Source organism: Epinephelus lanceolatus, chromosome 1 (assembly GCF_041903045.1).
Source record: "Epinephelus lanceolatus isolate andai-2023 chromosome 1, ASM4190304v1, whole genome shotgun sequence".
Taxonomy (NCBI): domain Eukaryota; kingdom Metazoa; phylum Chordata; class Actinopteri; order Perciformes; family Serranidae; genus Epinephelus; species Epinephelus lanceolatus.
Window position 1 is genome coordinate 27,520,182 of NC_135734.1, and position 141,828 is coordinate 27,662,009.

Sequence of the window (141,828 nt, forward strand, 5' to 3'; positions counted from 1 at the left end):
CCAAATTAAACTAGTTAAAAAAAAAAACCCAATGAAGACGGCCGTTTCACGTTTTTTAAAAAAGTGTTTTTCCAACGCCACTCGCCACACAAAAACACAATTAGCCCCATCTAGAGCCAGTGTTTGGTTTGTCTGCTCTGGGCTACTGTAGAAACATGACGGTGCAACATGGCAGACTCCATATATGAGGATCCGCTCCATGTGTAGATGTAAACAGCTCATTCTAAAGGCCTTTGCACACAGAGTCCGTTCTTTCATCCAAAATTATTGCAAGTCTGAAAACAAATATAACTTCACGTTGTGTCAGTCACGTTTGCACACAGAGTCCGAAACTTTCATCCATCATTAAAATTCAGAACAGGTTAGATTTTCTGTGTTGTTGGCATTCATCAGAAGCCTTTAGAGAAGTTTGACCAAGAATCAGTGAAGAAAATGTGGCAGCGGGACATAGCCGCAACAAGACAGAGAAATGGGGTGCACAGAATCATTTCATGACTCACAGCTCACTTATTAGATAGTAATATTCTGGTTGATGATGAAGAGGAGGAGGATGTGGACCGCAGAGACAATGTGGAGGACAGAGTGGTGACAGCCGGATAGGTAACTCCAGTGGAGAGAGGCAAAAAAGGAAATGTGTCTTTGCATCTTGTCACGTATTGTGAGTGTGTTCAAAACAGTCCTGTAATTCATAAAGTGCATCTTCAGGCCAAGTAGTAACAGACCTTTTGACAGGTCTGGTTCTTTGCCTGATGAGGGTGTATGCTGGGATGAGCAGCAGGGAGAGGTGGTCTGATTGGCCGAGGTGGGGGAGAGGCATGGCTCTGTAAGCGTGCTTGATGTTTGAATACACATGATCAAGACTCAAGAGTGTTCTCCCCTCTAGCTGGACACTTAACATACCGGTAAAATTTTGGGAGTACAGTCTTCAAGTGAGCCTTATTAAAATCTCCAGCAACAATGTGTACACTATCAGGGTGGACCCGCTATTGTTCCTTTATGGTGTGCAGCAGGAGCGAGAGCGCCGTGTTAACATTGGCGTCAGGTGGAATATAAACAGCTGTGACAATAACTACTGTTAGCTCTCTGGGTAGATAGAAAGGCTGGCATCTGACAGACATGTACTCACAATTGAACTGAACAGAATTTTCACAACTAATAGAACAATAAAACATCAGAATCAGTGTGCCATTCCACTTCTGCCAAAATACCACCCCTTAAATCCTACACACTGGTGCTTAAAGACCTCAAACATATGACATTTTGTACTGGCATATCTTGTAAATTTTTGGCTCGCTTGCCGTTTTATCTGCATTAAGCCATTTTTGGCCTGCGAATTAATAGGTCTCTCTACATTGTACTGTATTCTTAAATACATGCAATAAGTGGTTTATTTTTACAAGTACTTTGTAGATTAGAAGAAACCTGCAAGACAGCCATCAGTATTTCCCTTGGCAAGTGCAGCAGAACAGATATCGCCCTCACTCAGTTTGCACAGAGTTCAGAGTAACACACAGCTGCTGTTTATTAGGTACACCTGTACAGCACAAGCTAACGCAAGCCAAGACCGCAGCTCTGCCATAAATTCTTTTTTTTTTTTTTTATTGAGGTCATAGTTTGTGTTGAACTCGATCATTATTGGAGAGTGTTTCTAATATTCTGCCCCTTCATGTATGCAAACATTAGGATCATCTGTCAGTATAATACAGTCCAGTCTAACAATTAAATCAACACGTCCAGCAGTGTAAATAACCAAACATTAGCTTTGCAAAGGGAGCGTTTATGGCAGAGCTGTTGGATTGCACATGTATACCTTATAAAGTGGCCACTGAGGGTATATATTCAGTACATTAAAAAGGAAATACAAAACCATTTAAACAAATAAGCAAACTGTGTTTTACTGAATTTTATTTATTAATTCTATTTGTGCTTTTTATAACTTAATAGCACATAAACTGAATCCCAACCACCCCCAAAATTGACAATGTGAGCAGTGCTGCCGCCCCCCCTCAGTGACAGGTTGGATGGGAGAGGATACAGTTTAAAGGAAGGGAAAAAAAACCAAAACAAAATAAAGGCACAACCAGCGCTTGCTGCATCCCCCTGGAGTCGTCTTCAACTGCTCCAGCCAGTCTACAGAAAAGGGCCACTAGCCATGCCACACAGGGGAGAGTATACACATGTCTGACTGGCAGCAGCCCTTTCCTCAGTGCAGTTCAGCAGGGAAATTAAAGTTGGACAAGACAAGGAATGCTACCATCTCTTGGTGACGTTGTCTCTCGCAGTTTTGAGTTTGAACTGCAGGATAGTTTCACCTTCACTATTCCAAAAAAAAAAAACCCCAAACAAAAAAAACCACAAAAAAACAATAGCTATATACAGGGAGAATAAGATTCTTTCCCGTGGTCTGTACAATTGGGCCTATACATTATTTACTGCGCAGAGCCTAATACAAAAAAAAAATATCACTCAGTCGGCAAAACAAATGGCCATCACTTGTCCTCCCTTTTCTGCTGATAAGCCCCTTCAAAAAGCAGTGACTTCAAGGTTCAAGACAAAGCATGGCTAGACTGTCCAGGTCTTTCAAATCAAAGTTCACATTTTAATGGTAACGAGGAGGTGGAGATGGGCATAAAGGGAAAAAAAATCTTGCTATCCAGCAGGGTTTCTTATGGCCGAAACTCCAACTCATCTACACTTATGACCTTGGCCGGCATGGAGGGGAGTGGCTGTTCTAGCACGTCTGATCCAAACCACTTGGCGAGGCCTAGAGGGGGGCTGCCGCCATGTTGCTGGGAGCCGTTTGTCCGGTGAGGGCCTTGGCTCTGCGACTGAGGGCCTGGGATACCTGGGTGCACTACAAGATGCAACAAAAATAATTTAATTCAAGAGAAAATAGAACAAAAAAAACTTGTCCCATTTAACTAATTTCTGCAGTTTTTCATCCTGCTTAAATTTAAACTTGAATATTCCTAATTTTTTCAGCGTCAGTCACATAAAACCACGTGTGCAGACTTTGTGCAACTAATTTTTTTTCTATGGTATGCTCACATGAATATTTAAGGGTAACCTTAGCCTAAGAATTTCTTTAGGATGTTGTAAGGGGAAACCTTTGTGTTTGCCCATAACTACTTTGGTATTCCCTCATGTGCTGCTAGAAAGTCCTTAGTAACCATTTCCCTTGACCCAAAAAAAAAAAAAAACCCCTAACAAGACGATAGTTGAATATACACCGTCAGTCAATCTTCACAAACTTTACAAAACTTCAACCAGACCCTGATCACCAAAATAGCACTTATTGCAGAGGTCTTCTGCTTTATTCAGCATTATGTTGCACCCAGCAGGACTCTGATTTAATAAATTGGTAGTTATAAAAATGTTAACTGCATCACTGAGGTAGACAGGCATTAATGTTATCTGGAAAACATCACGTTTATTGACTTTAACATATTTGGTATTAATTTAGCTCCATGTAAACGGTCGCAAAATGAGTTAGTGTCTGTTTATGAGTCGTAAGAAATCATAACTTATCTTTCACAAGGAGTAGAAGTAAGCCAGCTCGGCTCTGTTAAATGTAACAGTCAGTGCGTTTATATGCATAGTTAAGTCGAGCTACGGTTATGGCTAGGTCATCTAACTGGACTACTGTACTTGTCCCAGTGTACAAGCACGGGAGGGGAACCGCTTTATTGACTGAGATATGTCTGACTCTGCTATGGTAGGTGGCGATATGTGCCCTTACAGCTTGTTAGTATTGGACCTTTTTCCAGCTGACCAATTTCAACACAGACCAAACAATCAGCACACAAGTGTGCTACAGTCATCTAGCAGCAAACTGGTACCATGGTGGAAAACTTTACAGCTCTGTACATTTCAAAAATGCATGGCTCTGGATGTAGATTTCACCATGTTGTTACCAGCTTCTTCTTCTGTTACGCATTTAATGCGATCTGACTTACGGGTCAAAGCCCAGGCCAAAACTGGAGAATGCACAGAGCGCCTCGGCCAGGTTGGGTCCAATTGACTATATGCATGCAGCAGTAATTTGACTTCAAGTCGCATGATCTGGGTGTGTTAGTCCGACTTTGAGAAGTCTGATTGAGTACAATTTCAATCTGTTTACATGTGTATGTTTACGTGTATTTTATGTACTGAGTGTGTTAACAGGGTATGGCAAACCATATAGCCCACATATTAAGGCTACCTGTTCTATCAGTGGTGCCTCTCCTACAACGCTAGCGTTAACACTAACAGCTGTTATATAAATGGTAAAGTTTGTACTGGCAACCTTGTAGCTAGCTCGCCAAATGTTAATATGTAATATCTTATATATCAGCGGTAGCTATATTGTTTTAATGAAATTTTTGTCAAATTCTGTCTGTTTGGTAATCTCCTTTCTTGCCGTCACCTTTCCTGTTGTTAAAACACCTAGGCATGGAGACAACCTAAAAGGCTTGATGCAACACTACTAAATGGACCCTCATCTTAGGAGAATATTTTGCTTAAGGGACAAACTTAGGTTTGAGGTAGTTTATGCAACCGTGCAGATACCTTTATTTTAGGTTATTCTCAGCAATCAAAATCTTTGAGGTGACGTGATGCAGCCATTTGCAATATTTGACTTCCACTCACTTGGTCTTTGTTGCTGAAGTTGCTGCTGCATAACTGCTAACTGCATCTGAGTATTGGCTCTGGGAGGTAGAAGTGGATGCCCTGTCGCACTTAGAGGGTACAGCGGTTGTCCAAGCAGGGCAGGAGGCAAGCCTTGAAGTTGGGCAAGGTCCATGTGTTGTGGAAATATGCCTGGTGTGTACAATTAAAGACTTTTATCAGAGATAATTAAAGATACAGTTGGCAACTTTACAAATAATTGTCAAATTTGCTGAAACTGTCTTCTCAGAAGCACGTGAGACAGTCTGTGACAATAAAAAAAAAAATCATGTACCTCCTTGCACTTCTTGTGCTTCTAATGGCATTTGCTAGAATTGACCGCAGCACACGAACAAAATACAGACAATACAGTAACAAAATCTTGATTCATATTTGAACAGTGCTGCCTAGTTTGACTGCAGTTCAAACAGTGGCTGTTCACATGTGGTTATGCCTTTAGAAGACGAACAAATGCCTTAACAAATAATGAACTAGAGTTTTAAGGTCAGAGGATTCACATCAGCTCAATTTACTGTTAGGAAAAACAACAAGGGGATTAAAATAAAAAAAATAAATAAATAAATCATGCCAACACTAACCTGCTTGCACAAGAGCGGGTCCAAGTTGCTGTGGCTGGATACCCTGCGCTAGCATTCTCTGAACCACATTGGGGTGGAGCTGGGGAGGAGGGCGCACCATAGGTACATGGGATAGCAGCGGTACTGGATAGATGGGACGAGGGAAGGATGAGGAGGGTCCTGGAGGCACCATTGTAGGCGTATGGTGTCCAGCTGAGCCAGGCCTGAGACGCTCCTGCTCCTTACTTGACAAGGTCTGCGCACTGGCCTTTACTCCCCCAGACTGGGCAGCGTTCCCATCCATCGCCTCCAGGTACAGATTTGGGGAGCTGCTGTCTGTAATGACATCACCAAAATTGCAATGTTACAGTGTTGTAGTACTTCAACTAAACTTGGTATCAGGGAGTTGTGGGTGAACGCTCGGTACCATCTTGAGAGTGTCCTGATGCCTCTTCCTTGCTCTCTGAACGACTCGATAGTTCATCTCTGCTTTTCTCTTTTGTTGCGTACATTTTGCGGATCACAGATGTAGGTGTGAATGATGGAGACAGCTGTAGAGTGTAAACAAAAATAAAAAGCATTAATACCAAGAGGTGTAGACAAAAGTTTTAAGAGTCCAACTTCACAGGACAACTCTGAAAAATGACAGCTGGGGGGATTAAAGTTCATACTCACCATACTGGTGACAGCATTGCCTGGAGAGTGTCTTCCAGCAGGCTGAGGGCCTGGACCAGGAGAGCGATTAACACGCTGCAGTCTGAAACACAAGCACATCAGCCATACATAATCATATTTATTATGTCACCATAAGCACATACTGTGCAGTATCTAAATACCTTTTTAAAAAACTAACCTATTTCTGAAAGACTTGTCCTGTGGTTGCTTGTAGCCAGACTGGAATGAGTGGTGGGCGTGTAGAGCGAGATCCTGTTGGAATGCCAGAGCCTCCAGGTCTGCCTGATTCACTGGCATAGACAGCGCCCTCATCTGGTCAAACAAAATACACACAACTGAAGAGATGCCCAACTGATGTCTTCTATCTATTACTTGACAATATATACTGGTCAGCCAAAACATGAAAATCACTGACAAGTGAATACTTTGATCATCTCGTTATAATGCAATGTTCTGCTGGAAAGCCTTGGGTCCCTGCATTCATGTGGATTCCACTTGACATGCACTACCCATCCAAATACTGTTACAGACCAAGTACACCCCCCCCTTCATGGCAACAGCCCCCAGTGGCAGTGGCACCCTCAGCAGGCCATGCCGCATCGCAAAAACTGCTAAGGAATGACCCGAGGAACGTGATGAGAGCTCAAGACATTGAACTGGCCTCCAAACTTCAAAGATCCCAATCTGATCGAGCATCTGTGGGACATGCCAAAACCCCACCTTGCAACCCACAGGGCTCAAGGGATACGCCGCCAATGCCCTGGTGGCAGACACCACAGGATACCTCAAAAGGTCCCGTGTCCATGCCTCAACAGGTCAGAGCCAAGACCGATCCACAGTGGGGCCTCTGATCTGTCAGGTATGAACACAGGGCCTCTGGGATACCACCATGTTCTACAGATGCTCGATTGGATTCACATTTCACAAGCCATTATTTTGCGTGTCTTGTATTGCATTGTAACAAGATCCGTCACTGGTTTTAATGTTTTTGCTGATTGGTGTATAGACTGAATAAAAAAGGCAAAAAAAATAAATAAATAAAAATTTGTTTTTTGCTTTCCTTTAAGATTCTTGAACAAATAAAGATTTTTTTGTATCGCAGCTTGATATTTGGGCAGTCAATGTGACTTTTCTGTTCCGCTGAAATCTGATAACAGAGTAATGTAGCATACTGAGGTAGAATATTGAAGCTCTTTTCAGTAATCAAACAATAAACCCAAGTTCACCGTGTCTAAACATCTAGGTTACCTGTTGCTGTGCAGCAGATCCAGGGCTGATAGACCTGTGTACATCACCAAACTGTTCTGGCAGCATGGGCTGATGACCAACAGGAAAACCTTGAGGTAGGAGAGGGAGAAAACCTATTACATGATTCAGCTTGTCTGACCAATATCATCCAAACATACAAATAAAAAGCACACTGAAGATACTGGACATTGAGGCTACAGCCCCAGTACAGCACACTCTGTCCACAAGACCTTAGGGCAGAGATAATCATATACTGGTTCAACGTTTTCAGTCATACAGAAAACTAGGGAAAAGAAAGCAAAACTTCCAAAACATTTCACTAGCATTTCACTTTGTTGAGCTGTCACTACTTTTATAGTTCCTGTGCAACACAGCCTCTGAGATTTGTTTCACTCCTACATTCTTGTTTTTATGTCATCTCAAAGACTGTGTCAATGCCATGCCATCAGCTGTAGTAAGGTTTGGATTGCATTGACAGTAAAAAAGTTAAGTCGTCTACTGCTAAACACTTCATGTTTTTGGATGGATTTTCATTAATAAAATTGTGTGGTCCTGTACTTCTGGGTTCATTTCTGATTATGTGATCATGAATTCTGTGTGTGCAGCCTGATGTCAATGCTTACAACATACATTCTTTTCAGCTCTAAGGTTTAGTTTACGCATCTTTTAAAAAGGCTGCAACATGTCGCTTTTGCAATTAACTTACCTGCAGAAGGCTGCAATCGACTGTTGAAGTAGTCAGGTGAGGGTGCCCTCTGTGGAAAGAGGGGGGGCGACGGGCCCTTGTGTAGTAGGCCATGTAGAGGGGCAGAGGTTGTTGGGCCTTCAGCGTTGCCCAACAGATTGCTGAGTAGTGTAGGAGAGGCACTACGAGGAGGACCTCCCAAGAGCTCCTATGATACAAACATACAAATACATTTCTCAGGATGTCATAATTCACTTTCATGTTATTGGTCTGGCAGTTAGAGAAGTTCAAAACTATCATCCATAAAATGTGGAACGGAGAATCACAGCTTCCTATTAAATTCTATCAGGAATTTGCCATCTTGAGACCTGGCAACCTCCAACAGCTTTATTATAGAAACATTCTTAGATACAGCGCACACAAGTTACAGTGTTCCTGCATAGTTAATGTTTGTGTTTGATGGGCAGCAAGATTTTAAAGACACCAGTGACCAACAGTCTGAACAAGTGCATATATTGTTTCTATAAAATTAATGTACATTTTTTGCTGCAGGTACAGCTTCCAGTTACCTGCACTGTACAGGTTATGTTTTTGGTTTGGTTTATCTGTCTGACTCAGCAATATTAAACAACGCTCTTGCTGTTGAAATTTATTGGTGGATCCGGCGTATCTGCCAGCTCCAATAACTGTCAAATGGTGTGCAGACTCCGCCTCCTCTGTGCATCAGGCGTGGTAATGCTGCGGACCCACTATTCTCTACTCCCCTGGTCAACCGTTCTCAGAGGTCTGGTGAAACGTTACAAAACTGGGTCGTGGCTAAAAACACAGACGTTGTCACAGCCCTGTAATTGTATCCAATTGGGGGCATGTTTAATACAATGCTCTAACTTTTGTTTTAACTTAGTTGACTCTGCTCGTCCAGACTGAAGACAGGTTTATGAGCCACATCTGCCATCTATACGACTTCTCCCCTTCATGTCCTACCCTTTGTTTGGAATTTAAAGTGACCATTGTTTTTCCCTCCAATATGATTGATTGGAACAGCCGGAAATCACAAGCACTGGTGCAGTGTTGCTCGTCTTTTCCTCCAGCTGCCTGCCCGCCATCTGGACAGTGCGCCGATGTCTTGACATCATATGCAAAGAAGCCAAGAAAGCAGCCTGTGTCAGAATTGTTTCTCCAGTGTCCTTATTTTCCACCACCCCACTGTTTTACAGAGAAGAAAACAACTCTTGTATTTATGTAATGTTTTTCAGTTCTGATAGGGTTGGAAATTAGAAATAGATCTGAGGACCCAATTCAAAATGCAGTCACCCCGAAAAGACTACCACTGGCAGCAGAATGATTGGGCTGCAAATCACTGAGTAGCTGTTGCTGAAAGGAGCAACAATTCACATCTTGTTCCCCTGGCACGTCAGTTGCCAGTCTCATTCTGTTGCAAAAAACACCACCTGTAGGACAAGGTGACCCTACTCAGACCACTATGACTGATATAATTTGCACCCAGCCGCGACGCTGTTGAAAGGGAAATAGTGGCAGCATTAGCCTGAGAGGATAGTCAACATACACACCTGAAATATGTTTTTCTGCTGCTGTGGAGGCACCTGAGCTTCAGACATCGTCACCACAGCTGGGTCTGAAGATTGCTGCATTGTACAGGGACAAACAATTTGTGGCGGGTGCAGTGTAAACAAAAACAACCATTCCCTTGTAAAAACCCATCCCAGTGAGCAATGAGTGCATGGTAGACAATCTGGGTTGTGTCATAACAAAAACTGGCTATCAAGTATTTGTTGTAAACCGACTGCAAGCCGCCAGGGATGGATTTGTACATGAGTGTCGCAAACCAAGTGTCCCTCATGCAAGTCAGGTATGCCTTGGATACTCGCAGTATATTGTCATGTTCCTTAATGAGCATTCATCCCATGAAAGAGCTAACATGGTTCTCATCTCAGCTTCTGAATCTGGGATCAGTTTTATTTTTCTACTGACTTGCATAAAAAGGACAACTGCAGCTTTCATGTGTCACAATCATTCAAAAAAAAAAAACAAACAAAAAACCCTGAAACACATTTAAACAAATTTATGCCCATCACTTTCTCGTCTGTACGTGAAATTTTCAAAAGTAGGTCATCTAGTTTAAGCTGGAAAAGCTTGCATGCTATGTCACACCAGGCCAGTTTTATATGAGTGCCCATTCCACAGCAACATGCACAATGTTACTTCTCCAGTCAAAGCCTGTTTCGATATGATTAGAAAAACATTCAGAAATACTTACAATAGTTGTGTTGGTTTTGGGGTGAGTTGGCAGAGTTCCACTTGCCTTCATGCTGCTAACCAGTTTATTAAAGGCCGACATGTCTGTGTCACGTGAGCGTGGATGGGTGCTGGAGCCGCCAGTTAAAGCCTCCTCTAAATGCTGAGCCATGAAAGGCGTGCCGTTTCCTCTCTGGGGAGGCGGCACCTTTCGCACCTGAGGTTCTGAGCTCAGCTTCATCTCCTTCATTCCACCCTCCACCTCCTCGAGCGAGAGCACTGCTCCACAGTTAGCTAGAGACAGCCAGAATGAACTTTATGTGGCACTGTTCAGAACAAAGTTACAGTGCTTTCCAGGTAATATTTAATATATCATGCTACAATTGTATCCACATTGCCTGACTGTACATGAAGATGTCTAGTCCACTATATATTCCCAGTAAAAGTTGTGTCATGGTGCAACTTGTCTTTGCAAATGTTTTAGTGAACTGACACTCACTGCTTTCCCGTAGCCGAGCCTTGTTGACCGACAGGGTGGAAAGAAGAGGCTTCAGGTCTATTTTGGCCTTGTGCAACAGCTCCAGGATGTCCACCTTCTCCTTGCACTCCGATGACTGAATAGGTGTGAAGTATGAGGTGGGGCCTTGGCCGGAGGATGTGCTGCGTGGCTCAAGCCCTTCAGAGGAGCAAAACCAAGATATGGTACATTCATCACAGAAACTGAGCACTGTGTGGGTACGGACAAAGCAAGAATATAACAGGCTTGCAATCACATAGCACTGGAGTGATATAGTAAAGAAGCAGTTTGGTGGTGACCAAGTTTAAAGCCTCTTATGACTACATGCTCCCCAAGATTAGGATTGAATGCCACTCCGCCACACTGAGGCACAGTCAAGATTTGCTTCTTTCAGTGGGTTTCTTTTTAATAAAACAAGAGAACAATCTGTCTAATAGTTGTTTTTGCCCATAATGCATGTTCAATGAGAGGAAAAAAATAAATCCAGGGGCCATCTGTGAAGCACATTTACTGAATTATTTGTATAACTTTCAAAACCCCAAACCTCCTATAATCAAAAATGAGAGAACAGGCCTCTGATCTTTATGTTTTCATACTACAGGCCTTTACACACCAAGTCCATATTTTACATCTGAATTGAACCTGAATATTTAAAAATAAATACAACCTCAGGTTTTGCCAATCATGTATACACATCAACTCCTAATTTTTGTCTCCATTTTTTGCATCCATCAGAAGCCTTTACAGAGTTGTTTGATGTAAATGTGGGGTAATTTGTGGGACACATCCACAACAGAGAGGAACAAGGTACATACAGTATCATTTCATAACTCAGATTACTTTAAACAGGTCAGACAGTAATATTCAGGTGGATGATAATGATGAGGAAGAGTTAACAGAAGATTGAAGGCCACACACAGACAGAAAAACAGTGTGCAACAGTGTGGAGATGAAGAGGGAGGACAGCTAAGCCCCTCTGGGCAGCCGCAGTGCCAAATGCAAGACAAACAGAAAGCAGTGACAGCCAGGGACGAAATGTGTCCTTCCATTTTGTCTCATTACGTATTTTCTCAACAAATAGAACAAACATGCATCAGACTAAGTGTGCAAAGTTTCTGTGCACAATGATTTTTATTAAAAAACGACATATGAAAAATATAGTCTTGGTGTGCAAACCCCTTAACACATGCAAAAACACAGCTTTACCAAAGATTGCTAGTAATAAATATGTTCAAAACCGGTTTCATATCGGGCTCAACACCAGACTGGACAACCAAATTCAACCACTAGGTGTTCCACTTGTTTCAGCATTATTTCCTGGCATGCACGTTAGATGTATTACCACCTTTTACCAGGTTTTCCTGCAGTGGTCACTGACCTTGCTCGTGGAGAGCTAACGCAGCTGAAGCCTGATAATGAGCACATCATTTGAATCAGGTGTGCTGGAGTAAGGAGAGACCTCAAACATGCAGGGCATGCCTCGTCAGTTTTTCAGCTCACCTGCTCCATCAGCATCAAATCCAAAATGTTGCCATATTGGTGTAGTTTTAGTTTAGTCGTCTTTGTGTTTAACCCTTATGTCTTAACACCACAATTAAACACATGAACTTTCAAGTAAACAAACATGTGCCACTCTTCCCCTCTCTCACCTCAACTGAAATGTGATCATCATGCTGCCTGCCTCAGCTCAGCAGTAAATTTCATGTGGCCTGTCATACTACTGGCACCATTACTGGTTTGCATAAAATCAAATCGGTTTAAAACTTGACACCAGACCAGGCAAATCGGGTACTTGTCGCTAAGTGCTATGCTTGCTTTTAAACGGCATTGTCATGTGAAGCTTCTTTAGGGAAATCACATCATTTACCTGCAAGTTTTTCCAGCTCCTCATGGGGAGTGGACCTCAGACTGCTGGACCGGCTGCCTGAAGGGCTCACGTTACTGGAGAACCACTGACTGAAGCGGCTAGCCGATACAGGGCCCTCCCCCAAAACATCCTCTATCATCTGGAAGACAGAGAAAGGCGCCTGTGAAATACAGTGATAAACAAATAACAGTAGGCCAAAAGGTACAAGGACAATGGTGGCACTTACGTTTAGAGCGTTATCCATCGATTTAGCACAAAATGTGCTAGAAGATAGAGGGCAGTGTCATTGAATGCACTGCTGTGTGGCCTTGATATAATGCCACAAACCAGTCTGTTCACAACTGTCTTAATTATATTTATTAGTTTACACACCGGTTCACATAGTTCTCCAATTAGCGGGCCTAAAGTAGCTATAATGATGGGCATAAATTTGGATTGTTGATACCTTTTTAAACCCATTCAGTAGTCCGCTAGCAAAAATATTTATAAAGTGCACCATTCAGTGACAATACCCACCACCACAGAGCAAGTTCAGTGAGATTAAGCCAGTGCAGCAGAGGTTATCTTATGCTGATTCAACGTATCTGCAAACTTGATACATGGCTTCAAAAAAAGGCTCATCTATTTTATACGAGGCCTTCACTTGAACATGAGCAGATTATGTAATTTGTCAGGTCAAAATTGTGTCACGTCTGTCTAGTTGTCTAGCCTCCAAAATGTTCTTAATAATGAAGAAATAAAGTCTGGTGTGAGAGGAAGCGACAGACACACTTGAAAACCTCTGCTGTTATAGCGTAACATTTGTGATGTTCACACCTTTACCACCAACAAAACCACACAGTGCACCCCAGTACTTACAGAGGCCAGTCCAGGCATGGTCTTCTCCAGATTGAAGAACTCATTGAAGTCAAAGTCTCCAGTCGATTGCTCAGGCAGGACGTCAGGGTGGGGAACCTCCTGATCAGCAGTAGACTGCAAACCACCATCTCGCTCCTCTTCCTGACCACCATTACATTCCACTGCCACACAAGAAGAATTGCAATTTTAAGTATCCCTGATGTGATAGCTGTTGTACCATGCTAGTTATTCAAATTATACTATGCAGTTAAAGCTCAGGTAGGCAGTTCTATTCTGGCGTCACTAGGCACAAATCCCACATTAAAGTTTGAGCATACTGTAATTCAAGCAGTCTAAAACATAACTTGACTTCTGCACCTCCTCCTGGCACTCTTTTCAGGCTTTAGAAAAATCAAGGCAGTGATGGGAGACTTTAGCCAGTCACAGGTCATTTCAGAGAGAGATAATTCCTTCTGACTAATCTAGAAAGGCAGATGCACATACATGAATCTTTGGTGAAAGCCTGATTCAATGGCGAAAGTCAACAACTGCCTACACTGCAAAGCAACCCAAAAAAGGAAGACGGACTTGTCAAAAAGGGAGTCTGACAAAGGAAATAAAACGTGTCAGTATTGGTAAAGCGTTTTAGACAGAGAGAAAATCTTGGTAATAGTTTAGCCTTCTGCTAACTGGAGCCAAAGTCTTGTTTATGTGGGGAACATTAGCCAGAGCTTTGAATTACAGTGTCCTCTGCCTCACTCCCCACCGTTACAGAGCACCTCATAAGGAGGAGAGTGGGCTGCAGCTCTGGAGACAGACCCCCAGTCAGTGGCTGTAGCAACCTGAATCCAGCCAGCACCAACAACTTAACTAACCTGTTTAACAGCCACTACACAGGTTAGAAAGTGCAACCTCCCCCCAGTACCATTACACAGCTTAGGCTAGTGGCCAGTGCTGGGGGGTTTGCGCTGGCTGAATTCAAGGTGTTACAACTGCCGACCAAAGCTCTGGAGTTGCTGCTGCTACTACTACTACTACTCTCCTTCCCACAAAGCCGTCAAAAACCAGGGGAAGTGAGGCAGGGGGAATGTAGAGTGGCTAGCCAGCTAATACTTGTCTCATTTGTGGTCTAATAAAGAGAGAAACAGAGAGCAGGGCAAGGAGGGGCTGAGCGAATAAGCTGCAGGCAACTGTACAATGAAATAAGATTAAATCAATGTATGAAAAAACACTGTTAGTGCATGAAGTGAGTGCTTATGTCCATGGTTGTCTGGTGGGAGGGGCTTAGGACACAGAGGGGAGAGCTGCAGGAGAAGGTTGTTCTTTCAAATTCTGGCTGTTAGTTTTGTCTTTTCCACATTTCTGCCTACCTCAGCTTTGAGTAACAATTTAAAAATAAACAGATGAATAAAATGGGTAACCATTATGGTGCTGTAATTCTAAAGAACAAGGCTTTGACATGCCTTCTCTTATGGACTCTGCCCTCCTCCTTGACCGCTTGGACCTGCGCTTATCATCCTCCAGGATTTTGTCGTCGAAGCCAATGAGCTCTATTGTCTCAGACTGGCTGGTGGGACCCCCAGAGAACCACTCTGGCTCCTCCTCCGCAAAAGAGTCATTCCTTCTCCTTTCACTAAACACACGTTTGTCACCGAAATCCCTCTGCAAAGGATGAGACAAGACCAACATGATATCAGTGTGTGTAAGATAGAAGATAAGATCTTCACATACCGATAATTAGATTAAATTAAGAGACTATTCTGAAGAGCAATTCTTTGTATGGAGAAAGCACACTGATGAAGTAGGACTTCTCAGTCCAGGCAGCACATTCCTCAGAGAATAAAGTAAACTTTTGCCTTTATCAGTAAGCCAAATTCAAATTTTGTGAAAGTCATTTTTAAAGTTTATGGCTTTTATTTCACCTGAAAATTTCACTAATCAGCTAGTTATATCCCGTTTTGTGAAAAACTGAATGGCATATGCGTTTGTGATTTCGCAGAACTCTTTCTTAGGAATCTATATTTAAAAGAAATACCAGCATCAACGCACTGAATGCCTCACCACTCAAACACTAAGGGAAACACATTATGAATGGACTGTAAGCAGTGAACACCAACCCTGAATCTTTTATCCTTGAAGTCTCTCTCACGTTCCCGCTCTTTCTCCGCACGTGCTTCTCTCTCAAAGGCTCGGGCAGCAATTATGCGGCCACTGCCGATTCTTCGTGTCCCTCCCAGACGGAGACTCTCATTCTCCTTATTTTCCAGGGGGCTGATTGGGCGACGGGCATGGGGTGCAAGCGCAGCGTTGCCTTGACATCCACCTCCAAAGCTGCGTCGCTGTGGGCTCAGTATGACGTCCAGATCATCTTCCTTTAATCGCTCACGAGGATCTGAATATGATGCAACATATAGGCTCATCGTTAGAGGTTTAAAGAACAAAGACACAGCACCAAGATCCATGGTCACATTGTAGTCTGACCAACAATCCAAGGGAAGCCTAAATAAAGACCTTTTATTTTTCCCTCAAACATTATTTTATCTACATTGTTACCTCACCCCTCAAGACAATACCAGGTAGCTCAAATATTTGTTTAAGCATAATCCAGAGCTGCTCAGTATTTAGAAGTTGTGCGCAACAACCTTCTCTAGATAACTGAACCACTTTGTGACTTATCAGTAGATGACCTCTGACACAAAGTAAGAAAGAAAGTAAGATCACTTTATGGCCTGTGTTTTGGTTTCAATCTTAATCTTGAGATTTCTGGCTCTGGGTCATTTACCTGGGATTCTTCGTTTCAAAGGAACTCTGTCATCCACATAGTCCTTCTTAAAACCTTCCACCGGAGAGCTTCGCTCTGAAGTGGGATACAGTGAGGCGTGCCACTTCTCAGGGTCCCAGACACCATCACTGAATCAAAACACCATTTAAAGCCACAATTAATAGACCTGAGACATACTAAACCAGTTGATTAAAACAAGACAATAACATCCATGTCTAAAAATCAATCCCTGATCAGATATCTGGAATGAAAGACAGCAGGGCTCTGCAGGATAAACGATCAGTTCGACTCAAGATGGATAAGGTGTTAAGAGAGAGACCAAAAGAAAATGTCAGACACCCACAAGTTTGCTTGTTATTCCCCAACAGCTTGTCTTGGATGACTGTTAGAGAAGGTCAAACAAACATCTAAATATTTAATTTATCAGCAGATGTCCTGAAATCTGCCATCATTCAAATCTGAATGCAGCCCAAACAGAAAAGAGGCTGTAGAAACATGTCAAAGATGGCTTCTGAAGCAGAGGTTTCCCCGATTTAATGACAATGGCTCTAGAATTTAGAGACTATAATACATTTTAAAAATACAAGCGATGCAGACATTTGTTTTATATGTGCCTTTATTATAAATATAAGACATCACAAGATCTAGCATCAGAACCCATGACTATCCGCTTGTGGCACTGCATTGTCAATATTACCTCAGGGAATAAAAGACTTAAGTAAATGTGATTAAATAAGAGCAGGTCCTGAGGATATTCCGGCCACCCACATTAATATAAGTTTGAGAATAGTTTGAGGTGATGTGCAAGAAGCAAAAAAGCAGTGCCCACACTTTCCATTAGCCTACCTGCTCTAATTCATAATCACTTTTATATAAAAACATTTGATCCTGCACAATTCACACAATCCCAGCAACACATACAGTTAAACTAAGCCTTACTTGATGCATACTTTGATCTCTATGCTGAGATGTGGTCTGAACTTCAGAGGCGTGTGAGGACATGTGCTATGTTCTGCATACTTCAGCTCTAGCAACTGTCTAACACATTCCCTGTTTTTTCATGGTTTCCCCCAGAAATTAAAAAAAAAAAAAAATTCACTCATCCTATGGAATTTGAGATTTTTAATAATTTCTTGGCCCAAAATTACAAAGGTTATAAATTATTGCCCATCAAAGCCATCTACCAGCACACTCTTTCAGAACGGCCAGTGAAAGCCACTGATACTTAAGGCTCGGAATTTATGTTTAAGCTTAAAGTTGATTAAGGTTTATTCCACTTTCATCAGCTGATAAATTTAAGGGAACACATACCTATGACCAGACCACACACCCCAGTCAACTATTGTCCAAGATAAGCAAAAAAAAAGTTGGCGTTTTCAATGAAGCACATTCTGTCTCATTTCACAAAATTAGTCTCCTTTTCCTAATGACCCATATAACATGTGAATATTATCATCATGTGGACTGTGAGTGATGAGGACTACACCTGAGGAAATTAACTCTTACCTGTCATATTTCTCACAGAGACACTCTGGCCTTTCATTGGAGACTGGCAGTTCTTTTATTTCCAGAAGCTCCTCCTGTATAATAATAATTGACAATAGTTAAGTTGTGTTGGGAAGAACACTATAAGGACTCTACATTATCATATTGGTATTTGTTTAATCACCTTGGTGTATCTGAAAGGAGCTGCGGCTGCTGGCTGTTTAACTTCATCCACAGCAGCATCACCATCCTTCTGCTCAACACAAGCATCGTTCTCCATGACTGATTTCAGACACAGGTCAAACAGCTTCCAGCCCAACAATCACTCTGCTCCTGTTGGAAACAAGTTTAACGTTTCTAAATTAATCAAGCAGCTCCACTGACTTCATTTTAAAGTGCATGGACAACAGGGCCTTGTAGGTTAACTGTATGTCGCAACTGAGTATCGGTGTCAATCACTGAAATCATTAAATAAAGTGAGGAAACAGAATGTCATTCTGGTGCTGTGAAGAGCCTGTGGAAACATTTAAAACTCGTTTGTATGGAAAAGCAGTACAAAAGAAGGGTGACTTTGTCTGAAACATTAACAAATATCTAAAAATTACAACCACATCATCGATAAACCTCACCTCAAGTCGAGCTAACGTACATGGGGCAGTTTGAACAAACGCTAGCCAATTAGCAAGTTAATTGACAACAGCCTGAGACCGCTGACGTGAGACGTCAATTACTATGATTCACCTAGCCTTGGCGTAATTGACAAATTGCCTGCTAACTTAGTATCTGGCCTGTGAATGGGACCGTTTTGAAAAACAACTCAAGCTAGCACGTTGATGCTACCGTATACTGTTATTATCGGTTGCTACACGAACCACCTCATCACTGTTTGTGGAAAATACACGCTAACAATTAACCACAGACATTGGTGGAGAGTTAGCTAAGCTAGCGTCCCACACGCATAACTCAAAGCCTAGTTCGTGATATAAAATTCGTACAAACGACTGGCTAGTTGGTAGATATAGAAAAACACAAACAGTCAACTTACTCAGTTTAAATGCTGCGTGGACTCCTGACTGTTAACGGCCGAGCAGCGGCAGCTCACGTTAGGTAGCTAGCTAGCTAACTAACCTAGCACCTTCAGCTAGCTAGCTAACTAGCTGGGGAATGGGGATAATGCCCACCCAGCGAGCACCAAATATTAAGCCGGCTGAGTTGTTGTAGTGATTTCAGCAAACGCACACTTAACTGGAGTAAATAAACAAAATAATACAGGTCTAGGTAACAAATCAAATCACGCGGAGATTGTATAATCTTAAATTATTGCCTGCTCTTTCTCTGTTTTCTAAGTCGTAGTAGCAATTTTCATCTGATCACCGCTTTAAGAAGGTCCTCGGAAAGATTACATCGTGTCCATAGCGCCTGAGTAGAATGTTATATAGTCTGGTGTGTGTCGTGTGTTATGTTAATATTACTTAAATAACATGCTACTAGTAAGGTGTGTCCGTGCAACTATATAAACCGTGGCAAAAAAAAAAAAATCTAACTTGTTTTGTAGAGGTGTCATTTACACTAAAGTGAGAACATCCAATAGGCATTATTTGGGGCAGCTACTCATTCATTTAAACTTTATTTACAACAATTCCACATTACATATTCTCGTAGGAATCTTGAAACGTGCATTTTTCCACACAATATAGACGACTCAAAACAAATTCAAAACAAAATTAAAACCGCACGGCTATATTTAGAATAGATAAAAATAAGATGAATATTTAAATAAAAACTATAAATGATTTTCATGGTGGAAATAAATATATTTAAAGGTCTTATTTTCTGAAAAGACAGATTTCCGTGTCTTATTTAAAATAAAGCAGGTATAGGTGCTGTATAAATTTCATAAAAATATCAAAATGTTCAACCAACAGAGAAATGCACACAGTCCATATTCAGAACCTCTGCCATAATTCAGAAGACTTCCACTATGATGTCATAAGTATAGGCTACTATGTAGTAGGGATGAACACTCATATTCAAATACTCGTTTGGACATCAGTATTTGCTAAACATATAGAGCAGTGTTTTCTAACTGGTGGGTCATGGTCCAAAAGTGGGTCAGGGGCTCATTCTAAATGGACCGCAAGTGAGTTGCAAATTTGTCAAGTTTGTAAAAAATAAAAACACTATATTTTTAAGTACAGTAAATTTCCAGCTCAAAGCTTTTATTCTGAAGTGCTTCAAAATAAGAAGAGTGATTGACTAACCAACAGCTACCTGACAGAGACAGCACAAATGCGAGTATGATGCTGAATGTATTAAACTGTGGGACCTCAAACTAATGACTGAGGACTAAGGGGAAATCTGGACCGCATAGCTGGCCAGTTGAGAAACACTGGTGTAGTACACGCGGCCGCCCCTTCCACATGTGAACATGACATTTATATAGGCCCTATATAATTTTTATATATGTTATGAGATCCCTTCGGCCCTTCTATCTAGGTCAAGATGCCAGAAATTGTGACATAGTTTCACAGACTTCTTGCATTTGTGTATCAGTTTTGCTGTTACATTTCCTATCACTCGCCATTGGCCAGTTTGTAACTCTGGCATGACTATCTGTACATTTGAGTGCACCCAGGGATGTAAACTTCCCTTAAACTGTCTAAATGCCCCAGACAAATACTTTAAGCATGATCTTTGATTAACAAACATAATTTCTTGCCTCAGAAATGTGTCATCTGGAATAATCAGCACATCATGTTCAAAAATATATCCTTATTTCATAAAAACTGGTTTAATTATAATATAATTCTAGTAAACCAATTAATCAATGTTAATATGCTGTTGTTAGCTACTCTAAATTCCTCTTCCTTTGGCATTGCTGTTACTCCAAACGAGTTTGCTACTGTTATTGATGCTGTTTCTTTTGGAATTCGAACTCTCCTAAAAGGGAGAAAGACCAGTTTGTTTACTGAAACTTGACCTAGAGGCAACGTCAGTGGGTAAAATCTGTCTGACCACGACCGAAACAAAATCTGTAACATGTATTCATTATTTCGAAAGGATCTTATTAGTACTCATGCTGCTGTACCCTATTGTTGTAGATTTGATGACAACTTAAATTGTAAAAATATTTGGAATCTTCCATACAAATATCTCCTTAGAAATAAGGTAAAGTGAATTTCCTTTAAAATCATAAATAGATATTATCCTACTAGCCATTATCCACCTAGACTGAAGTTAACTGTTCATTTTGTGAAATGTATTAAGAAACAATGCTGCATCTGTTTTGGCAGTGTCCTTACACTAAGCAATTTTGAAAAGATGTATCTTTATATATGGTTGACATTGATTGGCATTGACTCTGAGGTTTACAAAACCTAAAGAATTACATATAATGATGATCATTCTAACATAGTATCATATTCATAAATCCAAATTTAGCCATGCCTAGCCTTTATTAAAAATGGAACATAAACACTACACTAAGGCCATTTTGACTGACAAAAAGATTTACTTGTGTCCCTTTTTTATTATTTTAATTTAAAGATTCCCACTAGCTCTGATGTTGTTTTGTCTCTAGGCGATATATAACGTCTATAACGTCTTTGTTTGTATGCTTTGTATTTTGTCAATAAAGATTTGAAATATAAAAACGAGATAGTTTGGGGTTTGTTCGATTTGTTCCTCAATCGCTACCGTCTCCTTGTACTTCTTTGTGAAAACTTGAGACCCCGCCTCCACGGGCTGTACAGAGCTGGCATTGCGTGTAGCCACTACGTTCCTCTCTGTTAGTACACTGCCACGCGCAGCGAAATTAAACACGTCACAATTAAAACGCAATTAAAACTCTCATTCGGTGGATAAGGTATTTTAACTGTAGACTCAGCTACAGCTTGAAAATAGTATTAAACAGTGTTAAAACTCCAGAGAGACACATTTAACGTCCACATCCTGAACTTAGTACTACGCATAGCGTCTGCGCAGCCTGTTGCCGTTGACGACCACTAGAACAGACAGTATCTCTGAACGGACCCTCGTGTCACGGTCACGCCCGCGTGGGTCACGTGACAAGGAAAAACAAATGCGCGCACTTTGGTAATCCCAACTGTCTCTCCACACTGGTTACAACAGTTGTAAAGTGTTTGGTCTGTGCTGCTTTTACTGCTCGGTACAGGGGTGAACTGATTTAACACGATGCAAAATGGCGCCAGAAAACCAGATCCAGTCAGACCGAGACCGAGCAGCGTCAGTTCGGGTGCTGACAGAAGACCAGTCCGCCAAGTTCACACCAGAAAGGTTCTTTACAGGGTTGGATACAGCTGGAACAAAGGTGGAAGACTCAAGGAGCTGAGGATAAGGTGCGGATACAGTTAATTTACTGCATTAACGCTTTTATCTCATCATTTATAACTTAATGTAACTTTGTCAATCACGGCAGGCACTTGGCAAGAAAGTTCCTGAAGATATGGATACACAACACCTTCGGCCGAATTCTTCCTTATAAAGCCAGGTAACAAACCATTTTGCAAACTGGAGTTATTGAAACATGAAATCTGCCACTTTCAAATGTCCAGTCTGAGCCTGACCTCTAACATGACATGCTGCAGGTCCCACTATAACAGCGTGGTGCTGAGACAGGCCTTTGAAGGATGGAGAGACGAGTGGTGGACGTCCAGGAGAGAGTGGAGTCTTACCATGCGAGCAGACTGTCACTACAGGTACAGGATATAGTCCTCTGTCTCAGTCAACTGGTCACAGAAGGTGTCTGTGTGTGCTCATGGTGTACTTTGTGTTTCAGGTATTATCTGTACAACCTGGCATTTCACAGCTGGCGAAGGTTTATGTCATTGCAGAGGGAGAAGAAGAGAAAGATCCAAATTGCTCAGTCATTTGGTATGTTTTTTAACTTATACAACTCCTATTCCAAAAAGATTGGTACGCTGTGTAAAAGATAATTATAAACAGAATGCAATAATTTGCAAGTCTGTTTGAACTATATTTAATTCAATACAGTACAAAGACAAGATATTTAATGTTCAAACTGATAAACGATTGCTTTTGTTTTTCTTTTTAAATATACACTCAGGTTGAATTTGATGTCTGCAACATGTTCCAAAAAAGTTTGGACAGGGGCATGTTTACCATTGTGTTACATCGCCTTTTCTTTTACCAACGCTTAGTAAGTGTTTTAGAACTGAGGACACTATCTGTTGAGGATCCATTGCTCTATTTTGCGCTTCATAATCTGCCACACATTTGCAATAGGAGACAGGCCTGGACTGCAGGGAGACCGGTCTAGTACCCCCACTCTTTTACTGTGACGCCCTGCTGTTGTAAAACATGCAGAATGTGACTTGGCATTGTCTGTCTGGAACAAGCAGGGACATTCCTGAAAAAGATATTGTCTGGATGACAGCATATCTTGCTCCAAAACCTGTATGTACCTTTCAGCGTTCATGGTGCCTTCACAGATGTGAAAGTTACCCATAATGCCATGGGCTCTAAGTCTAACACACCCTCATACCATCACAGATGCTTTGAACTTTGTGGTGGTAACAATCTGGATGGTTCTTTTCCTCTTTAGCCTGGAGGACACGACATCCATGATTTCCAAAAACAATTTAAAATGTGGACTTGTCAGACCACAGCACATTTTTCCACTTCGTGTCAGTCCATCTCAGATGAGCTCAGGCTCAGAGAAGTCCATGGTGTTTCTGGTTGTTGTTGATGTAAGGCTTTCATTTTGCATGGTAGAATCATAACTTAGATTTGTAGATGCAGCAGCAAACTGTGTTTACCAACAGTGGTTTTCCAAAGTGTTTCTGATCCCATGTGGCAATGTCCTTTATATAACCATGTCAGTTTTTAATACAGAGCTTTCTGAGGGGTCGAAGGTCACAGCCATTAAATGTTGGTTTTTAGCCTTGCCCCTTACATGCAGAGATTTCTCTGGATTCTCTGATTTTTTTGATGATATCATGGCTTGTAGATGATGAAATCCTTGAACTCCTTGCAGCTGTGCTTTGAGAAACATTGTTCTTAAACTGTTGGATTATTTGCCTCTGCAGCTTTTCACAAAGTGGTGAACTTGGCGTCTTTGCTTGTTAACAGCTGAACCTTTTGAGGTTGCCCCTTTCCTTTTATACCCAATTATGATACTTTAATCTGTTACCAATTACCCTGTTTACCTGTGGACTGATCCAAACTGGTGTTTTTTGAGCATTTCACAAGTTTCCCAGTTGTTTGTTGCCACTGTCCCAACTTTTTTTTGGATGTGTTGCAGGCATCAAATTCAGAATAAGTGTATATCTACAAAAAACAGTAAAGTTTATTTAGTTTGAACATTAAATGTCTTGCCTTTGTGCTATATTCAATTGAATATAGGTTAAAACAGAATCGCAAATCATTGCATTCTGTTTTTATTCATGTTTTTTGCAGCATCCCAACTTTTTTGAATTGGGGTTGTACAATGAGAGCTTATCAAACCATAAAGCCACATGTTTTATTAGATATCACAAGCAGCTGTTTTTTCATTATTATTTCCTTATCTAGCTGACAGACAACAGATGCATCTGGTTTTGGAACGATGGGAAGTTTTCATAGAAATGAGGCGAATGAAGAACAGAATGCTTGAATCTGCCATCGAACAGAACAGACTCGCAACCCTGCGGTAAGATCAGTGTATTTACAAATCAGACCTACATTTATAATGCTTAGTGGATTGTTGGTTTTAAAGCTGTTTTTTTTTTTTTTTTTTCACCTGTGCAGTTCAGCGTGGAGCTTGTGGCAGACTCGGCTGCAGCAGCATCGAGACCTTCAAGCTTTAGAGGATCAAGCCGTGAAACAGAGCGCGCTAGCTTTACGGAGAAGGGTAAAGACATACTCCGACACACCCATTAATCATATTACGTCAGCATTATGTGTGATGAATGCTAATCTCCTACTTTGGTGTTTTGTGTGGTGATGTGTGACTTTTTGTCAAAGGCTTGGCTTCAGTGGAGAGAAATGCACACGGCTGCTTGTTGCCAGAAAGAGAAGGAATCCAGAGCTACACTTCACTTCATCCTCAGACTGAAAAGAAAAACATTGCATCACTGGAAAAGTTATGTGGCTCATCTCCAAACCAAGAAAGAGTTTCAAGGTCATTATCAATTACCTGACTGTCTTTACTCACAGTTGGTAACTTTTTTAAAAATAACTTTTTGTTATATTTGATTAAACTGTAACTACATCCACACAGTGCAACATGAGACAGATAATATGTGAAAAAAAACATGTTCCTGCTCCTCCATGTGGTGCTTCTAATAGCATGTGCTAGAATTAACCATGGCTGAGGGAAAACAACCAATCAGTGCCAGAACATGTCATTCATTGTTTGTGAACTGTGGTCAAACTGTCAAACTAGGCAGCACTGATCAAATAGATAGATTCTGTCACTGCATTGTCTATTTATATCCTAAAGGGTTTTCAGAAACATATTTTAGTGTACTTTTTAGCTGTAAAGTCAGAAAGTTGGCAGGTGGCTGGTGCTTCGTTTCGGCTCGACTGTCTCCAACATGGCCGCCAGGTCACGAGCTTTCTCATTTCACAGCTAAACAGTACACTAAAATATGTCTCTGAAAACATCTGAGACAAGAAATAAGCCTTACTGTAACGGAATCTTGATTCATATTTTATCAGTGCTGCCTAGTTTGACAGTTTGACCAAAGTTCAGGAGCAATGATTGACAAGAGGACTGCCCCCTGAAAGTCGAAGATTAAAACCATTGATCACAGACCCATCAGTCAGTTGAGATTCTGCAACACGAGCAGTCTTTTTTTTGTCAGTCAGCGTACAATGTACTTCTGAGGAGACCCAGACCCAAGGTGTGTCTGAGTAAGACGGCAGCAGCTACCTGGAGGAGGAGAGGCTTAGCTCGGTCAGGCTCTGAGATAACGTTATCTTCTGTTGTCTGCTTAGAGGTGATGAATTTAGAGCTCACAGCAACTAAATACGGTCTCTCTGGCTTTTGTTTAACATCTAGCAATGGCAAAAAGTTGTTGCACATTCCCAATCTGTCATTAGCATAGGTAGCATGCATTAGCCTTGAGGGCTAACGTAACTAAGGGCTTGTTTACTCTATTACATGAACGTTGCTGTCACCCTGAACGTCTCGCCGAAACCTGTTCAAACTTTTAAACTCTGTATGGGAAAAAAAAGCAACCAATAGTCGAATATTCATATTGAACAGCCAAATGTGATTAGACTGACACAATTCTGAGTCAGGTCCAGCCCTAAAATGCCATTAGAAGCACTTCCAGGAGGCAGAGGGACCAGAGTTTTTCACAGGATATGTGTCTCATACTGATATAATGGCAGTTTCAGCAAATATAACAAAGTTATATTTTTTTTAAGTTACCAACTACAGCTTTAATATAAACCACAATATCACTCAGACTATACCGCTCACATTTTAATCCTGATTACTCAATTTTCTCTTAAAATTCCTTTTTCTGTTTTTTCTTTTTTTAGCTGTGGCTCAACGTGCTCACAATCTCCATCTGGTGGCAAGGTGTTGGAGTAAATGGATTGGTGCACTGCATCGTAAGAGGGTCGAGGAAGACCGTTTGCAAACTGCAGAGCACTTGGCCATACGGAGCATCCAGCGCAGAGCACTGGAGCGCTGGAGAGCTTGTATCCTAAATCCAAACATAAAATAACACCTTCCATTTTAAACCAACTACAGCATCAAGCATAGTCAACTGAGGGATAGTTAAGGGGTTAAATGATCAGTACACTTGTTTGATTCTTGAGCTTGCCAATAGATGTGACATATTGCAGAGAAGAGGCTGAAAAATACAGGATTGCAAGTCAACATCATCATCATCATCTACTGGTGAGATGAAGAGTAAATGAAGCATATCAGTAGAGAATGTGATCATATAATATATTGATCACTGTGTGTTGTTGTTGCAGCGAGCTGGACTGCAGGGACTTTCTCTTAATGTCCTCAGGAGCAAGACACACAGACTGAACAACAACATGGCCGTCCAACATCATCATCAAACTGTAACAAAGGAGTGCTCCATCATTCTAATACCACAGCATCAGTGACACATTAAGTAATGTTTCTAATGATTTAATTTTTGTGTTTTTCATAGATGACCTGCAGGTACTGGAGGCTCTGGCAGGACTGTCTGGAGGAGGCTGAAGACAAGAGTTTTCAACACCTAACAGAAATGGCACTGACCAATCACAGGTGCTTTTATTTTTATTCTTTTTTTTATGTTTGCCTTAGAGTGAAAATATATTAATTGCTTTCTGTTGTGGCAACCACACTACAAACATGTTGTATGTTTCATATAAGGTTGTTTCTGTTTGTATGATTTTTATATAAACTCAGACTTCTTGCTCTTTTTACAGAGCAGTCCTGTTGAGCAGCTGTTTTCACCACTGGAGAGAGAAACTTGCTGAACAAAGACGCATGAAGGTATTATCTCGATCCACTAGATCCACATAAGCAATTATGGCTGTAACAAATGTCTTTTTTCCACTTCATTTGAAAACTTACTAGAAGCTTTGAAGGTCTGTCGTCATATTTTATGATGTTGTCAAACAAAATCCCCAATTTTTGAAAAATGACTCATTAGTGATAAATTAATCTTTTTTTTTCAATTGAAGGTCCAGTGTGATGGATTAGGGGGATAATGAACAATAATAAGAAATAAATAAGGGCCACTGTATTTATATTACCTTAGAATGAGCTGTTTATATCTACATCAATGGTGTATGAAGAGAAATGGATACAGTGTCAGAGGCAGGACCTGTTCATACTTAAGAAAGTTGCTCAGTGGTGCATGAAGCCAAAAAAGTGTGACTTCACAGGTGTAAAATTACCCAGATCTTCTGCATCATTGGGCCCATAGAGTAGGCGCATTGAAGACATCTGTTGGATGAGTCAGCATCTTTCATTCTGGTTGGGCTCTCTGCTAACTTCAATAGGGATAAAATGACTTGATACTGTGGCTCTTCTCGACTTTAGAAATGTTATTAGACCGAATGAATCAAATCCTGATACTGAAGTAAGTCATTTTGTGGGAGATGTAACACTCAAAATAATTGTCCACTGACTTATACTAGTCTCTTTCACAATGTAACTCTATGAGAAAAAGTATTTTGTGCCCAATAGCATCACGTGTCAGACCTGGATGTTGTAGTAACATGATTTGGCTAATATGTCAAATTGGCTTAAATGTCCAGCACACTTCCTGGGGGCCTGAACCACATATGGAGCGGGTACTCCACTATGGGGTTCACTGTGTTGTTTCTACAGTTACCCAGAACAGACAAACCAAACACTGGCTCTAAGTAGAGTCATTTGCATTTTCACATTTTCACACTGGCCACCATATTGCTCCTACATGCTTGGCACACGGGAGAAGTTTCAGTCAGTTGTAATCTGCCTCCTCACCACTGGCTGCCACTAAATCCTACACAGCAGACCTTTAATTCAACATTTAGTTTAATGAATAAATGTGATTTAAGGTGCTGTCAGATGATAGGCTGCCCCGTTAATACAGCTGCGTTCCGCCCTTTGTTTGCAGCAAGCAGGAGGGAAAACAGTTGGAGGGGTTTCTGCAGTGATAATTTTGTTTTTGAAAGGCTAAATACCAACAAATATGAATTGAAGCAGAATATTTCATTAGACAAATACACAATGTAAATTTGAAAACGATTACATGTACTTTTTTTCCGTAAATTTTGAATTTTGGACGTAACGACCCCGTAGAGTTATTGGAAATGTTTGGATCACACAAGTCAGAAACAAGCTTACAGCCAACACTGAAATAAAATTATACAAATAGTATAATACTTATAATACTAGTGTAGAAATGCAAAAGAAAACAGAGGCTGCACAGCATTCAGATGTCGCACGTTATTAACGAAGGTTCCAACTGTTTGGTACAGCTTCCTGAGCAAAAGTTACAGAGCAGAGAAAAGGACACATAATATGGTCTGTGTAATATGAACATGGTCTGTGTAATATGGTCTGTGTAATATGAACATTTATAAATTCATAGAAAATGTAGGCAAACAGTAGGTGAGAGTATGAGTGGTATCTGTGTGACCCTAAATCCTGCTTATAGATTAATAACAAACTTATGTTTTCTGCAGGAATCGGAGTGTCGTGCAGACATTTGGTTTGCTGAACGTATGTTGCCTCGGTGTTTCGACTCGTGGGTTGAGTTTACTCTGCAGAGAAGACTCCATAAGCAAATGAAACACAAAGCAGAAGTCTTTAATCGGTGAGTTACCAACCCTCCTGAGCTGTTTGTGTGTTGTAATTCATTTCCAAAGTGAGCAGAGTTGACCTGTCTGATTTGTTTGATCACTGTGTTATCAGGCAACGTCAGTACACTTCAGTGTTTTACACCTGGTGGAGACGTTCAGAGACGCATAAGGAGCAGATGCTTTCTGAGCGGATGGTATGTTAGCTGTTAATAAAAACACAAACTACTCTATGTTGTTGATTAGGAGCGCAGGTGTGAATCAGTTACTGACAGATAACTTGCTGTTATCAGGCAATTCTACACGAGGAGCGTTGCCACTTGCAGAGAGCCTGGACTTGCTGGAGGGAACGGACGGAGCAGCAGATGGAGGAAGAGGAAAAACAGAAGGCTTCAGACCGTCTGTACCTGCACAGACTTCTCCACAAGACGATGACGCAGTGGAAGGACAACAGCACCGAGATACGAGACAGGTGAAGCAAACTAAATGCTGTAGAGCAGAGGGGTGAAACTTGCCGGTCTGTTGGCTAACACATATTTTGTTTGCATGTCAGGAGAGATCGAGAGCAGCAGGCTTGTCATCAGGGTGACCTGCGCTGCATGAGATGGGCTGTGGAAAAATGGAAAAAGGTAACTCTGTAGTATTTGTTCTGTCCAGTTCACACACCATCTGTTCTCATACTAGGGGCATAACAAAAGATCGATACGCTTGAATATCGCAATATTATATTTTCTGATATGGTATTGATTCTCAAAAACATTCCATTAATCGAGTGGTAACACAGTGTTTGTACTTTTTCAATTTTCTTAATTTGTTTACCTAAAGAATCCTACAGGCACTTTTATTTATTTATTTCTATATTTTACGGATATACGCACACAGCTCCAATCACACTGTGACCTCCAGCATGCATCGGGGCGGTTTGCAGCTGAGTGTGAAGCAGTTGCGATGAGAGTCAGCACCTCCAAGTCTGAGGCCATGGTGGATGGCCTCCTCCGGGTTGGGAGGGAGTTACTTTCCCAAGTGAGGGAGTTTAAGTACTTTGGGGTCTCGGGGTAGAACAGAGCGTGAGATAAGTGGATTGATGCGGCTTCTGCAATGATGCAGGCACTGTGCTGGACTGTCATGATGAAGAGGGAGCTGAAAGAAAGTGAAGCTTTCAATTTATTGGTCCATCTACATCCCAACCCTCACCTATGGTCATGAGCTCTGGGTAGTGACTGAAAGAATGAGGAATTCAAGCGGCTGAAAGGAGTTTCCTCCATGGGGTCGGTGGCTGGGCTCAGCCTTAGAGATAGGGTGAGGAGCTCAGACATCCAGAGGGAGCTCGGAGTAGAGCCGCTGCTTCTTCGTGTTGAAAGGGGTCAGTTGAGGTGGTTTGGGCATCTGATCAGGATGCTTCGTTGGTGCCTCTCTTTAGAGGTTTTCCTGGGCCGCCCAACTGGTAGGAGGCCCCGGGGCAGACCCAGAACACGCTGGAGGGATTATATATTGCGTCTGGCCTGAGAATGCCTCGGGATCCCCCAGGAGGAGCTGGAAAGTGTTGCTGGAGAGAGGCGCGTCTAGAGTACTTTACTCTGCCTGCTGCCTCTGCGACCCGGCCCCAGATAAGCAGTTGAAAACGAATGGATATGCAAATGTTAATTACTTGATCAGACGTCACAAAAAGTATTGCTTTGATGTTGAATGGTACAGGGACTGTGATAAATACAAATGCAGATCCTACTGTTCTGATTGCAAAAAAAGTAAGCTACTCAGATTTTATGCATGTGATGGTGTGTTGTTCATACCGTGACAGTTTTCCTAAAGTTAGATATTATTAGAAAATTAGAAATTGCAATACATTGAATGGTAACCCTTGTATCATGATAGGTATCACATCGCCAGATTCTTGCCAATACACAGCCACATATACACATAATACAATGGAAACCTCTTACAGTGATCACTTATGTCCAAGTCAAATTGATCACTATAGGTGGATGATTAAAATAACAGATTTTCTATTTTTTTCTTTATGTGTCATGCAGATTACCATCCAGTTGACATTTGTGTATTTATTATGTGAATATAAAGTAATGCCATGGACAGCTTTGCTATTTATTGAATTTTATTGACTGCTCCAAACAGTCATGTGACCAGGCGTTATCAATCCATTTGACAAGAGCAGCTTAAACCACAGGTGCTTTCCCCACGTGCACACGTTTTCTGTCTCCATCACTGGCAGCCACGACTGTTTCTCATTGTTTGAATAGACTACATAAGGTAGCCCGAGGAACACCAAGTTTGGCAGCTGCATCTCGTTGGCTTGTTTTTGGCAGTTTGTCAGAAGCTTCAAGGAGGTTATGTTTTTCATTCAGAGAAAATTACTTTTTTTCTCCCCATCATGATTTCAGTGTGCACGCAGCACCAGCTTCAAGTATCCAGCTGGAAGCAGACGAATCACCGCGAGGCAATGGATCATGGAAAAAAAATTAGAATTAAGATAGTTTGAACATTTTTTTCCACATGTTGTCATGTTTAAAAATACCCAAAATGAAAACTGTAAGCAGACTACTTTATTACTCTAAGCAAATTATTTAAACAGCATTTGTATTGGAATGATTCTGTCCCGAGCTTTTTGATCACATCAGTGTTTTCCACTGTATCTGACAGGCATCTGCTCTTCTCTTCATCTGGCTCAGGGTTTAAAGAAAGACAGAAACGGACCTGTTTAGGTCTGGAAACTCTGGAAGGAAACTTGGAAATTGTGTTTTTAGTTTGTTTAATATTAGAAGACATAGATATGCGTCTTATTTTAAAGCTCATTATTGGATCGTAACACATAACACAGCTCCTTTGTGTTTATTATTTTTAAAAATCGGGTTCCTGCAGATCCTTGAAAAAGTCTTAAAAGGCATTGAATTCATACATCCAAAAATAAGCCATTAAAATGTTTGAAATCAGTCTTTCAGAAGTCTTAAACATGTTAATGGGGATTCTATGAATCTTTTCTGACATTGCATTATAAAATCAGAAAATAACTGTTAACATCTATCTTTTTTTTAAAACTAATTTACCAAATACCTATGGCATCAACGTCATGCAGATCATGATAACAGAACCAGCAACACTCACATATATTTACCACATCCAATCACATGACCAAAGAACAAGCCTTTTTCAAGGTTAACCAAATGGATACATGTATAATAGTGTTATATATGTATTGTTTTCCATGTGTTCCACTCAAGAAAGTGTTAATTATTTTCAGCATTTGAAGTGCATCATTTAATTTTTTAACTTGACCAAAAAAGTCATGATTTATGTTACAATATACATTTAAGCAAAATGATCCCTAACCCAAAGTAATTGATGTCAATTAATGTTTTTTTTTATCTTCAATTATGGTTATTGTAAAATTGGCATTACATTTTTATTCCTAGTGGCATTTAAAAGTCTTAAGAAGTCTTAAATCTAAACAGCCTTAAGCTGAAGGGACCCTGAAGATAGTCAGGGTACAGATATCAACAGAAACCAGTCATCAGTTTCAGGTGTGTGTGTGTGTGTGTGTGTGTGTGTTTGGTCAGTTTGTTCATAGCCAGAGAGTGAAGAAAAGCAGGCTGAAGCAGATGCAGCGTTACCATGAAGTGAAGCTCCTCAGACGCACGTTTTTGGCCTGGAAGGTACGTCTGCATTTATAATCACATGATTTCTGAAGGTTGGAGTAAAAAGAAAAAGCTGATAAACTGTCGCCTGCTGCGTTCACAGGAACGCCACCTGCAGATGTGTCAGATCCACGGTGATGCAGAGGAACTTTACAGGCAACAAAAACAGAACTTTCTCAGGTATTGAACACAAATTCTTACATATATTCTCTTATCGGACGTCTGCTCTGTTTGCTCCTTGAATGATTCATGTTGGCTTTATCTGCTCTGTCTCCAGGTCAGCTCTGTGCGTGTGGAGGGAGAACTCAGTGCTGCTGACGGAGGTCAAGCTCAAAGAGCAACAAGCACAGAATCACTTTCAGCATTTCCTTCAACTCAAGGTTAGAAAGCTGTTCAGTAAACTCATATGCCAAACTATCAGAGTTATTCCTCTGTGGGAGTGCTTGCTTATCGCTGTCTTTGCATTAAACATGTTAAGGTGTTTCTTGCTTGGCGAGAAGCAACAACGTGTGCAGTGTCAAAGCGCCACCAGCAGGAGGAAGCAGTCAGCAAGGTTCAGAGGTCCATAAATCAAGGTAGCAACACACAGACCACATGCTGTCTGATTTTAACACGTTTAAAATTTTATTCTCTGTTTGCACATCAATTTTTTATATGAATGTCACTTCCTTCCTCTCACACCCACAGCATGTTGGTTAGTGATTTCCTCTTTTTCAACATTCATGACAAATGAATCATGATTTTCTTTGCAAAAATAAATATTATTTTCTGGAAAAGGCACAAAATGCCAGTGGATTTTGAAAATGCACTCCTCCTGCAGCTCCCCTTCCTGTCCTAAGCCCCTCCCACCAGACGACCACAGCCATATGCACACACTTCATACAGTGACCCAGTGTTTCCCATATATTGATTCATTTAATTGTATTTCAGTGTAGAGTTGCATGCAGCACATTTGCTAAGCCCCTCCTCACCATGCTCTCTGTTTATCAAACCACAAATGAGACAAGAATGAGCTATCTAGCCACCTTGCGGCCCCCCTACCTTGCTCTCCGCCACTGTGGATTGCATCCCTGGGAGCAGAGCAGGTAGCAGCTTAGGAAATCGACCTTCAGTTGGCAGCTGTAGCAGCTTGAATTCAGCCAGCGTAAACCCCCCCAGTGCCAGGTGTCACAGCGGGCTGGTGGTTAGTGACAGCAATGGGTTTTACCTGTGTAACGGCAGCAACAGAAAGTTTGCTGATCTTAGATTGCTGCTGTACTGGCTGCTGTGGCCGCAGACTGTGGGTCTACATCTGGAGCTGCTGCCTGCTCTCCTCTAGTAGTAGCCTGGCGATGTTAAGTGTGTTCAAAACGGTCAGACTAAAATAACTTTATAAGCGTGTTGAACATTGTTGTAACGTTAGAACGTTATTATTTTGTTCACCCGTACTTTTGCGCTTTACAGGGACAGCTTTTGTGACAGAGCATGTACCAAACAGCAATAAATAATCATCCTCTATCATTAGTGGTGCAAACAATAGAGTGGCTTGTCAACTTTCTTCTTCATTCTTTGACCTATGACCTGGTGTGTCCTGTGTTTCCTCAGAGGTTAACGCAGTGAGGGGGGGTAAAGGTTATAAGATGCCATTGATAGGGGACCAAATGAAACTGTTACCCTAAATAAAATTACAGATTTGTCTGGGTTTGAACATTGTTGGGAACACTGGGCATATTGTAACATCACAGCTAGGTTGAGTTGTTCTTAGATATTTTACAGTGGAAACGTTTCATATTATACCTTTAACTTACTTTTGTGTCAGAATACTGTTTAATTGAACATGAATTGTTAATGTTTTAGCTTGATGTTTCCTGTGGTTAGCTCAGCAGCTGCGGTCTTTCAGACGATGGAGGGAGCGAACCAGGGAGGCTCGGAGAGAGAGGATATGTATGGAAAAAGCCAGGCAGCACCATGACTCCAACCTCCTTTCTAAAGCACTGTGCGCCTGGAATAAGCATCACAGCCAGTGTCAGAAAAACAAGGTTGTGACTTCATTATCCCTGAACTGTTACATATAAAACAGCTGCACTGCTGACTTCCTGATATTTAATTTTAAAAATGTGATTATGTCACAGGTAATGAAACGACAGGGAATCCTTCTGCTGAGATTAAAGATGTACCAGAAGTACTTTGAACAGTGGAAAATAAAGGTTTGTCTTTTTCACACGCTGAACACTTAAGCCTTTCAAACACAGCTGAGTTAATACTTAAAGATCTCTAGTTGTCATGTAGAGTGCTTCTCAGCCAGTAAAAAGAGCTCAATAATGTCCTCTGTGGCTCTGTAGGAGTTTTGTAAAGTGTGTTTTTAGCTTGACCCAGGCAGATATATGTGATTTGATTCAGTGCATTTAAACTGGCTGTGACTTTGGTTTTCCTTCCTGCTGAACAGCTGCAGCACAGACGGAGAGAAGCTAAGCAGACGGAGCAAGCGCTCTGGCACTGGTCCCTCACTCTTCAGGCCAAGGTAGCACACCTGCCCGCACGTGTTCGCCTCTCACTGCAGAATTGAGCGCTGTACTGTTAAATTGATGCTCACACGGTTTTAATGTTTTTTGATGAACCTGCCGCAGGTGTTGTGTGAATGGAGGCTGTGGGTCACAGAGCAGCGCAGAAAACAGGAGCAGGCAGCCAGAGCTGCACAGGTCTACAGAGACCAGTTGCTGAGGGAGGGCGTGACGTGCATCCTGTCATACGCTGCTCACATGAACGACCTCACAACCAGCTTAACACAATACAGCCAAGAGCAGGTGGGAATCTCCAGGCACCTCACGTTCTGATTTGATTCAGAGGGCTACGATGCAATTAGAAAAATTATTGATGTATCATCATCAAAATTCTTGACTTTGACACATAATTTATTTTTTCTCACTGTGACAAATTGCTACTCGTAAAATATAGCACATTTGCACTGAGCCATAATAAGTGGGTATTAATCACTTCTGTGTCACTTCAGACATAAAATTTAAGTATCATTTCATCAAATCTGTCCTGCAGAAGTCAAGACATCTCCAGAGAGTCGTGAAGCGCTGTGCTATGCGGTGGAAGCATCGGGCGCTGAGTAAACCACAAAGAGAGCCAGAGGTCAAAAGGCAACCACTGAAAAAGAGCGTGACCTTCTGTTTGACGACACCTGGACTGAAGAATGTGTCCCCGTCTGACTCTGTGGAGCAGGAAGCTGAAGATGGGCTGCTAAGCCAGCTGTGAGTCTGAGCCCCTCTCAGGCTGTGAATATCAACACTTGGACTCAGACTTAAAGAGTTTTTCTTTTCTTTTCTTTTCTTTTTTTTTTTTTTTTTGCAGGGTATTCAGCCGTATGCCTCGACGTCAGCCACGACGCTGCGTGGAACTGTTTGATTCTCCACCGAAAATAAAGTAAAGTTTTTTTCTACATCATCAAAATACATTACATTAAAAAATACCACACAGCTTAGGTTAAAGGGAAACTGTGAGCTTTTTCAGTGTGGTCCCTATTTTCCAATGTTTTTGTGTCTAAGTGAATAATGGGAACAACAATTTTTGAAATTGGTCCAGTATTGGTCCAGCCGGCAGTGGCTGCAGTGTAATCCTGCCGGCAACTGTCCACCTTCTGTCCATCACAGAAAGTTTTGTTTTTGCCGCTGACTGGCTCCGATTATTACTCTAAGGGTCTGACATTACGGAAAGGATCCCTACAGAGATAGACCTTTATTTTAAAGAGTAAGATCCTTTTTTGTTTAACCAGAAATAACCCCAAAATCACCATCGCCAAACCCACCAGACTCCATCTAAATAAACAGTAATTTTAGCCCATATAGAGTCTGCATCTTATCACATCTAACTGGATGAATTAAAGGTTTTGTAGACTAAACCAGAGTTCGTGATTGTTGAAACAGTGGAAAGACAAACCAAGTCAGCTTTTGTGAGATTTAGTTTGTGTCTGTTGACTTTGAATGAAGTGTGTTTTACAATGATAAAATTACTGTTTATTTAAATGGAGTCTGGTGGGTTAGGCGATAGCGATTTCAGGGCTGTTTCTGGTTAAACAAATAGGATCTGACTCTTTAACAACAAGGTCTACCTTTGTAGGAATCCTTTCCATGATGTTATCAGACACTTAAATAACAATCTGAATACATCTGTGGCAACAACAAGTTTTTCTTAGTTGACATAAATTGACGGTGCCCTATTGCCTGCAGGGAGTACATTGCATCTTGTTTCGCCGCTGCTGGCTGCATTTCAAAAATTGACACAACAACATGGCATATGGGGCCAGGTTGAAAAATACCAAAGTTACCCTCAAAATTTAAACATCATGAATAAAACTTTTCCTTCCTTTCAGCACTCAGAAACAGACTGTCATCACTGGAGCTGGACCTGCTCCATATCCGTTGCAGCTCAGTCGTCCCTCTCAGGAAGTCCATCACACAGCATCGTCCTGCCTTCATCCTGCTAAAGTTCCTGTTGCCTCCACATGTCAGAGCATCATCACATCTAATGTGTCACCCTCTGAACCTTACACGTCCACTAAGGACTGCCCTCAAGAAACCCAAAACCAGGATGTTCTTTTACCTCCCTCTGCTTTCATGACCACTGGGACTGAAGATATGGTAACAGTCACCTGTTTGACTCCAACAGATGTCAGTAATATGTTCAAAGCCTTATTAGGTAACTTGAATTTCTGCTTTTTTTCAAGTTGGGAAAGACTAACAGCTCAGGTTTTGGTGGAGATGTTCCACTCGTGCCTCTTCATCAGTTTGTGCCTCCTGTTAAATACTCGTCAGCTTATTCAGGTATGATACCTGCACTTTTCTCACCCAGTGTGTTTTTTTTTTTGTATTCACTATAACATGATGGTCTTGTGTAGATTATGCAGAACATCACAAATGCCAAGATTTTAAAAACTCTCTTGTCGTGCTTCTTGAAGACGTACATCCGAGAGCATCCGGTGGAGAAACTGCAGAAGATGCAGCGACGGATTCAACATTAGCTCTGACTGGAGAACTGCTCAGCATTCAGCAGGACATGACGACATACCAACAGGACAGGAAGCAGCTCCGGTACAAAACCTGTGACAAAAGTTTTTCCATTCATCTCATGTTGTTTAACACACTATCTATGTAGTAGTAGTAATGTGTGATTGTGTGTGTTGACTCAGGGCATGGCAAAAACTAAAACAGGTGTTACAAAGTTGGTTGCAGACCAGTGGAAAAGACGAACACATGGAGAAAAGTGCTGTTTGTCAAGAGCTGAAGGAGGTAAGAAGATAAAATAATTCTGTCTCTGTTTTCTATTAAACAGGAAACTACACTTGTTAATGTTGCACACAGTGCGACTGCACAAGGAAAGAATCTTCAGCACTTAAACAGTACCTAAATCAATATTTACGCTCTAGAGATGATACTGTGATGATGATTGATATACTGTTTCTTAAAGGTTCTGTATGCAACATTCAGAGCATTAATACAGCAGCAAACCACTACTTGCTTTGTAAAGATATAGTGGAGTAATGGCACCCTGACCAGAGAATGAAGTCAAGCTCCCTGTTGTAATCTGAGCTTCTCTGTAGTTTGTTGTGGCAAGCTGGTTTCAGCCGTGCATGCATGTTATTGCATGTGTGTATCCCACTGCCTAGCTGGGGCCAGGTCGCGGGGGCGGGGACCCCAGACGTTCTTCTCCCCAGCAACGCTTTCCAGCTCCTCCTGGGGGACCCCAAGGCATTCCCAGGCCAGACAAGATATGTAATCCCTCCAGCCTGTTCTGGGTCTGCCCCGGGGCCTCCTACCAGTGGGACGTGTCTGAAACACCTCTAACAGGCGGCCCCCAGGAGGCATCCTAATCAGATGCCCGAACCACCTCAACTGACCTCTTTCGACACGAAGGAGCTGCGGCTCTACTCCGAGCTCCCTGCAGATGTCCGAGCTCCTCATCCTATCTCTAAGGCTGAGCCCAGCCACCCTTTTGAGGAAACTCATTTCAGCCGCTTGCATTAGCGATCTCATTCTTTCTGTCACTACCCAGAGCTCATGACCATAGGTGAGGGTTGGGATGTTGATGGACCAGTAAATCGAAAGCTTTGCCTTCCGGCTCAGCTCCCTCTTCACTATAACAGTCTGGCACAGCGCCTGCATCACTGCAGAAGCCGCACCAAACCGCTGATTCATCTCACGCTCCATTCTACCCTCACTTGTGAACAAGACTCCGAGATAATTTAACTCCCTCGCTTGAGGCAGTAACTCTCCCTCAACCTGGAGGGGGCACGCTTTCAAACTAGGGCAAGGTGTGAGGTTGTGAGGTGATGATCAGAGGTGACTTCCCATATTACTTAAACTGATGTCTTACATTTTGCATGCATTCTTTAAGGTCTCGTTTGAACAGTAAATCATCAGCTGTTAAAAAGTCAGCAATCAGAGGTCACATGAGGGAAAACAAAATCACACTCAGAGTTATTTTACTCTCATCACAGTCAGTGTTTTTGCTGTTGACAGTTGGAGGATCGCATCGACAGACTGTCCGCTGACCTGGCGAAACGTAAACCAACCATGCTGCTACACGCAGAGAGGATCCAGCACTTACAGACTGCCCTTCAGGATGCAGGAGTTTCTTTTCTCCGTCGGAAAATAGAAGAGACAGAAACAGATCGCTCTGTGTTTACAGCATGACAGGAAATAGTGCCTCACACACTTAAGTGATTTCACCTGCTGATTGTTTGGACTGTTTATCTGCAGAGATCATATGTCTAAAAATAACACAAAGACTGACACAAGGATTGGAGGAGAAAGCTGTTCACCAGCTGAAACTGAACATTTTTACTGCACAGCTGGTGGGAAAACAGATATTTTAATGCCCACAAATACTATTTATTCCTGTTGATGATGATGTAAATTGTCTGAAAATTGACCGAGCATTAAGCCAAGCTCCTCACAGCAGCTTTCCCTGCTACATCTACACTTAAAGTCTGCGAGAGCTTTGGATAGGGGTCGTCCTTGTGACAGATGGTTCTAAATATTTTCCATATGTGTGCAGAAAGTCACTTTACTGGTTTCAGAGGAGCTGCCCTTGCGCAACAGGCTTTCTATTTATCCGTTAGTACCAGCGTCTCTAATGCTTTGGGAAATCTATGCAGGAGTTTCAGGGATTTGAGACAGAAAGGACAGCTGTCTGTTGTGCTCTGCAGACATCTTGAGACAGATTTGTCTGAGTCTTTTATCTACAGCAGGGCAGCATGCGAGGACTTTTGCTCTTTTTCATCTTTGCCTGCTGCAGCAGGGGTGAGTTATGTTACTGAACTAGTTATTTAATGTTTATTATCTTGTTGAATGTTCAAGGTGTTTTATTCTTTTGTACATTTGGCTTTTGGCTCTTGTTGCCCTCTTTCTGGAACTTTTTATGGACATTATTAAAACAGGTTAAAACATTACAAATGTTGTAAAATCATTTCACTTTTTGCCAAAATGCAAATCTGGTTTTAGATTATGCACCAAGAAATTAATTAATTGCCTCCATCTTACTAAAGTATGCATGACAAATAACTAATTCTGTGCTAAATGCATATTCATCCTCTGAACTGTTTCTTGCATGCTAGCTAAGAAGATGCGCTGGTGCACAGTGTCAGATCCTGAGCAGAGGAAGTGTGCAGAGCTAGCTAAAGCTCTGGTGGCGGTGCTGCCGCCAGCTGCTGTGGCAGCCTTCGCCAGACTCTCATGCATACGAGCGTCCAGCACGACTGACTGCATCGATAGGATCAGGGTGAGCCGTCCTCCACCTTGACGTCATGATTTTAGCCCTGGTTGCAATAAAACTGAAGTGTGCCAGACAAAAGAGTCACTGTAGCAGATAACGGCCATACGAAGTCATGTATGTGTGTGTTACAACTTACATTTATGCAATAAACTTTTTAATAGACCACCAAAATTGCCATTAAATGAAAAAACAAGGTGGATTTCTTCTTCACAAATTCTAAAAAGAGAATAGGCGGACAGAAAACAGATTGATGTTGAAATGTTTTCAATCAAATACTGATCTACAACTTACTTTCTTCTCTTCTCAGTGTTGTTTGGATGATTGGACACAGACAAATTTGTCACATAAGTCCAACAGATGACTTTTTCAGCAGGGCAGACGAGATCAGCGGGGTTGTAAAGCTTTCTACAACAGTGTGTAAAACTCAGCAATTAAATTCTTGTTAAGAGCTTTTCTGAGGCTTTAAAACAAGCTGATATTATTTGTTAACACTAACCTTTTGTCAGGAGCTCTCATTTCATTATTGAAGAGCTGTGATCATGGTATGTACTGTACAGGACATTTTAAAGGGACAGTCCACCCCCAAATTAAAAATACATATTGTTCCTCTTACCTGTAGTGCTATGTATCAGTCTGGATTGTTTCAGTGTGAGTTGCAGAGTGTTGGAGATATCGGCCGTGGAGATGTCAGTCTTCTCTCTAATATAATGGAACTAGATGGCACTCAGTTTTTGGTGCTCAAAGTGGCAAGAAAATACATTTTAAAAACTCAACAGCAATGTCTCTTTCTGGAAATCATGACCTGGTTACTGAAGATAATCCACAGACCTTGTTGTGAGCAGTTTCATGAACTATTTTCTTTCTACCAAACTCGACTCGCCAACTGTATCACTGCACAGAAGAAGGCTCATGTTCTCAAAAGCCCTGTACTATATGACTGGTTTTGTACTGTATGGACCCTGATGGCATCATTATAGTAAGGTCTTTGTTTGTTTCAGGCAAACCGTGCTGATATCGTGACATTAGATGCAGGAGAAGTTTATTCTGCTGTGAAACAGTTTGGCCTTGTTGTCATCGCCAAGGAGATTTACAGTGACGGTAGGTTTGGTTTAGATTTCTGACACACCAGCATGTTTGTCAGTACGTAATGCTTTCACTTAATAAAAAATCCTTGCCCTGTTCTGAATTAATAAGTTTCTTATCTCAGAGTCGAATTTTTCTCAATTGAATGCTTTCTGTGTGTGTGTGTGTGTGTGTGTGTGTGTGCGCGCACGCTTCAGGAGGCTGTATTCTGTCTGTAGCTGTGGTGAGAAACAGCACTCTGGACATACGGTCCCTGCAGGGCCTCAGGAGCTGTCACAGCGGGGTCCGATGGACAGCTGGATGGAGTCTCCCACTCGGCTTCCTGCTGTCCCGTAACTACCTGAGCTGGTCAAAGGAGCAGCCGCTCAGTCAGGGTAACAAGATTATAATCAGCTGATAGTCGAGCAGTACTGTGTGGAAGTTTCTTCTCTCTGTTTTCTATGTTGGCATCTCTGGTCGTCTGGTTTTATGATCCCCTGACTTGTTTTTCTTCTCTGGAGCAGACGTCAGTTCCTTCTTCAGTGCCAGCTGTGTTCCTGGAGCCGCTGCCATGGCACCACCTCTGTGCGCTCTGTGCCAAGGCCAGAAATCCTACATTCGCCAGAAGAATTACCACTGTGAAACGTCCCACAGTGAGCCCTACTACAACAGCCAAGGAGCCCTCAGGTCAGGTTCGACAAACAATCAACAAAGCTCTGAGCTTTCAATGCACATTTTCCATATTTCAAACATATCCTCTTTTCCCTTTGTTGCTCTGTTGCAGATGTCTCAGGAGTGGAGCAGGAGATGTTGCATTTGTGGACCATTTAGCTCTTGAAAGTATTAAAGGTAAACTATTTTCTGATAGACTTCTGTAGTATCTCACTATTACCTTATTCTGTTACAATTAAAACATTTTTCTGAGGTGATCTTGGGGCCAAAGGATTTAAGATAACCATGTCTCTGTAATGTCCCTAGTCTGAGTCCACCTGAGAATTTTTGTTGCAAATCATCCCTTATATCTGTCTTTATTTATTCATTGTTGAATCTCTACAATCTGTTCATTTAAGAAGGGAAAATGGCAAAAAACACCTTAAAAATTCTGATTATGATTTGGCGAAAAAATCAAACTGGAAAAACTCCTTTTTTAAGGAGCATCACTCTGCTTTTTCTTCATGTTCTGTCTGTTTTCTCAGACAGTGATGAGTTCAGGTTACTGTGCACGGACGGCACTCAAGCTCCTCTCAGCCACTACGCAAACTGTAATCTGGGACGTGGCCCGGGAGGCAGCATGGTCACCAGATTTAACTTTCGAAAGGTTGCACGCAAATTTCTAACAACAGTGCAGGTACTTTTTTGTCTTCTCCCACTTTTGCCACACCATGTGTCTATAAGGAATACTGTACTGACTAAAAGATTCTTAAAGGATTCTTTATTATTGTTAAGACGCTGTTTGGTCAACAAGGGAGAGAGAGGCAGCGCTTCCAACTCTTCAACTCATCATCTTTTGGAGAGAGTGACCTTCTGTTCAAAGATGTGACGGATAAACTGGCTGTTCTGCCAGATGACATGGACGTCAGTCAGGTGCTGGGGCTGGATTATGTTGCACTCCTCAAAGGTCTTGGACATGAAGGTGCTTATACCCACTTTGTTCATTTTTATATTCAACATGGGATTTTATGACCTCATTGAGCCTGTATGTGTGTGTGTGTGTGTGTGTGTGTGTGTGTGTGTGTGTGTGTGAGTGCGCAGGAAGTTCACTGGAGGACAGTGTTGTGCGGTGGTGCTGTATCAGCCTTGCAGAGCAGAAGAAATGTGAGCAGTGGGCTCTCAGTATAAAGTCAGACCCTCTGGTGTGCGTCAGAGCCGTGTCAATGAAAGACTGTATAGAGAAGATTAAGGTAAGTCATTCAAGGGGTACAAATGTTGGAATATAAAAGTTTTATTACACTTGAGAAACAACTATAAATCAGGCTGATACCACCTGTGTACTCTGCACACAGAGGGACGAGCTAGACGCTGTCTCACTGGACCCAACTCATTCTTTCATCGCAGGAAAATGTGGTCTTGTCCCCGTCGTTACAGAATATTATGGTAAGACTGTTCACATTCTCTAATTCATTTACTTAAAGCAAAGAGGCTACTACACAATCAAGCTGGAGCCATTTCTTCTGCATATTATTGATTGAGAGTGTTCATTGGTCCTGATACAAATAGTCACTGAATCTATAATGAGATCGACAGAGGTTTGATATTTATTGGTCTTTTATGGTTGATTGACAGCTTGATCTTTCAAGGAAAACCAAAACCAACTGGGAAATAATAAAAGTGTAAAATAAAGAAATTAAAAAAAAAAAAAAAAAATATTAAGTGACATGTATATGTGTATATGTATTAAAAAAAATATTAATATTTGTACAGATATGAAAAAATTAAAAATATTTTTAGAAATTAAGAAATGTAAAAAAGACTAAATAATATGCAAAAATATATAATATATATTTAAAAAATAGACATACAAAAATAGATACTGAAATAAATGAACAAATAAATGTAAAAATAAATAAAAATGCTTGTTTTTTTATATTTTGCTATTTGTCTTTATATTTCTACACTTTTGAATTTACTTATTTATTCCTTCTTATATTTCCATGTGTAATTTCTTTCTTTTATAGGTTTATTCTCTTTTATCACACTCCTATGATTCCATACTTTTAAAGTAATTTATGAAGCAATAATTACAACATTTACTGGTTTCAGCTGCTGAAATATTTGCTACACATATGCTGATTTTTTGTGTTTTAATATCAGTGTGTGAATTGAATATCTTTGAATAAGGAAAAATAAATAAGTAAAAAAATATTTTTAAAAATATGTACAGAAAAAATAGAGTAATTTGTGTGCAATAAATGAATCAATTTAGTTTTGTAAATAAAAATGTAAATAATTACACACAAAAATAAATAAACAAAAAATGTGAAAATAAATTAAAATGCTAATTATGCTTTCTTTGGTATTTCTGTTTATATTTCCACATTTTTTAATTTACTCATTGAATCTCTTTCTTCTTATTTTTGAGATTTGCTGCTTTTTTCCATTGTAATATCTGTGTGAATTGACTCTATTTGAATGTTTTAATTGTTGGTTGGACAAAACATGCATTTTGAAGACTATATGGGCTCTGACATAATGTCATTGCCATTTTTTTATTTTATTTCTTTTTGCTCCAGCTATTTTCTTTCTTTTATTCATTCTCTTTCATTTTATTTGTACAAATAATAAGGCAATGTAGTAATAACACTGACAGTGAAACAAAATGGAGAAGCCTTGACTGCCTATGACAATAATACAGATGAATGATAATAAGAATGAAAATTATTATTTTCATCATTAAGATGTTTTAATTGAGGGTATTTCTGCCTGCCGCACTTCAAATCCAAAATAGGTATTTGATACTGTTTGAAACTTTTTTTTTTAATTAGATAATTAATTACCATTACATTAGCAGCAGTTGTCTTCATTGATTAAGAAGCATTAATCTGTTGTCTGTGACTCTCAGGAGAAAAATGTGTTCCTGCTGAGGGATCAACACACTTAGAGACAGACGGTACGACAGCACTACACAAATAACTATCAGAAATCTCTGTAGCTGATGTGATTGTTGTCTTTATATTGAAAACCACTGCTGTCTCTCTCCTCAGTGTTGCCCTCAGTAGTGGGTCTGGCCGTGGCAAAGCGCTCCAGCAAAAACCTATACATAGGGAACCTCGGGGGCCGGCGCTCCTGTCATGGCCACATGTACAGCCCTGCAGGTTGGCTGCTGCCGTACAGACACAGGTTGAGCCACGAGCATAACAGCAGCTCCCCCTGTGATCCACACCAAGGTACTGTCTCGAATTATTCATGTGGAGTCCTGAATTCAGCTTTATATTCACACTGGCAGTCCTATCATATCTTTTTTCCATGTACTGTTAAGTTCAAATTAATGTTACCTGCACTTTGAGTCTTTTCTTTTCATGTCACTTTGTACTTACTACTCCACTACATATCAGAGGAAATTATTACAGTTCATTTTACTCTACCGCAATTATTTGACAGCTTTAGTTACTTAACGGATTAAGATTTTGATAAGATCATTAATTGGCATTTAAAACTTTATACATTATTATTGCCCTCAGGCCCTTCACACAGTGCAGCTGCAGTTTGACACTTTATGTTTTCTCAGTGTACAATGACGTGTTTTGGAAAGGCTGCCTGCCCGGCTCTCAGGGGAATCTGTGTAAAGTGTGTCTGGGAGGCACAGGCGAGGCTGCCACCAAGCGCTGCGCTGACAACCACAATGAGCGTTACTATGGCAACATGGGGGCATTAAGGTATGCAGGGTGTCTAACCTGAACCACAGCTTTCTGTTCATCTGTGATAGCTGGTGAGTAGCATTGAAAAATCATATTGTCTCACTTATCTGTTGTGATCTCCAGCCATTAAGATAGTTTTGGGTTTATTTGCCCTGGTTTTAAGACATTTTGGCTGAAATGACCCTTTAATCCTTTCCTCATTATTCATAGGTGTCTAGTTGGAGATCCCAGCGGTAAAAGCTACGGAGACGTGGCCTTCCTCGAGCAGCATAACCTTCTTGCCAACATCCTCAGTGAGATAATCAAGATGAAGTTTTGACATGAACACACACACACATTAATGCTGACAGATACTGTATGTTACATTATGTTACATCATACTTTTGTCATGTTGTACTCCAGGTTTGAGTTCCACCGGTTGGGCGGACGGTTGGAAGTCATCAGACTTTGAGCTGCTGTGTAGTGATGGTCGTCGGGCCCCGTTGTCAGAATGGGAGAGCTGTAATCTCGGAGTCATCCCACCGAACACCGTCATGACACGGCCGGTGCTTACAGCCCGAGTGTACGACTTCCTCATGAAGTCACAGGTCAGCTTATGTGAAGAGTGTACGCACTGTGTAGACATAGAACTCTGCAGTCTCTTGAAGTTGTCAAGAATAGTGTTTGTTTTAACGTTATGCACTCTGTGGCCCAACAGCACCCTCAAGACTTAAAGGGACAGTTCACCCTTAAATCAAAAAAACATATTATTCCCCTTACCTGTAGTGCTACTTATCAATATATCTTGCAAAATAGGCAATGGGAGGCTTTTAGGTATATATCATGAATTCTTTTTCTCTTTTTAAATCTTACAGGAAACTTTGACATCCAATCCAAATGCAGAGTTCAAGCTCTTTGAGTCTCAGCAGTATGAAGAAAGTGACCTGCTGTTCAAAGATGCAACTCAGTGTTTTGTCCACACGAGTCACATGGACTACCGCTCCATCCTTGGAGAGGAGTTTTACAGTCATGTAGAAACCGTCTTCAACTGCACACACTCCGGTACAATTACCTAGCATACTTTATTGTCAATCATATACTTAAACTAGCCCTCAGACATGTAATAATGCTGTAATGCTAATGTTTACGTGTGTTTTCTTTACAACAGATATCTTGGAGTTTTGTAATCAGGACGTGTGCAGCATATTCTAATGGACACACAAGGAAACGTGACCTTTCTCTGGTTCAACCCGTCATCCACTAACTTGTTACATCCGTATCTGATGACTGCAGACCCTCAGTGATATCATCCTGTTCACGGCAGAGATTAAAGTCAAAACTCTTTGTGTAGAGTATGAAATTGTGACTACGTGTTACAGTTTTACATGCACCAATTATATCACTGTATTTGTAAATACATATCAAAATGAGTGAGAGACTGGGAACCATTACATATATGGGGATGCCATTTAAAACTAATGCTTCTTACTATTGTCCATTAGTCTTAAAGCAGCTCTGGAATAACCGGCCTCATGTTTTTTCACATATTTTATTAAGGAACCTCTACACATGTTTGAGATCAAAGCTTTGGCTTGAATAAAGTTATCCGAGCTCTCCACAGGAGGAGCACATACTATAGCTGAACACAGCTAGGAGGACTACTGCATTATCCAACTGTATAATGTTTTGTACAAATTATGCAACTCAGTGTATGTTTTGGACCAATATGTAATGCAGTTAAGTTGGTGCGAAGTTATTTGATCATCTTTTTTTAATATTACCTGTGTCTATGTTTACTGTTAAAGATAATGACTTTTACTGTATAAATGATTTAAATATATTGTTTCCTTTGGGCTTCAATTTGTCAACAAGAATAAATGTTTTGTAAAAAAAAAAAAATATATATATATATATGTAGCTGTACACTAAAAAAAACAATAAATAATTTATATATACATTAAAAAGAAAGAGATAAATAGATTGATAGAATAAATGTTAATTTCATTTTTAAAAAAGTTTTTTTGGCAAATAAATCTGAATACCATTGCATTCTTGGTCTTTAAATCCTTGACTACAACTCCCAGACTGCAGCGCGACCGTGTTTGGTGTTACATTAAACCTGGTATTTCCTGTTTCTGTCACTGACAAAAGTTCCCATGTTATGCTTATATCAGCTTGTCGTGGTTCATGTTATTCAACCAAACACTTTGCAGCTGCTGACACACTGTGGTGCTAGTGATTATAGTAACGTTACACTGTAACCGCCGCTGTAACGCATGAATAAGGTACAGTAGCTAACTGACCTAAGTAATCAAAGTTAGCTAACTAGCTGACTCTTACGGTCGCCAACTGTTAACGACGCTAGTTACCGGTTGGAACGTCCTCTGTAGGAAAGCAGCGTCATTTTTCTATATGTTAATCCTTTCCCGTTGTATATTAAAAATTTGTTGGCACTGACCTGTATAACGACATTGTAATGTAACTTAAATAAGTGTCCGCTGTGTGACGTGTAGCTTTAGCTATCTGTCTGTTAGCATCCAATGTTACTGTGACTTGATACTGCTGTTTCGGATTAACGAGTGACCCTGTTATCTGGAGACTTTCACCTGAGTGTGTCATTTAATATCGGTTGTCATAGTGATGACAGTCGTTGAGAGGAAGTTCTTGTGAATGTCAACCTCTGATAAGTTTTCTTAGTACACCCTTTTGTCTTTGGAGTCTGTTTGTAAGGAGTCTCATAGGTCAGGAAGATTTTTTTTTATTTTGTGTACACAAGTTATCATCTTGTGGGAACAAGTTGTGCGTATGAATTGTTATCCTGTTCCCACTGGGTAATTAACCTGTTGTCACAAGGTAATAACTTGCGCACATAAGGTAACTTGTTCCCACAAGATGAAAACTGCGTGCAAGATTACTCTCTTGTGGTAATTGGGAACGAGTTATTATCTATTATCTGCACATGTTTTATCTTGTGCGAGCAAATTAACTTGTGCACATGCGTTGTTATGTTGTTCCACAAGATAATTAGGCCGTTCCCAAAAGCTAATTAACTTGATCCCACAAGATACATGTACATAAACTTTTGTATCTAAGTTAAATGTTTTTTTCTCTTGTGCACACAAGATGATAAACTGTATGCACAAAATATGAAATGTAAGCTTTCTGGACTTTAGGGCAAAGTAAGGTAGTTACGTTGGGCCCTAGTGCATGCTGTTATGATGGGTCCCATAGTGCGTGCTAGTCACTGGTTATAAATCAGATTTTGCACATAAACTAGCTATCATATATCACATTTTCTTGTTACATGATTAAATAGAAACTTGATATTAGACATCATCAACATAGTGTATTACCTAGTAATTATCATTGCATATCTGTATATGACAAAAATACCAAAGAAGATGAGAATGTAATTATATATACAGTACAGGCCAAAAGTTTGGACACACCTTCTCATTCAATGCGTTTTCTTTATTTTTATGACTATTTACATTGTAGATTCTCGCTGAAGGCATCAAAACTATGAATGAACACATGTGGAGTTATGTACTTAACAAAAAAAGGTGAAATAACTGAAAACATGTTTTATATTCTAGTTTCTTCAAAATAGCCACCCTTTGCTCTGATTACTGCTTTGCACACTCTTGGCATTCTCTCCATGAGCTTCAAGAGGTAGTCACCTGAAATGGTTTCCACTTCACAGGTGTGCCTTATCAGGGTTAATTAGTGGAATTTCTTGCTTTATCAATGGGGTTGGGACCATCAGTTGTGTTGTGCAGAAGTCAGGTTAATACACAGCCGACAGCCCTATTGGACAACTGTTAAAATTCATATTATGGCAAGAATCAATCAGCTAACTAAAGAAAAACGAGTGGCCATCATTACTTTAAGAAATGAAGGTCAGTCAGTCCGGAAAATTGCAAAAATTTTAAATGTGTCCCCAAGTGGAGTCGCAAAAACCATCAAGCGCTACAATGAAACTGGCACACATGAGGACCGACCCAGGAAAGGAAGACCAAGTGTCACCTCTGCTTCTGAGGATAAGTTCATCCGAGTCACCAGCCTCAGAAATCGCAAGTTAACAGCAGCTCAGATCAGAGACCAGATGAATGCCACACAGAGTTCTAGCAGCAGACCCATCTCTAGAACAACTGTTAAGAGGAGACTGCGCCAATCAGGCCTTCATGGTCAAATAGCTGCTAGGAAACCACTGCTAAGGAGAGGCAACAAGCTGAAGAGATTTGTTTGGGCCAAGAAACACAAGGAATGGACATTAGACCAGTGGAAATCTGTGCTTTGGTCTGATGAGTCCAAATTTGAGATCTTTGGTTCCAACCGCCGTGTCTTTGTGAGACGCAGAAAAGGTGAACGGATGGATTCCACATGCCTGGTTCCCACTGTGAAGCATGGAGGAGGAGGTGTGATGGTGTGGGGGTGTTTTGCTGGTGACACTGTTGGGGATTTATTCAAAATTGAAGGCACACTGAACCAGCATGGCTACCACAGCATCCTGCAGCGACATGCCATCCCATCCGGTTTGCGTTTAGTTGGACGATCATTTATTTTTCAACAGGACAATGACCCCAAACACACCTCCAGGCTGTGTAAGGGCTATTTGACCAAGAAGGAGAGTGATGGAGTGCTGCGGCAGATGACCTGGCCTCCACAGTCACCGGACCTGAACCCAATCGAGATGGTTTGGGGTGAGCTGGACCGCAGAGTGAAGGCAAAGGGGCCAACAAGTGCTAAACACCTCTGGGAACTCCTTCAAGACTGTTGGAAAACCATTTCAGGTGACTACCTCTTGAAGCTCATGGAGAGAATCAGAGCAAAGGGTGGCTATTTTGAAGAAACTAGAATATAAAACATGTTTTCAGTTATTTCACCTTTTTTTGTTAAGTACATAACTCCACATGTGTTCATTCATAGTTCTGATGCCTTCAGTGAGAATCTACAATGTAAATAGTCATGAAAATAAAGAAAACGCATTGAATGAGAAGGTGTGTCCAAACTTTTGGCCTGTACTGTATGTAAATCATGTCAATCACAGCTTGTTACTGTGGTCAAACTAGGCAGTGCCGATCAAATATGTATTAACATTCTGTTACTGCACTGCTTATTTCTCTGAGCAGTGCTGTGGAATGAGAAGGTTTGCTCCAGCTGGTGGTGATTTGTTTTGGCTCGACTGTTGCCAACATGGCAGCCAGGTCACAATCTTTCTCATTTTACAGCTAAACAGTACACTAAAATATGTTTCTTAAAACATTAGAGGTAAGAAATAGACAATGCAATAACAGAATCCTGATTCATATTTGATGAGCGCTGCCAAGATTGACAGGTTGATCACAGTTCAAGAGCCTTGACTGACATGATTGACAACCTCAAAGACTCCTCAGCTCTGATTGGCTGTTTTCATTTAGTTGTGGTGGATTCGAATAAATGCCATTAGAAGCATGACGAGGAGGCAGAGGAGGGTGTTTTGTTAAATCAGAACACCTCTGTAGAGGAATGTGGAGCAGGTGATGTAAAGAACATGTCTGGTTTTGTTTCTAATCATCAGTTTGTCTCTCTGTAGATGAGATTACCACGACGGATCCTCACACTCCACACAGCACCTTTAAGGAGAGCATCCTCAGCCCCTGCAGGCATGGTGAACTTTGTCCCCGCCTGCAGCACCACTGATGCCCACTCCCTGGAGCTGCTGCAGGACTTTGTGTCCCGAGCCCGGCGCCTGTTTGTCATCAGTGGAGCAGGACTCTCCACTGAGTCAGGGATCCCTGATTACCGCTCAGAAGGTGTCGGGCTGTACGCTCGCACCGACAGACGACCCATGCAGCATGCAGAGTTCATCCGCAGCGCAAAGTCTCGTCAACGCTACTGGGCCAGAAACTTTGTCGGGTGGCCGCAGTTCTCCTCCCGTCAGCCAAACTCTGCACACAAGGCCCTGCAGCGGTGGGAGGAGAGAGGCAAACTGCACTGGCTGGTGACACAAAATGTGGACGCTCTTCATTCAAAGGCAGGGCAGAAGAGACTGACTGAGCTACACGGCTGTTCCCACAGGTGAAGAAACACCTGACACATTAATCATGACCCTGAAGATTGTGGTCTTCAGATATGTTTTAGTTTGTCCAGGATTCATTGGAAAGGAAAAGCTATACTTGTATAACGTACTGGTGCATGATAAGACATTAGATTTGGTTTCAAAAAATGACAAACAGTACCAGCAGGTAATTAACTGTCAGTAGAAATACAGTAGAATATTTAAAGGTCCAGGGTGGAGGATTTAAGGCGGGGGTGTCAAACTCATTTAAGTTCGATTTAAGTTTGAAGATGTTTCAAAACCTGGGCGCATAAAATGAAAGCGATCCACAACTATTGTCACCACGAGGGAAAAGAGAGAATATATGTTTTGTCATTTAAGTCATCATCCACATTAGTGTTGATGTGATGTGTCCTCAGGGTGATGTGTCTCGGCTGTGGTGCCATCTCAGCGAGGAAGAAGCTCCAGGAGCGATTCATAGCACTAAACCCAGACTGGAGTGTGCAGACAGGCGCTGTGGCTCCAGACGGTGATGTCTTCATCGAGGACGAGCAGGTCCTCCATTTCAGAGTCCCCTCCTGCGAGGGCTGTGGAGGAATACTGAAGCCTGAGGTCACGTTTTTTGGAGACACCGTGAACAGAGCGACTGTACAGTTTGTGCACGACAGGCTGGTGGAGTCGGATGCGGTGCTAGTGGCGGGGTCATCATTACAGGTGGGTTTATAGAAAATGTATGAAGCACTTTACAACACAATCCCTCAATTTTTAATTTAGTGGTGCCCCTCTCTTTTTTATACCAGGTATATTCAGGATACAGGTTTTTACTGGCTGCAGGGGAACGGAAAATGTCAGTGGCCATCCTGAACATTGGACCTACAAGGGCAGACCACCTGGCCGAGCTGAAAGTGAGCGGCCGCTGTGGGGAAGTGCTGTCAGTTATTCAACCTCTCTGACCGACATGCGGTTTGATTATTCTACATTTAAGAAATATTTCACCACCCACATGATCCTTAGTATATCAGTTACACACCTCATGTTGCTTTGAATTCCTGAATAAAACTTTGTTTCTCTTACATGCCTCCACGGTGAACGAAGAATCTAAACAAAGGCGAGTCATAACATCTGTTTGCAAACTCTCACACAACTCATGTGGTTTATTTCAAGTCTCATTATCCAGTCGTATGTTCAGTAGGTCCCAAACACATGTATTTTCACTACAACTTTATTATTTAGAACTAAACTAAAAGTGAAACTTATCTATACTCTCTTCAAAGCCAGACTTCATTGGCAAAAACAGTCATTTTACCTCACTGAGCACAGGAGCTGCTCGTCTACCGCTGCCTCTCTCAGTTAGTTTACATTTACAGATCTAAACTTATGGCCGTACCTTGGCTGTGTTAACTGTATTCTGGTCAGGGTGAAAAGCCTCCGAAGCAGCATTTTACATGAAGTATAATACTAATTTCACTTGCTCCGAAAAGCTGCACCTCTTAGCCTTCACAACTGCTTCAGTATTAGGTGTGCAAAGTCATCTAGTGGACCGGATTAGACCCTTTGGAGGGCTGGTTCTGGCCCTCGGGCTGAATGTGTGACACCCCTGCTTTAAAGGGTTAGATCGTATCCAAAGTCACACAATAACACAAACTAACTGATAGAGGCAGCAGTAGATCAGAAGCTCCTGTGTTCAGTGAGGTAAAATAACTGTTTTTCTCAATGGAGTCTGGCTTTGAAGAGAACAGTTCTCTTCAAGTTCACACCCCATCTGAACACAGCATATGACTCATCAAAAATGTTGTAATTTTTTTCTGGATTCTTTGTTCAACATGGAGGCAGGCGAATTTAAAAAAAACAAAAAAACATTTTCTTCAAGAATTCAAGATAACACAGTGTGAGCAATTGATAAACAAATCATCATTTGGGAGGCGAAGTATTCCTTCAAGCTATGAAAACTACCTCAGACTCAAACAGGTGAACAACATAATGAACTGAACTGTCAGCTATTTTTACAGTAGCCTAAAAGAATCCAAGAGAATTCGCTGCTATTATCAAAGTAGGCCAAACACTGACATATCTTCTCTCATGTACTTTATGCAGAATAATGTTTTTAAAAAGTGTGCCAGTCAGTTTCAACTTCTCTGCACGCAACAGATTGGTATCACGGGATCAGTATCTTGGTCCAACAAACAGAGACACATGGACTCTGCCTGGAGAAACAGAAAGACTCAAGCTGTACTGTATTTGGCGTCGCCGCTGTTGGTTTTGGCATCACCGAAGTCGATGATACAGCATGTGTGGTTCAGTGTCTGAGGGCCCAGAGTTGGAAGCTGCAGGCTGTGAAATGAGAGGTGGAGGAGGGAGACACATGGTTCATCTCCTCGGGCTCTGTTGTACTGTTGAGTACTTAAACTGCTTTTATTTAAATAAACTGAGCTACGAGTGACACTGTACTGTAGATGTTGGTGCAAGCTGTTAGTGCACGAAGGTACAAATCATGAAGCAAGCTATCAGGCAATAAGCTGGTTTTTATAGGGTGTGATTTGTGTTATCCTGATATGGATTAGTCTCATGTTCTTATATAATGCTGCTGACACAGATAGGTGCTCACTTAAAATGCTAACAGTCAATACATGGACCTTTACTCAATGTGTCTAACAATAAAAGTACGAGGCTTGAGACTACAAACTGTTTTCAGCAACCTGTCAGGCAATCGATCATATTTCACCTTAAACTGATGCAAATGTTTGTATTTTAAATGTCATGACAAAAATGTGTTCTTTCCTGTTTTACTTTATTTAAATAAAGAATTTTAAAGCCTTGCACCATTTAACCAAACTTTAACAAGTCTTTTTCTTCTTAAGCATGAAATCTGAAGGCAGAGCAGGATGCCCTCTGTGAAAAAATGGCGGAGGAGAATAACATCCTAAAGCAACAGGCCTTGACAAATCAGCAGTCTTTCCAGACAGAGAGGGAGGAGCGAATAACACAGCTGAACATTCAGATCGCACTAAACAATCAGCTGTCAACAGAGCTCAAGGGCTGAGCGTAAAACCAATCCTCGGCCCCCTAGGAAAAGGGCCCGAGGTGAGAAGAGGCCTCAGGATGAAGTTTACCAACAGGGGTCTCTACTTCATGCACTCAACACCTTGAGAGGACCAGACAACTCAGACAACTGAGGATGACTCATGTAAAATGGAGTCTCTCCCTAGTGGACACTGGAACCCCTGGAGACGGCCTAAGTCTCTGAAGATTTACCTCTCCGAGACAGAGACAAAGACAAAGAAGAACCCATAGGTCTGGAAAAGGACCCACCACTTTCCTGGGTTGAGAAAACCTGAGAGGTGGAAAAAGAAGCCCTAAAACCAACATAACGTCTTGTCTGTCTATATTACCGTTTTCATCCACCCCATTGAGTATACTGTATGTCACGACCTTAGTTTTGTGTGTACTGCTCTTTGCACCAATAAAAATAAAAACAGCTGTTTTGAGACAGTTTATTGGAGTTATAAAGTAAAACCCACGTATACTTTAACAGCTTATTTTAAATACAAACATCATGCTAGCATCACAAACAGACTGAGGGCAGAGTGACAGTGGTCTGACGAACTGTCAGATCCTTGAGGACATTTTGCTGCTGAAATCTTTCCTGTAAATGAAGCCTCCAGTTTTCCAGGTTGGACTGCACTGCTTTGAGCAGAACAGCCGGGACGCTGAAGGAGTACAGACAATATGTGTGACCTGCAGTGTCTGCCTGCCACGTTGCTGAAGCTGTAGTCACCATCAGTGGAGTCATAGACAGACAGTTCTCAAAGCTCTTGGTCTGATCGAACCAGTAAGTGACAGGGTAACCCAGTAACAGACCAAACACTGTGCACAGGTTCCACTGCTCTGACTCCTCTCCGACATGATGAGGTCTCTCAGCCTCCTTCAGTTGTTCAAATCCTCTCAGGAGGAGCAGTAAATCCTGTGTCATGCTCTTCAGCTCTCCTCTGAGTGGATCAGCGATGGTGGGCTTCTCTAGTGAGTGGCGCACATCGATCACAGCCACGCTGTCGTCACGAAACAGCTGTTCTACGTTTGATCTGACTGTGAGGGGATTAACAATGAGCGTGTTTCCATTTAAATCCAGTGTGAGAAGTGACCTAGACACGAGCTGGGAGGACTGCAGAGAGCTCAAATACTGCTGCACCTGATCTGCATTGGCGCCGTTGCTGTCGTACAATAGAGCCGGTTTTAACCCCAAATCAACAGCCGAGACCTGAGCAGCCAGGTCCAGACTCTGAGGGACCGACGGAGACTTTCTACCTACAGACAGACATTTACGAGCTGCAGCAACAAAGAGCTCCTGAGCAGACATGTCTGCAGATATCACATCACACATGACTCAAATTATCGAATTAAAGCTATTTTAAAATCTATGGGTCAAAAACAACAAGAGCAAACACACACTTTCTGGTTTCTCTTTAGATAATCTGACATGACAAAAAATATTCTACAGAAAACTGAAGGTCATTCAGGTCAATACAATGATTTGCTTTTAAAGTAGTCATATAAAAGTTTCATGGTCTTTATTCATGTCCGGTGTTTCTTCTTTGTTGGTCCAAAACACCTAAAGGAACAAAAAGATACTGTCAATGACAAGCGAATAAATACACATAGAAAACAAACAGGCTGCATATGAACTACTCTTCAGTTTTAACTTGTAGCAGCGAGAAGAGAAATATAGTTGCTGCTTAAACACATTAGCTTTGCCAATAGTAATGTAACCTAGACTTGGGCTGTATTAAAGTATCACGGTGTTCCAGAGTATTTAGAAATCTAAAAGGTTTGATTCTCAAAGCTGTTAAAAATATACAGATGGTCCTCTTTCTATTAAACTGATATAGAGATGCTGTATTGAGGCGATGTGTTGTAGTGCACAGCAAACACCACCAGAGGTCACTAGAGACTAACTTCCGGTTTAGCGCTGCGCTAACTTGAATAATAATTTAATCTTACTGCTCTTTTAGACTTTGTAAAATGTTATCGGACCGAATGGATTAAATCTTAGTAGCAGAGCGAGTCATTCTGCGGGGGATGTGGTGCTCAAAAAAGAGTGTATTTTGGTGCCCAATAGCGTCACATGATGAATCCTGCTGCAGTACCACTGTTTGGCCACTATGAAAATTGGCTTCAAAGCCCAGCACACTTCCCTGGGGCCTGATTTACATCCTGCAAGACTTTTCTTAAGTGCTAATTTCATATTAGAAACACAGTACTGTAGACGATGACAGACATGCTACAAACACATATCATCAGTGGCTTTTTTTTTTTTTTTAAACATAAATACTGTCATATACCGTATACCTCAGTGAAATGTCAGAAAGGTATGAAGGTGTGGAAAAAAATAGACATTGCCCAGTGTAAACTGAACACCACCTCCTCCCTCTGGCTCTAATTAAGAAGATAATCTCACCATCATCCTGGTTTTGGCGATGGATGTATTTTGACCAGGTTATGTCACGGGCTGAGGGGACATCAGGTCAAAATCGGAGAGGTTTCTGGCGACCCAAACACCAGCTGCAAACAAGCCCAGGTTCACCAGAAGATTCCTGAAAAATCAATAAGACAAGCACTGGGTCACAAATGATGATTTACTCTCACAAAATCAAAGCAGCTAAAAAAACTACGTCTAAGTCTGTTGAAAATAAAAATATTACATAGTAACTGGAGCCAAATTAACCACCTGTAGGGTAAAAATGACCTGTCATGCTTCCACTGTCTGTGCACTGCTTCCAGGTTTGTTATGTGGTCATTTGATTAAACACATTAAGTTATAAGAATCATAGCCTGGCAAGTGCTGAATTTTTGTGGCAAATTCTTATAATGGTTATTTTGTACATGAACAAAACATTATATTTCACTAGACAGTAATGATGAAGATAAAGAGAGAAACAGAGGGGGGAGAGGGGTATGACTTTTCTGTTGCTCTTTGTAAAATACATCTTGTATTCCTGGCAATACTGTTTTTATCCTTCAAAATGACTCAGAAACTGGGTATTTTTAAAGGCGAATAAGTCTATATTCATGAATTAGGACAGCGGCCTGTTGTGTTACCATCAAACAGTCTTTATATTTCCTGTTAAATTCAATCAGATCAAGTATGTTCCCATGTCCATCCATCAATTGCACAACTGATCATATTCGCTTCCGTCCAATTCCATCCAATGTTCAATGAAAATAGATTTTACTCAGTATAACTTTATTACTCCACAGTGGGACACTGTAAATACTAAAATTATGTTTAGAAATAATTTTTCAGTGTAACAGGACTTGTTGGAGGATGGAAGAGAGTTAAACAGGCAGTTTGGCTGTGTCAAAGTCACATTTTAATAGCAACCCAAAGCCTCCCACTGTGTTAAACACGAGTGAAGGTATTGAGGGCCACAACTCTTCGCCATTCTTTCAAACGGATTGAAGCTATTTAAGTTAAAACATTTAAAACATTTTGATGGTGACAAAGTGTTTTGACTACAGTTCACGTTAGTCGTTAGAGAAACTGGTCGAGGCAAGGACAAATCTCCCTGGCGCAGTCTGCTAACGTTAGCTACATGGCTAACAACCACAGTTTAAACAGGTAACACGTTATTTTATTAACACTAACTCACCTTCTGAAGTCGTTTCTGTCTGTAGCGAACCGACAAGCTGAACTGACCCACTCCATCACACCGGTGGAGGGTTTCGCTTTACTGTTTGCTCCACTCATCTTGCTAACGTGCGGTATAACGACTGAAGCAGCAACGAGGGGAGCAGACCGGAAGAAGGAGGACGACTTTCTGTGTAACACAACTACGGCGTGCGATAAAGCTCAAACTTCACACGTCCTTAACACAACTCGATTTTTATTACATGTCCAAAGATGTCTGCCACCAGGTACCGTCGGTTCCTGAAGCTGTGTGAGGAATGGCCACGGGACGAGGCCAAGAAAGCCCGGGATTTAGGGACGTTTCTGCGGCAGAGAGTAGCCTCAGCCTTCCGTGAGGGTGAAAACACACAGGTAACTGTGCGGCCGTTAAACTGAGCCAACACACGGCTAATGAACACACCGAGCTAAGCTAAGAGGATAACCGTGACAACAGAGCCAGCAGCCGTCGACCTTGTCTGCCCTGCCGCTTTAATTGATTCATATAAAGATTGTTTGTGATTAATATTATAAATAAATGCAATTTCAGAGCTCGATGCTAATGTGCTAAAGTTTTCATCAGTTTGTAGCTTATTACATACGGTAGGAAGGCTGTTATCATGTCAACAGTGTTGCATAAGGGGTGTGTCAGTACAGTACTTGCACTTAAATAGTTTTTGCACTACTGTGTACTTCATTATGTGTCACTGGAAATATTTTAGTTTTTACCCTCACTAACTTTATTTTAAGGATTGTTATTGTAGTACAACTGATTCCTGATTTTTTTTTTTTTAAATTAATATTGCTATTTTACATAAACACATCAACAACTCAAATACATCAAACATACATAACCACATGCATATATTTTATATACAACTAAACTACAGCACTACATAAATACAGTTTGCATACAACTAAAATACAATTCTACAAACTACTACGGATTTTTATATAAAACAAAAATACAACACTACAAATATTTTTTATCTTTTTGTATACAACAAAAATACGGTACTTTCGTGTACTGCAAGTTTATGTTACCTACTGGCCAACATATTTATTCAAATATAGCTGTAATAACATTAAATTTGCAGCTTTTATCCAAAAACCATCATGTATTTTCATTTAATTTAATATATTGTAATAGATAAAACGATCTAAACTAAAGGGCTAGTTCAGACTTTTTTGAGTGGGGTTGAATTCGGCACTTGTCCATTGGAGTGTATTACCTTCAGTAGATGGCAGTCGGCACATCCCCAGTTCGGAGCAGGTAGGAGTACTGACATGGAAGCTCAGCAATGTTCTGCTGTGGAGGGGGGCAGCAGCAAAACATATTTTAGCCACCTAAAAAAACTCAATATCAGGTTAAGTGTACACTATATTGAGAATATGTGCAGATCAGCTGTTAGGGTCAGAGTTTCAACGGTTTATCTAAGGGACAACAAATACAGGAAAATAAAAGAGTGAATATGACAGCGACAATGAAATGCTGTTTACCATGGAGACAAGAGAATACCTTTATGAACCAGAGTAGAAAGAGGAACATTTGCAGAGGGAGACTGAACAGACTGAAAAACAGAGATGCATATGGAAACAGAAGTTCTGTGGTTGTGAAAATGTTGGTTGGTTGGTTAATTTGACACAAAAAAAACCTATCACTATATACAACACATTTGATTTAATTATAATTTCCTCTGTTTCATTCTCTTATAAAATCTCAGTAAAATATCTGAAGCTTTTCCTTTTTGTCATGATATCTGGTAATGCTGCTGTTCACATTGTTCATTTGACATTTGCTCAAACACTACATGTTTCCCACCAGATCTCAGATCCAGAGAAGTGCGACCAGATATATGAAAGTTTGGCCCGCATTAACGGCAACTACTACAGACAACGAGTAAGTACAGGATATACATTCACACATCCTATATAACTATTTGCTACAGCTCTGCATTAAGTGCTGTTTTAATGAATCATTTTCTTGCCTGAACAATAAAAATAAATTCAACAGATGAGAGAGAAATCCTTCCCCTTCCCCTCCACAGTCTGTAACATGAAGTGTATCAGCTAACGAATAATTCTCCATCATGTTTGAGACTGTAGAGAAAACCTTGTGGCACTTACTTTTTCATTTGATGAGGAGGATAATAAAACACTTTACAGTTAGTACAAAGGTCTCTCTAAACTTGTGTGCTTTGGTTACCATTAACACAGATGAGGACTGTCACATAAATCGAAATGTGTCAGGTTCACATTTTTCCATTGCGTTTTTAAACATGGAAGATATATACAAAATGTAAACAAAACCTCCCCCAGAAATAATTTCACTTCCTCTGTGATACATTTATGTATCTAACGTTAACATTAAATGTATTTAATGCAAACATGTCTTTGTTTCCACCCACAGTTTCCTCGTGTAAGAGACACAAGCTTTACTGGAGTTACGGTGGAAGAGTGTAAATTACTTTTATCAGGTTTGTACCCACAACATCACATCTATGCTCGTGACTATTTATGCAACACACTTTTATTACAGTTAACTTTATTTGTCTTGTACAGGGAATGTGCAACAGATGGACGAGGAGAAAAAGGGTTTGTGGAAGACGTTAATGGAGAGATTCGGCAAGTCACCGGAAGACGTTCCCGAGAAAGCTCCTGAGAAATAGTTTTTTTCCCTCTCACTCTTTTCTTTTCTCACTGCATGTATAGAAATAAAGCTTATTGTTGTTATCTTTATGGAGGTTTTTGTTATTATTTGTGATCTATTTTAATGGACTTTACAAACGAGCTGAACTCTGCAGATTTTCATCGTGCTAGTGGAAAGGAATTCCTACAGCAAACAAATTGGATTAAAAATACTCTAAGGGGCTGTATACACCAAAGCATTTTTTTCCTGAGGCCAGGGTATTTTTTAAAATTCTTTGCAAGGTGAGCGCTGTGTATTTACGGTACCTTACCAATGCCAGCAGCCTGACGAGGCCCTGAGCGTGAATTCTGCACTGTGTGCTGCCTCCTGGGCATTTTTTTTCTGACTGCCGAGAGTTGAAAAATGTTCACCTTTGGGTAAAATGCTGCACTTGTAACTGTCACTTTTTACCCAGCAGTCCAATCTCAGTGGAGGAAGGACAAATACCAAGACGACAAATTGTCATATTGTACAAGTGTTGAACAACGATGGTTATATACTGCATAAATATTAACATATGTTTGCTCCGTTTGCTGAACTCACACACACAGGTGAGTCAGTCCTATCTCTCTGCAGCCTTTCCGTCATCCAGGGCAACTTCCCTACCTTGTATCAACCATAGCCACCAATCACAACCAAAGTGTCTCAGCTGAAAAAATGCTGTGCCTCCAAAGTAGTCTCAAACACCCCCAAGCAAAATATAACATTTTTCTAGTTGTTTATTTTCCTTGGGGGCTTCTAGCTGGGCATTCCTCTAGAGCACTTGGTGTTTTCAACTGGACAAAAAAACATGCTGTGGTGAACACTGGCCTGAAGGTACAACATGTGACATCCAGAGTCAGGGCCAGGATTGCCTACGCATGGCTCTCACCTCTGATGTCACAAACAAACGTTTAGGTGGCTGAGCCAAAATGGCTGCAGCTAGCAGTTCTAGTAGCACTAATGGAGCTAACAGTGCTAACTTTGGGGGTGGACAGATGGACTAGAGGGTGGGCCATCAGCCGATTACCCTGTATGAGTGCAGTGCAGAATGGTGCTGATTAGTTAGCCAAAGAAAGAACACCAATATCATCAATATTAGTGTTCTTTCTTTCTTAAATTTCTGTACAATTTTATTACCCCAAATTTTTCAGTGGCCTGCTGTGACTGAGGGAATGCATTCAAGAGTTATGAATTAGATATAAATCGTTACTTTAATTGAGTTATGGTCACAAGAATCAGTATAAATGCACACATCAGAATTGAGAGTTTATTAAAAAAAAAGCAAACAATTGCAATTTTACATAATAAAAAAAAACACACCAACAACTTATTATATAAAGTCATGACAAAGTGATTCTTATTCAGTTCAGCTTAAACAGAATTGTATTGTTTCCGTCTAAAATCAAAAGCTAAGCAGTGAAGCTGTGCTGCAATTTTATTGAAAGATAACTGATTTTGAAACAAAGCACACAGAGAAGAGCTGCCTCCTACTCTTTCTTCTCTTCCTTGTTGTCTCTCCATATGCAGTAGTTGAGGGAGGTGGCGAGACACAGCCAGGCTAGGTAGGGCGCCATCAACAGTGTTGCAGTGCGGTTGATGGGATACCAAGACACCATGGTGGCTCCGACAGTTCCAGTGAGAAATATGATCTCGATGAGCGCCTACATTGGGGGAAAGATAGAGGGTGTTAAACAGACATACAGGTGTAGGATACTGACCTGTATCATCCCCTGTAATTTGGTCTCCCAGTTAAAAGAAATGATTTGTGAAACGTACCAATTTCAGCTTGTGTGCACCAAAGAAAATAGGAGTCCAGGCCCAGTTCAGAGCGAGCTGCAGCCCATACAGTCCCAGTGGAACCAGTGCATCCTCAGTGAAACCTCCCAGCTCTTTCCACACCAGATAGGACCCATATCTGCGTAACAAAATTAAAAAAGTCTAACTTACAAGAGGACGTTGAATCACTGCTAATAAAAGACTGTAGGATCCCGTCACTGTAATGCTCACCCCATGCCTGTGTACAGACATGTCCACACTACAGGGAATGCTGCATTTGGTGGACGCCACGATGGTTTCTGAAGAGTTGGGTACCAGGTCTTCACTTCTTTGCGTGTCACGTAGCCGCCATAGAACCCGCCCAGGTGCGGCAGGGCGGTCATTCCAATCATGGGCAACCACATGTTCTGCAATAAGAGTAGGACGCATTATCGTTAGCTGTTTTGACACAGAGATCCTGCAATACTGACCTGACAGAGACCCTTCATTACGCCGGCTTTGCGTAATGATTATTTCACAGAACCAAACAACACCAGTATGATGCCGAACTAATGTGTGATTTCAGATAGCATGCTGGTGTTCGGTAAGCAAAAGAGGCCTGACGTTTGCAGCACTGGTGCGTCTGGCAGCACTTTCTATCACTTTACATATGAAGGTATCACAAACAGGTGCACTTTGGATCCATGGACATTTGTGACCAAAAAAACAGAGGGAGAGATTAGACTTGTAATTTGCTTCGTCAATTAGTTATAACCAAAAAAAAGCCAAGGCACACTGCTTTGCATAAGTTAAAAAGCCTGTAATAAATGGGCTTAATGCCTAATGCCTACATGCTGTCAACAGCTGCCTGCTGCGTCCCAAAACAATGATGATAAGAATGGTGAGAGTGAACTGAAGATGTGGGCCAGAAAACCAAAGCAATGAGCTGTAAGATGCTTTAAAGTCATAGAGCCATGTACTAATTCTCAAGCCAATACTGAAAAATGTTGGCATTTTTCGTTTCTGCAAACCACGGATATGTTCCTTGTTTTCACTTAATTATGTAGCGGATATGTTGAAACTTCACATTTCAGCAACACTGTGGTTAACATGTTGTTAGGTTTAGGCACAAAAACCACTTGGTTATACTTCGGAAAAGATCATGTTTTGGCTTAAAATATCCCATTCTGGTCACACAATCCCAGTAGAAGAAGCAGTACAAACCAATTGCTTTTCATGGCACTATTCCGGCCAAGAGGTTGCTACAAAACACCCACGTTTGGAGACTAAAAACCTGCTGGAAACACAGTAATCACTCACTAAAACACAACTAGTTTTGTTGTTTGCTGGTCTTCAACTGTGGTGTGCAGCTTGACAGGTGTTTTGCTGAGGCGACACACCATCCACCGTCCCCTACACCTCCAAATGAGTCAATTCATATATTACGTCACTTTAGAAACGTTGATATGATAGGTATAAAACTTGCAAATTTAACGCATTTGTGGTTTGCAGAAACACACAATGCCAACATTTTCTTCTGGCCACTGGGCTGTAATTCTAAATCACTACCAGCAAGACCCATTCACAAACAAGAAGGGGAGACCAGGGAATCATTTTTGCATTAAAGCTCTCAAATTTTGACACATAGCTCCCTTATTTGTCTTCTACAAATAGCAATGTTTCCAACTTCTCTAACTATATTACAGAACTCATTAACCAATGTCCAATACAAGGAGTTCCATTGTTACAACAAGGGCTGCAACGGTATGAGATTTTCAAGGTACGATAACCGTCTCAGAAAATACTCTAGTTCCACGGAATCACGGTATTAGAGACTTTATATTATTGTCAGTCCCTAAAGGAATGAAAATGGAAGGGTTATTTTTTGTTAAACAAACATTGTATTACTATAACTGAAACTTGAAAGTTAATCAAAGTATGTGTAAAATGCCTCCCCATTGAAAATAAATAAAGGGGAGATTCTTCATCCAGTTGCATTTTTTTCCCAGTATCCTAGATCAGCAAATGTACACAGTATGACAACCGTCAACTTTTACATTACACTATACCTTAAAACCAGTATATCACCAATCTGGAAATCCATCGGTTAAAAAAAAAAAAAAAAAAAAAAAAAAAAAAAATTATAATTTTTTTTTTCTTCCTTTGCTTCTGGAGGCACTGCCCGTAGTTTTTCGACTAACGGAAGTGCAGGGGCCTCGGGGATTGCTCAACCCCTTCACTTCCGTTGTTTACAAATACTTCCAGGTAGAAAACCAGCAACAGCAGAGTTTAGCTATATATATACACATCTATATATCTATATAGACATATATACAGTACAGGCCAAAAGTTTGGACACACCTTCTCATTCAATGTGTTTTCTTTATTTTCATGACTATTTACATTGTAGATTCTCACTGAAGGCATCAAAACTATGAATGAACACATGTGGAGTTATGTACTTAACAAAAAAAGGTGAAATAACTGAAAACATGTTTTATATTCTAGTTTCTTCAAAATAGCCACCCTTTGCTCTGATTACTGCTTTACACACTCTTGGCATTCTCTCCATGAGCTTCAAGAGGTAGTCACCTGAAATGGTTTCCACTTCACAGGTGTGCCTTATCAGGGTTAATTAGTGGAATTTCTTGCTTTATCAATGGGGTTGGGACCATCAGTTGTGTTGTGCAGAAGTCAGGTTAATACACGGCCGACAGCCCTATTGGACAACTGTTAAAATTCATATTATGGCAAGAACCAATCAGCTAACTAAAGAAAAACAAGTGGCCATCATTACTTTAAGAAATGAAGGTCAGTCAGTCCGGAAAATTGCAAAAACTTTAAATGTGTCCCCAAGTGGAGTCGCAAAAACCATCAAGCGCTACAACGAAACTGGCACACATGAGGACCGACCCAGGAAAGGAAGACCAAGAGTCACCTCTGCTTCTGAGGATAAGTTCATCCGAGTCACCAGCCTCAGAAATCGCAAGTTAACAGCAGCTCAGATCAGAGACCAGATGAATGCCACACAGAGTTCTAGCAGCAGACCCATCTCTAGAACAACTGTTAAGAGGAGACTGCGCCAATCAGGCCTTCATGGTCAAATAGCTGCTAGGAAACCACTGCTAAGGAGAGGCAACAAGCAGAAGAGATTTCTTTGGGCCAAGAAACACAAGGAATGGACATTAGACCAGTGGAAATTTGTGCTTTGGTCTGATGAGTCCAAATTTGAGATCTTTGGTTCCAACCGCCGTGTCTTTGTGAGACGCAGAAAAGGTGAACGGATGGATTCCACATGCCTGGTTCCCACTGTGAAGCATGGAGGAGGAGGTGTGATGGTGTGGGGGTGTTTGCTGGTGACACTGTTGGGGATTTATTCAAAATTGAAGGCACACTGAACCAGCATGGCTACCACAGCATCCTGCAGCGACATGCCATCCCATCCGGTTTGCGTTTAGTTGGACGATCATTTATTTTTCAACAGGACAATGACCCCAAACACACCTCCAGGCTGTGTAAGGGCTATTTGACCAAGAAGGAGAGTGATGGAGTGCTGCGGCAGATGACCTGGCCTCCACAGTCACCGGACCTGAACCCAATCGAGATGGTTTGGGGTGAGCTGGACCGCAGAGTGAAGGCAAAGGGGCCAACAAGTGCTAAACACCTCTGGGAACTCCTTCAAGACTGTTGGAAAACCATTTCAGGTGACTACCTCTTGAAGCTCATCGAGAGAATGCCAAGAGTGTGCAAAGCAGTAATCAGAGCAAAGGGTGGCTATTTTGAAGAAACTAGAATATAAAACATGTTTTCAGTTATTTCACCTTTTTTTGTTAAGTACATAACTCCACATGTGTTTATTCATAGTTTTGATGCCTTCAGTGAGAATCTACAATGTAAATAGTCATGAAAATAAAGAAAACGCATTGAATGAGAAGGTGTGTCCAAACTTTTGGCCTGTACTGTGTATATATATATATATATATACACACACACACACACACATATATATATATATATATGTATACATCACATTTTTCACGTCACTGTATCACCGTTTAGACTAATCTGATGTTTGTAAAGTCTATAAACACAGTGACTGAACAAACGTTACTATTTCTGTGTGGACGTTTTATAATTAATAACATGGTTATCGTAGATTAGCTGGGCTAACCGTTAGCTGTTAGCCCCGTTAGCGGTGTCTGTAGTAACTCAGTAACTCAATAAACGATCCGTGAAAAAAATATTTTTTCCAGCGGATATCTTAGTTACAACATGATTGAGCTAGCACAGCAGTTTTGTGTTGCTATGTGGTATTTAAAAAAATTTTTAAAAAAAATTCACGTTGATCAGATGGCGTTTTGGGTGGAGCGGTCAGACGCGGAGCTTGCTATTTCTGTAGGTACACATTTCCTGGGGACACCTGCACGTCTCGGCCCCGCCCCCTCCGTGATTGGCTAAAGTGCAGCATCGTTCAAACTCAACTCTGTGGAGGGAATTCATCTGGAAAAGGTTTTTTTTTATAACTCCCAGAACAAAAAATCACAAAGCAACAAACCAAAACATGGTCAGTGTTGGAGAATGTGTGGTACTGTGTCTGCTGGTCATTTTCATATCTTTTGGGAGTGTCCTAAAAACGTCTTCTTACTAAGTAGTAGTAGATGTGGTTACAGAGATTAGATCAACAATCAGCTCAGAGCTGGATTTCAACTTCAGTGTTATGTATTTGGGAAATGTGCCAACTGGGCTACTAAAGCAAAACAGATATTTATCACAAATACTACTGGCAGGTTGTAGGGCTGCACGGTATATGTGGTAGACGGTAGAAATGATATAAATTTGGCCCACAGCAGAGATTTGCGCTCTACCGTCCTATCGTCGATGACGTCATCGCACCTGCCTCAGTGTGAAAATGGCTGCGAGCACAGAGACAACGGAGCAAGAGGAGCTGGTTCACGTCCGTGATTTAGCGTAGCACGTGCAACATGTGCTGCTGGAGAACTTGTGAGTGAGTGAGTTAATGTTTTATGAACAGCCCCGGACTTCTCAGACTCTTTTAGCGACTTACCGCTCAGAGGGAACTCATTCAGTGTCTCCTCTGGCAGCAGCACAGCGTCTCTCCCTCTTCTCTCTCGCTGTGCGCACACGGGAGTTGGTTTTCGGCAAGAGAGTTTGTCATAAACCTTTGGTAATGTAAACCTATGTGACGCTAGGGGCTCCACAAAAAACTCCATATGTGAATGTGTGATAGCTGTGGTATCATAGCAGCCTGTCACAGGTTACAGCCTGATGATTAGAGGAGAAATGGCAGAGCATAAAGGTCCAGGTGGAAAAAACATAACTCAGTCATTTACGATTTTGCTAAAAGAAGGAAATTACCTTTTGATATAGATCTCAGGGGACATTTTGCACCATAGAGTACTGGGTTTTAATTTTGAGATCTGCATTCTGCACAATAAATGCTCTAAAAATACATTATATCTTTGCTTTTGTTGTTGTTTTTTTAATCAATTTAGCTTTGCTAAGGGACTACAGAACCCATTCAGAAACACTTCTATTATAACTTTTACACCTAAATTTATACCGCTATATATACCGTTACCGTGAAGGGATTCGATTTATACCGTGATATAAATTTTAGGTCATACCGCCCAGCCCTAGCAGGTTGTAAAAAAAGCAATAACCAGGAAATGCCTGTGTAAAAAGTCTCCAGCAATCTCTTGATGAATAGAAATAGTTAAAGAAATTTTGTTATGGAATAACTGACTTTTTCTCTGCGACCTGTCACTGAAAAATGTGACAAATATTGGGGAAAAAAATGTCCTCTTTGACTTTGAACAGATCTTTTATTTATATGTTTATTTTGTTTGGTGAATTTCGGTTTATCCCCGTTATTAAGACATACAGAATGACTATGGCTTACAAACAAGTGGAAGATTTCTCCTTCCTTAAAATACCCTAGCTTTCCAGGAATCAAAGGTAAGGATCATAGGGACCTTGGTGATCTTACAGGACGATCATGGACATAAAGGACCCATTATTCGTGATACTTGCTTCTTTTCATTTTCTGTTTTACAAGATGTTATGCATTTCACCTTCTCCTATGATGTCACTGTATTTTTTGGCTTTAACATCTGCACATCTCTTCACACAACTATGAAATTCCACATGCAAGGTCATCCAATAAAAACGTATTATGACTCACAGGTCATTACTTCTTAATTAAAGTGGTGCTGTTACAACCATCCCTGGTCTCCCCTACTTATTTGATCCTTATGAGAGATACTGATTATAGGAGCTTTAAACACTAAAACATTCACACTATCCCTGCCATTGCTAAGATTTTCCGTCATTTATGACAGAATGCGTTCCGGCCAGTGACGAGATATTCTGGCAACCCGTGTTTTCACTGTTATAAAATAAGGGCACTGTTACACATCTTGTAAAGTAGAACAGCACTGCCGTGTCCAGAACAAACAAAGACGAAGATCTGCTGGATACCGGAGGAAGATGATGTTTACAGAGGAGATGTAGCCGCTTGGAACCCACACAAAAATGCAAGCACTGAAGGAAAAGTTTACAGTTGCGCAAGCCGTGGACATGTTGATGGACTCTGACACCGACTATTCCTGTTTTGATCAACATTCTGAATGTGATATGGACGAAGAGCAAACGAGTTTGGTGGGACGAACACGGGATCACCATGACCGTCATGGTCATGGTGATCCCGTGTTCGTCCCATAGCGATAGTGACACACTAACAAGACGACCACAGAGGAGAGGGAGACAACAATATTGACACTGAACTTTACAACGTGTTCAGTTATACCTCATACAGAATATTATTTTCTTTTTGTTTTAATTTATTCAATTAAAATTGACGTTAGAAAATGAGGGAAAAAAATGTAAATGCGAAATTGATTTTTTGGTTGAAAATTTTCTCAGCTATTTCCTTCTTTTTTTTTTATGAAAATGCACAAATTCAAGTGTTGATTAAAAAGGAACCGAATGAGACATTAACATGTTGTTTTCTGTGCGTGTGTGTGTGTATAAAAACAGACTGTCTGTTCTTTATTTTGATGTATATACTGTTAACATATTCATAGAGCAAATTATTCAGTGGGTCTTGAAAGATTAGTGAATATGATCAAAAATACTGCCAGTGGCTGGCAACTTGAAAGTAATGCTGCGTTCCAGGCAAGTTTCTGAGCCCGTAAGTCACCACTTCAAGTCACAACTCACGACTTCATAGTGTTCCTGGCAAGTCACACCAAACTCTCAAAGCAACATGGCGGACCGTGCGAGGTTTATGTTTGTTTATGATCACCTCTGTCACCAAAGGGGCCGGTTCCTTCCTCATTTGAGCGAAACAGAGGAGGAGAAATGGCGCATAAGGTCACAGATGCTATTATACTTTTTATTTTACGTTATCTGTGTGTTTGGAAACATAGGCTATTTTGTATTGATTTATTCTTGCACTGAAAACCAGCTGTTAAAGCGGCTGCCAATAGAAAGGAGTAAGGTAATTGGTTTAGAGGGTTGTGTTATGTCAGGTGGTAAATTACGGGTTTGACTGCTGTTCCAATGCACTTTCACTGGCAGAAGGTTGTAAAAACACGAGTTACAGGTTGCCTGGAACGCAGCATAATACTCTGGCGGGGAAAGTGTTAATATTGGTATCGGCCCTGGTTGACAGAGTATATCGGTCGGGCTATATGTGAGAAAATCACTGAGGGCAGTTAGGGACTCCTGTATTGTATTTCACAACAATGAGCAATGGCTGTGTGGGCTCAGGAAGTTATGAGAATGCGCCCATAAAACTACATTTATTAGCTTTAAATAATGTATAGTATATTTAGGTGAAACATGCAGTGACGTTAGTGCAAAGTTGCAGTCATTAACATGATATTGTAGAACACGTTAGCAGATGGTAGACTGTAACATAACTCACCTCACTCGGCTGTCAGCTCCTCCACACCGTATGTCCAGTATGTATGTTGCAGTGTTCGACTTACTGACGCTAAACACGTCCAGTGGAGACCTCAGGCAGTGCTGTGATATTGTGATATAAGTTACATGATCGGGCAGGGCTGTCTTATCAGCGTGTTCAGTTACAGACACTCCCCATGCTAACACAGGCAAACTCTATGACGTTGCAGCGTCGTTACCAACCGATTGGTCGCGAGGACAAACTCAACAGAGGGCTGACGGTTAGTGGAGTAATTTGGTAGCTAGCTAGGCTAAATTATTGTGTTGTATAACGTTACTGTAGTCCATTAAAAGTCCAAAGGTCACCAAAATCATCTTACTTCCTGCTAGGCGGGTTATTACACATTTCCTCGTTGCTTACACAACACACACAACTGGAGAGGTGACTGGACGGGCGACACCAAAGATTAAATTATCGTCAAGATAGTTTCCGGAAGTACCTCACAGGCAGCTTCTGTTCCTCTCTGCGGCCAGCAGCTAGCTTACATCAGTCAAAAGTCAGTGCTCAAAAGAAAAGAGTGGGACACAACCTATTACCTTATTTTGTTTTATTCTAATTACATGCACATCTCTGCTACAAATAAACAGTTTTTTTTTTTCTTGAACTTACCTGTCTTCTGCAATTCTACATGCAGAGGGTTAGCTGTAACACGACGCTTGCTGTAACACTTGCTGGAAAAGTCTGTTTAACACAATTAATTCAATACAATTCAATCTATAGGTCTCTATCTACAACAGGGGAAAGATAGATATCCATACAGGTATCCATCTCTTAGTCTATCATAGATATTCAATGGTTGGACCGATAGATGTACATAGATTGGGTTACCTAGAGCCACATGTCAAAATGTGAATTTTGAATGTATAAATATTGAAAAGACTGTGAAACTGTGTGTCAATAACATACCTCACAAATTAAAAACACTAAGTATATCTCATTTAATCAAGGACATTAGTTCAAACTGAATATAAGTTTGTCGTGCAAAAATAGAGAAACTGCGATGTAGAAAGCTTAGTTAGGTGGAAATTTTATCAAGCCTAGCTACCACCTGCTGGGAGTTAGTTACTTAGTTCAAATGGTGCTATGTTTTTGGCAACAAGACAGTTGTTAAGATGATACCCTAAATGGTTGGATTTGTGACTTAAATAGACAGCTCAGTAATCGAAAAACAAGTATGACAAAGAAATTTACTTATGTCAGTAGAAAACACTTTTTGTTAGTGATCTCAGCTGAAACACGTCCAATCTCTGTGGAATTTTGCGGGTCACTGTTTGGTGGTATCATGATCAACTGGCCGGAAGCACGGAAGGATCGTCTCTGTGTTACCACATAAAATGTCCATATTACAATTCAGCCCACGTTATTTTGTGCACCGTGCTCCTCTAGTCATGGACACAGACCTGAACTTCAACTACCACATTAAAACAATGTCAAGGTCAGCCTACTATCACCTTAGGAAAATATCAAGGATTAAAGGATTAAGTAAAACTTATATTAAAAGCGTAGTCCCAATTAAACGCCCAGTCCCTTTACTAGCCCGGTATGGCTGCACATTTTAACAAAAGGCCTGTCTCAATTAGACGCCTGGTGTAGTTGCCAAGCAGTTTATTTTTATAGAAGTTCTTCAGGCGGTGATAAAACCGCGTTGTTGGCTACCTCAGTTTATGTGTCCATTCCTTGATTACACTGTAAGTTATTCATATTCCTTCAGTCCATAAGCGTCCTCAGATCAAAAGAATCAAAAGGTTTTTTTTAAATAAAAATTAATCCAAGTCGTGAGTATTGTTTTAACAGGATAAAGTGTTGTGTTGTAATCTTTGAGTGCCATAACTCTCTCTGATGTGCTGTCTGTCAGAGCTAGATCAAATGAATGATTCATAATTTTTAATACAAGTAATATTCATACAGGTTTAAATAAACAATTTGATTGTATATCCTAATCTTTGCTGAGCAACAGTTTTGTGTGAAAGGAGTTAAAGGCCTGTCCCAAATATAGTCCCATTGATTTCAGTGATATAAGCAAATTATAGCCTGGGATATTAATTGAAACTTTTACGGTATGTCTCAGCAGGATTTGGAAAAACTTGTCCATGCATTTATCTTCAGTAGACTTAAGTACTGTAACAACTTCTTTAAAAGTCTCCCTAAAAAATCAATCAGACAGCTGCAGCTGATTCTGAATGCTGCTGCTTGAGTCCTTTCTAAGACCAAGGACGTGGATCACATCACTCCAGTTCTGAGGTCTTCAAACTGGCTTCCTGTCTGTCAGAGAATCAACAGTACTGCTGTTGGTTTACAAAGCACTAAATGATTTAGAGCCCAAACACATTTCTGACCTTCTGCTACATTATAAAACATCCAGACCTCTCAGATCATCTGGGACAGGTCTGCTTTGTGCCCCCAGAGACAAGTCTAAACATTGAGAAGCATTGTTTAGTTTTATGCACCGCATATCTGGAACAAACTCACAGAAACCTGCAGGTCTGTCCCCAACTCTCAGTTCTTTTACATCAAGGATGAAGACTTTTCTGTTTGCTGCTGCCTTTAATTTAATTGAATAGTTATTCATTTCTTAAACTGCGATGTAATATTTATCATTCAGATATTTTTTTTTATTCATTTTAACTGTACTTTATTCTTGTATTTTATATCTCTCTTTTCTCTAGTTCTTCTTTAATGAATTGCTTTAAAATTTTCTTTTTATAATGTGTTACTTTTGCACCTTGTCTCGATGCTTTTGATGCTTTATGAAGAGCACTTTGAAATGCTTTGGTGTCATCATCTGCCATATAAATAAACTGGCATTGCATTTCCTTGCCTTACCTGACCTGACCTGACCTGACCTGACCTCACCTCACCTCACCTTACCTTTTCTTGTCTTGTCTTAAATGTGCTTCTGGCTAGTAAAACTTGAAAGACAAAAAAAACTTAGGTACATTTATAATTACTACTGCACAATTTAATGTTTCAAAGAGTGGGGGAAGAAGAACTCCGATCCTTTACGTAAGTGGTTCTTAACCAGGGGTCCAAGGACCCCTAAGGGTCCTTGAGGGACATTTTGTAATATAAATATGTACATTTGTTTTCCTTGCTATAGGTCTCCAAACAGATCATGGTTTATAGCAGCTACATCTCAGCCTTGAACAGAGCAAAGCACCCCAAACGTCCCTCTCCTCAGCAACGCTTTCCAGCTCCTCCTGGGGGACCCCAAGGCTTTCCCAGGCCAGGTGACATATGTAATCCCTCCAGCATGTTCTGGGTCTGCCCCGGGGCCTCCTACCAGTGGTTGGAGACCAATCATGCATATTTAGATAGAAAAAACATTAGTAAGCATCACGTAATGTGTTTTTTAATCTGACAGAAGGATTTTTCTGTCAAAGTTGAAACAACAAAGATATGACGGGTTATAGTGTAATATGCCATGCCTGCCCCATTGACCCCAATAACACTGACACCAAAGCCTGGCTCCTTGAATGCTGTCACTGTCGTCATGACCCTTCCTTCTTTTATATTTCTCCTTGAATGGTTATCTCTTCAACTGTAGGTTAGCTGACAGCGACAGAACTCCAGTGCAATGCTGCGTTCACATGGAATCAGGGAGAGAGTAGACAACAAACCGGATATCATTTTAGTGGACGACAGCAGGACAGTAAATTTAGATGAGACCAGCAAAGAACACCAGCATCGGTAGACTGCATTGCTGTTTAAGGTCAAAATATTTTAATGTTTGCTGTCCTCTGGGACAGAATTTACAGCCTGATGTCGTGTAGCTCCCTCACACAAGGAGAAAACACTGCTGATTCAGACAATTACTGGAGATAGAGCGCTCCAGGGATGAAGTTTTTCTGTGGGCCAACCAAGGAACCTTTGAAGGAACCTTTTTATAGATTCCTTGAGGCTGATGCTGAAGTTAGTGTTACCCTGGTTCTCTCGTCAGTATTCCTATGGGATTTTTCCACTGGATTTTGGATTATTGCAAAAAATAAGTTCTGCGGCGACCAAACGTTTATGATACTTACATGTTTTCTTCAGCAAGATAAAGGCTAATATTAGGCTATAAAGGAACTACACTATGGTCACATGTAAAGCTGTGTTCAGCGTGATGATGTTCTGTAGTCTCATTTAGCCACTGAACAGCAACTGCCTTTTTAAGACACATAAAAGTTTAAAAATTCACCAGTGGGGTGTTTATCAACATATTTTATGTCATAGAACAAAACGTGAAAGTCTCTTCAGCTTGTTGCAACCACAGAGCTTATTTCAGGCATCTAAACAAAAACTCACACAAAAAAAACAGCTGACTCCAAGATGAAGGAACTAGGAGTGCTAAAATGCTAACCGTTTTCCAGGTTTTAAGACTCATTCCTAGGGCACTCTACTACTAAAAAACAATAAACAAAATGATAAACTCAAAATGATTTTATTTAATATATTTTATTTCATTCCTTGTAAACAAAACAATATCGTCATTACAACATATTGCCATGCATGCTTTATTTTACTTGCTTCAATTCTGTCGTTTGTGCTCCATTACACAGTATTACTTTCTGGTAGTTAGTGTTAAGTAAAAGTACAGAAGAATGCCAAAATGTAGGCCTATTTAAAGTATGAAAAGTAAAAGCTGTCATGATGCAGAATGACTCCTTTAAAATGTCATACTATTATAGAATATTATAATTTTCTGTTTTATCACCAACAAATACATGTCAGCATTTTAATGTTGTAGTTCATCAGTGTGGGAGCACTACTGGGTACTTTACTACTGAGTAGATTATTAGTACAGTAATTAATGATATGTTGTAAGCATTTTATGTGTTATATGTATGTACTAAGAAACTAGTGGGCCAGCTGCAGAGAATGTGAAGTTGACATCACGCCATATCTTTTGGATGAGGGCGCCATCTTGTGAGGATCACACTGTGTTACCTGTGTCTGCTACACTGCTCAAGCAACAGTATTTGGACAAACTAATCCCAATGAACAATATAGATCAATATGACTTGGCTGGACTACAGACCCCAATGCACTACCTCCACTCACATACCTGGACAATGTTAAATATCTCATTTTTGCAATAAGTGCATACACTATGTAATAGAGACAGAGTGCATGCCTAACAAGATGGCACCCTGTCCCACACACCTTGACACACCTTCATACTCAGTCAAATAATGTAGTGCAATATAAAATAGAATACAATATTTTCCCTCTGAAAAGTTGTGGAGTAGAAGTTTAAAGTAACATAAATTGGAAATACAATACTACTAATATAATACTACTAAAAAAGGAAACCTATATTGGGTATTTAAGTTATTGCGAAACCTCTTCACACATACAGCTTTCACCACAGTCAAGCTTCTCAAGAGGATATTTAATTGTACAATAAAATGTTTGGATAGGAAGCAGGTCACCATGTCACCAGTTATGTTTTGATGATTTCATTAAATTCCTCTCAGGGTTTTATGGCTCACTAACACACGTTGCAGCTATATGAGAAACTGTAGGTGCCCTTTCACAAATTCTCTTTTTCTGCATGTGGAACTTGTTACTGGTTGCACGGCCAAAACTGAATTATGATAAGTATAGTAAGTATAGTATAGTAGGCTATGGTAACACTTTACAATAAGGTACACAAGATTAGAGTAGTTACTGAGGAACTAATGAGTAGTTACTGAGGAACTAATGAGGAACTAATGAGTAGTTACTAAGGAACTAAGGTACACAAAATTAGAGTAGTTACTGAGGAACTAATGAAGAACAAACGAGGAATGAATGAGGAACTAATGATGAACTAACTATTAGTTAATGGCCAGTTCTTCAGTAACTCATGATCAAACTTCAGAGTAGTTACTGAGGAACTAATGAGGAACTAACTATTAGTTAATGGTCAGTTCTTTATTAACTCATGATCAAATTTCATAGAGGAGTTAATCACGACTTAATAATTAGTGAACTAGTTACTTCATCAGTGCAGAATCATTACTCATTACAGAATCATTACCTGTCCATTAGTTAACCTTTTAATGTCCTAAAGTAAAGTGACATATAATGAGTAGTCTTTCATTACTTCATCATCATCTTTACAATTAGTTCCTTAACAAAAAAAAATCAGACAGCAGGATTCTTGAGAAGAGTTTTATTCATTATTTTCAGACCACATACACATTAATATGACCATCCATGTTATTCTGTACAATGATGCCTTAGAAATAAATATGATAGTGTGTCACATTTTAGGTAGGCTAAGCTTAAAGAATTGATCATGGGGGCTGCGTGTAAAGTACTGTATGCTGATCACACCGCTGTTCACAGTACAGTTGTTTGAGGTGCACAAAATTTAAAGTAGTTACTATGAAACAAATTTGGAATGAATGGGGAACTAACTATTAGTTAGTGGTCAGTTCTTCAGTAACTCCTGATCAAATTTCAGAGGAGTAGTTACTGAGGAACTAATGAGAAACTAGCTATTACTTAATCATTACCTACCCTTTTTGTGTACCCTAAAGTAAAGTGAGACATCAAAATGAGTAGGTAATGAGTACTGAATCATTACCTACTCATTAGTTACCCTTTTTGTGTACGATACACAAAAATTACAGTAGTTACTGAGGAACTAATGAGGAACTAACTATTAGTTAATGGTCAGTTCTAATGGTGTGGGGTATCACTATTGAGGGAAGTCTTGCATTAGAATGTTGAAAAACTCTAAATTCAGCGTAATGTGGATTTATGTTGAAAAAATACTCATCCATGATGATCGTATCCCATAGAATTCCATTATCCAGCTCAAATTTCATATTTTGAAAGCAGTTAGACAGAAAACCTTTAAAAAAATGTGTAGTACTTAATCATTGTTTTCTATGACACAACATTTAACACAAGCATGGCAATTAATGAATTTAGCACATTCAGGGGGTATCTTATGGAAACAACAACATTGTTTATCAAAAAAGTATAGTAATTTCTTCACCTTTTGGTTGATGTGAAATGTACCCCTAATTACAGAATGAGTCATAAGTTGTCATAAGAACTTATGAAAAACCTCTTGACGTGAAATTGATACCTCATCTAGCAACATTAGATACTTATGATACCAATCTTGGTTATAATGTCAAAGAAGTCACCATTATGATCCATTTTCTGGCATAGACATCTTTGCCTTATAGTGTTGATGTTGCAAATAGTCTACAAAAGCATGACATTACCTGACGTTATGTCCACCAAAGATTTTAGAAATCCAAGAGTAACTTAAGAAAATAAAATATCAGTGGTTGACATGCTGTTTTAACTCAGATTTTATTGAAGTAGAATAGAAAGGTTACATTTGCTACGTTCTCATTACAAGTTTGTCTGCTTCCATCCTCTACCGTCTGAAGGTTAGCGTTAGCAACGTAGCAAGTGGCTTGCGTCACTTTCTGTAAGCCCCTGTTCCACAGCTGATTGAACTTTGACCCCTTTCTTTCTGTCACTCAACCACATCCAACATGAAGATGCAAACAAAGTATTAACAATGCATTGGTTAGCAATATTTTTGCACTGTGTTGATTAAATAGGCTTCTTTCAACATTATTATTTTCCATAATTAAACCTAGTCCATTGTGCACAATCACAGGTTGAATGAGGGCAGAATGTTTTCCACCTATCCATTGAAGCTGATATTTGGTATTAGATATTATATTATATTATATTATATTATATTATAATCCTGTGGGGGGTGCTCCGGGAGTATGGGGTTGTAAGCCCCTTGCTAGGGGCCATCCAGTCCCTGTACCGAAGGAGCGCGAGTCTGGTACGCGTGGCCAGCAGTAAGTCAGACCTGTTTCCGGTGAGAGTTGGACTCCGCCAGGGCTGCCCTTTGTCACCGTTTCCTGTTCATAACTTGGACAGAATTTCTAGGCGCAGCCGTGTGGTGGAGGGTAAAAGGTTCGGTGACGGGAGGATCTTGTCCCTGCTCTTTGCAGATGATGTGGCCAGCTCTTGCTGGGACGGTTCACAGCCGAGTGTGAAGTGGCTGGGATGAGAATCAGCACCTCCAAGTCTGAGGCCATGGTCTTCAGCTGGAAAAGGGTGGATTACCCACTGCAGGTCGGGGGGGGGGGGGGGGGGGGGGGGGTCCTGCCTCAGGTGGAGGAGTTTAGGTATCTCGGGATCACGAGTGAGGGTAGGATGGAGCAGGAGATTGACAGGCGGATTGGGGCGGCGTCAGCAGTGATGCAGGCGCTTAACTGGTCCGTTGTGGTGAAGAGGGAGCTTAGCCAGAAAGCAAACCTCTCGATTTACCGGTCAATCTACGTTCCAATCCTCACCTATGGTCACGAGCTCTGGGTAGTGACCGAAAGAACGAGATCGCGAGTACAAGCGGCCGAAATGAGTTTCCTCCGTAGGGTGGCTGGGCTCAGCCTTAGAGATAGGGTGAGGAGCTCAGACATCCGGGAGAGACTCAGAGTAGAGCCGCTGCTCCTCCACATCGAGAGGAGCCAGTTGAGGTGGTTTGGGCATCTGGTAAGGATGCCTTTCGCACGCCTCCCTTGGGAGGTGTTTCAGGCATGTCCAACTGGGAGGAGGCCTCGGGCCGCCCAAGGACACGCTGGAAGGATTACATCGCCCGGCTGGCCTGGGAATGCCTTTGGGTTCCCTCGGAAGAGCTGACAGAAGTGGCTGGGGAGAGGACTGTCTGGGCTTCTTTGCTGAGGCTGCTGCCCCCAAGACCCGGACCCGGATAAGCGGAGGAAGACGAGTATGAGTATGAGTACAAGTACGAGTATATTATATTATAGTATATTATATTAGAGTAGGCCAGTGTTTTTCAACCTTTTTTGAGCCAAGGCACATTTTTTTCATTGAAAAAATCACGAGGCACACCACCAGCAGAAAATGTTAAAAAATGAAACTCTGTAGCCTATATTGACAATATAAAGTCGTTCTCATCAAAGTGTCTTGAATAGGAATCAAATAAACACAAAGAAAAAGTATTTTATAATCGTTCATATTTCTACTCACTCAGTGTGAAACCTGGGCCTGTTTGGATGAACAGGAATCGAAGAAAGACACACACGAAGCTCTTCCTCAACAGCTCTCAGTCTCTCTCTGTTTTTAGATTTTATAGCAGTCAGGCTTGAAAGGGCCAGTGTGTAATATTTGGCATGGTTTATTGTCAATCTGAATCTGAATCTGAATATTCTACCCATTAATATGTTTATACAAGTGTATGATCGCTATAAAATAAAATTCGTTTGGTTTTCGTAGCCTTATAATTATGCTTTTATATATATATATAGCAAGGGCCTTGCTTTAGAGAGGTCGCCATCTTGTGCCGCCATGTATGTACAGCAGACCGAGTGGACAATCCAGCCAGCCAGAGAACACGTTTCGCGTGTATAAATAAACCAACGAAGACAGCGGAAGGAAGGAAGAAGGAGGAAGAAACAGCAGAGAGCGTTAGTAGTTCGTCGATAGAGAGTAGTGAAAAGTTTTTTTAGTTATAAAGTTTGCGAATGGACCACACTTACCACGCAACAGGAGAGAATGAACCCGAACCGTCATCTGCGAGGAAAAGAAGACGCAACTTCACTCCTTGTGATGCACTCTCTGCGGCGCTTTTCCTCCTGATGATATATCTCCCCAACGATGGTAGCAGTAGCACCGAATCCCATTCTGTGCATTCAGCCTCTCTTCTCACCCGCTCAGCATCAAACACATGGAGTTCCTCATCTGTATGCTCCGGCTCAAACAGGTATGGCTCTGGGTCTGTGTCCGCTACAAGAAACTCTTCAAAATCGCGTTCAAAGTCGTCCATTGCAGCTACTATAGTCTGGAGATATTGCTAGGCTAAATAAACAGCTGAGCTCTGTTACCGGCTACGCTGTCAGTCAGTGTGTGGGCTGGAGATTGGCAGAGCAGAGAGGGGAGGGGGGTCCCCACTCGGTATGGTAAACGAGTATGTGTGTAAAGTTATGAAGTGTGTCTGTTACGCTAGAAGAGTCAGAGTTTGGGACGGAGTGGAGTGTTACCGGAGTTTCTGGAGTGCTCAAATAAACGGGCCTTTTTCCCGAACGCTCCTCTGGTCTCCTGCTCGTGAGGGATTCATTACAGTATCGTAACATGGCTTAGATTTCCAAATAAACATTCACCTCGTCGCTAGATAGACCTACTCCTGAAAAACTCGTGCGCAAGGCTTTTTGTCCCTACGAGGCCACCATCATTTACCCGACGGGAGGGGTGAGCGAATGAGCCCTGCAATCTAGAATTTGACCACTGATGTCACTGTTTTCAACCCATTTTACACACTGGGCCTTGAAAAGCTCACCTCACACAGATATGTTGTGGAAAATGGGAGCAATGTCAAAATAGCTTTGTTTGCCAGAATGGGGAACTTTGGCAGTAGCCAACCAAAAACTGTCCAAAGGTAGATCAGCAAAGCTTAGCTTTAAACCACGGTTTTGTCTCAGTTCAGTTAGTTCCTCCTGCTCCTGTAAAGTCATGTCCTTTCCACCAACTGATGCTGAGCTATATGGGTCCCTAACCCAGTCAAGGCATTCAGTGGAGGCCGAAGAGAAATAAAATGACATCTTCTCCTCAAGAGTTTTTAAATGTTTAACTATTATCTCACACAATGCAGCAGTGTTAACATTTTGCCATTGCTTGGTGAGTGTGAACATTTCAAGATTGCCACTTTCCACATGTCGTTGCCAGAGTTGCACCTTTGAACGGAATTCATTTATTTTATCTGTACTTGTAAGCAGGTTTTCATTTCGGCATGGCATTCGTGTGTTCAGTTCATTCAGATGATAAAAAATATCTGCCAGGTATGCCAGCCTTGCACACCACTCATTACTTGCAAGCAGATTTGCGTAACCGGACCTCTCATTTGTGAGAAACACTTTAAGTTCCTCCCGCAGCTCATACACACAGGCCAAGACCTTGCCGCGCGACAACCATCGGACCTCCGTATGAAACAGCAAGGCTTTATGCTCCGCTCCCATTTCCTCACACAAAGATGCAAATATGCGACTTTTCACGGGTCGTGACTTCACAAAGTTTACCATGCGCACAACATCATCCAACACAGGAACTAGGTCTGCTGGTAAAGTCTTGGCTACGAGGGCCTCACGGTGTAAAAAACAGTGCGTAACAATCACATCTGGGTTTCTTTCCTTCACTCTGCTTACAAAGCCTTTGGTGCGCCCGACCATGGCTGCAGCTCCATCAGTGCAGACACTCGTGCAGTTTTCCCACTTAAGTCCTCCTTGTTCAAGATATTCTGATGTGACCCGAAAAATTTCCCCTCCTGTTGTTTTTTCTGGCAATGCCTTGCAAAAAAGGAAGTTTTCTCTGATTGCGTCTCCATCCACAAAACGCGCATTGGCCAAGAGTTGAGCATGTCCACTAATATCAGTAGACTCATCAAGCTGCAATGCAAATTTCTTACTGATACGGATCTTTTCCAAAGCCACACTTTCGATGTCTGCAGACATGTCATTAATACGTCTGGAAATTGTGTTATCTGAGAGAGGGACTTTGGCTATTTCTTTAGCTGCTTCAGGTCCGAGCACCTCATTTACAATGGCTTTGCGGGCGGGAAGTATTAATGTCTCTGCCACAGTGTGCGACTTTTTTGACTTAGCTACAAGTTCAGCAACGTGGTAGCTAGCTTTAAGGGCTCTCTCATTTACCTTTGTGGTTTTTCTCATGAAAGTTGCCTGTTTCTCCGTGTGTTCACGCAGGCCAACAAAATAGTCCGCATTCTTGTTTTGAAGCGAAGGGTGTTTCGTTTGGAGATGGTGTTTAAGCTTACTTGGGACCATAGCACTGTTGGATAGCTTTTCACCACACACCAAGCACAACGGAGTTGGTTTCATTGCATCCCCGGTGAAAGTAGATCCAAATGAAAGATAGCTTTCGCTGTATTGCCTCGCGCCAGAGACTTTGCTTGAGCTAACTGTCTTTGCTTTCTTTTGACCTCCACTCATACTTGGGCCTTTATCGGGGTCCGAATTTTGTCCAGGGTCCAGTTCGGAGTTAGCATCTTTCCTTTTCAAAAACTTCTCCATCACTGTCACCGTATAGCCTAGTCTTGCTAGCCACAATGCCACTGTCACCGCCACCTAGCATCCATGCATCACTAATTCTCTTGTCTCAAAATACAAAGCAATTAGCTACCTGCTGCCACCTACTGATATGGAAGAGCATTACATGGTTACTCTGCCGATCACTAGACAGCACAGACACTCGACAACGGCACATTATTTGCAGATAATAATTAATTCGTTTTCAAAAAATATTTTTTAGACCAATTAGGTGAAATTGGTCTAAAAAAATTTTCCCACGGCACACCAGACAATATGTCACGGCACAGTGGTTGAAAAACACTGACCTAGAGCATCATAGTTTGATGTTTAGGGCCGCTGATGAAGCATTGGTATTAGATGAGATGGGAATGAAAATAAGTTGGTGTGAAATTTCTCCGTTAATTCCTGACAACTGACAGCAAAAGATACAACCATCAACTACAACCATATAAACTCAAACCCCCCTTCACAAATTAAGTGACACAGGAATATGTTAGCATATTGTACAATACGTTTAGGCTGAAAAATTCACTCATAAACAACTTAACAGCGCTAAAACATGGAAAGTACTACAAGAGCCCCTCTCCCAGCTTACCTCTTCCATGGAGCACAACAGCAAAAGGGGAGAGGCAAGGCGGGAGACACCCCGTGGGATACCCCCAAAGGTGAATGTAGGGGTACAGAAACTGAGCATCAAACGTTCCACATACTGACTATGGAGGCCTCAGCATGTCAGGTAATAACTGACACAAATTTTGTGTAATTATAATACTTAATATTACAAATGTACATTTGACTTTGTTACACACATTACTGCTGTATAATTGACTCTGTTACGTTTAACAATGCTGTTTTTAAAAGCCTCTAGTTTTAGAATAAACACATATTTTGTAGGGGTGCATGACAATATTGGCACGTCATCGGTATTGGCCGATATTGGCTTTAAAGTGAAATATCAGAAGCTGCTAATATGCTTTTTTGTTAATATGCACATTGAAAAATATTGAATTTCATGTCTCTGTCTGCTGGTGGGCCATTACGATAAAAATATGCATGCATAATATGATGTTAATTCCACTACAGAAGAGATAAGTAAAATTAGGTAAGGAAAAAATGGATATATCAGTACTGGTTATCGGTCAAATGAGTTGTTGCATATTGGCATATTGGATATCGGCAAAAAATCCAATATCGTGCATCCCTAATATTTTGATATTAATATTCTATCTTGGGTAGGGGTGTCTGAAAAACTAAAGCCCCTCTGAGGATTTAAAAATCTAAATTCCGCCCCTGGACAGAGTGAAACTCAAATACCCAAGAAAAGTCATAACAAAACACATTTTGAGTGGAGGTTTTTTCTTAATGATACAGTGGCAAATTAAAGTCACGCACACACTGGTGAGGGGCTTATGAGCAGTAAAACCAGGGGTAGAGATGCTCTTTCCTCCCAGTTGAGTGGCCCCTCCTCCTCCCAGTCTGTCAGCCAGGCGCACCTTTCCTCTCTGGTCCTCCAGCGTTTCTTACCTTCTTGTCGCGTCTCTCAGCCTCGTTGTCTGGCGGTGAACTCTCACCCCAGCTGCTTGGGAAATGTCATACAGCAGGCAGAGGCCCGTGCTGCAGTAGGGGGGCGTAATAGGAGGAAAAAATAACAACATTTTTTTTTTTTTTTTTACTGCTCTCACTGCATCTTTTATCCGCGTCTCTGCCGTGCAAGTGCCACATCCCGCTACCAACAGCAGCCGCCGCCGCCGATAACCCATCGCAGTCTCAATGCTTATTTCGCATTAGGGCTAATATAAAAAAATCCGTGCCAGACATGTGAGTAGCAAACCATCGCTGTCGTCCTGACTGCTATATGCTCACGCTATTGTATCCTCACACCAATGAGAACAAATGGTTATTGAACCGTGTCGTTGTGCATTTAGTGTCAGAGCGCTGGTTCCTTGGCGGCTGAGCCGGAGTGTGTGCACCCTGACGGGGCAGATGGAGCCTCGCTGGCGGCTTGTTTTGGGGGCTCTGCGTCGGTTTGGCTAATTGAGCAAAAGGCTGTGATTTTTCTGCTGTAAATAGCCCCCAGATGGAGGGAAAGCCAGTTCAATCACTGGGCTGTGTGACAAGTGTTTGTGTAATGTAGCCCTTGCTCTATTTTCTTTTACATGTGTAACATTGATTGAAGGTAGCTGTGGATTGGTGCTGTGGAGTCCAGCAGCCTGGCATCTCCAGTCAGATGTGGAGGCCCAGGTTAGAGCTCACATAATGCGGCGGTGTTGATCTGAAATGTGTTTGTGGGGCTGTGTGAGGGTGACAGGGAGCAGGAATCATAGGAGGATCACCGGTGCAGATGTGAGCACATGAAACAGGAGGTAGTGTTGTGTGTTAAAGTGTCCAGAGCTCAAAGCACAGATGTGCCAGATTGATTATCCAGTGTTGTTTTTTTTTCACTAAAGATGCACATGGATAGTTTCTGATTTCTGGTAACAACTTTACAGAAAACTCACTCTATTTTTTATTTTTATTTTGTGTATTTTTTTTTTATAATCATTTGTAGTATTTTGCCTGGGTTATTTGTGATTGTACATGAGATGTGTGACAAAATCATTTCAACTTAAAGGTCCACTTAATAGCTCAGCTAGGGATGCACCTGCTTACTTTTTCTCTCCCAGTCTGGTGATACCTCAACTCAGGTTATCAGCCAATATCAGTGCTCAGCTAAATTGTGGATATCATATTTTTATTTATAGCAACATGTATGTAGGGCTGCACAATATGGAGAAAAAAAAATTACAGATATTGTCATATGAGTTGCGATTTTAGTGGTAATGGTAATTTTTGCATTTAATTTTCACTGAAAAAAATATAAAAATGACGACGATGTGATTTTTGCTGGGGTCTGTACCAAACAAGCTTGTTCCCTTACATCTGGAATATCATTTGTAGGCTTGGGCATCTCTGTAGCACCACTTCATTTATAATGGTATGGTATGTTGTGACACATTTTAGCTTTGTCAAAAAATTACAGCTGCTGCGATTTAAGTTGCACCTGGCCATAGTGGGATTTTGATAATATTTTGATTGGTTGTACAGCACGAGTTGTGGGACTAAATTAAAGTCAGCATCCCACCATGAGTGAAAGAATGAAGTGATTAATGTCATAATAAAATTGACAGAGAAATTGGATTTAATGTGGATTGGTTATACGCACAATCTTCTCAGTAATTTCAGCTTTGGTGCTAATATTTATTTGGCGTATGGAATCGGTGCATCCCTACTCTTAACCACATCTCATGGTCTTCGTCAGGGAATGAAGACATTTACTCCATTGTTTAGTTATGGTGGACATTTCATAATGTTGACAAACTCAGAAACACTGAACTTTAACTTTGTCCTGTAAAAGACATACCTTTAAGTGTTTGGCAATTATGTATTTAGATATTTTGAATCTTAATTTGAAGGATTTTCAGACATTTTGTTTGATGTCGGAGAGTAAAGAGGTAAGAGGAAATGCGAGGAGGCAGATAAAGGATGACATGCAACAGGTTCAGGCCATCAGGACGCTCTGAATCCACTTATATTTCTGCTAAAATTAGCAGCATTTTATATTTGAAATTGCTTGCAGGTAATGTTTATGCATCAACACGTTCTATGTCTAAACCTGAATGTTGTTTCAGGGGGGAGAACATGATGCTTCTCTTCAAGATGTCGGCCCAACAGACTAACTGGCTTGTGACGACGATGCCCAGTCGAAGATCCTGGGATTGAGACGTGAATCCCTTTACACTGATGGCCTGGACTGAGTAAGCACTTTGTGTTTGTCTGGGTTTTGTATATAAAATGCTGATATTGTTAAAGGCAATGGGTGATGATGTTCTTTTTTTCTGACAGGTTTCAGCTGGCCTGCTGAAGCTATGGGGAGCTGTTGGAGCTGTCTGTACAGAGACCCCATCCGAGACAACCATCTCACCAAATTTAAGGTAAATAATCCCACATTCACTTTAAATTCAACTCATTTTTTTTAGAGCTGTCTCGTGATCTTTTGGCTGGCGATCACGTTTACACGTGACATTGTGCAGTAATAAAGAGATGTATTTTGCAGCCTCTTGCAATAATCTAAATTTACAGTTCCTTCTCTTCATGTTATATTTCTAATCCCTGTCCTAGGTCACCAATGTGGATGATGAGGGCAACGAGCTGGGCTCTGGGATCATGGAGCTCACCCAGACCGAGCTCATTCTTCACACACGTAAGAGAGATGCCATCCGGTGGCCGTATCTCTGCCTGCGCCGCTACGGCTACGACTCCAACCTGTTTTCTTTTGAAAGCGGTCGCCGCTGTCAGACTGGGCAGGGTAAGCAAACCGTTTGACGATGTTCTAATATTCTCTTTATATGTGAACATTTAACTGCATCAGTTTCAGGGTCCTGGTGTTGTGCGTATTAGCTCACTGTCACACTATCATTACTTAACAGGATGCTTGAGCAGAATAGAGCACATGTTAAAGTTGAAACAGACAAAATTTCAGCTCCATCCCTCCTAGCGTTTCCAAGTAGTATTTTTGTTGGCACCACTGTTGCAAAGACAACTGAATTGCTTTTGGTTTTCTAGCAACTAGCAACTACCACAGTTTCCACAGTAATGTTGGTTGTTCCATTTTATTGTGAACTGACTGACGCACTTCCTTTGTGCTGTAAATGTAGACTTCATTTTGTGAGCTCACCTGACATTGCTTCTACTCTAACCAATTTGCGCTGGGGAGGGGGATTAGATTTTCCCCAACGAATCACTAGAGACCCACGTATACGCCTGAATCGAACCGCTGTTTCATGTCACAATGCTAGATGAATCAGTGAACTCAAACTCAAGGGAGTGGGCAGATTCAAATGTCTGGACTCAGGCGAGAGGCTGAACCAATCTAAATACTGAAGGTGTCATTATTCTATAGTGTTTACATAGTGCAATCAACATCTACTTCAAAATGATAATTTAAAGCAAAAAAAGTTGTCTTTTTCCACTCTAGAGTTATTGGCAACACCTGTGCTTTTCCTACTGTGACAATCCAAAATAACTGGCTTATGTCAGATTCAGACTACACATCAGCCTGATGTGATGGGTGGGCAGCCGTGTAGTCTGTGATAGTCAAAGACAACCAACACAGCATCTGGGATGCCTCACTTTAACCTTGTGTTTGGCAATTTTGACCCACTGGAGCACAAAGCAGTCTTTTGTGTACAACTGCAAGGGTCGGGTTGTGCTTGTTCAAAACTGGTTAACAAGACGTATTGTCCAACCATGCTGGAAATCAAAAGTATTTAAAGTCATTGAAATACAAGACATACATATCACATTTTCAGACAGTTCTCCTGGAAGACATTTATAGTGTTTCACTCAGTTGAAAATGATAAGAAATAGTTGAGTCAAGAATAAAAATAGGACTGGAGAGAGAAGCTCAAATTCTGGCTTCTTTCTCACCTTTGCACTGCTGGATTTTCACTGTGTGAAACGGGTGTGAATGTCAGAGCGTCAATTTACGGAAAGTTACAGAAATAGTCAGACACATCCCCTCCTGTAGCGTGAAGGGGGAGACGTTTCCAAAGCTAGTATTTAACCATAGGATAAGCAGTTCTAATAGGGTGTATAGTGGCCCCTTGAACAAAAAGGCCACATCCACACTAATATATTTTTGTTTTAAAATACATAGCTATTGTGATGTTTATGCCTTGTGTCTACACCACTCCACTGTTTTGTAACTCCTAAACTGAGACCTTTGAAAAAGCTGCACACCCCGTTTTAGTTTAAAAAGTAGAGGGGTGCATTTTAGTCTGGATGGCTGAAAACAATGGTGCCACGTGACACCCATGTCTACTTCTCAATTGGGTCTTATCAGTCACAACGTGTCAAGCCAAAACATTATAAGTAAGCCTACATACCATTTGTGTTTTCACCCTTCTTGTGTGGGTATTGCTTTCCCATCGCCATGGCTTCCTCCAGCAGTAGATAATGATCCTGGTTAGAGATGTACCGATACCACTTTTTCCTTCCCGATACCAATTCCGATCCCTGAAACTTAGGTATCTGCCGATACCGAGTACTGATCCGATACCAGTGTGTAAAATAAAAATGAATGGGATATGAATTGTTGTATGTCTAAACTCCTAAAACTCTATGTAAAATATTAAGAATTAAATATATAATAGTAGAATGAATGCCATAAAACTTTTTTTTATTATTATTATCCAGTGTTGACACAGATCAAGACACACGTTAAAGTGCAGCCACACAATTTGGTAAGAAAGACATTTTAAAGGCTACAGTAGAATGCTTTTTAAACTCCGCTCAGTTCCCATTTCGTTTGCCTGTAGCGTGCGTATGCGTAATGACGTGAGGCATTACGTGTTATCGTATTGGTAATAGGCTGTACTCATCGATACCCGATACCGCATTTTAGGCAGTATCGGAAATGCAGTATCAGTACAACTCTAACCCTGGTACTGTCCTAATATGTCGCCTTATTGGCCGTGCAATGTCTCCCAACCTGTTTTCTGCCGCCTTGACCGCCTCACACTCGTGTTAATTTCAGTAACAGTTCCACCATGTCGTCATTGGTCCAAGCAAAGAAATCGCTGGAATATTTTCGGTAACAAAGCAACCAACTGCAGACAATCTGCTTCTTGTTTGTGTGTGTGTACACAGATCATTTTTGTTCGAAAGCGCTTCTTTAAAATGAAAACATATCAGTGTGGATGTGGCCAAAGACTTCTAATCATTTGACAATACCAGTAAGAACAGGTCAGGAGCATTATGCCAAATTAATCACACTTGTGGGCACAACATCACCATCTGTACACATCCAGGATGTAAGCTGTGCACCCACACACTCACCAAAGCATGTCTTCATTGCCAAGCGGCGATGAATGGTTCCAGGTTCACTGTCTTTTAAGTGTGTGAACTTTTGTTGTTACGACTGCCAGGTGTAGCGAAGAGGGTTGTGATTGGTCGGGATCCAACATGCAGTCTGCCATGTGAAGTCACACAGCACAACACTGTGGCACAAATATCCTGTAGTCTGATTTCGGCATAAGTTTAACACATCGCTTGTGTTCACACATGTAGTGTTACTGAACAGGAGGCATACCGTGTGTGCTCGTAACCACCTTGTAACAGAACAAGATGTAAAGATGTTAAATATTTAGTCACAAGATAGATGAACAAATATAACTTTGTCGGTCGACTGTTGATACAGCATATTATCAGCATTTATAACATCTATTCTTCAGCCATGGAGTTCTATGTCTTTGCATTGTCAGTGATGACCAACTGTGGCCTAACGATGTTATTATTTTGCCTGTTTGATTAGGAATCTTTGCATTCAAGTGCTCCCGTGCAGAAGAGATCTTCAATCTGCTTCAGGAGCTGATGCAATGTAACAGCATCAACGTGGTGGAAGAGTCGATGATGATGAGTCGCAGTGGTCACACACCAGAGATGGAAATGTCTCGCACACCACAGACTCCCAACAGTGAGTCACACCACCACAGACTCACACACACACAAGTAAAGCTAATTATACACTTGAAATTAATTGTAGGACTTGCATGCAGCAGTACAGCAGTAAATTTAGCAGAATTTATGAGCTATTAATAGACACAGGTTAAACTGAACCTTACTGAGTCACAGGTATCCAGATAACACCAAGTAAAGCAGTGACACAGGCTGCAGCCACAGACACTTCTTATGGTCAGTTAGGGCTGGAAGAACAGTGACTATGGTGTTTCCAATATCCTCTTAAAGAATGTATTGTGACAGAGAAATTTCTAATAATAAAACCACGAGAGTTTTACCTCAGCCCACTCGTGATCTCAATCGTTTGGTGTAGTGTGGTCATAAAACTCAGTCCGAGCTGTCTGTAGTCAGTATTTTTCTCGTCTTAACTTTCCCACAAAATCAAACATGATTAATATCATTGAAAGTTTTTATTCTTGGCTCATACAAATACTGAAGTTCATTGACGTGAATGTTGTCAACAACCAAAAGGTGCGCTCTCTCCAGCACCAAACAGGAAGCATTAAACTGGGCAGACAGTAAACATGGAGGGGACCCGGGGGAGGTGCAAGAATGTGAACAAGTTTCGGTTCTCTTGTACTGCGGAAAGGGAGGAGAAACTGGTGGAGCTGTGGAGTAAAGAGGAGTCGGTGTTTATTTCAGGGTGTATCTGATCCACCAACCAGCACTTACTTTAAGAAGATGAAGATATACTTTATAAACCCTGAGGGGAAATTCAGTTTCTTTCACTCTGTTGTCATATACCCACAGGTCTGAAATACACACATGCACAAAAAGGATCTATGCATACAATAAATTGAGAGAAGTCAGAGGGAGGAGGCTTAAGGGCACCTTGGCAGTGCCCAGGAGGCAAATTATCACCTCTCTAGCTACCAGTCCAGACTCCATATTTGGTCTATACAGGGATTTGAACCAGCGATCCTCTGCTTCCCAAGCCAAATCCCTATGGACTGAGCTACTGCCGCCCCTTTAGTGAGAAATCTTAATTTCACAAGCGGTTCACTCTCATTCCCACAGTTTCCTCCCTGACTGAAATAGTGCTGCTAACCAATTAAGTCTTGTGGTGAGTTGAGGCAACATAATCCAGTCTTTCTAAACCAGATTTTCTATTGTTGAAGCAGAAAGTTACAGAAGTTGGTGTCAGTGTTCCAGCTGTGTTCGACAGCTGGCTTGTGTCCATGTTGGTAGGTAGCACTTAATTCAGTAGATCTGCTGTAGATCCACTGGATCACTTGTGTGGCCTGGGATGATGATGGTGCTGTTTGTGGTGCTGCTGCAGGTTTTAAAAGGGTTGCTTTGGTGTGGATAGATTTCTTTTTATTTTGTATCATATTTACCAGTTAACAGACAAAAAAAAATGTAAACAGAAACTTGTCCTAAACATTGTCGCTTCGCAGCAAGAGGGTTCCCGATTCAAACCCGGAGTGGGGGGAGCTCTTCTGTGCAGAGTTTGCATGATCTCCTCGTGTCAGTGTGGGTTTTCCCAGGTACTCCAGCTTCCTCCCACAGTCCAAAGGCATGCAGCTTAACTGGTGACTCTAAATTGGTCGTAAGTGTGAATGTGAGTGTGAATGGTTGTCTGTCTCTATGTGTCAGCCCTATGATAGTCTGGCGACCTGTCCAGGGTGTACCCTGCCTCTCGCCCTATCAGCTGGGATAGGCTCCAGCCCCCCCCACGACCCCCAACAGGATAAGCGGTTACAGAAAACAATTAAAAAAAGGATTTATATTAAAAGTCTCAGAAGCCTTTGACAAGTGACTCCTCAGGTTCCACTGGGATATAACAACTATGCCAGATCACAAAAGCCACCTTGCATTTTGTCTGTCTTTATATTGTCACATAAATGTGTTTGCAGCTCCAGCGTTCCCTGTCCAGGCTTTTCCCAACGGCTACCCTGGTTATCCAATCAGAGGTGATTCCTCCCAGCCCTCTCTTGCTGATGATCATGGTCATAGCCTCATGGGTTTGGAAGACCAGGTAAGACCTAATTATGCTCCATATAGTTCACTGTATCTGTGCGAGTTCACAATTTGACCCTGTTTTTATTTTCCCCAACAGACCCACACCTATGTAAATACTGTTAGTATGGAGGGGGATCTCTCTATGCGTCACTGTGTGCACTCCCTGCCTGAGGTGCGGCCCAGCTCTTTCCCTGAAACAACACGGGGAGCCATGCCTGTCGGGGGCCAAGGAAATCCGCAGTCCAACATGCGGTGCTGTCCCCTGGAGGAGCATAACGATCCTCAGGTGTTCTTACAGCCGTCCTCGCAGGAGGTCAAATTCATGCTGGGCCCCACTCCGGCACAACGCCATCTGCTGGAGAGAGAGCGGGAGAGAGAGAGGGAGAGGCATGGGCACAATCCTCACAACCTTCAGCCAGTAGAGGGTGCAACAGGCTCAGAGACGGAGGGAGATGAGCCCTCTATGCACCTGTGCAACTCTCACTCCTATCATCATTTCCATCATCACGCGCACCGGCACCCGGGCCTCGAGCACCCAGACAGCTGCCAGAGCGGGGAACTCACCTACGAGAACATCAACGGGCTGAGGAGCGGCCGGAAGCAGCGGCTGAGTCCCAGCAGCGTGTCTCAGTCTGTGGGTTCAAGCAGCAGCAGCAGCACTGGGGACAGTCACACCCACTCCCTCCTGCACCCACACTCCCTCGGCCCATCGTCTCTACCCCCGCAGGGTTACCCCTGCGAGAGGGGCATGGGTGGAGGTCATCGTCGGACAGCTCTGCTTAACTACGAGAACCTGCCATCTCTGCCACCGGTGTGGGAATACAGCGCTCTGCAGCGGGACGACGAGCAGGAGGAGGAAGATGATGAGCAGGATGAGGAGGAATATGAGGAAGAGGAGGAAGACTTTGATGAGTATGAGTTCTCAGAAGGCCCTGGGACACCCAACGGGTACCACCAGGATGCTCGGGGCATCCACAGAGATGCCCTGCAGAACTATGTCAACACAGAGCAGGTCCAGCCGCCCCGGCTCCGACACGCCTGCCCCCCGCATCCACGGCCGTGTCAGCCAGACAGAGGGGGGCGAATATTTAGCTTTGATTTCCGCAGACGATCGAGGTCAGGGGTTGGAGGCTGTGAGCACGGCCACATGCCTCCATCTCGGCAGCTGAATTACATCCAGGTGGACCTAGAGGGAGAACCTCCCTGCCAAGCCCTCAGCGGCGGGGGTGCCCAGACCCAGCCACAGCACCAGCGCCTACCACCCAAAAAATGTGGCCCGCAGGCACCCCGGCGCAGTGAATGCTACGCAGTCATTGACCTAAAGAAGACCGCTGCCATGTCCAACCTGCAGAAAGCTCTGCCCAGGGATGATGGGACTTCCAGAAAGACTCGCCACAACAGCACAGACCTGCCTCTGTAAACGGTGTTCAGACTGAAGAGGAACGATGAAGACAGATGAAGGCTTATCCTCATCTTAGCACACTGGACCCTTCACTGTCATCCATCCATTCAACTGTCGGGCTGACTAATACAGTACAGGTACCTAATTAGAAACTTACTGAAACCTATCTGTGCATATAACAGGAAATGAGGAATCTTTGAGGAGAATTTGCCATTTTATTCTGTGTTATTTATTAGATATGTGGTGTGAAGCTCTCTCGAGAAATTGGCAGTTTGCTGGATATATGGATATTTAAATATAGGCATAAAATCATATAAACTTATATATGATTTCATGCTTAGCTATGACTTAGAGCAGAGACCTCTGTTTTCAGTGGAAGCAGTCATTGCCATACTGTATTAGCAAACTTTAATTCATGAACCCATCTCCACTCACACATTATTGTTCCTATCATTTAGTTATTTTACATCCATGTGGTTTTTTACTTAAATACTATGAGAGGCAAAAATGTGACCTCGTTGCAGGAGAAGTTGGCGTGAAGGAAGGTTAATGGTTCCTCCAAGATACTGGCCAATATTCATACCTCATCACAAGCATCTAAGTCTAAACGTGTGGCTAGTAGAAGAGACCATTATTTGTTCATATATGCCTATAGAGCATTTTGCACACAATCCTATGGAATTGTATTTTATCATATTTAAGGGAATGGTGTCGTCCAGTCCAAAAAAAAAAATAATGGAGTTAAGTGAACAGAAGAGATGGTGATATTTGCAGAGTTATACTAAACTGAATGATGGTAAAAGTAGCACACATGGATGAAACGAGCTCCGGCTCCCTCCTATCCACATGCAGCAAATGAAAAAGTAGCATATCATCTTTGATCACATCCTTCTGCACCTCATCCCAGACCTGCAGGAGGTCCGCGCGGTTTACGCTTGTCACGTTGCACTTTTGACCCTGGGCCACTGAAACGCTCTTTGTCTCTACTCCCACGCCGCTGGAGCCACAGCTTTGACCATGTCCTTTTTACCAAAAGCAGGGGGCCTAATATTTCACGCACATTCTTAGTCAGCATCGTAGGTAGGATTTATTTACATGCTTTGATGGCGACATCAACAACCTCAAATAGTGGCATTAAGCTATAACCTCACATAAAAAGTGCTGAATATGTAATTTGTCAGTTATCAGGTGTGAATGCTGTTAAAGGGTAATCAAGTATGTCGCAGAGTCATGACGTGGAGATTTTTGTGAGGCTATTTATCAACCTTGGTCAGATATTTATTTATTTATTTATTCATTCTTTTGTTTCTGATTGTAATAATTTTGTTTTCCATGTGACGACCAGCGTTTTGTAATCCAGTTGGTAATGCGGAGACCAAAGTTTCACCTCAAATTATCACTGGACTCTGGTGTATTACTGTTATAACTGTGCTTAGTTATATTTAAAAAGAAAAAAAAGAGACTGTATTTATATTTTAAGTGCCAAAACTTATTTGCAAACTGTATGATGAATAGAAATCAAACGTGTCATAAGGATTTGTAGGAAACAATAGGACAGAGAGTTATGAGGTGAATACAGTCCGGAGATAAAAACAGAAAAATCCAACTTTTCAAGGATTATAATTAAAAACGATAAAAACTGCACATTCCACCTCATCCACATCGACAGCCATCTGGGAGCGAGATCTAAGAATGGTGATGTTGTAGTCTGATAATCACAGCCAGGGTGGTTTTATGCTGCTACATGTACATACTAACAGTAGCCCCTGTAGGCTACAGGTACCTGTCAAAATGAAAACGTTACGTGTTTGAACCTATGCGATGTCAGATCTTTTACCATATTGTTAATTGCTAATAGAAGTAGCATTGTTGTGTTCTTCTGGGATCATTTATGAGCAGTAGAAATATATAATGTACCATTTCAGAGAACGTTTCATTTGGCAAGTATTTCATTTCACTGATTGTTTTTCTGGACAAACTGGCTGTCTGAGAGCTGACGGAGGTACAAGCCCACTGACGCTGTCATGTTTTTGTTGAGCGCTCACATCAAGGTGATATTTTTCAGCTGACGGAGGAGGTTTTACACATGTTTAGGCCTTCAGATGTTAGTTCCTTCAACAGAGTGTTCAAAAGATCAGTATGGGACACAAATACAAACTCTCAACTTCTGATGAGGAGGGTTTTTTGGCTTCTGTGTGACATCATGTGCAAATCAAAGATGATTTATTCAAAAATATTTATGCATGATTATTGCTTCTGATTGCTGCTGTATAGATATTTATTTTACATTAAATATATTTATTTAGATATTTAATTTAGAATGATATAAAACTGAAAATCAGTCAGAGGAAAACCAGTTCCTAGACTCACATAATCTATTACTATTACTGCTATTTATTTATTTTCAAATTATTATTTGCTATTTATTTTTAGACATGATACATTTTCATTTTATGACTTTAATGTTTTTTTAATAACCAGAATTGTTCAGTCAATACAATGCCAGAAAATGTGGAAAAATGCACACCAGTCTCTAAATTACAATACCAGTATCCTTTAAGTGATACTGAGACCAACAGAGTACTTTACTTGATACCTTTTTTAAAAAACTTTATTTAAAACCCATCATGTGGAAGGAGTGGCGTATAATATAGCCATTTTTTTCAAGGGTTTTGGTCCATCTCGACACAGTGAACTGCAAACTCTGTCTAATACACTGCGCTCAACCTCACCACACCACAGACTGTATGGGTTGTAGTTGCTGAGTTAGTGGGTCAGTCACATCTCACATTGGATGGAGGAATGCTTTAAGTGACAGGCTGCGAGCAAAACCTTGGAGTTTTTCCCCCCCCTGGGTTTTGGTACAAAAAACATTGAATCCAGGTTTCAGTGGAGAGGTTTTAATACTACTTGTTACTAGTTTATTTTGGTCAGTATTGTAGACGTATTAAGTACCGATTCAAAGTCCTACTAGTTTCCAACAATCTGTGGGGTCATCTTATTTTGTTCAACCAACAGTCCAAAATTTAAAGATATTAAAGGTGCTGTATGTACCTCTGGAGAAAGACCACCAACCTAAAGCCTCAGTATTTGTAGACCTGGGAATCAACAATCAACTATCTGTCTCCAGAGTTACATACAGCACTTTTAAATTGTCAATAATCTGAAACTGGAAAAGTCCTCATAGAGATAAATAATTTGTCAAAATTATAGACAAATGAATTAATCTATAGTTCCAAAACTCACATAATCTATTACTAAATTGTCGTTTTTAAAAGTCACTTTTATTCACAGGTGTTAAGGACAGCAACATGCTATTATTTTCATTATTAATTAACCTGTTTCTTTTTTTTTTTCTGGATTAAAGCTGGGTTAGGCAGAAGTCTGGAAGGGGCAAAAAAAGATCAGAATTTCCTCCCCCTGCAGATTGGCCTTTCTGTGCTAAGCCCCTCCCACCAAATGATCATGGTATATGTTAAAGTTACCTTCACAAAGGTGAACTTAAAGCCGCTGCCATGACTGTTTAGCTCTGATTAGCAGAGGGCGAAACTATTAGCAGCATTCTCTCTTCATCTCTGAAATGCCTTGCCAATACTGACACGTGTTATATTGTGTTTATCTTCACTCTCCTTTAGACTCTTTTTGATAAGTCCGTCTCCCGTTTTGGGTTGCTTTGCAGTGTCGGCAGTTGTTGCCAATGCTGGAATAGCAACTTTCTTTGCAGGATTCTCCGCTACTGAATCAGACTGTCATCGAACAGACGTGCACACACATCTGCATTTGTAGAATAGCCAGTAGGAGCGCCCCCTTGCTAAAGTGATCTGTGATTGGCCAAAGTCTCGCGTCACAGGCTAGATTTTCCAAAGATTGAAAACAGAGCCAAGAGGAGGTGCTGAAATCAATGTTTTACTCTCAGTCCACTTGCATTACAGTATGCTCAAAGTTTATTGTGGGATTTTTGCCCATTGAAGCCAAAATTAAACTCCCTACCCCAGCTTTAATCTGTAAATTGTTTGGTACACAAAAAGCCCATCACAATTTTCCTGAACCCCAAGGTGATGTCGTCAAACGGCTTGTTTTGTCTGACCAACAATCCAAAGCCCAAATGTTTTCCATTTACAGATATAAAACAGACAAAAACAAAAAATAAAATGAAATAAAAAATAAAACAACTACTGCTACTGGTTTGATGGTAACAATAATGATAGAGTTTTAGTGTCTGATAAATATTCCCAACACAGAAGCTTTAAATACCCCCAAATGAAAAGTTGATGCTTTGTATTTTTGTTCCACCATCATATTTCAATATGACATTTTTAAAAAAGTATCTTCTATCACAAAAAGGCCAACTGTTAGGGGACATTTTTGAGTGTGTTTGCGAAGATATTGTCATGATACATTGGAAGGATGTTTACATTTTTGCAATAATGGATGAATTCTTGTTTTGTCGATCTAAATCAGACCAATGTGTGAAGTGTGACTTTTAAATAGTAGTCTACGTATAGAGCTGTGGGCTTAATGTATTTAATCGCCTGTTCTTCTGTGAATCAGCAGTCTTATTTTGATTTCAGGTACAATGTTTACCTTTCAATCTTCATAGTGTGATCTCAGCTATGAAAGTTAAAAAAAAAAAAAAAAGAGATGCCTGTTTTCTTGATTGTCAGACACTGTGTTTGCTTAAACTCACATTAACAGTGCCATACAGTAGGTGACCATTGCCAGTACTTAAATTCAATTTTATTGTATTGAACTTTTCAAACCAGTGGCTATGTTTCATCCAGGAAACAGAAAGTGTTTCACCTAATTTCTCAGAATATTGTTACATGTGGTTTTATGGTCATTTTAAAAAAAAATATCCATGTTTAAATGTGTTAGCTATCTTTGTTATAACGCAGTAACCTCACCAACACCCAAACCAGTGATTACAGCATCATTACCACAGACTCCTTTGTTTACTGATTAATAATCAAAGTAAATAGATGTGCTAAATCATTTTTCAAAAAAACGCTTTTGTGATCTAATTGCACTTGAGTTCAAACAAAGTGCAGCTCCCATCCCATTACTCATTGTGACTGACTAGGGGGTTGATGCTATCTGAAATGTGTAATTCTCAGTCACCTTCAGTGTTTATGCTCTAGGCGTAAATTCACACAGGTGTCAGTGAAATTTATCAGGTGTCGCCCAGGGGTGTGATTGGTTTTTCAGGGCGGGATGACACAAAGTTTATTAAGTTCCTCAAACTGAATTTATTGGATGGGATGTTAAACAATAAAAGGACTTGCTCTGTGTTTACTGTACAAACATGAATGCCATGAAGTCCATTGTAATAAATTTCTCACTGTGCCTTTCATATTCAAACTGGAGAAACATTTTCGTCACTGTTTATGAGAGCAGCCTGCTGTTAAAAAAAACGAAGCCACATGTTGAAAGTTTAGAAACAAAGTTGAAAGGGGCCTGTGGTTTCATACTTCAAGCTGTACTTGAAGTTGTGTTTGAAAAAAGTGCCAACTCCTGATTGTTTTACACCATACTGTATTTTACAAATGTCTGTTTAAAGGAATGTTTGGAAATTCTGGGGAAAATGTATATGTGCTTTCTTGCCAAGTTTGATTGGAAGATTGATCCCACTATTGTGTCTGTGCACTAAATGTAACACCGAAAACACTCCAAGCAGTGGCAAAGTGCGGCCTGCGGCAAGCTGCCATGTAATATCTATGGAATGCTGCGGCGGCCTGTGGCCATTTGATTCTGTGGCAAACTGCGGCCGAACTAAAAGTTGAGTGTGTTTTAACTTTTAGTGGTAAATTGTGGTCAGAGAATTCCAGTAGCCAGTATGTAAACAGAGACCTGTGACTCCTGTGACATGTTGACTGGTGTTACAAAGAATTTCCTCCTACCTGAAACACATGAACACGCCCTCCGGCAGCAGAAAAATATAATTATAGTGGCAAACCACACTTCAAGGCTGCTTGACGTGTTTTTGACGTAAGGCTACAGCTCATAGATGGTTATGTTAGCTTAGCATATAAGCAGTTGCTAGGAAACCAGCAGTAACTCCAGGAAGTCACTGCCCCCAGCCATGAAGTAATTCAGCACACAGTCTCGCAACCCATTGGCGGTCAGTCCGCAGCGATAAACCTCTTGAGGCAAGGGCCAATATTTGGAGAGCTCCAGTGTAGCCAGCGGATATCCGGGTCGAGACTTCCCCTTCTGGGCAGAGGCCATTTTGGCTAATCTCTATAAACAAATATCTACACATATGAACTAGAGCACTCAGAGAGCGCAGACCTCCGCCAAGCAGCTCGGATTTCCCGCCATTTTATTATTTTATCCACGTCGCTTCAACCGATCACCACCAAAATTTTATCATCTGTTCCTTGTCCCATTATCAACCTTTCCTGAAAATTTCATCAAAATCCGTTCAGAACTTTTCGAGTTATTTTGCAGATAAACAGACCAATGCCAGCGAAAACATTACCTTCTTGGCGGAGGTAATTAGGGGTTGGAATCACCAGAGGCCCCATGATACGATATTATCACGATACTTAAGTCAAGATACACTATTATTGTGATATTAAAAGTATTGTGATAAAATATATTGCTTTTTATTAACTTTGTCCAACTGTAAATTGTGTCCCAAAAGGAAAACTCTATCAACATCTGTTTATCTGATAAGATAGTTTTCAGTCTGTCATCTCGCTTTTTTTAAATTGCATCAAAAATGTATCTAGTGAGCTGAAAAAGTATTAATTTTATATTCTAGTAGGCCACCAAAAGCTTAATTTCCACTTGTCATATTAGTAATTTATATGATAAACAAGTCGTTACTTGGCGTCCATGTATCGATACGATGTTGCCACACAAAAATATCGCGATACTATGCTGTATCGATTTTTGCCCCCACCCCTAATATAAATGACGATAGCTGATGGGTTCCCAGATTGCATTCTGAACTCTCCACACAGACTGTTTACTTGCCCCTCAAACATGATTGGTCAAAACTACTCAGACTACAAACGGAAACCAACATCTCGTGCCATTGCTACAGATTCTGCAAACATATGCAGATATCTGCTCATAGAGGTTATTCGGCACAAAATCATTGCTCATCAGACTGATTCAGAATGAGAGCGATGCCAGTCTTCTCATCTAACTCTTGGCAGGAAAGCAAATATCTTAAGCATATCTCCAAAACTGTTGAACTACTCCCTTTGGGTTTTTGACATTAAATTTGAATGAGTCATCATTTGTTGAGATTACACGAGTCATGATCTTAATAATCTGTTCAGTGGTTTAGGAGTGAAAATATAGCCAAACTCTGTGTGACTGAGAAGGTGTTGAATCATGACTAGTATGTTCTGTAGCATATAATGTTAATTATGAGTAAAGACTACCGTGTGTTTGTCATTATGATGTCATGTGCACTCCATGATTCCTCATCAGCTGCCATTTCTTCTCATAGTGCTGAAGAATGTGAAAATAAAACTCCTTTCAGAGATGTTTTTTTGTATACTTTTATAATTTGTAACCACTGAAAATGTGTAACGTAAGCTGGGTTACGAGAGTATAGGAGGAACAGAGAGAAAGGCCGCAACACGGTTTGCACCACAGTGCTACATGCCATCTTCATCAGTGGTTTTTCATCATCATCATCATCATCTTAAGTGATTCTGTATCATCATCAGAAATGACATATTGTAAAACCTCAACTTCCTGTCCATGCTATGAGATAGATCTCTGTCAAAATACTGAAAGTATCAGAAAACTGTAATATCTCTTTATTATTATTATTATTATTATTATTATTATTATTATTGTGTTTTTTTAAAAATCTGGTTTGTTTTTGTCTGGTATGAGGGTGTGATCACCACCAGAGGGTGATGTACATGTACGGGTCTGAGCTGTACATTTTTGTGTATTTGCATACAGGTTGCATTGGCCTAACTTTGTGACTATTATATCAATTTACGAATCGAATGAGTGCCAAATATGCTCGAGCATGACAAAATCCGGGACCTACGAGGAACTGCAGGTACTCTCTGACTCATCGGAGGCAGACACGAGTGACTCGCTGCTGTTGTAGACTCTACTTGTGATACAAATGCACAGCTGAAGGTTTAACCATGCTAAATATTTTTGCTGAAAGAGAGGGAGGGGGGGGATTCTCTTTGTTTTTGTCTCAGTTTGGCAAAAGTTTATTCAGATATTTGTTGTATGTTTCTGTGTTTCCATCCATGGCTTATAAATGCGGTGATGGTCTTATCATGCTGCCATTAGAGGTGAATATTAAAAGCTGATTTGCTTCATTTGTTGGACTGTCAAAAAGAAAACATTTGGGTCATTTTCATTCTTGAATCATTCCACACAGAGATGTATGTTATCTGACCTCTTCATCCCACTCTGTCCCAAAACAAAGTGAGCCTGACATTTGGTGACTTTTACCCTGAATTTTATCAATTATAGTGTGAATTTGTCCAAAATGTAAAAGTAAATGTAATTCTAATATTAAAATGAAGCTATGAAAATATCTTATTGTGCACTAAACAGTGTCTAATTTTTTTTCTTTAAGTCAAACCTTTAATGTTTCAAAGAATCGATAAATGTATTTGAGTGAAACACAGCATTTCCCCTCCAGGATCACGTGCCTCTTCAGTTCATTACATGTAAATTTTTAACATTACAACATTTACAAGATATTTTTTAAGGTATTCCTAGAATATTTTTATAAAATATACCAGGCTGCTCAACAATCAGAACAGTACAAGACTTTGAAAAAAAAAAAAAATCTTTTTTTAAGAGTGAAAGAAACGAGTCAGGTCAACACAGCTGATGTGAACACCGAACCTTTTTGGGCTGATCAAACCTGATCACTTTTGGAGGTGAAATGCTTTGTTTGCTCATGTCTATTTATTATTTTCTGAAGAAACATTGAAGACAGACGTGAAACGGGCCTGTTAAAATGTGTGTAAGACAACACTCAAACCATTGTGTGAATAATCATCCTCCAGCCCAGCAGCTGAGAGAAACTGCGCTGTGCGAGGGATTTCTGTACCCTGAGGAGAGAAATGATGTTAACTGTGTCAACACCATCCAAAGTAGAGTTTTGTTCAGAGTATGTACAGATGTCTGTAGCTCAAAAACCTGCCCAGGATATATTACTTTTTATCCAAGTGGACACAATCATGTTTCCCATTTTTGCTTAAACCAGAAATTAAACCGTGATTTTACTCCACAATAGTTTTTGCAGCTGAATATTAACTTCTTTTGAGCATGTAATTAGTGTCTGCCAGTGTGTAAACAATTTTAATAATTTGATGTACAGAGAGCATGGTCCTTGTTAGCTCTAGAGATTTACAGCAAACTGTAAATATATGCCTTAAATAGTAGCTGTCTTGTCTTGTGTTCGTATGTCTGTCTTGTTTTATGGTTACTGAATTACTGTATCAAAAGAGGAGCCTCACAAATAAAGCAGAGCTTTTATTGTTTCTACTCTACTTGGCGTCACTAATGTTAAGTCTGGGGGTTTCTGTCTTAACTGAAGCGCTCAATAATTTATTTTGTTGTAACAGAACACAGGTGGACAGACAATGCTGGCACATGGTGTCATGAAGCTCCCGCTGCACTTTGCCATTTCAGTGGTGGATTTCTGTCTGACCACTAAATGTGCCTGAAATATGATCATCTGAAACTTCCAGTTTCCCCAGTGGAGTTTTCACTACAAACAGTTTGGCCGCTTCACTGTGTATCAAACAACAGCAGCTTCCATATGACAGGAAGTTGGGGATTATTTAAAGAAAAGGGTATGTAAGTTGCAAAACAAGTTTGGTAGCTTCTGAATTGTAGATAAACCTGCTGAAATGTTAACTGCAGTAATTCGTCAAATATAATTGAACTCTGTCTAGCAATTATGGCAAATATGCCACTTATGAACCTAGGGTTAAAATTCCTGCCATGCAGGTTTCATGTTGCATTCTTGTGGTGTCAGAAAATTGGAAATTGGAAAAATTAGATTCCCACTGGGATAACTCAAGTGAACGCCCCCTCAAGTTAGAATGCCAGCACAGAAAGTCTGCGAAAATCTTGGTTTACGACTTGTCCACTTTGACGTCGTATACGCAGAAACGTGGTGGATGAAAGTAGATGTTTGGTTCATGATTAAAAAAAATTTATTAGTTCACGTGTTACGAGGCGGCTGAGGCTCAGGAAGTAGAGCAGTCATCCACCACTCGGAGGGTCAGTTGTTGTGTGTATGTAGTACGAATCGTGTGAATGTTTATCTGATGAGCAGGTGGCACTCTGTATGGTAGCCTCGGTCACCAGTGTGTGAACAATGCTTGTGTTGTGAAGCGCTTTGAGTGGTCGCTACCATTAGAAAAGTGATATATATATGCACTCTATTTATGTATTACATATGTATTTTTTGCTCACGTGCAATATGGTATTAGGTTGTAACTGTTAGTTGCTGTCCAGGTAGAGTTACCGAGGTTAGTTACAAAAGTTCTTTATCAGCATTAACCCTGATAACAAATTAGGAATTATTAGTGATTTAAGGGAATATACTGGCGCAGCAACAAGTCTCACTGGTTCAATTGTACAGTTTAACGCCTGAGAAAGTGTCTGTAATACATCCCATAGCCAGTATATGTGGATCAGTGATGGATCATTTATTTTTGCATTTATTTTTGCAGATGTGGGCTCTGTGGACAATTTTACATTTAATTAATGAGTGACGACGTAGAAGACGAGTGTACCTGGTTGAGCATGTTATCGCATATGTCAGTGAAGGAGTGGCCTAAGTGTTAACCTAAGGGCTAGATGACTGGTGGAGAAATGCACAGAGTAAAAAGTTTCTCATAAAGCTAAAACTCTTCAATTGTGTGCTTAAATTTATGTGGTCTGAACACTGTGGATCCAATCACAGATCCCAACAACCAAAACATCCTTTAAATCAAATGCTCACTGTGCACTGGGGGTGGTTGATTGTGTGCTGCTATATGACAGCTCTTATTGAGACCAGAAACAATATTTGTGCTGCTCATTTCACCGAAGAGCTAATTAATTGCTAATTAAATGCTAATTGCTAATTAGGTATAACATGAGTCGGGTTTCAGACTAACCCTTTCACTCAATTAGGCTAATGGGAAGGCACCGAAAATCTTGAAGCGTCCCCACCAGACGTAGAACAGAGCGCAACAATGTTTGTAGCATTCTGTTAGAAATATAAAATGGATTCTTATATAAACATATTTTACCTGTAACAGAGTATTTCCACACTGTGGTATTGCAGAACAGCCCCTCTCCCTGTTTTCTTTTTTTTTTAAAGATATTTTTTGGAGCATTTGCCTTTAATGGACAGGACAGGAACGTTTGAGAGGGGGAGAGAGAGAGGGGGGGGATGACATGCAGCAAAGGGCCACAGGCTGGACTCGAACCCAGGCCACTGTGGCAACAGCTTTGTACATGGGGCGCCTGCTCTACCCACCAAGCCACCGATGCCCCCTGTTTTCTATTACTTCATTGGTATTATTGATGCTTTATGTGCAAGAAGCATTTTCATGTTGTAGTTGGTCAAAGTAAAGTTAAGTCTAACTGCTTCATATACTGCTCAGTGGATTAATCTGCAACAATACATCACATTTTTTAAGATAATCATATTTTTTTTGTGTCGTCATCTAAAAGTCTAGTTACTCTGCAGGCAGATGAGGCTCAACATGGACTCAGGGATACCTCAAATTAATTTTGAAGTTCAGAAAATGTACTACATTCTACTGCTGGAAATACAGGATAAATCCCAACAACAAAGACGAGAGCCCATCTTGCAATCTGATCACTCCATCCGTGAAAGCAAATATCAGCTAGGGGTGTAAAGTGGGGGTGGGGTGGGGCGGGCAATGGCTTCTTCTTCCCTGCTTCAGGTGCTTTTTCCCGACTCTCATTCATCTCCAATCTCAGCCTTTCTTGTGACCTCAACTACAAAGGTTCATGAGCCAGGGGCGTAAAATGGGAAGCCAATAGCCCATTCTGTACTTCCTATCCCCCTACTTCTGACCCCCTTGCTTGGACAACGCCCATCATCAAACATAGCCTTCATTATAATCCAACTACACATTAGTAGAATTTCATCACTGCATCTTGCACAGTTGTGACATGATTGCATTGATAAAATCTGTCCACAGACAAAGAGATGCTCAGAATAAGGTCTGTGGTAGGACCTGCTACAACAACTGTTGCCAAGACCACATTCTACCATGATGACATACCAAGATTGTGAAAACAATACCCACTTTTGCAATGTTGTCATGGCTGGACACAAACGACGCAAAAAAAAAAATGCAGTATACTCTGTAAAGAACAGAACAGGTGGAAGCTGGAAAAGCAGACTCTTCAGGTATGTCACTGAAATGTTGAATGTGTTCTTATCTGTACTAACAGCATTCAAATTTTTAATAGAATAAAAGTACAAAATATGAGCATCAAAATATACTTAACAAAAGTAAAAGTACTCATTTTGCAGAATCTTATTTTTGAATTTATTGTACAGAAACAACCTGCCGACTGTCACACTAAATTTGGGATCAACCAGGGCTTGCATTATGAAATAGCATGAGTTCAGGTGTACCATCTCCTATTCAGCCTGACTTCGTGTTCATTTTATTTATGGGCTGGGTCACAATGTCTTTAACCACCTTTGCAGTAAAATATTTTAAATAAGAATCCATTTCACAGATGGGAGACCTAAAAGAATATTGTGCTTTTTTCTGCCTCAGTGAGGCTATCTCAAGAGCTAAAGCACTTTTAGGTGTCTTCCCTCTAGCTTTAATATACCATTAGTTTAATTACACTTTCCATATACAGAGTGGTTTAACAGCGTAATTTGAATATAAATGAAATTATTTATACATCTAAACTTTGTTTGAATGACTAGTAAGATTAGGGTGGTAAAAAAGTGCAAAGTAACATATAATAAATTAGAGTAAGTCAACGGTCATGGCGATTAAAATACAAAAGTAGTTTTTTATGACTAGTAGGATTAGGGTGGTAAAAAAGTGCAAAGTAACATAATAAATTAGAGTAAGTCAACGGTCATTGCGATTAAAATACAAAAGTAGTTTTTTATGACTATTAGGATTAGGGTGGTAAAAAAGTGCAAAGTAACATACCATGAAGTACAGTAAGTCAATGGTCATGGTGATTAAAATGCAAAAGTAGTATCAAGATAACAAATTTTAAAAGTTGCAGATGTACATTTTAAAGCTGTGTATTTGTAACTGTCTCACAGCAATATGATGCCATTCTGCATAAACATGAGTGCAAACTAAAAAAGAGAAGTCAGAAGTCTATCTAGAGGTTCACTTGTGCACAACAGATGCTGCTGCTGGTGTTTGAATGATTTATGCCCCAATGCAACAAATTCTCAAATAGTAGATAACTGCAGGCTGTGTGCAGCCACTGACATAATACAGACGGCTCAGCTGATTTGGTTTAGTTGTTAGCAACTGTGCTAATCTCAATGACTCAAGCTGCCCATGTCTCAGTGGAAAAATACAGCAGGGAAGTGGTATACCTTGGACCTTTGTCAGAGCCAAACACTTTTTCAAGTGGGACGGCATGGTGTGCAGACCAATCCGACAATAATTAGGTCATAGAGGAGCCAAAGGAAACCATAGCCACTTTGTTTCTCACTCTGGCTCTGCTCATGACATGTTTGCGTAAAGATCCTGCGGTGCAACCGGCTGAGAGGAATACTGATCAGTTTGCTGTTGCTGTAAGCAACTCTTGGGGGAGGGGGCTTTGTGATGGAGGGGTAAGTACCTCACTGTGTTTTTGTTTTTCCACTTGGGCTGTTACATGCAATGCTTTAATTCTAGAAATGTGCTCCATTAAGTGCAGCGTTCTGATAAACACTTCCTAGTGAAAACTTTCCATTCCTGATAATCCTGCAAGCTCAGTTCAAGTTCAACAAATAAATAAATGAAGCTTATGAGCAGTTCCAGATAATCAGCTGAGCACTTTTGTCTCTGCACATAATCCAGAGGCACAGAGCTCTGACAGTTTTCGTCCTATAAATGTGGAGGAGGTGAAAGCACTTTTCAGATCAGGTTTCATTGAATCTGCTACTGTTCCTGAACATGTCAAGAGAATTCCTGAAAGGAAACAGCCTTGAGATGCCTGCTCAGGATAGCAGTCTGGCGAAGAAGACTCAACTGTTGGACCGAGGCCAGTGGGCGAGCAAGTTGGAATTTCTGCTGGCTGTGGCAGGGACTCTGGTTGGGCTGGGAAACCTCTGGAGGTTCCCCTATTTGTGCTACAAAAATGGAGGAGGTAAGCAGCATCCTCAGGTTACAAAGAATAAAACAACATGCTTTTACACTTCTGCACAAAGTCATGCAGCTGCACTTAATCAAAGTGTAATGTCAACAAATGTGGAAAAAGAGCTGTGACGCATACATTGATTTTAGTGATAAGGAAGTTGCTCAGGGGGTTGCACAAAGCTGCTGTTTGTTATTATAGAAACTTTTTTTTTTTTGGTGTGTGTGTAACTAAATGCAACTCAGGGGACAAAGAAGACAATTGTTTTTGCCAAACTTGAAGTTAGCCATTGCCATAAAAAACATTGTAAGTTTTACTGGTCAGAAAAGTCATGCTATGCGTCCATAAACTCTGCACTCACATTACATCTGTGTTTGATCTTTTTAAGGCTACAGATGTGGAAAACCCATGTGGGCTATTACTGTGTCCAGATGTTTCCATGCAAAGGCAACACCAAAAATAAGCCATGAACAAAAGTCGTCTTGATCGTGTTAACGGCCTTTTTCACTAGGGATCAAATTCTCAGTGCTTAAAGATGTTGATAAAACAAAGAAGAAAAAAGAATGATCACGTGTGATGTGACTCAGATCTACAAAGGGAATGGTATTTTGATATTCCTGTCATGTGTCTCTCAGGGGCATTTCTGGTTCCCTACGTCTTGTTTCTGCTCGCTTGTGGTATCCCAATGTTCCTCCTGGAGACGGCCATGGGACAGTTCACATCTCAAGGATGTATCACCTGCTGGAGGCACTTCTGCCCCTTGTTTGAAGGTTAGTGTTGTAAACAGAACTGTTGCTGATCGTACCTCATATGAGGCGCTCAAAGTGCTGTTATTTTTTTGCTTTTAAAAGATGTATTTCATGTTGTTTCATTCAACAAAAATGTTGCTTTTTACGGCACTCTTGATAATGATTGATGAAGAGAGGATTTTTGTTTCGTCTGTCTGCAGTTGCAATATTCAGGAAATCTTTACAGACTCCTACTTACTGCATGATGTGCCCATGAGAGCTGTAAAAATAAATAAATAAAAAATTGACAGCAAAATACAGCAGTGGAGCCAGCTCTTAAAGACAGACCAAAATAACTATTGGAACAGCACTCCATTTGGCCAAAGATATGTGTCCAATAAACACTGTTTTCATGTGGTTGCATTCTGTGAAGTCAATTTTAGTTTTAGTTGGCTTATGTTTTAGGTACAGTTTTACTCATGTTTTGCTTCTAGGAGACATGCTGAATTCAGCTGAAGAGCAACTTTGTTTTAAGGCTTCCTTTTCATGCAAAGATGTGTTAATTAGCAGGAGTGTAGCACAACGTGGAGGTAAAAGCAGAGTGCTGTTTTAATTGAAGTTTAGGTAATAAGTTCGGTTACACGTTGGAGTAGCGGTTAGTACTGTCACCTCACAGCAAGAGGGTTCAAGGTTCAAGTTAGCTGGCTGGGGCCCTTCTGTTTGGAATTTGCATGTCACTGGTATGTTATGACAGTACTTGTTTCCTATGGGAAAAAGGGAAGCCATCAGGCTACATGCTCTGTGTCACCGTGGGTTTTCTCTGGGTTCTCAGGCTTCCTCCCACAGTCCAAAGACATGCAGGTTAATTGGCCCTGCGTGTGAATGTGAGCATGAATGGTTGTCTGTCTCTATGTGTCAGCCCTGTGATAGTCTGGCAACCTGTCCAGGGTGTACCCCGCCCCTCACCCAATGCCAGCTGCTATGTGCTGCAGCCTCCCTGCTATCTTTTTAACGGGATAAGCGTACGTTTTAGTACAATTTCATTTATATTTTGCTTTCAGGAGATGCACTGTGAATAAGGACCAGGCTTAATTTGATGCAAAATTTCTACATCAATAGGAATGCAGTGAGACATTTAAGAGAAAGCAGTGCTCTGTTTATTTAACTGTGAATGTGACTTTGTCCCTAGAATCAATATTTAACTGTGATAAATAATTGTGATCTCAATACTGATCAAAAAATTGTGATTTTCATTTTGACCATGATTTTGCAACCCTACTTCCCTCTGTGCTGTAAGACAGTTGGTGGGTGTAGTTCAAGAAAGAGAAAGTAGTTCCTACATGAAACTGTTTACTACAAGGTCTGTGGATTATCTTGAGTAACAGATTGCTGTGAGTTCATGTTTTTTTTTTTGGGGGGGGGGGGGCACTTTGAGCACCACAAGATATTGGATCTCTATGGCAGATATCTCCAACACTCAGCAACTCACACCAAAACAACTTAGACTACAAGTAAGAGGAGAAATATGTTTTTTGATTTTGGGGTGAACTGTCCCTTTAAACCGATTCAACAGGAAAAAACACAGCTCTTTAGAACATAATAAACATGCTTCACCAAGTCTGATGAGGTTTAATTAGAGGATCAAGCTCATGTATTAGCCAAGTGTATGCACAGCCCAATACAACATACTGTATGTATACAGTTTTAAATGATAAGCTGAATGCGAGGTGCTTTTGGAGTCAAACTGGTCGACTGCAGGAAAAAAGGGAAGCCAATGAGTGCACTTTAGGCTGACAAGCATAGAGCCAAGGGTGTATGGTTAAATGCCTTTATTGTTATATTTTATATGCCCTTAACTAATAAAGGAATTTTATCAATACATCCTTGGCTCGATGCTAGCATGCCTGAAGTCAGCCCAGTGGCTTCCCTTTTTCCTATAAGAAATAGGTACTGTCATAAAGTACCACTTTTTTCCATTCTGCTTTTTTCCCCACTTGTTTAAAATAGACTCAGTACAGAACTGAGTGACTCAGTGATGCATGTATTTCTTGCCTGATGAGACATACATGCTGTAAAATGGATAGATTTGTCTTTAATTGTATTGATTTTATTGATTAATTATGCTTTTCTGACGTATCTAACTGGTAAAGTACATCTCTGTTACAAAACGTAACAACAATAATCTTCAGTCTCATAGGCTTATTATCCAGTGTGGGATGTAATGGCCGGTTAATCCAGAAAAGGAAACCTATAATTGTTGTGAATGCGCTGCTCAAAAAGCACAGTTGTCCATTGTGCAGAGCCAAATGAATCACCACCTGTGTGTCTTAAAAGATGCCGTGTCTTAACATGAATGTCACTGTGCACACAGGGGTGTGTCTGTCAGTTGTTTTGATATCAGATCTTACTTAAGTGAGAGTTCAAATCTTTATTTACACCCATTCTTCCAGGTTACCATAACTCATGATGTGAATCCCCACCCACATTGTCATGCACACCAAAATGTGACATGGTGATTGATGGATGGATTACACAAGTGAAAAACAAGTTGTCCTGATTTTGCTTAACTCTGTTCCAAATGCCAGCTTGAAGACGAAAATGGGAAAAAGATATGGATAATCTGTGGACAGAGCCATATGATATAGCCAGAGTCAACAGGGTGCAGACAATAAGAAGTGCTACTGCTCACAATTCACGTCTTTATCAAAGGGTAGAGCTGGCATCAATCCCATACTTTATAATGTCAATAAGTCCAATGAAAATATGGAAAATCTCCATGCCTAAGTCTTTCTCTCAACACTTAATGACTTCCATACCCTGTCCATGGCACATTTGTTCCTCCTTCCTAAAACGTCTGGGCAGTGCAGCTTCTAGCAAATGTGAGAAAAGTGCATTTCTTGGGGACAATTTTCAGACATTCTGTGTCTGTGTACTCATTTCAACTGACACCATAATCTTTTTCCTCAACTTAAAGGAATACTCCGACCAGCCTTGTATCGCAACAATGTGGGAAGTATGTGTAAATGAACTTGGTAAACTTCCCTCCATCTCACCAGCGCCCAGATCTCTCTGTTCATTTCTCAGTGAAAATCCACCAGTTGACCATTTTGCATCATCCAGCAGATTGGGCTTTTGCTCAAACTGCAAGTTGTTTTTTTCTCATCTTTGCATGCCTGTAATCATGCTCACAGAGAGAGCTGCCCCTCTTCCGCTCTCTATCTCTCAAACTTGGACCAAACTCAGATAAAACAGTAAAACAAGGCAGTGCTGATGAAATATAAACCAAGACTCTGTTATGTCGCTGCCTATTTCTTTTTTACAATGTTCTCAGAAACATATCTTAAGTTACTATTTAACAGTGATACGAAATCATTTCCTACTAGCCGGCCAGCGTATTGTATTCATTATATTGTTTGGACCCACCAGTGGGAGCGTTTACTGGTCCAGTGCAGTGCATTCTGGTTTCTACCTGGGCAGAAACCGCAGAAGCGAGCGCAACAGTGTCCTGTTTTCTCTGGTCATGTAGCACCAATTTCAAAGGTATTTGCATCTTTCTACTGCACTGACAGCCTACTTTTGCAAAATGACCATCTTTACAGCAGTGAAATACTTCTTTACTCAAGAAATTCCTTTCTGCCAGAAAGCCCTGATATATAGGCAAACGTGTCCCAACAGTTATTTATAGCAGCAGGCTGGTGTATGTGGGACTGACTCAAAATAAACTATAATGCCCATGTTCATTGTCATGAAAGAACATGTTGTCCATGTTGTGTGTTTTTTATAGTGTTTGGACAACAATAGAGGTTTATGGTGCAGAGGTATAAGATCAAGCAACACTTGTTAGTTCAATCAAGTTAGTTGCGTTTGGTCTTTTCATGGATTTTATTGACAAGAAGAAAAAGTTAAAATGTCGCAAGATTTGTCATTTAATGCAGAAAATAGAAAAGAAACTATGTGACAGATTGGCGGTGTTTGCCTCGGTCACTCTGTTCTGGAGGATTTCTTGCCATGCATCAACAATATCACAAACTTGAACATGTCACAGGTCATTTAACCCTGGCCGTGGTGGGTGTGCCAGCCGACAGAGAGGGAAGAAACTTAATACCTTCAATCAGTGTTTAAAGCTCACGGATTCGTGTCTTTTCCTGAGGTAGGCATGCCTGTCCTGAGCCGACCCACCTGCCTCAGAGCAGCTGCACGGGCTATTATCGCTTTGTCTCCAACCACACTTAAACCATACTTACCCACACCATGATCTGCTTTACATCCACTGGTCCACTGATACTGTGAACTGACTGGTCACATGACCAACCAACAAACAGACAGACTGATTCACGTAGTTTCAAATCTTTTTGAAGGTTACGCAAATAAGATGAGCAGAGCACATAAAAGCTTTTTTTCCCAGCTCAGCACTAAGAACAGACAGCAAAACTACATTTTGAGATCTCAGACTGTAGCTACAGTCAGATCTCTGTTCAATCAAAGTACAAATGTATGAAGGGAGTTTACCAAGTATGGCTTAATAAATGATCAAATACCAGTGACTGAGTCTATGAATGGTTAAAGCATAAAGCAGTGATGAGTGAGGGCTTTACAGTTTGTAATAGATCTCAGTGAACTATGATATGCAGTATTTAACATGTGCAAACAATGTGCAACAGATCACCATAATCCAGGACCTGTAAAAACGTAGCAGCAACCAGTCTTTTTCTAGCCTCAAAGGAGAAACAACAGGTGAAACTTGTTTCTGAAATAAAACCCTAACATCAGCCTCAGATTTTTAAGAAGATTATCAACCTGAGGTTTAAAAGACAGGGAGTCATCAAGCCTTAGTTACCTTAGTTTAATCAGCATTTAAAACCAGCTTTAGTTGTGAAAGCTGAATGTGGATAACATTAAAGACAGTGTGTCATTGGCATAAAAATGAAAACTGGCACCAACCACGTTTTGACCAAGACAATTAATATAAACCAAAATAAAAGTGAGCCTAACACAGAACCCTGGGGTACACCATTACAAGTGGTGAGCCAGCTATGCGGAATTTATACCTCTGCGTTGAATCGACGCTGTAGCGACAGCGTAGGCTCTGCATAGACATGGAGCCTACACTGTAGCCTGACGTGCACCACCCCAGAAATGTAACTACACGTCGCCCCGGTGCAGACCCTCTGTCTATTTTTGTAAGCTGAAACCATTTCCCTCAGTGGAAACGAAGCTTTTATTTACTTTTATTTCAGAGATAAGAAACAATACATTGTGAAGACAGTAAAGCCTTCACTAAAATAGCATGTTTGGGCTGGGGTTATCCTGGCTTCATATGAGCAGCGGAAATCTTTGCTTGTTGCTAGGCTAATTTATACAATGTAAAATGCCATAGGCTTGTGCTAATAACGTTAGCATGTTGTATTTGTTTGGAAAATGCATTTAGTACGATCTGTCAATCAGCTGAAGAAGTTTCCACCGACACATGTCAAGGTATGTAACATCCTAACACATGTACGAGATAAAAGAACAACTTAAGTCATTATCAGAAACTGAAGACATAATGAACACCATTGAACTACTAGTTAACCTCTGTTTCAAAATATGAGGGTCAACAGTATCAAAAGCTTTTGACAGGTCATTGCACAGTTCTGCTTCATGTCCAAAATACCAATGACATCTTTCACCACCTTCATAGTTGCTGTAATGCTGCTATGTTGCTTTATGAAGTCAGAGTGATGCTTGGATAGAATGGCATTATTACATAAAAACACCTTCAACTGTTCACTTACTAACCGTTCCAGGATCTTTACTGGAACTGATGGCCTATAATTGTTTATGAAGTGCCCCCCTGCCTTAAACAGTGGGAGAGCATAGGCTGACCTCAACATTTTTGGAATGACCTCAGAGCTTGGAGAGAAGTCAAAAATATAGGTCAGGGGTTGAGCAGCAAAATCTGCAGCTAACATTAGGAAGAACATTTCAAGGTCCAGCAGGTTTTTTTCCACTATCTACACTGACTAAGGCTTCATGCACTTCACTAACAGCAAATGGGGTGAAACAAAAAGGTTGATGTACACCATTTTAGTCTGTATCGAAAATAGGGGTGTTTAAAGCGTCACAGTTGACAACAGAATCAAACAGCGAGCCACAGGACACAAAATGCTCATTAAAACAGTTCAACATAGCAGACCTATCCAATACAATGGCAGAGTCTGTGGTAATGCAAGGAGGTAACTCCTTATCATTATCATGGAAAGATAAAGATTTAATGGCTTTCCAGAACTTAACACTCCCAGTTTCCTTGTCTTAAAGTCAGTGGGTTTTATGTATGGGTTTTGGGTTAGATGCCTGAAATAAGATCTGTGTTTAATACAAGCTGAAGAGACTTTCACATTTTGTTCTATGATATAAAATATGTCTGTAAATATGGAAAAAGCCAATGGAAAAATCCCATTGACTTTTTGATAAGGGAACCAGTGAAATGCTTACCTCCACGTCGGACTACAGAAAAGCGTCATCCCTGGAGCACTCTATACAGATGATATATATGCTGCGGGGCAATTTTGCCCATCATTATCTATTATCTACACTGACCACTATGTCTGTCTCCTCAGGTATTGGTTACGCCACCCAGGTTGTGATTGCATACGCTGCTGTGTCATACATTGTCATCCAGGCATGGGCTTTCTTCTACCTCTTCTCGTCCTTCAGCGCTGAAGTCCCATGGGCCAGCTGCAGGAATGCCTGGAACACAGGTAGACATGCAGGCAGATGTAGACATTAACTACACACATGACAGACATCTGTGTCTACATTTTCCTTCATAACAGCAGCAATGAAAAAAAGCCCACAAACTTGGATTTGAGTGGCTACAAAAATACCGGAATTTCTACAAAAATGTTTGCATTCTTGATTGATTGATTGATTGATTGATTGATTGATTGATTGATTGATTGATTGATTGGTTTCACAGCAGCCCTGAAGCCAACATGTACACATACATGGAAATTGAATGTTTATTTTTGCATTGCCCTTACATACATAACAGCTAAGAACAAAGACAACAGGCAGAGGGTCCTCCACATTTCAAATTCATATAAAATGGTAATGGATTATTTTGTATTTGATGAGTATCTAGCACTGTATCTGTCTTTTTGTTTGTTTTCCATTACTGATCTACACTTTAACCAATTAAACAACCCAATCATCAGAATAAATGTTGGAACTGTGCGTGTCTGCAAACCACAGCTATATTACAATTGTACGTTATTATGTAGCGGATATGTTAAAACTTTACATTTGTTTACATTTCAACAACACTGGGGTTAATGTCAGGTCAGGTTTAGATACAAAGACCACTCATGTTTTGGCTTAAAATACCAGCTTACAGTGGCACAATCATGTCCAGAAAAGCACTATCTCTGGTGAAAACAAAGAAACAGGTCACTAAAAAATGCCCACATTCGATGGCTAGAAAGCCGCAGGAAACACAGCAATGACTATCTAAAAACAACTAATTTGTTATGTGTTGGTCTTGAAAAGTGGTCTGCAGCTTGGCAAGCGTCTCGCCGAGGTGAGGTTATTATGATATGTATGAAATGTGCAAATGTAAGGCATTCGTGGTTTGCAGGAATGTACAATGCCAACATTTTCCTCTGGCGACTGGGCTGGATTTAAACATCTCCTCCTGTTTTTGTTTTTTTTTTTCTCAGAGTCTTGTGTTGAATTTGATAAAACAAACACATCATCAAATTGGACAGCAAACGCAACAACACCTGCAACAGAATTCTGGGAGTAAGTGTAATTCACGCCTGTCTTCTTCAGCGGATGTCACATTTATTAGGAAGCTAAACACTAAAGAGATGCAGATGTGTGTTTGTTTTTACATGTCCCTCCTCTTTCTGTAAAAAGGGTCTATAGCATATAATGAACATTGGTCACCAGTGAGCTGCATTTGCCACCTGCTGGCACATTTGAAGCTGCCATAAGTCAAAATGTCAACACACTTATTAAATCTGTAACTCTTGAGTTTTAAGTTATGTTCATTTTTCAGTCCAAACGGAAATAGTGTAACATCTACTTGACGGATGGCAGGAAACAAAAAGACGTTAATGATGAGCGGATAATGAATCTGTGTGACAAGAAGAAGATATGTATTCCCACCCACTGGATGGATTTCCATTTAATCTGGTACAAATATTAACGCCCCCCTCAGGAAGAATTGTGTGGTGGTGTATTTATCTGCAGAGACTCTGCCTTCTACATGCTTTTCCTATTTTCTATGCCCAGGATGTTTATGAATGTGTCAGCCCACAGAGTTTAGGTGGCTTTGTAAAAAGGTAACGATGAGGTGCCAGACCGTAAACAGCAGGCGTTCAAGAGAAAAAGCACATGTTTAGTAGCGTGGAAATACCAGATGAGGGTGAATCTGGGTTTCACTTTTCTTTCAAATTCACAGACAGGCATGTTTAGAAACAGTAACTGATAATCCTGCATGGTATAGCTTTAACATGAGCAGGTAGCAATATCATTATGGGCATGTGAGCATGCTCACATTTGCATTTAGCTCAAAGTACAGCGTCACAGAGCTGCTAGCATGGCTATAGTCTCGTTTCATGTGTCAAGAACAAATTTTTCTTTCACTGAGTCAGGCCAAAATATATGGTTGCTGGGTCATGGTCAACCTCTATATCAGATAACATGCAGAACATTCAGTACACTGTGAATGTAATAACAAAAAACTTTCTGTAAAGCATGTTTTTTTTTTGTTTTTTTTTGTAAATTTTTTCAGTAAAAGTAAAAGAATATACCATAGGGATTACACATTAAGTCCCTGCAGGGGGACTTCCTTTCCCCAAACGGATGATTAATAAGGTTGACTTAAGTCACATGACACTTTGAAAAACAGACGCTGTTTGACACTTAAGCCATACACAAATATGATCCAAAGTATTTGGTTGCACAGATGTTAACTAGCCTATCTGCTTATATTTGAAGTTGCATTATCATACTCAAGTGTTGACAGAAATATCTTAATTACCCAAAGTGAAAGTTCACTTCTGCAAGCCCAAAAAACATTTGCTTAATTTCAACATGAATGTGGTGTAATTGAGTTATAATAACATCATGTGATCGGTCACACTGATCATTCTTCACTGTTATAATAGCCTTCTTTATTATTTTATGAACAATACTACTGGTCTTAAAGAAAGTTTCCAGTGTTTTTGTCTCCAAAAATCATTCTGTTCTCACTGCCCTTGTTTTTGGCCCTATCTTATTATGTGTTTGTTTTCAGGAGACGAGTGCTTGGTATATCTGAGGGGATTGAGCAGATTGGTAGCTTGAGGTGGGAGTTGGCTTTGTGTCTCTTACTGGCGTGGATCCTGTGTTACTTCTGTGTTTGGAAAGGCGTGCGATCCACTGGAAAGGTACAAGCCTTTCTTTTGAAGATGATATTGGATTTTTGTGTGTGTTAGTGTAGGGGGTGTGTATGTGTGTGTGTGGTATGTGTGTGTGTGTGTGTGTGTGTGTGTGTGTGTGTGTGTGTGTTCCTTCTATTATTGCATCTGAGGGAGGAATTCTGTTGAAACATGTTGGGATCATATTCGTGGGATTCAAGTATTGGATGTTTTGATGATGGTGGTGGACAGTTGAACACAGTGGTTCTTTTTTTTTTTTTTTTGCTGGAGGTGAGTAATTACAAACCTTTTGTCAATGTCACTTGATCACTTTTCTTCTTCTCATCTTAATCCAAAGTCAAAGTTTTGCTTTTAATGAATTGTATCAAGCTGTGTGTGGGAGAATCTGCATTCATATATATATATATATATATATATATATATATATATATATATATATATTTGTTTTGTTTTTTGTTTTATTTATTTATTTATTTATTTATTTATTTATTTATTTTCCTTTAAAAGTGTCACCAATCTGTTTGTTGTTAAAAGGTAGTTTCATTCACAAAAATGTACAAGAGTAAAAACATAACCTCAGAGCTTTAAAGCTGGGGTAGGCAGTTTCATTTTGGCTTCATTGGGCAAAAATCCCATAAAAAACTCTGAGCATATCATAACTGAAGAGCTCTTAGAGAAAACTAGACCTCTTCCTCTTGGCTCTGTTTTCAGGCTTTATAAAATCTTAGCTGTGATGGGATACTCTGTCCAAGGATTAGTGTCCAAGGGTGATCCTGTTGGCCATTTTACAAATGCAGATGTGCGTGCACATTCCTTCAGTGAAAACCTGATTAAGTGGCAGAGAGCCCACGAAAGGAAGATCTAGAAGATGATAGATTACACTGCAGCCTGTTTTGTTGCAGCTGGCTGTAGCAATCTATCTCAATACTGGACCAATTTTCAAAGATTGTTGTTTAAACGAGTCACTTAGACACAGAAAACATGGGAAAATAGGGTCCAAGTTTAAAAATACCCCTTTAAATAATTCTGTTAATGTTCTCTCTTTTACTTTGGGCAACAATCAAAGTAAAAAAATTACATTGGAAAAGCCTAATAGAAATTTGCTCCATGTTGTCTCCACCATCCATAACTATAACCTCCCAACACTTAACAGCAGCAAACATAAACACAAACCAGATCACCTGATGTTTCCTCCATGTAACTCATGCTTGTTACATAGCTTTTCCATGCAGCTTCTTTTTAAATCCCAATAATCAACTGTGATATAAAACAGCGGTAAAAGCAGAAACCTGCCTTTGTCCACAGGTTGTTTACTTTACAGCCACTTTCCCCTATGTGATGATGGTGGTTCTGTTAGCTCGTGGCCTCTCTTTACCAGGAGCTATGGATGGCATAGTGTACTACCTGTATCCTGACCCGACAAGATTGGTGGACCCTCAAGTAAGTAATAAGGTCAAACATCCAACGTAAGACAGGCTGCCCGCTCAGTCGCCTCCCACTGGAAGCCCAAATACTGTAAAATACAATTTCATTATATATTCATTCACTCTTACAGAGGTTAAGTGGTGAAAGTTTACTAATAATAATGTTTTGGCATGTGGTAGGTCTGGATGGATGCAGGAGCACAAGTGCTTTTCTCTTTTGGGATTTGTCAGGGGAGTTTGACAGCTCTGGGCAGTTACAATCAGTATAACAATGACTGTTACAAGTAAGTGCTCTGTGCTTTTTCTTTTTAACTAAATACTTTAATAAAACATGTCAATTTCAATTCAATTTTATTTATAAAGCCCAATATCACAAATCACAGTTTGCCTCACAGGGCTTTACACCATACGGCATCCCTCTGTCCTTAAGACCCTCACAGCGGATAAGGAAAAACTCCCCAAAAAAAAACCCTTTAACGGGGAAAAAAACGGTAGAAACCTCAGGAAGAGCAACTGAGGAGGGATCCCTCTTCCAGGACGGACAGACGTGCAATAGATGTCGTACAGAACAGATCAGCATAATAAATTAACAGTAATCCATATGACACAATGAGACAGAGAAAGAGACAGAGAAAGAGATGCAGGTAATGACAGTAGGTTACAACAACATTAATGAAAGTAATAATATTATAGTTATAGTTCTGGCTACTGTGGTACAATATGTTGAAAGTATGTATTAATATCTGACAGTATACTTGTGTGACAATAGTCATATGTGTATAATAACAGTAGAAGTATGACTAATGACTAATGATGGCAGCAGCAGCAGGAGGCATCTGGCAGGACCACGGCAGCAGCACAACCACACACGTCACGCTGTCCAGGCACCGCTGCGGTATGAGTTAATCTGAGAGACAGTGGAGCACAAAGGCTCCGGAGAAGAAGCCGAGTTAGTGACATCCAGAATGGCCGAGTTAGCAAGATGCAGTAATAGGATGAGAGAGAGAGAGAGAGAGAGAGAGAGAGAGAGAGAGAGAGGGAGAGAGAGGGAGCCCGGTGTATTATAGGGGGTCCTCCGGCAGACTAGGCCTAAATCAGCCTAACTAGGGGCTGGTACAGGGCAAGCCTGAGCCAGCCCTAACTATAAGCTATAAGCTTTATCAAAGAGGAAAGTCTTAAGTCTAGTCTTAAATGTGGAGACGGTGTCTGCCTCCCGGACCGTAACAGGAAGATGATTCCACAGGAGAGGAGCCTGATAGCTGAAGGCTCTGGCTCCTGATCTGCTTTTGGAGACTTTAGGGACCACGAGTAACCCTGCGTTCTCAGAGCGCAGTGTTCTGGTGGGATAATATGGCACTATGAGCTCTCTAAGATATGACAGAGCTTGACCATTTAGAGCTTTATAAGTTAACAGTAGGATTTTAAATTCAATTCTGGATTTTACAGGGAGCCAGTGCAGAGAAGCTAAAACAGGAGAAATATGATCTCGTTTCTTAGTTCCTGTTAGTACACGAGCTGCTGCATTCTGAATTAGCTGGAGAGTTTTTAAGGACTTACTAGAGCTACCTGATAATAGAGAGTTACAGTAATCCAGCCTTGAGGTAACAAAAGCGTGGACCAATTTTTCTGCATCTTTTCGGGACAGGATAGGCCTAATTTTCGCAATATTACGCAGATGAAAAAATGCAGTCCGTGAGGTTTGCTTTAAATGAGAATTAAAAGACAAATCTTGATCAAATATTACTCCGAGGTTTCTTACGGTAGTGCTAGAGGCCAGAGCAATGCCATCTAGAGAAACTATGTCATCAGATAAAGAGTCTCTGAGTTGTTTGGGGCCAAGAACAATAACTTCAGTTTTGTCTGAATTTAACATCAGGAAATTGGTGCTCATCCAATTTTTTATGTCTTTAAGGCAGTTATGGAGTTTAGTTAATTGATTACTTTCTTCTGGCTTCATCGATAAATACAACTGTGTATCATCCGCATAACAATGGAAATTTATAGAGTGATTTCTAATGATGTTACCTAAAGGAAGCATATATAGAGTAAATAGGATTGGTCCGAGCACAGAACCTTGCGGAACTCCAAAACAAACTTTGGTACGTAAGGATGATTCATTACGAACGTCAACAAATTGAAAACGATCAGATAAATAAGATTTAAACCAGCTTAGTGCAGAACCTTTTAGGCCAATTAAGTGATCCAGTCTCTGCAGTAGAATTTGATGGTCAATTGTGTCAAACGCCGCACTAAGATCTAATAAAACAAGAACAGAGACGAGTCCTTTGTCTGAAGCAATCAGAAGGTCATTTGTAATTTTAACTAGAGCTGTCTCAGTGCTATGATGCACTCTAAATCCTGACTGAAATTCCTCAAATAAATTATTATCCTGGAGAAAATCACACAGCTGGTCTGCGACTACTTTCTCAAGGATCTTTGACATAAAGGGAAGATTAGATATTGGTCTATAGTTGGCTAACACCTCTGGATCCAGGGTGGGCTTTTTTAGGAGAGGTTTAATTACAGCTACCTTAAAAGACTGTGGTACATAGCCTGTTAATAGGGATATATTGATCATATCTAATATATGAGTGTTAACTAAAGGAAAGACCTCCTTAAGTAGCCTAGTTGGGATGGGGTCTAAGAGACACGTTGATGATTTAGATGAAGAAATCACTGCGGTCAATTCTTGAAGAGAAATTGGGGAGAAGCAATCTAAATATATATTAGATTCTACAGCTGTGTTTGAGGTTAGATAGGTAGGCCTACCATCTGAGGGCAGGAGGTCATGAATTTTGCCTCTAATAGTTAGAATTTTGTCATTAAAAAAGCTCATAAAATCATTACTGCTAAGGGCTAAAGGAATACAAGGCTCAATAGAGCTTTGACTCTCAGTCAGCCTGGCTACAGTGCTGAAAAGAAACCTGGGGTTGTTCTTGTTTTCTTCTATTAATGCTGAGTAATAGTTTGCTCTGGCATTGCGGAGGCCCCTCTTATAAGTTTTGAGACTGTCTGTCCAGATTAAACGAGATTCTTCCAGTTCGGTTAATCGCCAATTCCTTTCAAATTTTCGCGATATTTGTTTTAACCTACGGGTTTGAGAGTTATACCATGGAGCAAACTTTCTTTGCTTTGTTAACTTCTTTTTAAGAGGAGCTACAGAGTCGAGCGTTGTTCGCAGCGAGCCTACGGCGCTATCAACAAAATGATCAATTTGGGAGAGGTTAAAGTCGGCACGGGAAACCTCTGTTACTGAAGGTATTGGTATTGAATTTAACGACGAAGTAATCTTTTCCTTAAATTTTGCGACAGCACTATCTGATAAACATCTAGTATAGTAACTGTTGCTGAGTGGCGTGTAATCGAGTAAAAAGAAATCAAAAGTAATCAGATAATGATCTGATAGCAAGGGATTCTGTGGAAAGACTTTTAGGTTATCAATTTCAATTCCATACGTCAGAACTAGATCGAGGGTATGGTTAAAACAATGAGTGGGTTCATGTACACCCTGACTGAAGCCAATGGAGTCTATTAATGAGATAAACGCGGTAGCCAGGGAGTCATTATCAACGTCGACATGAATGTTAAAATCGCCTACAATAATAACTTTATCTGATTAAAGAACTAAACTGGATAAAAACTCTGAGAATTCAGTTACAAATTCAGAATACGGGCCAGGAGCACGGTACGCTATAACAAATAAAAGTGGCTGCGAGGTTTTCCAGGTCGGATGTAAAAGACTAAGAACGAGGCTTTCAAATGAATTATAATCTAGTTTAGGTTTAGGGCTGATTAACAGACTAGAGTTAAAAATGGCTGCAACTCCCCCTCCTCGGCCGCTGCCTCGAGGAATGTGGGTATTATTATGACTGGGAGGAGTGGACTCATTTAGACTAACATATTCATCTTGACACAGCCAGGTTTCAGTGAGACTGAGTAAATCAATATGATTATCTGATATTAATTCGTTTACTAACACTGCTTTAGACGATAGACATGTGTAGCCTCAGATTCTAGCCATTATTTTTTCTCTTGATTTCCCAAATATATTATTATTACTCGATTATGGCTGCAACAATTTTTCCCTTTGTCAACTGATATGCTGATTTTCTCAAGTTTTTTTTTTCTTTAAAAAAGGTCAGAGATCCTGGAGTATGATAACCAGATATGAGAATGAATAAAACTTTTCAAGACAACACTTTCCAGTTGCTTGACTTGTCCAACTAACATAAATATATTAATTTTACTATCCTATGTGTACTATTATGTGCATCATCTGTATGTGTATCTGTTAAACCAACTAAATTGATCTGTATCCATATCCGTACTCACTACGTCCAGAGTTGAAACCAGAAGTGACTGGAGTTGACTGAATATGGATGGGACCCAACCAATATAGGTTGATCAGAGTTTGCCAGATTTATTATTTATTAGAAAACTATTTATATTTTGATCAGAAAGGTAAGAGATTGAACGCAGCTGCCCAAATGAGGGTTTTCCTTCAACTGACTCCTTTCAGGAGTCAGTTGAAGGACTCCTTATTGCTTCTGTTAAGTACTGATTAAAAAAAAAAAAGGAGCAAAATGACAGTGGGTTGGTGGACGACTGATGCAATCAGTGTGTGCCGGAACACTGTGTAACACTCAACACGTTCTCACTCCCACGTCATCAAATACGGCAGCTTGGTCAGTGTCCCTGCACTTCAAACCTTGAGGCCCTAGGTACTCCTCTACTATCAGTTTTGGACGTGTCAGTTTCTGTGTCAATTTCCCCTCGTTTCACGCTACGGCGTCTTTCAAAATAAACTTTGTCTTCAAGGGAAACTTGGGATTTGCCACCAAACTACTTTAGGGTTAGGCAACAAAACTACTTAGTTTTTTAAAAACAATCATGGTTTGGGTTAAAATAACCAGAGGTGTAAGGTAGAGAAGTAATAATACTTATTGCAGTACCTAAGTGTTTTCTGGGAGTATCTGTACTTTACTAGAGTTATTATATTTATTCCTCTTTTCTTCCACTACATTTCCTAAATGAAATGTATACTTTTACTCCAGTACATTTTCCCTAAGCATTTTCTTTACTTACTACAAAGTAGGGAAGGCAAGGAGGAAGAAGGGAGGGAGGTTTGGACGGACAAATGAAGGAATGGGAGGGAAGGAAAAACTGGATTTGTTCCTTAAATCCTTTCAGTTTTATTTATACTTTTACTTTTAATACTTAAGTACAGTTATATATCAGATATTTTAAGACTTCTTTTAAGTGATATTCTAACAGGTAAAATTTTTGTACTTTTAATCAAGTATTTATTTCAGATACTTTATCCACCACTAAAAATGACTCTTCTCAAAGTAACTTAATGAATATGTCAAGTGACAACTATGTCAAGTAAGGTATGCCAGTAACTATGTTATATAGGCCTAAAAATCAAGTTGACCTTTGATTTTTACACGGATATGAACACCGGTCTCCATCCACCACCCTAAACCTTCTACTCAGACAGGACAGGAAACAGGATTACATTGGAGTTACCCTAAAAAATGCAGTGCATGCATTTTATTTAAGTAGTTCCAACTCTGGAATTATTAAGTCAAACCTATGACCTCGAAAATCTTAATCAACTTAAACCAACTTAATATTTATGCAAAAGTTGTGGTGATATTTAGTGGTAAAATTACTTTAAGATATTGCAACTAATTTATTTTAATTCCATCCTACTCAAAAATGTCAAAAATTCATTTTGACCAACTTCTTAAAATAAGTTGTCAACTGACTTCAACACATTAATGTAACACACATAATTTTTCTATGCAGTGAAACTTCTTTATTTTATGCGTTATCCGCTAACCCCATGAATCATTTTTTAGAGAGTAGGGTACCTTGTGCGGCAGTAACAGAAGCCAAGGGCCACTAACCGGGCTGCAGAATTTGACGCCCTGGGAATAAGAACAGATTGTAACACAGGTAACACTGATTGCGGCAAGCCTAGTGTCCAAGGAAAGTTTCTGGAGAGGATGGGCCAGAAAATAGAAACTAGGCTTTCAGAAGAAGGATTAAAGTCAACAAAAAGCACTTCATGGGACGGTGGAGATGTGGCGAGCTCACCGGCAGGCCAGGTCAAAAGCATGCGTCACCAGTGTTTCTGTAATTACTATCACTGTCAGAGGGGGAAGACAAAAGTCCTGTATTCCAGCTTTGATGAATGAAGACCTTGTTTCAACACAAAGACGATCCACCTCATGATACCATTTTACATCACTCATCATATGTAGATTAAATGTCTATATCCATATTTTTTATATCACTGTACAAAGATTCTGTATCATTTTCTTTTCATTTCCACCATTAGGTTGATCATGCTTTAATGTTTTCTTCCCATTGTAACATTTTTACACAACTCAGATAACAAAATGACCAAAGTCATTCATTGGCTAAATACTTTGTTTTGTTTGTTTTCTCAGGGACACGTTTGTTTTGTGTTTGGTGAATGGTGGATCAAGCTTTGTGGCGGGGTTTGCAATCTTTTCAGTTTTGGGCTTTATGTCCTATGAACAAGGACTGCCAATATCTGAAGTGGCTGCTTCTGGTAAGACCACCATCACACTACTTCTGTTCCAGTACACAGATTTAATGATCACATCTCTGTATACGTGAAGAGCTCCCGATAACAATAATTTTACAGACAGGGGTTAAGAGATAAGCTGTTGTTTGTACTGCAGGACAGATTGGTCGTCACTCATCAAGCTACTGAACAAATCAAATCTGATCTTAAAATGGAAAATGTTTGTTTTTATGAATTCATATTTAAAAATCTGATGTGTTTGGAAAATATATGTGTTAAAGGAGCTATATGTAAGAAATCTAAAGCAAATAGTCGTAAAATCATCCTAATATGTCACAGAGACTAAGGAATAATGTTCATATAACATACTGATCTCACCAACAACAATAGTACGGCCAGAATATTTGCATCTAAAAAATTTTTTTGCAGTCTGCAAATCATGTTTATGTTTTAAATTTGTGTTTGGCCTGTTGCGCCACCCACCGCCGTCTACCAGTTACGCAGTCAGTAGAGTCTCAGCATCAGTTACAGTTACGACTGAGCTACAGCAGCACGGCAAGCAGCATTAGCAGTGTCCCGGTACAAAGCATTAGCACCCGGCTCCTCCTCAGCTGTATCCCGGCAGCAGTGTTAGCAGCAGAGAAGCCGGACTTGCTCGAACAGTCCGCTGGAAAACTGAAGATCAAGGATGCGGTGACGCAGCCCTGCCACGGCAGCCGCCCGTGGGCAAACAAATCAGTCTCCAGCGTGCCGCTGTCCAGCAACCTCGAATCTGTAGGGGAGGGGGGGCGGACACGACTCGCGGCAGTATTTTGAATTTGAGTGCAGTAACCGTTTTGGCCACATTCTTACATACAGCGCCTTTAATTTCAGAGATTAATACAAAGTATTTTTAAAAGGTCATGGAAAAAGATTAAAACTTTGTTGATTATCCTTTTAATTCTTCGTTTAAGACATATAAAAGCCGTTCCTGACCTCAACCTACTTCAATAAACTGCAGCATTTTTCAGAAACATTACCATCACTTTAGTCGACATTTGTGAGGTTACATCTCATCAGTGCATCTCTCTGAGTGATTTTTCCAAAAACAAATAAATCAATCAATCAAGATTTACCACCTCATGGTGGTTTGCCTCCGCCAACCAAGTCAAGTTACAGTTTACATCCATGTCTGTCCAGACTCATGTGAAGAGCGGATAATGGCTAAGGCCCATCCTTGAGTCAAAGGCAAGGCAAGGCAATTTTATTTATATAGCACCATTCACACACAAGGTAATTTACTGTGCTTTACCAGAGAAATACAATAAAATAAAACATTAAAGGAACAATAAAATTGTGTTTGAGATCATTAAAAACAAAAGCTAAAAGCAAGACAATAAATAGTTAAAAACAGTGCATTTAAAAAGCAAACATAAAGCAAAAGCAACAGCAGACAAATATAAAAATAATAGCTACAGATTATCCTAACAATAAGTTACATATCTAGTTCACTGGTAAGCTGCAATAAATAGTAATGTTTTAAGCCCTGATTTAAATGATCTGACAGTTTCAACCGACCTCAGATATTCTGGAAGTTTGTTCCACAGGTGGGGAGCATAGAAACTAAAGGCTGCTTCACCTTGTTTGGTTTTGATCCTGGGAACACTGAGTAAACCTGTTCCAGATGATCTGAGGGGTCTGGATGCTTCATAACGTACAAGTACAGTACAGGCCAAAAGTTTGGACACACCTTCTCATTCAATGCGTTTTCTTTATTTTCATGACTATTTACATTGTAGATTCTCACTGAAGGCATCAAAACTATGAATGAACACATGTGGAGTTATGTACTTAACAAAAAAAGGTGAAATAACTGAAAACATGTTTTATATTCTAGTTTCTTCAAAATAGCCACCCTTTGCTCTGATTACTGCTTTGCACACTCTTGGCATTCTCTCCATGAGCTTCAAGAGGTAGTCACCTGAAATGGTTTTCCAACAGTCTTGAAGGAGTTCCCAGAGGTGTTTAGCACTTGTTGGCCCCTTTGCCTTCACTCTGCGGTCCAGCTCACCCCAAACCATCTCGATTGGGTTCAGGTCCGGTGACTGTGGAGGCCAGGTCATCTGCCGCAGCACTCCATCACTCTCCTTCTTGGTCAAATAGCCCTTACACAGCCTGGAGGTGTGTTTGGGGTCATTGTCCTGTTGAAAAATAAATGATCGTCCAACTAAACGCAAACCGGATGGGATGGCATGTCGCTGCAGGATGCTGTGGTAGCCATGCTGGTTCAGTGTGCCTTCAATTTTGAATAAATCCCCAACAGTGTCACCAGCAAAACACCCCCACACCATCACACCTCCTCCTCCATGCTTCACAGTGGGAACCAGGCATGTGGAATCCATCCGTTCACCTTTTCTGCGTCTCACAAAGACACGGCGGTTGGAACCAAAGATCTCAAATTTGGACTCATCAGACCAAAGCACAGATTTCCACTGGTCTAATGTCCATTCCTTGTGTTTCTTGGCCCAAACAAATCTCTTCTGCTTGTTGCCTCTCCTTAGCAGTGGTTTCCTAGCAGCTATTTGACCATGAAGGCCTGATTCGCGCAGTCTCCTCTTAACAGTTGTTCTAGAGATGGGTCTGCTGCTAGAACTCTGTGTGGCATTCATCTGGTCTCTGATCTGAGCTGCTGTTAACTTGCGATTTCTGAGGCTGGTGACTCGGATGAACTTATCCTCAGAAGCAGAGGTGACTCTTGGTCTTCCTTTCCTGGGTCGGTCCTCATGTGTGCCAGTTTGGTTGTAGCGCTTGATGGTTTTTGCGACTCCACTTGGGGACACATTTAAAGTTTTTGCAATTTTCCGGACTGACTGACCTTCATTTCTTAAAGTAATGATGGCCACTCGTTTTTCTTTAGTTAGCTGATTGGTTCTTGCCATAATATGAATTTTAACAGTTGTCCAATAGGGCTGTCGGCTGTGTATTAACCTGACTTCTGCACAACACAACTGATGGTCCCAACCCCATTGATAAAGCAAGAAATTCCACTAATTAACCCTGATAAGGCACACCTGTGAAGTGGAAACCATTTCAGGTGACTACCTCTTGAAGCTCATCGAGAGAATGCCAAGAGAGTGCAAAGCAGTAATCAGAGCAAAGGGTGGCTATTTTGAAGAAACTAGAATATAAAACATGTTTTCAGTTATTTCACCTTTTTTTGTTAAGTACATAACTCCACATGTGTTCATTCATAGTTTTGATGCATTCAGTGAGAATCTACAATGTAAATAGTCATGAAAATAAAGAAAACGCATTGAATGAGAAGGTGTGTCCAAACTTTTGGCCTGTACTGTAGATGTGCAGACTTTCCTTATAGATGTCATAATGAACCTGAAGTCTGTTTTTTCGCCACCTGCGTTCTGCTTTTCTACATTCTCTTTTTTGAGCTTTTCCCCATGTGGCGTTCGTCCATGGTGTTTTTTTCTTACCAGAGACAACTTTGACCTTCATGGGGGCAATATTCATGGGAGGTTTGTGTCAAAGTTAAGGTACTTTTCTCAAGGCCTTGTTGAGATATGGTGTTGACAATAATGGGACAGACGGATGGACGAATAAGCCAAAAATATGATGCATCCTGCTGTTGATGCAGAGGCAGAAAAAATCTGCAGGAAATGAATAATGCCGTCAAGTCAGTACGCTCCACAGTCCTTGTCTGCAGCAATCGACTCTGTACTTTAAGGAATGTGAGTATTTTGTGGTAGCTGTGACTGAGTGAATTTTATCTTTTATGATACAGGGCCTGGCTTGGCATTTATTGCCTATCCACGTGCAGTAGCCATGATGCCTTTACCTCAGTTATGGGCTATATGTTTCTTCATCATGGTCATCTTATTGGGTGCTGACACACAGGTGAGATAAAAACACATTTGCATTAGGGGTTATAAATCCTCAATTTAGTTTTTTTATTTAACCCTTCACAATAACTTTTTGTTTTGAGGTATTTTAGCTTACTCCTTGGTGTGTATGTCTCTGGCAGTTTGTGAGTCTGGAGTGCCTGATGACCTCAGTGACAGACATGTTCCCCACCGTGTTTCGAAGAGCGTATCGTCGAGAATTGCTGCTACTTTGTCTCTGCTCGGTTTGTTTCTTTCTTGGGCTCCTTCTCGTCACAGAGGTGAGAACTCATGCTTGTGATCTGTTCACAGTAAGTAAAAGCCGGACTGTGCATCGTCCAAAAACAGGCCAATACGGAGTTGTCTGGACCTGCAGGACGCTGAACTGATTTAGTCATCTAGTCATGTTTTTGTGTTTGATGTGCAGTAACAATCGACCCTCTGTTTTCCTGCAGGGCGGCTTGTATTTCCTTCAGCTCTTTGATCATTACGTGTGCAGTGGCAACAATCTTCTCCTTCTCTCAGTGTTTCAGTCAATAGCAGTCGGATGGATATATGGTGAGTCATTATGGTTGTTCTGCATTGAAGCAGCTTTTGATTTTATTCCTACTGAAATGATTTTCTATCAAAATTTTAGAGGGTTTGTCATGGTCAAAAAATCTTTTTCATGGGAAGCAAACAAAAGTCCACTTCATACTGTATTCCTTAAGGCAAATTATTAAAAAAAAAATTCATGTAATGGTTAATTGTGTTTTTGGACTGAACTCAAGTCAAACAATTGGAGTAACCAGTTAAAGACATCAAGCTTTGAGTTGTTTATGGGCAGGGAAACGACATGAGGTTTAGTGTCAGTTAATAATAGAATAGAATAGAATAGAATAGAATAGAATAGAATAGAATAGAATAGAACAGAACAGAAGACTTTATTGTCATTGTACATTGCACAACGAAATTAGGTGTAGTACCCTCGGCAAGATAACAACACAATAAAAAGGACAGACAGTATATAAATATAAATATAAATATAAAAAGACGTCAGTAAGATATAAAAACAATAAAGTGCGTGAGAGATATAGGAGGCAGTGTAAAAACAGCAGCAAGGTGAGGTAAAGTGCAACGGTGCAGTTCAAAGTGCAAAGGTCAGTTCCTCAGATCGGTATGTGAGTGCAGGGAGGTTGATGGAGGCCACAGCCCTGGGGAAAAAGCTGTTCCTCAGTCTATTTGTCCTTGCTTTGAGGGCCCTGTACCTCCGTCCTGAGGGCAGGAGAGAGAACAGTCTGTGACCCGGGTGGGTGGGATCTGTGGCGATGCTGCTGGCCTTCCTCTGGAGGTGGATTTACTATGACGTAGGGGTTAAGACTTCGACTGTAAATTGTTCAGAGTTCAAGTTCAAAGTCAAAATTGTAAGGTAAAATGTTGGATTTGGAACATCTCTCTCATATCCTATCATCCGTCTCCCACTCAAAGTTTCTACTGAGGTTTTTGAGTGACGCTTCAAATGTCTGTAGTCAAAGTTATGCCGTCATCTTCCTAAAAATATGCTCTCCATTCTCAGAACATGTTTTTATTGTCTGTACCGAGGGTACGTACAGAGTTTGGGAAGTGATGTATGCAGCTCCTTATATGTGGGATCTTCTGCAGAAGGACCTAAAGTTGCACTTGTTGGTTCCTCTTGGCCTTTTCAAAGCACTGTTGCAGGATTTTTGTCCACTATCCTCTATATGCCAGTGTCACGGTGTATCTTAGCTGGTCTTTGAAGTCAAGCGTAGCTGCCATTTCTTTTTTTTTCATTTTTATGGTTCATTTCTATTATACTATAAAATACTTTTTGGCTTTCCTTGTAGTAATTTTATTTTGTGTTTTATATTGCTTGTTTTAGAGCTTTACATTTTTATTCTGTATTTTTGTTCTGTGTTGTCTGTCTGTAACTTAAAAACAACTCAATTTTAATAAAGTGATTATGGTGTGTGACCACATAGCAATTTCTTTGGCAGTAAAGTGTTGACAAGGTACTAGAGAGTGCTTCATCCATGTGCTTTATTAAGAAAAATAAATAAATAAATAAATAGATTTATATATATATATATATATATATATATATATATATATATATGTATATGTATGTGTGTGTGTGTGTGTGTGTGTGTGTGTGTGTGTGTGTGTGTGTGTGTGTGTTTGTGTGTATTTAAATATATGTCAAAACTATATAAAAAAATTACATATAAAAATATAATAATAAATATATATATAAAAAAATACATTAAAAATATATACAATTTTTTAATATATATATTTTAAAACGACAATCTACGCATGGGTTCTGTGTCTGTGACACAATATCTCCTATGGTGAAACGGGTGTGTTTGTGGACCCAAATGCAGTACCAGGCTCGCAGGAACAGTTGGTAATGACTTTTATTAGCACCACAGCAAACAGGGAATGCAGCAGGCAGAATAAACACAGAATAAAGTTCGTTCTTCGGGCAAGTTGCCCTCACACAGTCTCTGAGGCTCAGATGAGGGAAAGAGATCAAGCTTACGGCAGCCAAAGGTGGCGAGGCAGACGCACCGTAGGCTGAAGCGCCGGCTGATCGTGCTGAGAAGCCGACGAGGAGTGAGCTGAGGCGAGGTCGGGAGCCGGTGGGGGGGTCGTAGCTAGAAGAGCCGTCGGCGAAGGCAGAAGCACCGTTGAGGAGCAGGCAGGAGGGTAGACGAGGCCGGGCGGAGGAGTCGAGACCAGACGAGCAGGCAGAAACCAGAGACGCAGAAGCAAAGCACGAGGTCGGGGACAGAAGGCAGGTGAGTTTACCGGGAGGCAGACGAGGAGAGCAGGTCGGGGACAGGAGGCAGGTGAGTTTACCGGGAGGCAGACGAGGAGAGCAGGTCGGGGACAGGCAGAGTTGGCACCGGGAGATCAGGCAGGAGAAGAACGCTGGAGAGTCTCGCATAATGCTAAAGAACAATCTGGCAGTGAGTGAAGGTGCTGGAGAGGCTTATATGCAGGGCTGGTTGATGAGCTGCAGCTGTGTAGGCAGGTGAGCAGAGTTGGGCTGATGAGGTGGGCGCGGCTGGCAGGTAGAGTGAAGCAGAGGGAGGGGGAGTGGAAAAACACTGCAGCAGAGTGGCAGGAGAGGACTGAGAGACAGGGATTGTGACAGAACCCCCCCCCTCAAGGGACGGCTCCTGACGTCCCAAACAGTTCCAGAGGAGCCGGGTGGGTGGCGGGGGCCTGGAGGAGGGCTAAAATTCCTCAGAGGCCTCTGTCCCAGTCTCTTCATCCTCCGAGGCCGGTCCCGCATCCTCCTCCTCAGACCCAGATGCCTCAGATGCAGGAGGAGACCGAAGGTCAGTGTTGGGGCCCCCTTGTGCCGAGGTGATGTTGGAGGGCTGGTCAGGGTGTTGGCGATGGAACTCCCTGATGAGCCGTGCGTCCAGGATCTGACGGGCCGGAACCCATGACCGCTCCTCCGGACCGTACCCCTCCCAGTCGACGAGGTACTGCAGGCCCCTTCCCCGGCGACGAGAGCGGAGCAAGCGGTGCACCGTGTAAGCAGGGTCCCCATCGATGATGCGAGGCGGTGGGGGTGGCCGGGAGGCGGGCTGCAGGTGGCTCTCCCGACACGGCTTTAGCTTGGAGACATGGAAGGTGGGATGAATCCGCATGGAACGGGGCAACTTGAGTCGAACAGCCACTGGGTTTATCACCCTCTCGATGGGGAATGGACCGATGAATTTGGGGCCCAACTTCCTCGACTCCACCCTCAAAGGCAGGTCCCGGGTAGAAAGCCACACCTTCTGTCCCACCTGATAAGGGGGGGCCTGGGAGCGGTGACGGTTGGCGGCTGTCGAGTATCTGTCGGCGGCCCGTAGAAGTGCAGCCCTGGCCTGTGTCCAGGTCCGGCAGCAGCGGCGGATGAAGGCCTCCACTGAGGGACAGACGGTCTCTTTCTCTTGAGCAGAAAACAGGGGAGGCTGAAAGCCGTAAGCGCACTGGAAAGGGGAGAGTCCAGTAGCGGAGCTGATGAGGGTGTTGTGGGCGTACTCCACCCACAGCAGTTGCGAGGACCAGGAGGCAGGGTGCCTGGAGACCATGCAGCGGAGCGCCGTTTCCATTTCTTGATTCATCCTTTCTGACTGACCATTAGACTGGGGATGAAATCCAGACGTCAGGCTGGTGGAGGCCCCCAGGAGACGTCAGAATTCCCTCCAGAAGGTAGAGGTGAACTGGGGGCCTCGATCGGAGACCACATCAGACGGGAGGCCGTGAATCCGGAACACGTGTTGCAGAATCAGTTCAGCAGTCTCTTTGGCCGATGGAAGCTTGGGCAGGGGCACGAAATGAGCCATTTTACTGAAGCGGTCCACAATAGTCAAAATGGCAATGTGGCCCCCTGACAGCGGCAGTCCAGTGACAAAGTCCAAAGAGATGTGGGACCAGGGGCGGTGAGGCACAGGCAGGGGTTGCAGGTGGCCGGCAGGGGCCTGCCGAGGGGCCTTGTTCTGGTTGCAGATTGGGCAAGCGTTAACAAAGTCTCTGGTGTCCTCATCCAAAGTAGCCCACCAGAACCGCCGTTGTAGGACCTCCTTGGTACGGAGGATCCCCGGATGGCAGGTGAGCCGGGAGTCGTGGGCCCACTGCAGAACCTCCGTCCTTAACTCCTGCGGGACGAATAGGCGGTCTTGGGGGCAGGAGCTGGGCCCGGGCTGGTCCTCCAAAGCAGCTCTAACTCGCTCCTCCACCCCCCAGGTGAGAGCGGCCATCAGACGAGAAGTGGGGAGGATGTTGTCAGGGCTGGGGGAGTCCTCTTCCCCGACCATGAACTGACGGGACAGGGCGTCAGGTTTGACGTTGCGGGAGCCTGGACGGTAGGAGAGAGTGAAGTTGAATCTGGCGAAGAAGAGGGCCCACCGGGCTTGACGAGAGTTCAGCCTCTTGGCCGAGCGGATGTACTCCAGATTCTTGTGGTCAGTCCAGACGAGAAAGGGGGTCTTGGTTCCCTCCAACCAATGGCGCCACTCCTCCAGTACCAGCTTCACCGCCAACAGTTCTCGATTCCCGATGTCGTAATTTCTTTCAGCTGGGGACAGACGCCGGGAGAAAAAGGCACAGGGGTGAAGCTTCTGGTCCCTGGCAGCACGTTGGGAGAGGACGGCCCCCAACCCCACATCCGAAGCGTCGACTTCTACGACGAACTGTCTCTCGGGGTCAGGGATCAGGAGAATGGGGGCTGAGGTGAACCGCCCCTTCGGGTGCAGGAACGCCTCCTCAGCGGCCGAGGTCCACCTGAAAGGGACCTTGGAGGAGGTGAGGGCGGTGAGAGGTGCTGCCACCGTGCTGTAGCCCCGGATGAACCTCCTATAGAAGTTGGCGAACCCCAGGAATCGTTGCAGCTGTTTGCGGGAATCAGGGACGGGCCAGGAGGTGACAGCTGATACCTTGACGGGGTCCATCTCCATGCGGTCCCGGCCTATGATGTACCCCAGGAAGGAGACAGAGGGGGCGTGGAACTCGCACTTCTCCGCCTTGACGAACAGGGAGTTCTCCAGCAGTCGCTGCAACACTGTCTGGACGTGATGAATGTGTTCTTGCTTGGAGCGGGAGAAGATGAGAATATCGTCTAGGTAGACGAACACGAACTTATTGAGCATGTCTCGGAGCACGTCATTGATGAGGGCTTGGAACACAGCAGGGGCATTGGTGAGGCCGAAAGGCATCACCAGGTACTCGTAATGTCCAGTAGGGGTGTTGAAGGCCGTCTTCCACTCGTCTCCCTCACGGATCCGGACCAGATGGTATGCGTTGCGGAGGTCCAACTTAGTGAAGATGGTGGCCCCTTGGAGCAGCTCGAAGGCTGAGGCGATGAGGGGGAGAGGGTAGCGGTTCTTCACCGTGATGTCGTTGAGCCCTCTGTAGTCGATGCAGGGCCTTAATGTCCCGTCCTTCTTGTCGACGAAGAAGAACCCCGCTCCGGCAGGTGAAGAGGAGGGTCGGATGATCCCGGCGGCCAGGGCGTCGTTTATGTAGGTCTCCATGGCTTCCCTTTCAGGTGCGGACAGGGAGTAGAGGCGGCCCTTGGGAGGGACGGAGCCGGGAAGGAGGTCGATGGCACAGTCGTAGGGCTGATGAGGGGGCAGAGAGGTGGCCCTAGCCTTGCTAAACACCTCCCGGAAGTCATGGTAGTCAGGGGGCACCATGGAGAGGTCTGAGGTGGAACGGGAGCTGGCCGGTGGCGTGGATGCCACTGCTGGTCTGAGGCAGATCTGTTGACAGGAGGGGCTCCATCCCAGGATGGACCCCGTGGACCAGTCTATGTGGGGGTTATGACGGCGAAGCCAGGGGTAGCCAAGAATCAGGAGAAGGTTGGGAGATCTCAGAATGTGAAACTGAATAGTCTCTTGATGTGTGCCGGACAGAAGCATCGAGATGGGAGTGGTTTGATGAGTGACAGTCCCCAGGAGATGACCGTCCAGGGCGCTGGCTGGCACGGGATGAGGGAGAGGGACCCTAATGAGGTCCAACTGGCGGGCGAGCTCCTCGTCGATCAGGCTGACGTCCGCCCCCGAGTCGATGAATGTGGCGAGGGTGTGGGACCCCCCTGGCAGCAAAAGCTGGACGTGGAACAGAGGTCTTGGGTCGGGGGCAGAGTTCTGGGAACGGCTCAGCAGAATGCCCCTCTTTACTGCTGAGCCCTCCCTTTTGCTGGACACCGGGAAACAAAATGGCCGGCCTGGCCACAGTAGAGGCAGAGATTTCCCCGGCGTCGTCGCTCTCGCTCCTCCGGCGTTAGGCTGGTCCGCCCCACCTGCATGGGCTCCGCCCCTCCATGTATGGGTTCAGGAGGTGGGACAGGAGGGGCTGGGAGTCGACGTTGACGGAAAGATGGCCGGTGATCCCCTCCCTCGTGGCGTTGTTCCCTCCTCCTTGTCTGAATCCGCCTGTCCAGCCTCGTGGTCAACTCGATGAGTCCGTCCAGGGAACTGGGGAGGTCGAACGAAACCAGCTCATCCTTCACGTACGGAGCCAGCCCGTTGAGGAAAGCGTCACATTGGGCGGCAGCGTTCCAATCACTGAGATGAGCCCGGGTCCTGAAGTCAATGGCGTAGTCAGCAACTGTCCGATCCCCCTGCTTCTGGCTCATGAGACCCCCTGTAGCATCAGGACCCAGGGAAACGGGACCAAAAACCTTGCGAAGCTCCTCTGAGAAGGCCTGGAAAGAGGCGCAGGCTGGTGTGCCTCTCTCCCACTCTGCCGTTCCCCACAGACGTGCCCTTCCAGTGAGGTGGTTGATGGTGAAGGCGACTCTAGCCCCCTCTGTGGCGAAGGTATGAGGTTGCAGAGCGAACAGAATGGAACAGTTTGTCAGGAAAGGGTTGCAGCCCTCAGGGTCCCCTGCATAGCGTTCTGGCGCCCCCACCCGGGGCTCGGGTGCAGTGCTAGAGGACGGCCCTGGGGTCGGAGCAGGAGGGGCTGGAGCCGCAGCAGGAACGGCGTGTTGTGTCATGGCGGCCGCCATCTGTTGCACCTGGGCGGCTAGCGAGGTTAGCGCTCGTTCCAGAGCAGACGCCGACTGACGAGCCTCCGCCGCGTTGGAGGCTAACTGAGCCTCATGCTGCTGGAGCATGCCCTCCACCCGGGCTAGGCGAGACTGAGGTGAAGCAGGGTCTGCTGGGTCCATTTCTGGCCAGATTGTACTGAAACGGGTGTGTTTGTGGACTCAAATGCAGTACCAGGCTCGCAGGAACAGTTGGTAATGACTTTTATTAGCACCACAGCAAACAGGGAATGCAGCAGGCAGAATAAACACAGAATAAAGTTCGTTCTTCGGGCAAGTTGCCCTCACACAGTCTCTGAGGCTCAGATGAGGGAAAGAGATCAAGCTTACGGCAGCCAAAGGTGGCGAGGCAGACGCACCGTAGGCTGAAGCGCCGGCTGATCGTGCTGAGAAGCCGACGAGGAGTGAGCTGAGGCGAGGTCGGGAGCCGGTGGGGGGGTCGTAGCTAGAAGAGCCGTCGGCGAAGGCAGAAGCACCGTTGAGGAGCAGGCAGGAGGGTAGACGAGGCCGGGCGGAGGAGTCGAGACCAGACGAGCAGGCAGAAACCAGAGACGCAGAAGCAAAGCACGAGGTCGGGGACAGAAGGCAGGTGAGTTTACCGGGAGGCAGACGAGGAGAGCAGGTCGGGGACAGGAGGCAGGTGAGTTTACCGGGAGGCAGACGAGGAGAGCAGGTCGGGGACAGGCAGAGTTGGCACCGGGAGATCAGGCAGGAGAAGAACGCTGGAGGGTCTCGCATAATGCTAAAGAACAATCTGGCAGTGAGTGAAGGTGCTGGAGAGGCTTATATGCAGGGCTGGTTGATGAGCTGCAGCTGTGTAGGCAGGTGAGCAGAGTTGGGCTGATGAGGTGGGCGCGGCTGGCAGGTAGAGTGAAGCAGAGGGAGGGGGAGTGGAAAAACACTGCAGCAGAGTGGCAGGAGAGGACTGAGAGACAGGGATTGTGACATATGGTGACAAATGCACAACATTCACTTGGAAAGTTCAGCAGGAAACAATCCTGCGCAGCCACCACTGGAATGCAATTCTACAATTTGTAAAAAACTAAGACTATTAGTGTAATCTTTATTTGCAACTGAGCAGAAATACTGGGTTTAAACAGAAAAAACACATGCACAAAAAAAGTCCAAATGTCAACATTATGAAAGAAGCTTCAAAATATTTGGTGCAGCCCTATCGAATATATAAAAAGCACCAAACTTAACAAAACTTTAATAAAGTGAATGGCAGAACAGCAGCAGAAAAACAGTCTAGACCAATATTATTATCTTAATATCTTATCATAGATTTATCTGTGTATTTGTTAGCAGGACAAAAATGCTTTAGAAGTGTTTGAAGTCCTTTAGAAAGAGTCTCAGTGTCACATTTTGCCCACCAGAGAGCACTGGCAGCTGTGAAATGTTGTGCTGAGCACATATCTTAGTCATAACCCTTTAATAGCCAAATGTGAAGGATTCTTATTTAGTCATGTGTTGGGTTAGACTTTTTAAAACTCTTTGATACCAGTGTCTGTCTCAAACATCCAAATTAATTTGCAGAAAATATGATGGTTTGGGGCTTAAAATTAAATTTATCACTGTTTTTGAATGTCTAAACAATCACCCCATTGAGTCAGGTCTCAGCTGCAGCAGAGTGGCCAGTCTCTCTGAACTGGCGTTGCTCTGAACAAAATGTTGGCAAACAAACCACATTTTAGGTATGAAAAAACATCCGTGCATCAGTGCATCTGTGCCTTTATAACATGGCCTGCACAGCAGGTATTTTGTCCACACTTGAATTCCTATTCTCTCTTTTACATTCAGCTTTCACTCCCATTTAGCTTATTTAAGCTTGATGGACATTGGGTCCTATCGAGAGGGGCGCTTGATCTCTTTGACATTCTTTCTTTCAACGTGAACAAAAGATCTAAAAGAGCTTGATGCATTCACTCTGTAAAAACATGTCCTTCACACTGCCCCCCTGTCAAGAGGGATTTAAATGCTGCCTCGGAAAGGTTTGGGGTAATATTGAAATAATGTTAATAAGGTAAAGTGGTGTTATTAACTGATGTCTTCTTAAAGTAGTAATTGTAACATGACCACCCACAATAGTTAGTCTTAAATCCTACCATGTACATTAAAATACATTTTGGGTTCAGAGTCAATGCACAGGAGTTATCTGCATGTCCCACAAAATCACATCATGTATTTGTCTATGTTTTGGGTGACTTTGCAGAACACCTTTTCATATCTACAGAAAGTTAAAACAGCTTATCTATTTTCCTTTTGATTACCAGGTGCAGATCGTCTCTATGACAACATTGAAGACATGATAGGGTATCGTCCGTGGCCGATAATGAAGTATTGCTGGCTTTACGTTACCCCCGCTGTTTGCATGGTGAGTGAAACTCATTTGTTTCCATCATAAAAGAAAGATATGTAGTTTAATTTATTTGTGCATAATATAGGTGACAAAGCAAATGAGTCTTCTCTGTGAGAAACACAGGAAAATTACAACAGTTGTGGCTAACTTCTTTTGGACATTAACACCAAATAATGATCTTTTTTTTTTAATAAAGATATTTTTGGGGGCATTTTAGCCTTTAATCGACAGGACAGACAAGTGTGAAAGGGGGAGAAAGAGGGGGAGTGACATGCAGGAAATGGCCACAAGCTGGAGTTGAACCCTGGCCCCTGCGGCAGCCTTGTACATGGGGCGCCTGCTCTACCACTAAGCCACTGACGCCCCACAATGATTTTTGAGGGCACCCAGTAGCTCAGTGGGTAGAGCAGGGGTCAAAGGCCATGACCCTGCTGCAGCACCAGTGAGTTTGATTCCAGTGTGCATCCCTTTGCTATGTGTAATACCTTCTCTTCTCTTTAGTGTAGTTGCGCAGAGATTAGCTAGCTACTTAGAAAGGAATAGCTTAATAGATACCATGGTGCAGAAGGCAGGAATACCAGGTTTTTCAGGGTGTTTAGAGCATACTAGCATGATCTGGCACCAGATTCAGGCAGCGAAGATTAAGAAAAGGGACCTGCATGTAGTATTTTTAGATCTTGCAAATGCGTTTGGTTCAGTACCGCATAGCCTCATTTGGAGTGCGTTTGACTACTTCAGAGTGCCACAGGTAGTTGTTAACTTAATGAAAGCATATTTTCAGGATATTAGGTTGTGTCTAAGTACAGCAGGTTTCACAGGTTGGCAGAGGCTAGAAATAGGCATCATGGCAGGGTGTACTATTTCTCCATTAGCATTTACTATGGCAATGGAAGTAATCATCAGGGCTTCTAAGTGGGTGGTAGGTGGGGAGAGACGACAGAACGGGTTGCATTTTCCACCAGTTAGGGTTTACATGGATGACATGACACTGGTGACCACAACAATGCCATGTACAAAGAGGCTACTAGAGAAGGTAAATAAGAACCTCAAGTGGGCCAGCATGAAGATCAAGCCTAGTAAATCTAGAAGCATCTCGATACGTAGAGGAAAGTTAAGTGATAGGAAGTTTGTCATAGATGATGAGGAAATCCCAACAATTAGGGAAAAGTCAGTAAAGAGCTTAGGTAGGTGGTACAATGTGGAGTTGAATGATAAGGAACAGGTGGTGAAATTTAGAAAAGATGTGGCTGAAGGATTGGATAGAATAGATAAATCAGAACTTCCAGGAAAGTTGAAGTTGTGGTGTTTGCAATTTGGGCTATATCCTAGGTTAATGTGGCCATTGTCAATTTATGAAATTCCTATATCCGTTGTGGAGAGAATTGAAAGGTCGGTTAGCTCCTATATTAGGAAGTGGTTGGGTGCTCCTAGGTGCCTAAGTAGTGTTGCATTGTATGGAAAATGGATACTTCAGCTGCCAGTATCTAGTTTAACAGAGGAATTTAAATGTACCAAGGTCAGGACAGAGCTCTTGTTATCTGGGAGTAAGGACGTGGTAGTTAGGAGTGTGGTTCCAAATCCAACCAAGGGGAGAAAGTGGAACCCAAGATCGGCAGTTCAGGAGGCAGAGGCAGCTCTTAGGCATGCAGAGATTGTAGGTAATGTTCAGTTTGGCCGGGGAGGCCTGGGGAATAAAGCAGGTCTCAAAGATAAAAGAAAGCTGGTTGTAGAACAGATACGTAGACAGGAAGAGATGTTAAGGGGTGAAAAGGTAGTGGCCCAGGCTAAACAGGGACAGTGGTTGAATTGGGAAAGTGTAGAGAAGAGGAAGCTTAGTTGGAGGGACCTGTGGAGTATGGAGGAGAATCGTATTAGAT

General features: G+C 41.5%; 10 protein-coding genes across 16 annotated transcripts in view; 6 read left to right on the top strand and 4 right to left on the bottom strand.

The window, feature by feature from the left end:
- Positions 1–1,892: 1,892 nt before the first annotated feature.
- eif4enif1 (eukaryotic translation initiation factor 4E nuclear import factor 1) lies at positions 1,893–18,982 on the bottom strand. 4 transcript variants are annotated; one of them, XM_033626449.2, is made up of 19 exons: positions 18,623–18,982; positions 17,762–17,910; positions 17,599–17,672; positions 16,093–16,220; positions 15,428–15,702; positions 14,774–14,972; positions 13,332–13,492; positions 12,474–12,612; positions 10,589–10,765; positions 10,157–10,383; positions 9,405–9,479; positions 7,855–8,041; positions 7,149–7,237; positions 6,079–6,212; positions 5,901–5,982; positions 5,653–5,776; positions 5,247–5,561; positions 4,630–4,800; positions 1,893–2,854 (listed from the first exon to the last, which is right to left on the bottom strand). In XM_033626449.2, exons 2-19 carry the CDS (start codon positions 17,855–17,857, stop codon positions 2,667–2,669), a joined length of 2,841 nt encoding a protein of 946 aa, XP_033482340.1. In that variant the 5' UTR covers positions 17,858–17,910; positions 18,623–18,982; the 3' UTR covers positions 1,893–2,666. The 4 variants fall into 4 exon arrangements, with proteins under 4 accessions (XP_033482340.1, XP_078024724.1, XP_078024721.1 ...); XM_078168598.1 differs by having other exon boundaries at positions 12,474–12,633; XM_078168595.1 differs by having other exon boundaries at positions 10,112–10,383; positions 12,474–12,633.
- Positions 18,983–21,518: 2,536 nt separating this feature from the next.
- On the top strand, positions 21,519–39,928 carry sfi1 (SFI1 centrin binding protein). Its single transcript, XM_033626446.2, has 31 exons — positions 21,519–21,935; positions 22,016–22,087; positions 22,185–22,295; positions 22,376–22,470; positions 24,130–24,247; positions 24,346–24,448; positions 24,562–24,718; positions 26,089–26,250; positions 26,382–26,452; positions 26,533–26,625; positions 26,718–26,815; positions 26,980–27,046; positions 28,732–28,862; positions 28,961–29,042; positions 29,139–29,317; positions 29,399–29,474; positions 32,415–32,510; positions 32,596–32,672; positions 32,770–32,872; positions 32,971–33,067; positions 34,350–34,510; positions 34,604–34,678; positions 34,918–34,992; positions 35,099–35,275; positions 35,523–35,728; positions 35,829–35,900; positions 36,847–37,114; positions 37,201–37,297; positions 37,432–37,564; positions 37,663–37,762; positions 38,993–39,928. Exons 1-31 carry the CDS (start codon positions 21,772–21,774, stop codon positions 39,164–39,166), a joined length of 3,690 nt encoding a protein of 1,229 aa, XP_033482337.2. The 5' UTR covers positions 21,519–21,771; the 3' UTR covers positions 39,167–39,928.
- On the top strand, positions 39,635–47,542 carry sxph (saxiphilin). Its single transcript, XM_033626459.2, has 17 exons — positions 39,635–39,775; positions 40,090–40,253; positions 41,246–41,345; positions 41,528–41,704; positions 41,834–41,996; positions 42,094–42,158; positions 42,506–42,657; positions 42,756–42,942; positions 43,062–43,210; positions 43,313–43,403; positions 44,869–44,916; positions 45,011–45,193; positions 45,535–45,682; positions 45,875–45,957; positions 46,067–46,251; positions 46,519–46,705; positions 46,812–47,542. The coding sequence occupies exons 1-17, from the start codon at positions 39,730–39,732 to the stop codon at positions 46,853–46,855; spliced, it is 2,172 nt and encodes a 723-aa protein (XP_033482350.1). The 5' UTR covers positions 39,635–39,729; the 3' UTR covers positions 46,856–47,542.
- A 247-nt stretch (positions 47,543–47,789) lies between these two features.
- sirt4 (sirtuin 4) lies at positions 47,790–55,154 on the top strand. Of its 3 annotated transcripts, none has more exons than XM_033626467.2 (5): positions 47,790–47,928; positions 51,219–51,703; positions 52,103–52,397; positions 52,484–52,588; positions 53,832–55,154. In XM_033626467.2, exons 1-5 carry the CDS (start codon positions 47,920–47,922, stop codon positions 53,988–53,990), a joined length of 1,053 nt encoding a protein of 350 aa, XP_033482358.1. In that variant the 5' UTR covers positions 47,790–47,919; the 3' UTR covers positions 53,991–55,154. The 3 variants fall into 3 exon arrangements, with proteins under 3 accessions (XP_033482358.1, XP_033482360.1, XP_033482359.1); XM_033626469.2 differs by having other exon boundaries at positions 54,542–55,154; XM_033626468.2 differs by having other exon boundaries at positions 52,484–53,974.
- A 6-nt stretch (positions 55,155–55,160) lies between these two features.
- On the bottom strand, positions 55,161–56,061 carry c1h1orf74 (chromosome 1 C1orf74 homolog). Its single transcript, XM_033626473.2, has one exon. The coding sequence runs from the start codon at positions 56,059–56,061 to the stop codon at positions 55,246–55,248; it is 816 nt and encodes a 271-aa protein (XP_033482364.1). The 3' UTR covers positions 55,161–55,245.
- Positions 55,161–58,486, bottom strand: tomm6 (translocase of outer mitochondrial membrane 6 homolog (yeast)). Its single transcript, XM_033626480.2, has 3 exons — positions 58,328–58,486; positions 57,136–57,271; positions 55,161–56,289 (listed from the first exon to the last, which is right to left on the bottom strand). Exons 1-2 carry the CDS (start codon positions 58,423–58,425, stop codon positions 57,175–57,177), a joined length of 195 nt encoding a protein of 64 aa, XP_033482371.1. The 5' UTR covers positions 58,426–58,486; the 3' UTR covers positions 55,161–56,289; positions 57,136–57,174.
- Positions 58,487–58,533: 47 nt separating this feature from the next.
- Positions 58,534–61,080, top strand: uqcc2 (ubiquinol-cytochrome c reductase complex assembly factor 2). The gene is made up of 4 exons (XM_033626479.2): positions 58,534–58,716; positions 60,167–60,241; positions 60,752–60,818; positions 60,904–61,080. Exons 1-4 carry the CDS (start codon positions 58,579–58,581, stop codon positions 61,008–61,010), a joined length of 387 nt encoding a protein of 128 aa, XP_033482370.1. The 5' UTR covers positions 58,534–58,578; the 3' UTR covers positions 61,011–61,080.
- Positions 61,081–62,265: 1,185 nt separating this feature from the next.
- tspo (translocator protein) lies at positions 62,266–71,098 on the bottom strand. Its single transcript, XM_033626477.2, has 4 exons — positions 70,716–71,098; positions 63,020–63,195; positions 62,789–62,927; positions 62,266–62,673 (listed from the first exon to the last, which is right to left on the bottom strand). The coding sequence occupies exons 2-4, from the start codon at positions 63,190–63,192 to the stop codon at positions 62,500–62,502; spliced, it is 486 nt and encodes a 161-aa protein (XP_033482368.1). The 5' UTR covers positions 63,193–63,195; positions 70,716–71,098; the 3' UTR covers positions 62,266–62,499.
- Positions 71,099–84,254: 13,156 nt separating this feature from the next.
- On the top strand, positions 84,255–103,228 carry frs3 (fibroblast growth factor receptor substrate 3). Its single transcript, XM_033626462.2, has 7 exons — positions 84,255–84,640; positions 86,491–86,616; positions 86,705–86,793; positions 86,981–87,167; positions 90,174–90,335; positions 92,236–92,357; positions 92,439–103,228. Exons 3-7 carry the CDS (start codon positions 86,728–86,730, stop codon positions 93,759–93,761), a joined length of 1,860 nt encoding a protein of 619 aa, XP_033482353.2. The 5' UTR covers positions 84,255–84,640; positions 86,491–86,616; positions 86,705–86,727; the 3' UTR covers positions 93,762–103,228.
- A 3,993-nt stretch (positions 103,229–107,221) lies between these two features.
- The window catches only part of LOC117256944 (sodium- and chloride-dependent GABA transporter 2-like), a 45,257-nt gene continuing 10,650 nt past the window's right edge, over positions 107,222–141,828 (top strand). Inside the window, exons 1-13 of one of the 2 annotated variants that reach the window (XM_078168650.1) lie at positions 107,222–107,547; positions 107,881–108,065; positions 108,689–108,823; positions 115,381–115,521; positions 116,479–116,560; positions 118,062–118,194; positions 119,491–119,625; positions 119,790–119,893; positions 126,068–126,192; positions 129,944–130,056; positions 130,184–130,321; positions 130,496–130,598; positions 139,866–139,966. In XM_078168650.1, coding sequence (XP_078024776.1) covers positions 107,540–107,547; positions 107,881–108,065; positions 108,689–108,823; positions 115,381–115,521; positions 116,479–116,560; positions 118,062–118,194; positions 119,491–119,625; positions 119,790–119,893; positions 126,068–126,192; positions 129,944–130,056; positions 130,184–130,321; positions 130,496–130,598; positions 139,866–139,966 — 1,503 coding nt within the window. In that variant the 5' untranslated portion in view covers positions 107,222–107,539. The remainder of the gene's footprint in view (positions 107,548–107,880; positions 108,066–108,688; positions 108,824–115,380; positions 115,522–116,478; positions 116,561–118,061; positions 118,195–119,490; positions 119,626–119,789; positions 119,894–126,067; positions 126,193–129,943; positions 130,057–130,183; positions 130,322–130,495; positions 130,599–139,865; positions 139,967–141,828) is intronic. The other variant, XM_078168647.1, reaches the window with a different exon arrangement.

Excerpts from the sequence above, each read along its gene's own strand:
- eif4enif1 (XM_078168595.1), bottom strand. The coding sequence starts at position 17,857 with ATGGAGAACGATGCTTGTGTTGAGCAGAAGGATGGTGATGCTGCTGTG. Across the intron at positions 15,703-16,092 it reads TTTGAAACGAAGAATCCCAG|ATCCTCGTGAGCGATTAAAG; the intron begins GTAAATGACCCA and ends CATCATATTCAG. Across the intron at positions 5,983-6,078 it reads GACAAGTCTTTCAGAAATAG|ACTGCAGCGTGTTAATCGCT; the intron begins GTTAGTTTTTTA and ends CTTGTGTTTCAG.
- sfi1 (XM_033626446.2), top strand. The coding sequence starts at position 21,772 with ATGCAAAATGGCGCCAGAAAACCAGATCCAGTCAGACCGAGACCGAGC. Across the intron at positions 26,251-26,381 it reads ACTGGAGCGCTGGAGAGCTT|ATGTGACATATTGCAGAGAA; the intron begins GTATCCTAAATC and ends GCTTGCCAATAG. Across the intron at positions 29,475-32,414 it reads CTGTGGAAAAATGGAAAAAG|TTTGTTCATAGCCAGAGAGT; the intron begins GTAACTCTGTAG and ends GTGTTTGGTCAG.
- sxph (XM_033626459.2), top strand. The coding sequence starts at position 39,730 with ATGCGAGGACTTTTGCTCTTTTTCATCTTTGCCTGCTGCAGCAGGG. Across the intron at positions 42,943-43,061 it reads CAAAGGTCTTGGACATGAAG|GAAGTTCACTGGAGGACAGT; the intron begins GTGCTTATACCC and ends GTGAGTGCGCAG. Across the intron at positions 46,706-46,811 it reads CTTCAACTGCACACACTCCG|ATATCTTGGAGTTTTGTAAT; the intron begins GTACAATTACCT and ends TCTTTACAACAG.
- sirt4 (XM_033626467.2), top strand. Across the intron at positions 52,398-52,483 it reads TGGCGGGGTCATCATTACAG|GTATATTCAGGATACAGGTT; the intron begins GTGGGTTTATAG and ends TTTTTATACCAG. Across the intron at positions 52,589-53,831 it reads ACCACCTGGCCGAGCTGAAA|ATTGGTATCACGGGATCAGT; the intron begins GTGAGCGGCCGC and ends TGCACGCAACAG.
- c1h1orf74 (XM_033626473.2), bottom strand. The coding sequence starts at position 56,061 with ATGTGTGATGTGATATCTGCAGACATGTCTGCTCAGGAGCTCTTTGTT.
- tomm6 (XM_033626480.2), bottom strand. The coding sequence starts at position 58,425 with ATGAGTGGAGCAAACAGTAAAGCGAAACCCTCCACCGGTGTGATGGAG. Across the intron at positions 57,272-58,327 it reads GACAGAAACGACTTCAGAAG|GAATCTTCTGGTGAACCTGG; the intron begins GTGAGTTAGTGT and ends TTGATTTTTCAG.
- uqcc2 (XM_033626479.2), top strand. The coding sequence starts at position 58,579 with ATGTCTGCCACCAGGTACCGTCGGTTCCTGAAGCTGTGTGAGGAATGG. Across the intron at positions 60,242-60,751 it reads GCAACTACTACAGACAACGA|TTTCCTCGTGTAAGAGACAC; the intron begins GTAAGTACAGGA and ends TTCCACCCACAG. Across the intron at positions 60,819-60,903 it reads GTGTAAATTACTTTTATCAG|GGAATGTGCAACAGATGGAC; the intron begins GTTTGTACCCAC and ends TGTCTTGTACAG.
- tspo (XM_033626477.2), bottom strand. The coding sequence starts at position 63,192 with ATGTGGTTGCCCATGATTGGAATGACCGCCCTGCCGCACCTGGGCGGG. Across the intron at positions 62,928-63,019 it reads TGTCTGTACACAGGCATGGG|ATATGGGTCCTATCTGGTGT; the intron begins GTGAGCATTACA and ends TTTGTTACGCAG. Across the intron at positions 62,674-62,788 it reads GTGCACACAAGCTGAAATTG|GCGCTCATCGAGATCATATT; the intron begins GTACGTTTCACA and ends CCCCCAATGTAG.
- frs3 (XM_033626462.2), top strand. The coding sequence starts at position 86,728 with ATGGGGAGCTGTTGGAGCTGTCTGTACAGAGACCCCATCCGAGACAAC. Across the intron at positions 86,794-86,980 it reads ACCATCTCACCAAATTTAAG|GTCACCAATGTGGATGATGA; the intron begins GTAAATAATCCC and ends TCCCTGTCCTAG. Across the intron at positions 92,358-92,438 it reads TCATGGGTTTGGAAGACCAG|ACCCACACCTATGTAAATAC; the intron begins GTAAGACCTAAT and ends TTTCCCCAACAG.